We start from the raw sequence: 139270 nt of genomic DNA on the forward strand, positions 1-139270 counted from the left end.
ACCCTGCAACTTCACTTCTCGCAGTGAGGGGAAATTCTGGGATTGTCACAAGCTTGCAAACTGGCCAGGCCAGTCATTTTCTGTACAAGGAATGTGGGGGTCACCATCTTGTCTTTTTCATCTCAGGCAGCAAAATATTTTGGGTCTGGCCAAGCGTTTCCTTCCTCCCTGATGTTCATCGCTGTTGAAATAATGTTAACTGGGGACCTGCTGTTGGTGAAGTCTCTCCGTTGAGCTTCCCAGTGGCTTCTGAAGTTGGGAATTTCTTGCCGACATGTGCCTGCAGGGCAGCAGATGGGAAGGGGGCAAAACAGAGGGGAGGGAAGAGAGAAAGTGAGTGCAAGGGAAGGATGGGAAAGGGCCCAATGATGAACGATTAGGGATTAAAATAGCTCTCGCCTTGGCTGCCATTGAATATGAAGCTCCTGGAATGATACAGCAGATGTTTAAAACAGATTGAAATGTCACAGTCTGCATGGAGGGTGGAACACAGTGTTATCAAAGTCTTCCCTCCTCTCTAGTCAGACTGTTCCTTTTGCCCGACTCACGGAGCGATGAGGATGGCACTTGCGAATGTCCCAAGTTGAGGAGAGCAAAGCTCGCGGGGTCAGGATGTTGGAGAACGGTGAAGAAAACAGGAAAGGAATTGGGAATTGCTGCAATCTGCGTGCTTCTCTGTGGTCAGGAATGGAGATCAGTCACCAAGCACAATCCATTTTCATTCCCATTGGTGCATGTGTGTTTCAAGCCTGGAAATAATATGCAGTTGATGACTTTTTAATCGTTACTATGGGATTTCCTTTACATTGAGAGGAAGGCAAAGTGTGTAAATAGTTACATAACTTGCACAGCGGCCAGAGAAACAAATAGCATAGTATTTGGCAGAAACCAAACCGCAAGGGAATGCAAGCAGCGCTGATATTGATGAATTGGATGATATTGGAAAGGAAATCACTGCCTTCTTACTGTCAGGCTCCCCTTCCAGAAAACAATGGCAACACTTATTTCAGAGTAAGGAAGAGATCTTTATTCAGGCCAACAGCAGTACAGCCTCAGTAGCAAGCACATATTCCCAAGTCTATGACACATGGGGAAGGCTACATCTGGCACCCCAGACCTGAGCTTCCCCATCCCAGATGTAAAGTAAACGTAAAGGGACCCCTGACCATTAGGTCCAGTTGTGACCGACTCTGGGGTTGCGGCGCTCATCTCGCTTTATTGGCTGAGGGAGCCGGCGTACAGCTTCTGGGTCATGTGGCCAGCATGACTAAGCCACTTCTGGCGAACCAGAGCAGCGCACGGAAACGCCATTTACCTTCCCGCCGGAGCGGTACCTATTTATCTACCTGCACTTTGACGTGCTTTCAAACTGCTAGGTTGGCAGGAGCAGGGACCTAGCAACGGGAGCTCACCTCGTCATGGGGATTCAAACTGTCGACCTTCTGATCAGCAAGGCTCTGTGATTTAACCCACAGTAGATTGTCACTATTACATTTATAAACTTTTTTTTATTTAAAAAAAAACCTGTGTAGAAACATCAGCCATTGTGGAAATTGGAGGCATGTACATGAAACTGAAAACAGAATCTGAAAAGCCTGTTGGTAAGGCTTCAGATGTGATAATGCACAGGGATTATCTTGTTCATGCTGCTCTCTTTTTGTGTGGGTCATTCGTAACAGGTGAAGTGGGCCAGAGCATGCTGCTGATCCCCAGCAATGATTGCCCTGCCCTCTCTCATAAGAAAACGGGAAGAAAGTGTTTATTGGAGGATGAGAATTTACTTCAAGGGGCAGATGACTGGGAACAGCTCATGCTGTGAAGCCCTTTCAGATGCTCGAGAATGAGGCATCCATGAAAAACGTTAAGAATATGTATATATTACTCATGATGGGTGCACGACCCAGCCAAAGTGAAGCAATTTTAAGCCCTGCTGATTGCAGCAGGAGATGAGATTTCAGCACCTGCTTAACTTCATAATAAACTGAACTAAAAAGTGCTTTTTTTGCAGCATCGTTTGGACTTGTTTCAAAATGTGGCAAGTGGGTCTTGCAGGAATTCTTGCAGAGCCGAATTCTCACATTCAGGGTCCCATTCTTTCTTTCAGGATAGTCCATTCCTCTTCCCTGTGTTATAATCTGCCTCATATAACCAACATGTTTAAGTCTAATTAATGCATGAAGGGGTTAACACCATGCCAGGCATAGCTAGGCCTCTCCCCCTTACCTTGGGAGGAAGGTAGTCAGGCCTTTGTTCCCCTCTCAGTCTACCGGAGAAGCTCTGCGTGTGAAGAGGTTCTGAACTGGTTGCTGCAGCTCAGACCTTATCGTTTCTTACAAGCCATTCTTGCATTCCTATACCAATTATTTAGGAACTTTCACCACTGTAACTAAATCAAGTTTTACTGCTTGTGATTTCTGACTGATGTATGGAAAAGCACATGAACCTGACCTTTGGAAAGTTTGTAAGCAAACCATTTTAAACTTACCAAATGTGTGGTCTTTCCTATGCTAGGGGAAATGGGCCATATTTTATAGGATTAACAGCCAGAATGACCAAGTTTAAAAACTGAAAACTGGGAGATCTCATTCTGGAGCTCCCATGTCTGCTATGGCCCTAAGCTAATAACTGAAATAAAGATCACAAGAACTAGTTATACCCTGCCCCGCAAGACCAGTGGAAATTGTGGATTGTATCCAACTAAATCTTACTCATAGTAGACCCACTAAAATTAATGTACTTGAGTTATGATCCACTCATTTCAATGAGAAGGACTAGCACTGGATACAACCCTGTTTTTGCAAGATACCAAAGTGTCACAGATGTGGTCAGATGTAGCACGGCCTAGTTTAGAAAAGATTTCTCTCTTTTTTTCTTTAGCAACCTCTTGACTGATGGAGACGTTTCCTTGGCAGTGGCGCTGAGCTTGGGCTTTCTCAAAGGTAGCTTCCCAGCAAAACATCTGGATGCAATGCTCCATCCAAGAGGCCTGATATGAAACAGGGTTTCGGATTGCATCCCCAGAGAGGCTGTCCGCTGGGGAAAGGCTAGCCTGGATGGGGCGTGTCTGAGATGGGAAAGGGCAACCCAGGAGCGAGAAGCAGATTTGGCAGAGACAAGGCTAGCTCTGTCCTGGCTTCCAAAGGCTGACCACCCTTGCTGCCATACAAATTTCACTGAAATCCTAGCAGTTTCTAATCAATGCATGCATTAGTTCTTATGTATGAACAGCCAGCCCACAACATTTTCTTCCCTAAGGCACAGCAGCAAATGTATCTTCCTCCTTCCAGTTCAAGGACAGTAGAACTCAAGGCCAGTCAAACTATTCTGGAACCTGAGCCAGAAAAACCATTCAGGTACCTCTCTCCCATCTTTGCAGTAGTAATAGTAGTAATAGATGTTTCATTACTGAGCTACACCCCTTCCCCACAACCCACATGCCTGCTGAGATAATTCAGGAAGTGTTAACAAACCCTCTAAGTGCCCCTATTTTCCAGGGACAGTCCCAGATTTACAGAAGCCATCCTAGTCTCTAATTTGATCCCGGAATGTCCCACTTTTCCGTAAGACGCCCCTATTTTGATCGGAGAAATGTTGGAGGGTATGGAGTTATTTGACCCCTGAGCCAAGGATATAAGTAACTATACATTCTGCAGAAGACATCTGAAGGGAGTCCTGCATAGGGAAGTTTTTTAATGTTTAATGTTTTATGAGGTTTTTTTATATGTTGGAAGCCGCTGGAGCAACTCAGTCAGATGGACGGGGTATAAATAACAAAAGTATTATTACAGTCGTACCTTGGAAGTTGAACGGAATCCGTTCTGGAAGTTCGTTCGACTTTCAAAACGTTCGGAAACCAAGGCGCGGCTTCTGATTGGCTGCAGGAAGCTCCTGCAGCCAATCGGAAGCCGTGGAAGCCCCATCAGACGTTCGGGTTCCAAAGAACATTTGCAAACCGGAACACTCACTTCCGGGTTTGGGGTGTTCAGGAGCCAAAACGTTCAGCTCGCAAGGCGTTCTTGATCTGAGATACGACTGTATTATGGAACAGGACATCTTTTTTTCATTGGAGAAATGTTGGAGGGTATGCCACTGTGGCTCGTGACATCTGAGTCGTATGGCTAGGAGGGGCATATTTTAAAGAAAGTTGAATGACAGGATTAAGTGCCGTGTTTTGGAATACACTGAAAGCAAATATGGGTCCCTTCAGGAAAACTTCATTTACTAATGGAACCTGCTGAGAAAGGAGCACTCCGTAAGGCTTCCGCCTCCATCATTAGCCTTTGCTTGGCTTGCTGCTTTTTGTACACTTCCCTCAGGCTACTAATATGCGCCACAAGGGATAGCTCATTGTCAGACAAGGAGCAGCTACCAGCGCTGGAGTGAGGGGAAGGCTGTGGGTTTTTAGAAACAAAGACGCCCCCCCCTTTCACCAAACAGAATTTGCTAAAAATAGCAGCTCCTCGAGAACAGGCCTGCCTGAAAATAGCTGTTTTCTCAGGGAGCAGAGATTGCTTCTTCTGAAAGGAGTTGCTATTAATGTAGAATTGTCCCTCAGGCCATCTTCTGAAGAAAAAAAAAAGGGGAGGGATAAACTTGCTGTGTACACTAAATTCCACGAAAAGCCATGTTCAAATATGGACACCTCTCAGTTGTCAAAGCTGTCCAATAACCTCTCTAGAGATGACTTGTTCATGGTAGCCATTAAAAAAATCCTAGTTTCATCAGGAAGCATTTCCTTCATCTTAAGCAACAGAGGACCAGAATTCTCACGCATACCCTTTGACATCTGACAGCCCACAACAAATTGGTGATGGTTAAGCCAGTAGCTTTCAAGCTTTTCTGCCTTCAGAGAAACCCTGTTGCGCTGAGTATCAACTTGTCTACTAAGAAACCTCCATCTGCAGCTCTTTATTGGGGGATATGATGTTCTAAGACAGTGGTTCCCAAAATCTGACCTGCCATGGGCTACTAGAAAATTGCTGAGGTTCTTGGCAAACCACAAATTTTTCCTGCCTCGTGCAGCAACTGTAATGCACTGTGCTAGATGCTGTATGGTTTTTAATTGTCTTTTCACAGACATGCCACAGGCCATCTTAATGAAGAAAGCCCTATTCTAGGGAGCACACGATCTCCCATGGGGTCCAGCCCTTTGGATCTCACCATTGGCCTGTTTGAATGGAAGCTTTGGCTTAGAGTGCCCCTAGTGTTTTCTGGAAGTTTCATACTGCAAGGGGAAATTAAAAAATAGCAGGAAAATTTTCCCTCAGGGAGTTCTGACCACCATTGCTTGTTTGGAAACAATTGTGTGATGTGAATGTACATTAAGCCAACTGAGAGCTGTTGTTGTCTATTTACTTATTTATTGCTTGATTGGGGGGGACCCCTCAAAAGAATAAAAAATAACATTACATGTAAAACAGTTAAAAACAACTATTGAAAACATTTCAAAAATAAAATAAATTAGTGATAAACTACACACAGATGAAAACACACATCAGCACTCTACATATTTGGATAGGCTTCTCTAAATAAAAATGTTTTAGCAGGCACTGAAAACAGTGCAGTAAAGGTACCTGCCTTGTTTGAATAGGCAGGGATTTTCAAAGTGTGACCACACTAAATGATTGATGTGGAACAAGCATTATATGGCACCTGTAACAATGCTAGTTCTTGTTGTTTATGTTGTTGTTCCTACTACTCCTATTATTTTCTTACTAACTCCCCACCCTTTCTTACACAGATTACAGGGTAGTACACAATATGAAAACTGCGATACAGCCATTATAATTAAAAAACCAGTTAGTTATAATACCTAAACTATCAGCAAGACCCAGAATCTTTAACTGATTGGTTTATTGTTTCTAATTGCAGGAAATATCGCAATACTTGCCTTCTTCGGCCATGTAGCACAGCCTCCTTCAGATGTAAATTTATTTAGTGGCCTATCCCTTTGCAGCAACCTCTGGCTCAATTTTAAGAAATAAGTAAATAGTAAAAAGATCCATATGTCGCAAGCCTTTCCAGAGCCTCTTAGCAGCCGGAGAAATTTAACAGCTTTTTCTGAACAGGCTGTTTTTTTTTCTAAGCAAGGCTGACACCTGCTGGGGTGCTCTGAAATGGCTATTTGTCAAATAGTGTGGATCTGCTCACTATTAGGTCCCTGTATGACCCTTAATTTCTCTACGTGTGAATTATCAAGCATGGATCTGCGCTCAGAATGGCCAGATCTTGGCCCTGAGGAGGAGGTACGTGTGCCAAGAGAACAAGAGCATGCATTCAGGACGGTTGCATCAGAACGTAAGGGGAGCCTTCTGGATTAAGCCAATGGTCCATTTAGACCAGCATCCGTTTCTCACAAGGGCCAACTAGATGCCTCAATGAGAAGCCACAATGGGATCTGAGCATATGAGCGCTCTCCTCAGCTGTGGTTTCCAGCAACTGGTGTTTAAGAGCACTGCTGCCACCAACTGTGGAGGCAGACCATAATCACCATGGCTAGTAGTCATCAATAGCCCTGGAGGAAAGGAAACTCAGGAAAGGTTCGGTCAATAGAACCCTCCCCACGATGCCACGTAGACCTCCACCGAGGCCAAGGTACAAGAGGCGCTCATTAAACATTTCCCCTGACGTACTTCCTGTAGACTGAGACAAACGAAATGGGGCACAGTTATTAGTCCTTCTCCACATAGCTACCAGGGGACGTGGGTGGCGCTGTGGGTTAAACCACAGAGCCTAGGACTTGCCAATCAGCAGGTTGGCGGTTCGGGTCCCTGCGACGGAGTGAGCTCCCATTGCTCTGTCCCTGCTGCTGCCAACCTAGCAGTTTGAAAGCATGTCAAAGTGCAAGTAGATAAATAGGTACCGCTCCAGCGGGAAGGTAAACAGTGTTTACGTGCGCTGCTCTGGTTCGCCAGAAGTGGCTTAGTCATGCTGGCCACATGACCCGGAAGCTGTATGCCGGCTCCCTTGGCCAATAAAGCGAGATGAGCACCGCAACCCCAGAGTCGGCCATGACTGGACATAATGGTCAGGGGTCCCTTTACCTTTACATAGCTACCAGCAAGAGTCACACACTTCTCCCATCGCTTTATACAGCTGTGGCGACCTCATCTGTAGAAATCAGCAGGTTGCATCAGAAGCCATGACTTGAGCCCAGAAATGAGCATTTCATCATCTGGAAAAAGCTTGCCCTTCAAAAATAACTTCATGGTTGGAAAGAGGTGAAAGTCTGATGGTGCGAGGTCAGGAGAATAAAGGGGTGAGGAAGGACTTCACAGCCACAGGACTGTGCTTCCATCTGAGCAACATGTGAGTTGTGAACCGGGGCATTATCCTGCAGGAGGCAGACACCTTTGTTCACCTTTGATGGCCTTCCGCAGCAGTGAAGCGTAGTATGTCCCGAAAACCGTGGTACCCGTTGCCAGGAAATCCATCATCACTACTCTGTGCTGGTACCAGAAGACCGTGAGCAGGACCTTGCCCACTGACGGTTGGACACGTGCCTACTTTGGAGGTGGTAAGGCAGAGTGCTTCCTTTGTTTGGATGGACCCACGTTTCTTCCTGAGTAATTAGTCTGGCGAAGAAGTCATCAAGGTTTTCGTGACACCCGGTCAAAAGAGCCCGTGAGCATGTGACTTGTTCCTGCTTCTAGAAAGGCGTCAGTAGCCAGGGAACCCACTGTGTGGACACTGTTGCAACAGGGTCCTCTCTGTATCCACAGGCAGGCAAAAGAGAGAAAACCCCGAACTGAGATAAGCCCCGAGCTCATATCCCCTTTCACTAGGGCAGTTCATAAAAAACTTTTTTTAAAAAATGCCTGCTCCAAAGGTCTTATCTTACTACACTAGGGATTATATAGCTATACAGTGGTACCTCGGGATAAGTACTTAATTCGTTCTGGAGGTCCGTTCTTAACCTGAAACTGTTCTTAACCTGAAGCACCGCTTTAGCTAATGGGGCCTCCTGCTGCTGCCATGCCGCTGGAGCACGATTTCTGTTCTCATCCTGAAGCAAAGTTCTTAACCCGAGGTACTATTTCTGGGTTAGCGGAGTCTGTAACCTGAAGCGTCTGTAACCTGAAGCGTATGTAACCCGAGGTACTACTGTATCTGAAATTTCATGCATATCAGTTAATATCTTAACCCTCCTCCACGAAAATAGCTGTTTACTTGGCCGTTTTCCTATGTCGTGAAGGCTGAAATTTCAATTCAGTGGAGCAGGATCAAGATATTAACTGATACGCATGAAATTTCAGATTCGTATAGCTATTTAATCCCTAGTGTAGTAAGATAAGACCTTTGGAGTAGCATTTTCAAAAAAAGGTTTTTTATGAACTGCCCTACCTTTCACGCTCCCCACTCCCTCGTGCCAAACATACATTAGGTACATGTGAGACAGGTGAGTCATACCTGATTCAGTGATGACATGAGGCAACAAGATTTTGTGCTCATCTTTGGCTTTTCCATCCCCCTAGGTGTCGTGAGAGGATGAGACTGGAAACTGATAGCTGGAGACAATGCCTGACGGGGTGATTTACAAAATACAATCACAAACTCACAGACTAATTTTTACAGGAATCATAAAGACATTAGCAAGAGCAAAAGGATTTAACAAACAAAAGATGGAAACGGTTTATTGAATATTTACAAACAAACTGTAAATGGATAAGAACATTGGCAGGATTGTTGTAATAACTGTTTTATAAGAGTACACATTTAAAGTAGATGAATAAATGATTAAGTTAATTTGGAATATGCAGAATATATATATATATAAAAAACAAATTTTAGGAACTGCAGAAAGAGGGGGAAGGAAGTCGAATTTTGAAATGTTAAAATGATTGTAGAATTATTGAAAGGTATACAATTGGAAATCATAAATAAAAATTACAGATATATATATATATATATATATATATATATATATATATAACAAACAAAAGATGGTTGCATAGATTTCAAGTGTAAACTGCAAACTGTTTTGCAAGCTTTAAGACGATCAGTTGTTACAAAGCACTTAATATAAAAATGTTGCAAAACAAACTGTTACATGTCTTTACAGTTGCAAGGGGTTTGACTCATGGGGATACATTTTATATCAAGATGCATTTTATTTCAAGGCCTCACAGTGGAGAGAAAAGAAACATGGCTGTTCCCTTTATTAGTTCAATATGCCTTTATGTAATTGAGGGAGCATTTATTTTCTTATCACCTCCTTGAATTTGTCTAGTCCTCTTTGAAAGCCATTCAAGTTGGTGGCCACCTCCGCATTGCCTCCTGTGGCAGTGAGTTCCATAGTTTAACTGTGTGCTGTATGAAGAAGTGCTTTATCAGTCTGAAATCCAACATTCAGGATACCCACGAGTTTTAGTGCTATGAGAGGAGAAAAACATGCTGTAGCCTCTTTCTCTATGCCATGCATATTTTTACAAACCTCTATTATCCTCTTACTCGCCTTTTCTCTAAACCGAAAAGCCCCGAATATTGTAACCTTTCCTCCTAAGAGAGTTGCTCCATCCCCTTCATCATTTTGGATGACTTTAAATATTGATTTTTAAATGTTAACATCCTGCCTTTCAATCTGTTCATCAGGGTTGAACAAACAAACCCCAACATCCAAGACTAATAAAAGCAATAAAAATAAAAGCAGAAGCCAGCGTTTATACAGAACAAATCAATCAGCAATAAAATAACGGAACTGTCTAATCATTAGATTATGCTTCAAAATCATTTCTCTTTAAAAGGTATGCCTTTGTATTCTTTTCCTCTTTTTTTGGAGGTGAGGTGCCTTTTTACTGCTTTTATATTTTGGATTAGTGGTTGTTTTAGAATGCATCGTGTTACGATGTTTGCAGTTTTATGCTACACAACTTGAGATCTATATTAAAAGGAGAAATATAGAACAGCAATATTATTTTAACATATTCCTCCATCCTTTGCTGTACTTTGCAGCACTAAGGGTGGCTTTTGAAAAGTTAAAACACAACAAAAGTCAGCAGAAATTAAGCAACCAGTAACGAAAAATAGTTGTTAAAACCTTTAAAAAATAAAGTATTTGTGTGAGGGGTCAGTTTCAAAAGCAAATTTCATTAATTCATTGTGGCTTGGACAAACATTTCGTCTAAGTCATTTATTAAGAGAGTATTTTCTATGCGAGAGCTTATTGTTTCTGGGCTTGTTTTGTTGTTGTGTGTTTTCTTTGACTGGGGTATTTTTCAGCTGAAAAGCCGTTCTGGCTCCCCTTCAGGAAAGAAAAAAAGCGGAATATGAAACCCTATGCCTGTTTACTCAGGAAGCAACTCCCACTGCCTTCAGTGGATCTCTCTCCTCAAGTGCGCGCACGCCAAGGATGGTCGCCAAAGACACCTGTGAGGAGAACGTCCCGCTCTTATCCAATCGCTTGGCTTCTCTTTCCCGCCCAAACGAGCTCCGCCCAGTCCCTCCCCCCTCCCCCCACCTCGCCAGGCCCGCCCATTACACCGCCCAAGGAGAGGGCGACCTTCTTTTCCCACGAGCCCCCGCGCGCGCAACCTTCTCCCGGCAGCCCTTGCGAGCGGAGGAGCAGGGAGGCGCTGCAGCGGCTTCAAGATGGCGGACCGACCCGGTAAGCGCTTTTTGAGGGAGGGAGACGCCAAGGTGACCCGGCTCCTGTCAGGGCTTGGGCGGTGCTGGGATTAACTTGCTCCCATTTCCCGGAGAAGAAGCGCCCCGCTGTTCTGTGGAAGGAGAAAGAAGCGCCTTCTGAGAAAGAGACGCCCTTCTCAATGTAGCCCTGGGTACAAGCGCCAGGCCGCTGCTCTTCATTGCTGGGGTTCGCCCTTAAGGCCACCGTTTCTCACCCCAACCTTCCTCTTTGTTCCCCCCAACAGCTCTCCTTTGCATTTGTGTGTCAGTGTCAGGGAGAAGTTCGGCAGACAAAGCTTCGAATGCCCCTTCCCCCCCACCCCATAAGAATAACCTAATGCAAGCACGTTCAACTCCCAAGAGACTGCTATCTACTCCCAATATTTAAAAAATCTGGCAGCTTTTTAATACTGGGAGTATAAAACCCATTGTCGTTGGAGGGAGGAGGAGCATGCGTGGGGCGGGTGGAAAGAGTTGTTGATCTTTTTAGGGGGAGGGTTGCCCAGAGATGTTGAGCTTTGGGGCGGGGAGAGTTGTTGAGCGTTTTTTTAAGGAGGGTTACAAGAAATCGCTGACAGTCACACGCAGCGATAAAGCCACCTATCAGCTGCCCACCTTCTTCCCCCACCCCAGCAACCTGGAGAAAATAAATGTCAATGCGACGCCCACGGAAATAGGTCCTGTAGATCACGGCCTGCCGGTTGGACATGTCTGATCTAACGGATCATGGCCCACCTAGGCCAGCATCCTGTTCTCACAGTGGCCAACCAGATGCCTCTATTGGGGAACCTGCAAGCAGGACCTGAGCACAGGAACAACTCTCCCTCCCTGCAGTTTCCAGTAACTGGTATTGGGAAGTATTTATAGCCTCCAACCGAAGAGGCTGTGCCATAGCTGTGATGGCTAAAAGCCACCAATAGCTTTCTTCTCCATGAATTTGCCTATTCATCTTCTGAAGATGTTGGAAGTTGGTGGTCGCCTCCGAGGGGAGGTGGGGGGGGGGGAGAACCTTATGTTACCACTTGTTCCTCCTCCTCGGAATAGGGATGGGTAAGTCATAGCAGATACCCACCCTCACATTCTTTTTTTCTCTTAGTTCCAGTAAAAGATATGAGGCTGCTGGATGTAAAAGTGGGGCAGTTGCCAAACTGGTTAGCAACTCGAGATTACACCCCAGCTGGGTTTGTTACGAGTATCCGAGGAGGTGAGTGTCTGTGAAACATCTGATGTGGAGCATATGTTTGTGGCAGGAATTGTATGCATGTGATTGTCTTGCTGAATATTTAATCTGTTCAACGCCAACATTTTGTGTGCAGATAACCAGGGTTTCAGAAGTCTCCTATTAGGTTTCTGCCAATAGTGTTATACCTGAGAAACACTGGCAGGATTCAGTGTACAACAGATCACACTTTCCATTGAAATACTCTTAATTTGCCAACGAAATAAAGGCTTCATGGGGTTTGAAAATCTAGTTGTGATCCACCTTCAGATTTTTAATCCCACTTGATGCATTCACAGTGTGATCCAAATACATACTTGGGAGTATATTTCTATTGAATTTAGTAGCATAAGAGTAAAAAGACAAAGGATTGAGCCACAAGTCTCCTCAGTCTTGCAGCCAGATCCTTTGCATTTCGACTCTTGACTAACTTCCACTATGCTCATTGGCACACTCAAATAAATGCACACAGAACTACAACCCTGAACAGGCAGTTTCTGGCCTTCGTTCCTACTTACTTAAAGGACTTGTACACCACCCTTCAGTTTAAAACAAACAAAAAACAAGCATATACTAAAAACTGCAAAATCAACAGGAATAGCATAAAAACATACAGAGGCAGTGGCTGCTTATGAATAAAAAACCAGAGGGCTGTTACCCCATGTAGAGCTGGCAGTAGTTCTGCAACATCTCAAGCAGGTTTTTATTTCCGAGCCCAGTTACTTGGACAGGAAGGAATTGAACGCAAGGCCTTTTGCAAAACATTTGTTGTTCTACAGAGCTGCAGCTTTAACCTGAGTTCTGTCCCTTTCTCTCTGTTCTTAAGCATATGTCTTAATGTAGCCATTTTAAAGTGTTTAGATAAACTAAATGGTACAGCCTTGTTGTAAAATCCTGATTTTTGATAAATTTCCTACTTGGGCTATAAGCCGAAGTACACTAGCTAGAAAAGTAGGTCTCATTGAGGCCACTGAGTTCAATGGAACTAAACAACAGGCTGCAAAAGTAGTGATCTTGGGCTGAAGACTTCATTTCCTTATTCTGTTAGCTTTTTAGTGTAGCTGTCACTTATCACTACTAGGTGTTCCTCTGCTATCTGTATGGCTAAGACTATGCTCCTTTTTCACTAGGCTATGACAGATTTGTCAAAAAGTACATTGATGTGAAGAAACCAGGCATTGGTGGCGTCGCCATGATGCTAACTGCCTATGTGGTTCTCAGCTACATGTGGAGCTTCGACCATATAAGTGAGTAAAACTTTCATTGTGTATACCTAAAAAGCAGCAGTAAATACAGTACAGTCGCATCTTTCGCACGATTTCAACTTTACATGATAAATGCATGCAAAGCAGAGATCTTTTAACCTCCCTCCCTTGCTTACTGGGCAAGCCCTGCTCAGCAGGCAGGCTCTGGGGTGCTCTTGCAAGATACTGTGGGGCCGTCCCAGGTTCCCACAAGAACTTGCATGACCATCCTCAGGCTTCCAGAGCCAACATGATGTGATGGCCTTGCTTGGGGGACAAGGCCCACTCAGTGCACTGGCTCTGGAAATGTAAGCACACTAATGGGTGGTTCAAGTATAGCAGTTTTTGCATATATGCGTATATCTCCCTGCGTAAGATGCGATTGTACTGCAAGTCCTCTGAGAGGAGAATTGTTAATGCTGATTTTCTGCTCATGCTTCATGCCCCGACCTATGGTGGATTGCATCTGTTGCACTCTCCTTTTGGAACTACTAAAGTTTATTGGGATACCTAAATTGAACTTACATGGCCAAAGTATAGCTCTGAGTACTTGTCCTGGAGAAATGGGGAGGTTGTGTTCATAGGAAATTTGTAATTTTCCCAGATGCATGTAGCTGCTTACTGTTGGGAACCTGAATGTTTAATTGGATGCCATGTTGCTGTCAGGCGTTAGGTAAAACCCATTTCCCCCAGATATTTGGTTAATGATCGTATATAGTATGTCATTGTTTAGCTTTGTCATGGTAATTAGAAGCTGTTTTGAACACACATGGAAATATGGGATAAACCTTTTAAATGAAGGATGCACTTCCATATACTAATATCCAAAAGACTGCAACTGTTTGTTTTGGCTATTCAGAGCATGATCGCTGGAGGAAGTATCACTGAAGCTGGATGGACCAGAAGAATACAAGCTGCCATACTGCGACTCGTAGTGAGTTTGCTTCAACTGAATGCAGATTGGCTCTTACCTTCTAGACTCAACAGTGTATTCTGTGACCAATAATAAAATATCTACTTTCCTTGTGACTGATGGAACTAATTTGATCACTGCAAGGTAAACAAACTGATCCCACAGCGGGCACGGGGGGGGGTGTACATTAAGTTGGTGCTTGAAGGGATTGTTAACCACAGCCCATGAGTGAATAATTGCCTGAAGTTGTAAGGAGAAGGAGTAAAGAGCATTAGACATAGTCAGTGCTATTAACAAAATCTAGAGACTATATGACATCCTTGGAACTTACTCAAGTCTGCAGAATAATTTAGTTCAGGTGACTGAAGCTGTGTTCATTTTAGAGGTAGGCTCAGTTTGGCCCTAGCAACAAAACCAAAGTGAAATAGTATAGCTTCTTTCCTTTGGTTTCTCTAATGAGGGACATTTAATGCTCTTGTTTTGCAGCAGGAAGATTCCTTAGTAACTCCTTAGTAAAATTGAAACCACTGTTCCTGCTATATAACTGCTCAATCTACAAGATAATCTTATGCACTTGGTAGTTTTTAAAAACCAATTAAATATCCTGATTTATGTTGTGATGCAGGACCTCAGTTAGTTCTTCCCAAGCATGTGCTCCTTTTCTGTCTCCCAAAGTCACACTTGATAAATTAACATCAAAGTATCTCCCTTTAAAATAGGAAATAAATACTTAAAGATAGTTTGGGCAACTCTTGATAATGTGCCAGAATTGTATGACAAATTTCAGAAAGTGCAGATTCTACCATCAAAAATCAAGTATAGTTCTGTTGTAGGATTGTGGAAAGGTGCTTCTGAAAAGGTACATATAATCTTCATGTAACATGAGTTTAAACACACATGTCCCTCTTACTTCCAACTATGAATGCATAATAAACTTAAATACCTTTGCTTTTCAACTCTGACTAATCAGTTGAAGGGACATGAGCTGTGTAGCTTTGTGACTTCATCTTGGCTAGAGAGGCAAGGACATTCTACTAGACTTCAGCATAATGCCAACTCCTCCCCCCTCCCCGTGACATACCAATAACCCTTGGACCAAACACTTTACAAGGAAGGCATCAGTGTAGATTTTAAGCATGTGCAGAACACAGCAAAGCTGTGCAACTCATGACATCTCATGAGCCAATTCCCACCTTCCACCCATAGCCAAGGACTGCTGAAAAAATGAAAGACTTCCAAGCCAAGGATATTGGAACAAGGAGTGCCTATTCCAAATATTCTATTTCGGAAGAAGGCTTGTGTATTAAGCTTTTCTTCAGCCTGCTTCCCAGCTGGGCAGTCTGAATAAAGGCAGGCACCACTTATGTTCTAAGACGTAAAACAAATGAAATACAAAAAAAGAGGTGGTGGGTAAGTAGTCCTCAGTAGGCCGTCCTTTTCATTTAGTCACTGGGGGAAAAAGATGGCTCAACAAGTTCAATGTGGTTTCAGGCAAAACTCGGCCCTCACATTTAAAAAGGTGCTGCTGGCTCACTGTCCGCTAAGGAATGCCAAATGTCCTTTGGTGCATCTGTTGGCATAATGTCCTTTTTCACCACACTGGAGAGAGGACAAAAATAATGAAGCTATTAAAATGCAGGAAGTTAAAAGTTTCGAATAAAAACATTAGCGTGAATGCAAATGATAAGCACAAAGCCTGTCTTCCTAAAGTGCTACCACGGTTGGAAGTCAATAGTTTATATATGACTGAAACTTTGAATTGGTGCCTTTCCCTGTGGTGCTACTTTTGGAAGTGGCTGGTATCCCTGTTGAAAGCAGTGACAAAGTAAGATGCCAAATGTTAAACGGCACTACATTTAATCTATGGCTGTAAGTAATGTTCATTTGCAACCTCAGCGTGAATTTGGTACTGTTCAAAGCCACATCAGGTGACAAGTGGGCATGCCTTGGTCCAATCAGCCTGGCAAGGCAAATTAGGACCATTGGCCAGAGATTTGTCATTGCTGATATAGATAGTAATTCTTTACCCATCTTCATATCCTGTCACACGCACTTAGGGAGACAGATAATTGTATCTGGGTAAGTTTTTTACTTGAGAACTATGGAATTCAACTTTGTTGCCTTCCATTGCAACAACTTCCAGAGGTGTGGCCATATTAACAAAGGTGTTTTCACAAAGGTGTAAGCAGGTTCCCAAGACAGAGATGAGTTTCCTTATTCGATACCTATCCATTGCTTTGCTGCTTCATACTCTTACATATTCCTTTTTAGATTATCCCTGCAATTAAAGGACTGTCTTCTTAAACATTACAGTAGAGTGCTTGGAAGTTTTAGGTGCTTATATGTAATAATGCAAAGTAGTGCAAGTCCCTAAATCCCATTATTTTTCAAAGTAGGCTGAAACAACACTCTCTGCTTGGATGTATGAAAATAAAATGCAACTATGTTTATTTCACTTTCAAAACTCAGGTTTTGGGGTGCAGAGTTTTAAGATTCCCCAGACAATCCTTTCCCCTACAACCTGTAGGCTTCAGCTTACCTTATAACAGGTGACCTGTTCCAATGGCCGAGGACCCCTGTTCCCCATGCTGTTGTTTTGAGACTGCATAACTCCAATGACCTGTGGGGTCCTCTGTTGGTTGGGAGAAGAGTTCTGACTCGTTAACTGGATGAGGGATGATGACCTCTGTAGTGGTGGATTGTTATTTTGCTGAGAGGGGGAAAAGCAGCCCACACATTGATCAATTCAGAAAAAAGAACCATTGCCCTGAACCATGATTGAAATGCAACTACCCCCAAGTATGTTTCTTTTTGCCAAGGCTTCTACAAATGCAGTATGTAACATCCAACCTTCAGACAGCAAGAAATTCCCACAGTACCTGACTAGAGAATGGAACACCAATGGTGCATCAAAAGATACACCCTTCAAATAAAAAAAGAAGTTCCTCTCAATGATTTCACAATGGTGCTTTGCGATTTCTATTCTCTGAAGAATATAAACTGTATATTTGGTGTTCAACTATTTCAACAACCTTAACCCTCTGGCATTCAGAAGATGCTGCAGAAGTCTGTAGATTTAACTGGGGTACTGCATACCTTTTGTTGTGGCTGTGTTGGTGGAGGCAGCGGTGGTTGCTCTGTGGTTCCCATGGGAAGTTCAAATCGAGGGCTAATTTAAAAAGAAAGTGTACATAAGGAAACATACAAAGATTAAATTGACCCTCAAACCACTGACACCTCCCCCTTACAGCTTCAGAGTTCATACCTGTCCTGAGCAACAGAAAATAATTCCTCTCCATGTTACATTTTGCTGCTTGAATACAGAAACTACAGCAGCGAGAAAGTATTTTCTACATACAGCGCTAGTACAGGAAGGAGAAACAGATTCTCCCCAACCAAACCATTCAGAGGCCAGTAACCAACAACAAGAGCAGCTTGAGGAAGAGCCCACCCTCAAGGCTAAAGAAGCATGAGGTACTTTCTCCTCCAGCCAGATTGAGAGATGCTTACAGGGCTAACACCTTGAGACAACTTGTGGGAACAAGCTATACCCCATGCTGCTAGGGAAAGTCAAAACTCTGGGATACTGTCAACCTGACAATATCTTCCCATTTTCAAGTATGATAGCAAAGCACCCTGAGCAAAACCTGAACTCTGTGCAAGCCTGCCTTAATGGGAAGCCACAAGCCTCAGTAGGTTAAATATATTAGTGAAATGCAGTAATCATTCTCCAAGACCATTTCACTTCCATGTGTTTTCTGACAGTGAAGGAGGGCCTCATCCTACACTGGATCTCCTCCCAGCTGTTCCAGAAGGCAGGGCCAAGCTTTGAGACCTTCAAGTGTACAAGAGGCCCTTCCCATATGGATCGTATCTTAGCTCCAGAAAGCAGGGCATTGATGGGGCTGTGCAGAATTTTCTTTCCTCAACCTTTCCCAACTTTCTGGCTTCTAAATCTCCCATGTCTTTCTTACTACTATGGATCTTATTCAGAAATGGGTTTAAAATGTTTTCTTCAACCCAAAAAAGAAGAGTCCAGCACTTTCTCATCATTCATTTGATGAATATTCTGACTATGGAACCAGCCTAAAAGATTTCCAGGGTACATTTGAATGGCAGAGGGCATGGTGGATGAGCCTGTGACACTTGTGAATGAGCCTGGGGCAACTTTCAAAGAAATATATGCCAGTGTATGATATAGAAGTTATGATGTATAAGGTTGAAGGGGAAACAAAACAGCAGAAATAATCCTGGAGCATACTCACTGCATGAATTTGCAAGTGGGGCCCTCTGGACAGAAGCCTACCAGATAATTCACACATATAACACGACGGGTGTGTCTGTGCCTACAGAGGGGGCCTGCAATAAAAGATTTATGGTTATATCTGTTATATGCAGACACAGGAAACATTCAGGATACACAAGGCTTGCTGTATACACACAAAGACAAGCCAACCAAGGCTACCTGTGATTTCTGACCTTTCAAGCTACAAGGATTGTGAATTTTCAGAGACTTTTTCACTACCACAAATAGAAATTTCCCAGAAATGAAGACAAATTCTTAAGCAGCCAACTCTTATGCCAGACATCAGGGATGGGACTCTCCCAAGGTGCAAAGTGTGTCAGCTTCACATTATGGTTGCAAAGCAAATATATGTTGGAAGTCAACACAGATGCAGGCTAGCAAGCTACACAGCCATCAGCAGAAATATGAGGTATACATACCATGTTTACAAAAACCTCTGTCATACCAAGGACAATCTTTGATCTTAGATTCTGGGTCAATGTGCAAGAATGGGCATTCCTTGTTGCTGCATTCCCCTGCAGTAGACAAACACTCACTTTACTGGACCAACCAAGAGAGAAAGAGCATTGTGCATCAGCATCAGGATCAAACAGTTTTCCCAGAACAATGATACAGCATCAGGAAAAACTTGAATGCATATCTTTTGCTATTCACAAGAATCTTGGCTTTCTAGAATCTTGGCTTTCTTCTGGTAGTGTAAACCTTCTCTAGCCAGATAAATAAAGATTCTAAAAAGTTAAGCATAAAGAGTCATATTCAGAATGAAGACAATTTAAGGTTTTTACTTATGTTATACTAAATCACCTCCTGCCAACCTAGCAGTTCGAAAGCATGTCAAAGTGCAAGTAGATAAATAGGTACTGCTCCGGCGGGAAGGTAAACGGCGTTTCCGTGCACTGCTCTGGTTCGTCAGAAGTGGCTTAGTCATGCTGGCCACATGACCCAGAAGCTGTACGCCAGCTCCCTCGGCCAATAAAGTGAGATGAGCACCGCAACCCCAGAGTTGGTCACGACTGGACCTAATGGTCAGGGGTCCCTTTACCTTTACTAAATCTCCATGAAGTTGGTGTCACGTAAATCATTTATTCACTTCAAGTGCAACCCAAAACAAATAAGGCATATAAAAATTATGGAATTCACAGTACGTTATGGACAGCACATCATGAAACAATGATAACTAAAAGTGCAAATTTTCAAACAGAACTACTCAATGTACAACCATATGCCCGCGCTCAAGGGTTATACACATATTTGATTATTTTGTCCTATAAACACTTGGGAAGAGAAATTCTAAACTGCACCAGACAGCATAATAAAATGCAGAATTTAATGTTCACTGCAAGTAAGTTTAGCTCATAAACCAGCTCCTATTGGCGAGAATTGCAAGGTAACTTATCTCGTTCCCTTGTGTTACTGCCAATCCTAATACACGGCCCCAAAATGTGTGAAGCAGTTGATTTCACATGACCCAAACTACAACTCAAGGCTGATGTGTCTATGGAGACCTAGGACAGTACAGTATAGCAACCATAATATGGAATTACAAATGTAGTAAGAATTTACTTCTAAACCACTGGTTCTTGCCCAGGTGAGGGAACCAAACTTTAAATAAAAAACAATAGAAAAGCTATTGCTCAATAGGACAGGCCCACTAACCATTGGTTAGCAATGAACTGCCAGTTAGAAAGATTGCTCTGATTGAACAGTAGAGCAAAGCTTTTCTAGAGTTCTACACACATAGCCATACATCATAAAACATCAAGCAAACATCAAAATGTCAGGCTCCACTGTGTTAGCAACTTCCCTTCATTCAGCTTTTGCACTTATCGCACAGTTGCCTTGACAACCAGGCCTTCAGAAAGGAACTATGACATTCCATTCCCATATAGGAAAGCTTCAAGGAGATGCTAGTTTAACACTCCAGTGCTAACTTAAAACTGTCCTAGCAAAATATTCTGACTAGCTGCAAAAAAATACTCCAGGGTCAGATAAGCATGGAATGCAGTGATTCAGTGGTTTACACTATGTGGGAGATACGCATTAGAGTTACACAATGCAGGAACACCAGAATCGAATTATTCATTGGTACATTCTATATAGAGAATAAGTGCTTTTGGATAAATACATAAAACAGCTACAGCAAAATCTGTATCAAGGATCTAATATCAAAATTTATACATCACAAAGTTGCAAATTTCTGTCATCAGTGGGTGGTGTTAGGCAAGCATCTCCTTGTGGAATTATAATACAGTACTGACCTTAATTTATGCAGCTATTGTAAGGATTGCTGAGATAATATATGTGAAGTACCCTCAACATTTTAAAGTGCTTCATAAATGTCTATTTGTATTGAGTGACTTCCTCTGTACAAGGCAAGCCTTCACAGTACCAGTAAAACTCACGCAGATACTATATTTCCTCTTACCATATTTTGAGTAAAAATAACACTCTGGCATCTTAGTCATGTCATATTCATGCAAGAATTCACACTGGTCACCCTTCTTGCACAGCCCTCGTAGCCAGTGTTTGCAAACCACTGTCTTTTCACCACTGATGTGCCGGAAGGGACACATTCCTCCTATTGTGCAGAAAACAAGAGATAAAAGAAATGCTCTTTAACACACACCCCATCTGAATTATGGGTGGAAAGCATCAAGGCAGGTCTTACATTTTTCCTTTAGGTCAAAGAAACAGAGCATATTTGTTCATGCAGAACTCACAGAGCATATTTGTTCATGCAGAACTAACATGGTAGAAACAACTTCTCCCCTCATAGACCAAGAGATGTCAAAATGAAAGGAGGGACCATGAATAGAAAATCATGTCTTCTCAAAAAATCATAGGAGCTTGGAAACCACAAGATCCTAATGTATTACTTTTATTCTGATAACTCAGCTTGTAAGTCAATGGTGTCAAAAAAGTGGTTTTGTTGTACCAGGGACTGATAGTCTGCTTGGAAGCCCTTTAGTTCTACAAAGTTTTGTACATCTTATGTCCACATACCTAACAAGACTTCCTTGTTTCTCTGTCAAGTGCTACGTACACTGATGCAGTATATAAACAATAAAGACTAACTACTGATTCATAATAAAGGACTGTGGTTTATTAACTGGCTTTGCTTCATCTTTTTCTAGCACAGCAATTTGCAGGTGTGGCTTACCTTTTCCACAGGCCGCTTTTAAAAAAAAGTCACAGACAGCTGCACCCGATTCTGTGGAAAAAGAGATTCACAATGAAGCTCCCTATATCCCACACCTCTGTAGTTTTCAACAGTTGTGTTATTAAAATGAAGACCGCTATACAAATTAATCACTCAAGTCTTCAGATGGAAATTTACCCAATATCATCTAATGAATTTATGGCTGAGCGCACATTTCATATTCTTTTCTTAAAGTCCATATTCAGACAGGAACTGCTGGGGCAACATACACAGTGTTCCTGAGCCTCTCATAGCTATGTAACAAGTAGAAATCCAGAAAAGGTTTTCCTAGCATTTCTTCCCTTAGCCTGAGAATGTTGTGGATAACTTGAAAGCCCACATGCACCGTGAAGAGAAGTTTGTACTAAGCTGGCTACCTATTTTGTTCACCCAAAGCTTGCCTGTTTTGAATTCTCTAATGTGTTATAGAAATGCTAGCCGTTGTTATTATGCTTCCTACTGCGGCTTTGGGGGCAAGTAAATAAGTTATTATTTTTTAAGGCATTTTTGGTGCAGTTATATGGAAATTTTACAGCTGTTGACTATACTATTTTATGGATCCACTTTTTTCTTTTTAAAAAATATTTCCTTTGCACTTTAGCAACTGACTTCTCAAATATCGTTTTAATCCTACAAAGCTGCATCTTTAATTTTACTCGCTAGTCTACCACCACCATCAATTTATCAGTCAACAGGCCAATAAAATGCACCCTTTTATTAAGTACAGAGTAAAACACAATGACATATGTGTGATTGATGGAGGGCACTATCAACAGCAACTAGTCATTTATTTATTGATTAAAAGATTTATATACAGCTATAGCATTAAAAATAGTAAAGTGGCTTATATAATTTATATACATAATAACACACAAAAATCAGAATCAGAGACTCATCGACTAATTATGGAAATATGTATTCTTAATTGCCTACGTAAGCCTGGTGGAACATTCTCAGCTGGTGTTTAAAAGTTGAAACAGAAAGCACCTGCTGAAACTCTACTGGCAGAGTATTGCACAAGACCAGTGACACTAAAGACCATCATTTGTGTCAATGTCAAATGAGCCTCACCAACTCAAGGGTAGGGCAGGCAGCTAACAACACTCCTGCAGATGATCTGAAGGAATGAGCTGGGATATAAGTGCTCAGGCAGTCCTAAAGGCACTCTGGATCTCAGTTCTTCAGGGCTTTGTAAATGTATACAATCAGTAGTAGATTTTTTTAATAATGATGTTGCATGTTGTTGGCCAGGTGGTCCTGTCAGCAGTCTGGTCATTCTATTCTGCATCAGCTGGAGCTTCTGGACAGACCCACCAAAAATACACTGCAGTAATCCGGTCTTGAGAGTACCGCCACATAGTTATGATGGCTACATGGAACCTCTGGAATCAAGAGTCAGCGTATCTCAGAGTCCTTTTCTACAGAACAATAGGAAGAGAAAGCTGTTGCCTTCATGCGCTACTGGAGGGTTTTCCAGTGGAATCTGGGTGGCTGCTACGGGAGGCAAGAAACCAGACTACACAGGACCTTTCACCTGCTCCAACAGGGCTCTTCCTACATTGGGGTTACAAGTAGGTTCACTTTCCCCCTTTTTAAATAAATTTGATTCATATTTTAATCCATCCATCTTCTCTTCAGTGACTCACAGGGCAAACCTACACCGCCTTCCTCAAAAAATAAGCCCTGCCAAATTCAACAGGACCTACCCCTTAAAGTAGAAGTTTCTTCTGGGGAGGGGGGTTATTCCAAAATGTGTTTTTGTGGGATCGTAAACCACACAACTGATACAATTTATTGAGATAACACTTAAATCCCACTGAGACTCTGAAAGAAGCTTAAAAAACAAAACAAACCCCCTCAAAACCTAGGTGCAGCAGCAAAAATTATACGACATCCGCATGGAACGAGGATTGCTCTGTCTCCCTTTCGTGACGTGTCCTGCAAGCTAACACCTCCCTCGAAGCCCCCTATTCAGTGTATTGGGAATAATAATAATGATAATAATAATAATTGCAATGTGTGCCTCTGCCTCCCTCTCCCTCCATCTTCAATTCCACCGGGAAGAGCAGATGGGGGGTGGGGTCTGGGTCTGCCTCTTCCTGCGCGGCCCTCCCTGACCTCCCTCCCTCCGCCGCCCCCTCGCGTACTGTCCATGCCCGGGAAGGGCAGCGGCTGCGCCCCGAGCTGCTGCTCCACCGCGATCTCCAGGTCGAACTTGATGTGATCCACGCTGGCGATAAGTTCCTGCATGGCGGCGGCTGCGGCTGTGCGTTCGAGGGAGGCAAACTGGGCAAGGAAGCGAAGTATCTCCGCTCCCCTCGAGGCGCTTCGGCTCTTAGGGAAAACTGAGGTAAAACCAAAGGGCGGGGCGAGCGAGGAGCCTAACGCTTGTGTGCGCGCGCGAGTAAGAGGGACACCAGCTCCCTCCAATCCGAACGCGACGGGCCTTCGCGAGGGATGCTGGGAGCGGCGGGGCTTGCGCACGCGCACCCTTAAGCCCCGCCTCCGCTCTCCGGCTCAGCCAATAAGACTAGGCCCCGCCCCTTCAGTTGGGTGGGCGAGGTTAAAGTCCCTCGCGCAGCCATGGTGCGTGTCTCTCTCGCTTTCCTCTTTCCGGCCCCGCCTCCCCTCGCTTCAAGAGTCGGAAGCATTGTTATGGGGAGGGAAGAAGAAGGCGGAGGAAGAGCGAGCCAATCGGCTCTCGCGCCGAGGTGGACCTATCGCCTCAGCCCGAACGAGAAGCTCCGCCTACCACGTTCAGAGGTCGAGGCGTGCGGGGAAGTCGGGAGTCGCGAGCGGGAGGTCTGGCCTCGCGCGTGGAGGGAACGTTGGCGGGTGAGTGGCGGCCCGTGTGCGCGTGCGCGCAATATAGAGGAGGAGGAGGAGGTGGTGGTGGCGGCGCCTCATGGAGGCTCCTTCTGCCTCGGCCGTGTAAGAGGGTCCCAGAGTCGGCCTCAGCCAGCGCAGCACAGTGGCCACGGGTGACGGGAATTGGAGTCCAGCAAAACTCATGGAGGGCCTCAGCTTTCCCATCCGAGCCTGATCCTGACACTGCTCTTGACAAAAGTAGTAGTAGTAATAATAATTATAATAATAGTTTTATGGTTTTTATTTTATTTCTATACCGCTTTATAATTTTAAGAAAAATCTCAAAGCGGTTTACAGCATATTAAATCAATAAAAGATAAATAAAACAATCTGAAGAAAGTCAAATATAGAGTATACAGTCAAATAAACATAATATAAAACTAAAATGTTAAAGATGATATTATCTTAAAGATAATATTTATAGTCGGAACATTTGACTGGGTTGCCCCCATATATAACATAATAAAAGGTCAAATACTGTGTTTAAAACCTCCCCAATACAGGGCTGCCTTCAGAGGTCTTCTAAAGGCTGTATAGTTCTTTATCTCCTTGACATCTGATGGGAAGACACCACTGCCTAGAAGTATGGAGTGGGGGGCTTCTTCCCTCAGCCCTGAGAAGCTTAATTCGTTTCGTAAAATTTACGTACCGCTTTATTGTAAAAAAAAAACACCAACAGCAACACCCTCAAAGCGGTTTACAAAAAGAGAAAACAGTAAAATGGAGGGGGGGGGAATGCAACCCTACTTTCAAAGTTTAAATACTAGAACTAGAATTCCTGACACCTGCAAAATTTTTGAGCTTTTTCCATCGTATTGCCATGCACCCGAGTTTTCCCTGACATTTTGCCCCCTGGTGCCATTTTTTTATACCCAAAGTCAAGGACATGCTAGGAATTTTCCTGACGTATGGCAAGCTTATTTCTAAGCACCTGGGTAGGCTTCTCTAAACAGGAATGTTCTTTTCAGCAGGCGACAAAAAAAGTGTTATGAAGATGCCTGCTTGATCTCCGTAGGCAAGGAGTTCCAAAGTGCAGGTGCTGCCACAATAAAATATCAAGTTGTTAAAGATACGGAATGGGTATTATGTTGGAACCTGCACTATTGCCAATTCCACCAGTCAAAACAGTCTAGTGGGTGCATGTAAAATAAGAAGCTTTGTTTGAAATGTTTCCACACTTAACCTTTCATCAAAACAGATTTCAGAGCAGCATATAATAGTATAGGTAAAGCGTTGCATACAGTTAAGTTTTACTCAAAATAGACCCATTTAAATTAATGGGTCTCAGTTATTTATTTATTTTTAAAGTGCAAATTACTGATTGAAAAAACAGCATAAAAGCATAAAAGCAGGAACAAGCCCCAGGCTCCCCATCCCTGATGTGATACAACAATTTGATCAGTTCTGTGTTTACTTTCTATGATCTTGTTTTAATTTTGATGTATCATTTTAATGTTTAACAGAAGCCACTGCAGGTTTGTTTATTTTTTTATTTTTGAAGAAAAGTGAGGATTCAGATATATAAATGTTTTGGATTTGGATTCTAGGAGATGGCCGTCTAATCGGAGAACAAGGTGACGAAAGCGGGTACCACAATGGCTTTGCAGCTGATACACCATTGCTTCCCTGCAGGACTTTTCACTGTTAGAGGTTCTTTCTATCCTTGGCTGTGTTCTACTTCCAGATTGAGGTCCATTTCAAAGAAACATTTGGCAGGGCCTAGAAATGCACATCATCTCAGGTTTCTGGCCTTGAGACCTTTTAGTTCATCCCCAGTGGTCTACAAGTTACATAGGAGAGATCCGAAAGAGACACACTCGGCCACCACCTCTGAAGCAGCCAGCAATGAAGAAGAGAAATTTGATGACGACGAAGGCTTTGGGTTGTTGTCTCAAAAATTTTCTTCTAGACAATTTTTTCACAAAGCTTCTGAAGAATTTCACGATTTGCAACTCAAAAGCCAAGTGGAAGAAGAGGAAGAATTGGAACCAAAACCCAGACAAGGTCCCAGGAACACTCCGTATTGGTATTTCTTGAAGTGCAAGGCATTGATAAAAGAAGGCAAGGTCATTATCTCAGCTGTTTTCATTGCAAGAGTATTGAATAGACTTGTATAGCTAGTGAAAAGCCATTGCTCACTGCTAGAATAGAGCACCTGCCAGGGACTCTAGGATGCCACTCATAGTCAGTGTAGTAGACAATATTGGGCTGGATCAGGGTTAAGGAGCCTTCAGTCCACAGGCCTAATATTGGCCAAGCCCATACCCAACACCATATCATTGACATTGGCAAAACCCTGTGCACAGCCCTTTGCAAAACCCAACAACCAGCTGATCCTTGGGGCTGGCGAAGCAAGGTGTCAAACTATGCTGACAAAAATGGGTCATCCAATGCCACTGTGATGCCCACCTGTCACACATGGGCCGTAGAGGTGGGGTCAGTAGACAAGGTTTCTGCCTGCATCTCCCAATTCCTGAGCTAGATGAGCAGTGTGATCTTGTGCAGCCGTCAGCAACCTATTCAGACCTGGAACCTGCCCATATTTAATCCAAAGATACACATTAAAATGCCAATGGGGACTGACCGCTGTTCCCGTGGAAGGGTTGCCCATAAGGGAATAGGGCTTTTTGGGATGAGAAAGGTTCCCCAGGCCCTGCAGTAGCAACAGTTCCTGCTGCGCCCTCACAGTTGTCCTCTCTTAACTGTAGCTGGCAGAGGCTTTGAACCTGTTTGAGGTACAGATGCTGAAGGAGGAACGTGTTCGGCCAGAAGAGAGCAACTACACTGTCCTGATCGGTGGTTGTGGCAGAGCTGGCTATGTGAAGAAGGCATTCAAGCTCTATAATGATGTAAGTATTCAGGTTTCGTTAACATAAGGAAGAAAGCTGCTGTCAGAAAACCAAGCCAGGGGTAGTTTTTGTATGAAACCACCCAGTGTGGCTGATGCTGATGGGAGCAGGCATCCAATGCCATCTGGAGTTTCCCAGGTTCCCCATCTCTGAACTAGGGAACTCTTGTTGCCAGAGAAGAATTGAAAGACAAATGTTCCTGCAAAATGCTATTGAGAAGGTTTTGGGGCATCTTTCATTCACGTGGAGAAAGGTGCATCCATCTCACCTACTGCTTTTGAGCTGTGTCGTGTCATCCCTCCACCACACCCCCTGTGGCCTTGTGGATGTTGTTGGACTCCAACTCCCATCAGTCCCAGCCAGCATAACAAGTATGATAAGGAATGATGGGAGCTGGAGTCCAGCAACAGATGGAGAGCCACAGGTTCCCTAGCCCTGTTCTAGTGAGCTAAGTCAAAAGCAGATCTTGCCTTCCATTTGTTCATTCAACAGGCATCCCATTAGCCAGCATCCTGGTGTGTGTTTTTGTGCCAAGTTTCTAAACTGACAAGAAAACACAAATTCATGGCCTACAATGCATCAAATTAAAAAAAGAATCAGCAAATTTGCCTGGGATTTCCCTCTGATTCTTTGCAGTAGGAATCACATAGCCATGTGGAATTTTCATTTTATTTTAATTCTATAGCACGATGAACAGCATATGGCAGAGGAAACACAAGGGCATGTGGCGATATTGGCAGTGACTCTTGCAATTAGTTAATATGATGGGTGGGCTGACATACCTTGCAGGGTTTATTATTTTATTTTCTTAATTTAAATCCCCATAATCGAATCCCCGTTACATCCTTCCATCTTAATAGTGACTCTGGCATCGAGTGCTTGGAAGTCTGGCTCTCAGCGCTTCCTGCTAGAAGTCTGTGACACCTGCAATATTTTCTTTAAAAGTTTTCCATTCAATATACAAGTCCTCTCTTGTCTAATTGGGATTTGCATAATTGACTCCTGTGCATTACGATATTTTCACAGAGTACCTGTTCTATTCCTGATACCGCATAATTGTTTGAGTATTTTTATGAAGCGTATCTATTGCTGTTTTCTTGGGAGGCAGATGAAGAAGCGAGCCTTGACTCCGACTGACGCCACATACACAGCCCTGTTTAACGCCTGTGCAGAGTCACCCTGGAAGGACTCGGGCCTGCAACATGCGCTTAAGCTACGGCAGCAACTACTGAACAAAAACATTGAGCTCAACATAGTCACGTACCATTCTCTGTTGAAAGTGTGCTCCCGCTGTGCAGATCTCCGGGTGTGCTTTGACATATTGAAGGTAAAGAAGCTTCTGGTATAAAAATTGGGTTGTTTTAATCTGTGTGTTTGGTTTTTTATGCAAGTTCCTTTTGGAACTATGTAGCAGAAAGTGGCATATATTATCCTCAAGGAAATAAACTGCATGAGCTTGTAGGAAAGGCCCATCCAACACTTTCAAACAAACAACATGGGGTGGGGAGACTGCAAAATGTAAACAGTGCACAGGATTGTGAAATGTTGCAGGGTGTGGGAATGAAAGTGTTTACTTCAGACAAAGTTGTTACTTCTGTTTCCAGGTTTTCAGAATGCTTTCCAAATACTTAAAATGATTTGCGTAGAATCATAGACTTGTAGAGCTGGAAGGGACCCAAGGGCCATCTAGTTCAATTTCTTACAATGCGGGAATCACATCTGAATAATCCCTGGCAGGTGGCCATCTAAACACTGCTTAAAAACCTCCAATGAAAGGAGTGCAGTCCATTCTGCCATCAAACAGCTGAAATATGTTGAGTCAGAATCTCATTTTTTGGTGATTTGAATCAATTGGTTCGGGTCCTACCCTCTGGAGCAGCAGAAAAAGCTCCACCATCCATATGACAGCCCTTGAAATAGATAGCTATTTTATCTCCTCTCAGTCTCCTCATTACCACACTAAACATACCCAAGTCCCTCTACCGTTCCTCATGGGGCTTGCTTTCCAGGTCCTTGACAATATTGGTTACCCTCCTCTGCACATGTTCCACCGTCAATATCCTTCTTAAACTGTGGTGCCCAGAACTGGACACAGTACTCCAGGAGGGGTCTGACCCAAGCAGAATAGCATGATACTATTATTTTCTGTGTATTAGCTTTTTTTTTGCTGGTGCATCACACTGTTGACTCCTGTTAAACTTATGGTCTGCTAAAACTCCTAGATCCTTTTCACATGTACTACTGGCAAGCCAGGTGTCTCCCATCTTATATTTGTGCATCTGGTTATTTGTGCCCGAGTGCAGAATCTTACATGTATCTCTGTTGAAATCCATTTTGTTAGTTTTGGGCCAGTTCTCCAATCTGTTAGAATCAGAATTCAAGGTGACTTTATCGTCTGAGGTATTAGCTACCCCTCCTGGTTTGGTGTCATCTGCAGACCATCATTTTAACCAAGATACACTATCTGAACATTAGTTATTGTAGACAAATTTCTGATTTCCCATAAAATTCCACCCCCACTCCTCACAAATTGGTAAATGGGCAGAGATTCTGTTGCTTTTAGTGGGTTCCGTTTTTGTAAACAGGTCCATCTCCTGCTGATTTTTGGTCTGATTTGGGACAGAGAGGCATGTAAATCCAACTAAAAACTCCTGTTTGCCAACAAGTTAGAATGTGGAATAATGAAAGTATTGTTTCTAATCTTAAAGAGAATTAGACAGTGCATGGTATTTAGTTTCTTACAGTACAAGGTTGAAATTAGCTTTCCCAGCTGACCTCAGCAATAGTATTTGTGAACACAGTATTGATGGACATTTGTACCTTGGTTAATTTAATTTGAAAGTGTCACTTTTGGCCTTCTTAGACTTTCCTGAATCTTTTTATTATTATTATTATCTGAGAGAGAGAGAGAGAGAGAGAGAGAGAGAGAGAGAGAGAGAGAGATGTTTTCCATTTGAGCTACAAAAGAGCGAATGTTTCATTAAGGATTTCTATTGTGGAACAAGTGTGAAATTACTGTATTCATCCCTTTTTTTTAATTAAGGAAATCGTCCACAAAGGCCATACGGTCACCACAGAGACTTTCAACTTCCTGCTTATGGGGTGCATAAAAGACAAAGAGAATGGGTTTCGCTATGCCTTGCAGGTCTGTATGTTCCTTTCCTCTTTACAGCAGAGCAAACCAAGAAAGAGCTTCAAGCTTGCATTCACTCTGACCAGTTTTCTTACGCGATTGCTTCCTCTGGTTGTGATCCTTAAATTTCCATGTATCTTATAGAACTAAGGAGCTATATACATCTTAGATTAATTTTATTGCTAAATTTGTATCCCAGCCTTCCTCCCAGAGGAACCCACGGCAGTAGACAGCAAAATGTTAAAGCCATACAATTTAAAATCAAATAAAAACCATATTTAAAACAATTCAACACCATCTCAAATTTTTTTGAAAGCATCATGCTAATGAGGCTGTGCTATCAGTTCTGAGTTGCTTTTTAAAAAGACAAGAGAAAATGTGTTCCTCTTTAGTTAATCACCATTATGTCATTTGCAGTTTCTTAGCATGATTGTTAAAACATTTGCCTTCAGAACACAACATGTACCATGGAGGAGGTGGGCAGGAGATAGGATCCAGCCTGCAGACCTGATTCTGAACTACCCCCACAGGCTACTTTGTTTATTGCTCATAGTTTGTTTGGAGCTAAACAAACCGTGGGCCCCATTTCAGACATAACCCAATGCCAGGAATCATGGTCCATTTCTCCTGCATGCTGTGAGGGAGGAGCAACATGGATGAGATTGGTGCTTTCACAGTATACACTGTTTTACGGTAATGTGCAAACTGAGCTACTAAGTGGCTTTGGGGACAACTGCTGTCTTCCAGTCTCCAATCCCAAGAAGCAAATATCTCTGAATACTGAGGCTTACTGCCAAGTGAACACATTTAGGATCAACTTGTCTGTTTCCCATTAGTGTTAAAACTGTAATTATATGGATCACCTGGGGTACATTTCTCTTTTCTCTGCCCTGACCTTTCTGTCCAAAAACAGGTTTGGCAGCAGATGCTTAAACTGAACTTAAAACCCGACAGTTACAGCTACAACTTGATGCTCGGTGCTGCCAGAGACTGCGGCCTTGGTGACCCCCGTATAGCTTCCAATTTGTTGCTAGGAACTTTCAAGGAAAGCCCAGCTATCCTGAGACTGGAAGCTGGTAAGCAACACCGGAAGGCGAAGGGTCGGCGAGGAAAGGAAATAGATGCTGGAGCTGCAATGCAGTTTGATGTGGAGATGTTGGAAAAATGTGTGTTCCCGGAGGAGGACAGAAAACCTGAGCAGGAAGTCTATAGCCAAAAAAGCAAAAGCAAAAATGACAATTGTGCAAAGGCAGAGACTGGTGATATCTCTACTTTGCCAGATTCTGCTGCACCCAGGGATTTGGGGATCTCTGATAAAAAACAGATGGCTCCAGATGCGGCAGAAACAAACACTCTGTGTTTTTCCAAAGCTTCCTTCAACTTCCCCAACTTGTTGGACTCGCAGCCGCCCAACGAAAATGTGATCTCCTTAGGGACGGTGGCAACCCCCTCCGACAGACTGGCACTCATTGGGAACATGGAGGGTTTCTTAAAGAGAATGAAGGAAGATGGTGCCACATCCAGTATCAAAACTTTCACACTGCTAGCTGAGCTGGTGCAGCCCAACGGCCAGTCAGAGTCTTCCTTGTTGACGGCGATGGAGGAGCACAACGTGAAACCAGATATAACTTTTTTTAACACCTTGGTGAGGAAGAAGAGCAAAGGAGGAGATCTGGAAGGAGCAAAGGTAAGATCACGGACATATGAGTCTGTGTGGGTCAGGGATGGACGGTCTTCAGGCTTGCAGGAACTACTGTTTTTTTACCAGAACCTGATACATTTCCTGCCCACCCACGGGTGTAGGCCATAACCTTTTGGAGAACAGTGATGACTAAGAAGTACTTTGCATGCAAAAAGTCCCAGGATCAATCCCTAGCATTTCCAGGTAGGACTGGGACAGAACCTTGTCTGAAATCCGGTCAGTGTAGTAGCCAGTATTGAGCTTAATTGGCCAGTGGTCTGACTGAATGTAAGGCAGCTTCCAATGTTCAATTAGCTTCATCCGTGCACATTGCACCTCCTCCCAGCATGAACTTGAACAGGTAATCTGGACAGCTGTTGTCACATGCCTTTGTATATTACAGAGCCTGCTGCCCCTAGTGCTGAAGGAGGGACTTTCTCCCAATCTACAGACGTTTTGCAACTTGGCAATAGCCTGCCGCAAAAAAGAGGATGGACTGCAGCTACTCTCAGACATGAAGGTACAGAAAACTGAAGCTTTTCAAGCTGTTCTGCATGCGGCAGACCTGGTGGTTTTGATGGCTACATGTTCATGAGGAGTTCTGTTAACAGAAGGGGATCTTGTCTTTCAGGTGGCCATTGCAATCAGTTGTGTAGTGTGCAAATCCCCATCTCCCTGGCTTTGGGGGCAGTAATCTTGGTATACTGTGAAACTCCTAGATGTGTAAGGACTTCAGAATTACCTTTGTCTGACAGTTTGGGGCTGTGTTTTTCAGCGTTCTGGAATAAATCCCAATGTACAGATCTATGGTGCGCTTGTAACTGCAGCTGTGAAGAGACTGGACTACGCCTACCTCACAGAGATCCTCGCAGATATGAGTAGAAACCGTGTTCCTCCCAATGAAGTTGTCCTACGCCAGCTGGAGTTTGCAGCCCAGTATCCTCCTAACTTTGATAGGGTGAGGTAACCTTTGGTTTTCTGCAGAAGCTGATTTATACTCCAAAGAGAAAATTAAGACCACATATTATATGCACAGTTCTTTCAACACCCTTGCAGTTCTGTGTCCTCTGCACATTTACCCAGATTGCGCCATCAGCCTTCTCCCAACATATTCCTTTCCAGATATTTGCAATCAAACTCTCATCAGCCCCAGCCAGCATAATTTAGTAGTCAGGGATAATGGTTGGGCACCAGGTTGAGGAAGAAAAATGTATAGGATTGCTACGTGACCGCAAGTATACAGTATCTAAAGAAAGGCCATTATACCAGCATCTACTTAATTGGATAAAGGGACGCGGGTGGCGCTGTGGGTAAAACCTCAGCGCCTAGGACTTGCCGATTGTCAGGGCGGCGGTTCGAATCCCCGTGGCGGGGTGCGCTCCCGTTGCTCGGTCCCAGCGCCTGCCAACCTAGCAGTTCGAAAGCACGCCCAGGTGCAAGTAAATAGGGACCGCTTGCTAGCGGGAAGGTAAATGGCGCTTCCGTGTGCTGCGCTGGCTCGCCAGATGCAGCTTGTCACGCTGGCCACGTGACCCGGAAGTGTCTTCGGACAGCGCTGGCCCCCGGCCTCTTAAGCGAGATGGGCGCGCAACCCCAGAGTCGGACACGACTGGCCTGTACGGGCAGGGGTACCTTTACCTTTTTACTTAATTGGATAAAGGTCTTCTCCATACAAGTTCTGAAGTGTGTCTTGCACCAATAGTATTAATTTGACAGCTGAAAATGTACTATGTACCCAGACCATGGGACAAGGTGAGAGGTTAGATGAGCTTATTTATTGCATGTTTTAATTCAACACTGATACTGTGTGTTTTCTGCAGAAATGTTTATATACCTTTGGGTTGTATTCAGTGATATTCTTACGCATTGAAGTCTATTGACATGACTTGTTCACTAATTTTAATGGGTATGGGCAACATTAGGTACAGCCTTCTAATTTGTTTAATGCTATGGATTTCTGCCATAGGGCTATTTGATGAAATGTGAGAAATCCAATAGTTTCCAGTTTATCTGACCTGTGCTCTTTGAGAGACCACCAAACACAACTGGTAGCAGCCAGACCTGGTAACACTTCTAGATCCCATTGATTCCAGCAGAAGAGAGTTTAAGCACTTGCTTCCCTCAGCAGAAACTTTTTAATACCAGCACACTCCTCCACCCCTTCCAAATAAAAGCAGCAAAAAGATTATGTAAGCTCCTGACAAGTCTAAGAAGCAGTTTCTCACTTCTTAGAGTAGAACTAATCTTCTCTTGCTGTTAGGTAAAGGGGCCCCTGACCATTAGGTCCAGTCGTGACCGACTCTGGGGTTGCGGTGCTCATCTTGCTTTATTGGCCAAGGGAGCCGGCGTTTGTCCGCAGACAGCTTCCGGGTCATGTGACCAGCATGGCTAATCCGCTTCTGGCGAACCAGAGCAGCGCACGGAAATGCCGTTTACCTTCCCACCGGAGCGGTACCTATTTATCTACTTGCACTCTGAGGTGCTTTCGAACTGCTAGGTTGGCAGGAGCAGGGACCGAGCAACGGGCGCTCACTCCGTCGCGGGGATTCGAACCACCAACCTTCTGATCGGCAAGTCCTAGAGTGTTAATTCTCTTCTCCTTTTCCTCTTGCAGTACAAAACAAAGGACTATTACCTGGAGAAAATTAATGGCTTTCGAGCCTACTACTTCCGCTGGCTGAAGTGGATGGAGGCAGAAGAAACACCACACCCTTGGGCAAAATACAGAACTCCTAAGCAGCCAGAAAACAAACATAATACAGAAGATGCTCAAAACTACAGCAGCCAGAGGAGGGTGGTAGAAAAATAAAACCAATGTTAATACTCCGTAGTTGTGTTGGAAAGTTCCTTTTGCCTTCAATTTGTGCCAGCATTCTTGTCCACATTGGCCTTAGAATTTTTTTTACAAAAAAAGGCAGTGAATATTGCTACTCAGACGCAAGCCCTGCTATGTTCAGTGGGATTTACTGCCAAGGAGGTTTTTATAGCAGTTGTGGGGAACCTTTAGCTCTTCAGATATCGAACTTCAACCGCCATCATCCCTGGCTAATAGTGGAATATTTGGAATGCCAAAGGTTTTCCCTTCCTGATTTATAGGGTTGCGACAAAAATGAAGACCTCATGAACTGCTGTAATAAAGTGTCCCTCTTGATAAAGTTTATTCTTTGTATTTTCTCCTCTTAATGAGACTTAGGGCTTTTCCCCTTTAGTTCCAGAAGGGTGCCCATCCCCCATATTTCATGCAAGTATGGAATTTTATATTGGATGCAAAATTTAGCTTCCTTAAGTTACCTTGGTTTTTATTATTAAAACACAAGTTTCTAGGGTGTGAGATTTTAAATATAAGCCTGAAGGCAAAGGCAATTCCTATAAAAGTCTTGGTGCACAGGTAAATGGAGAGCTTGAGTTTTATTGGGTATTTGAGAATGAGGGGGGATTGTACCTCCTCTTAACAAGCAGCAGTTTAGCAAACTTACACAGGTCTTTTGTCCCACTTTATTGCTAATTGGCAGGCCTCCTGGGGAAGTATAACATATTTAAAGCAACCCTTACTCCCGCTCCCACCCAATAAAAATAAGGTGATGTACATAGTTATTTATAATTTTTGCCCTTGTCTCCATGCATAAAAAATAAGCCCTCCATTGTTTCAGCTCTTTAGTGAATTGATGTATACTCTGAATTAACTCATGTCTCCCAATCCAATATTACTAAGCATAATTATTAAACAACTTTACCCCATGTTTCCAAATTATCCCTGGAAAAAGGAGGGTCCAGTTTCATTTATGTTCTTTATTATGAAAACAAATTCATAAAGGTAACAGTAGCAGCACAGAATTAAACAAACCACCTGTTGAGGCAATAGGCAAGACTTTATTTTAAAATAGTTATACAAGACATTAACACTACAGCATTTACAATGCAGGTTGTTGGAGATCCACTCACCGCCGGGTCTTACGACAAACAAATTATGGTTCTTATTAACAGTCATTGACGGTGAACCAGCCATTTAAGAACTCTTCAAAAGGGAAGGGTAACTTTAAAAAGGGAAAAGGGGATTTCATCCAGAGCAGCCTCTGCACCCGCAGTGAGTGCACTCAATTATTCTTCCCTGTAGAATGAAATCAGCATGTTAGTCACAGCAGGCCCCTGAGCACACAGTAGAGCAAGAAAAAAGGAAATTTTGCTGGTTATGAAAACTTAAGAGGATTGCAACAAATGAGAATAGATACACTGTTTCCTACTGACTTCCATATTACTTTTGCAGGGTGGAGCATTTATTACAAGAATCAATTTTTTAAAAAGATAGGACTCTCTCAAAACTGCAAGGACAGTCTTATAACTTGCTTGTTTTTAAAAGACCCTTAAGATATCAGAGTGCTAGAAAAGCCAGGAAATGAGACTGCAAATCTTTTTGCAGCCTTTTTCTTTGATTTCCAGAAGTTCTAGAGTAATACGATGGGTGGTCAGTTTTGAAGCAACATTTTTGGTGGAACTGCAAGAGATGGTGGTTGTTGTTGATTATTATTAATTATTTGTTGAATTTATATACCGTCCTATACCTGGAGGTCTCAGGGAGGTTCACAGAAAAGATCAATGTAAAAAATTAATAATAATTCAATCAATCTGTATACCCATAGATCTCAGAGTGGTTCACAACATAACAGGATGAGTCCTACTAAGTTGAATGGCAAACTATCCCCAAGGAGAAAGTTCAGAGACAGACAAGGTCTCTAGCAAGAGGAGTAACAAACACTTGCCTTTCATTTGGTTTTGATTTTCAGAAGTCACACTGCTACTTATTTGCATGAACTAGGTTGGGGGGGGATGCACAAAAAGGCAAAAGAAATGGGACACAGAAAGAACTGTTGTAATGACCCAGGGGGCTTGTTGAAAACAACATTCTTACCACTTCCAGCTTGCTTTTGGGCACTCTGCAGATGCAGTTGGTTCCAAAGTTGGTATCTCGGGTCTGGATGCAGCGCAAACAGCAGAGGTTTTCGTAACCTTGTTTCTTCCACTTTGCAATTAAGTTTTTGTCTGCATATCCTTCTTTAATGCAATACTCATACAGCTCTGTGCAGGAGGGAGAGAGAGGATGAGATAATTAGAATGCTCAGTAGTGGCAAACAAAAATTACTATCGTTCTGCCCGGACGCTGAGGTCCAGCACCGAGGGCCTTCTGGCGGTTCCCTCATTGCGAGAAGCAAAGCTACAGGGAACCAGGCAGAGGGCCTTTTCGGTGGTGGCGCCCGCCCTGTGGAACGCCCTCCCATCAGATGTCAAAGCGATAAATAACTACCTGACATTCAGAAGACATCTTAAGGCAGCCCTGTTCAGGGAAGTTTTTAATCTGTGATATTTTAGTGTATTTTTGGTTTCTATGGAAGCCGCCCAGAGTGGCTGGGGAAACCCAGCCAGATGGGCGGCGTACAAATAAAAAATTATTATTATTATTATTATTACTATACCCCTTTGGCAGTATTTGCTCACACCTACATTCTAAAAAGGTTAGTATTTCTTTTTCCATTTGACAGACCAGCTCAAGCAGATTTCCCAGCCATACTGAACAAAGCATATACATTTCCCCCTAAAAAATCAAAGACAGCTGTGTTACCTCTACTGATGGCTTTTCTCTTATAGAAGAGATCAAAAATGTAACGTGTTTTCTGGTGATGAATTCTGAAGATAGGCCAGAGAGATTCTACTTTCCTCTTCCCTTCATGCGGTTCAGTCTCAGCTGAAGAAAAGTGGGAAGAAGGGCAGAAAACATGTTAATTTTGCCAGCTAATTCAATTGTTCATTACGTCTCCATTATTTCATGTTGCTAAATACAAGGGGGGAAATCCTACAATATTCTGATTAATAGGATGTGAGAATTCATTGGAGAATATATGCTATAGTTTTCTCATGTAGCTTTTTGCAAGCTGAACCAACAAATGTTTTCAGTCCTCACATTTAACATGCAGTATATAAAGGTGATTTGTACTCAGATCACTACCCATGCAGTAATTTTCTAAGTTCTTAGCCAGAACTGTTCCCATTCCAGATACCATTTTAACTGATGCAAGGTTAACAAAGATGAATCATCTCTGTGAACGTGAGTGGTGCCTTTTAAGTCCACAGTCCAATCTAGAACAGAATTCAAGAAATATAAAGTCTCTGTTTCTGCCTTTTGATTTTTATTTTCAGTCGTAAGTGTAAAAAAAAAAATCTGTTCCTTTCAACTGGTCTTTTTTTTCCTTTTAAAAGGGAACTCCCAAAAGTAGATACAATTCCCAGGGTTTTACAAGCATTTCTGGTAAGCACAATTTCTTTGCCAAATTATATGTACAACACTGAGAAGACTAGGTGCTAACTAATAATTAGCATAAAAACTTCCAGCCTTGGCAGGTTTCTATTTGACACCTTGAAACTGCTGGCCTATGAGGCTTTGTAAATTCCACTTCTGACCTTCAATACTCTGGTCTTTCCCATCAAAAGCCTTATCCCCTTTTTCTTCTGTTTACTTAATTATTGGCTGAAAGACACTGAAAAGGCTTCTTCTGATATCCACCACTAAGCCAATAGCTGTTAAGTATACCATAATTTAAAGTAAAAAAAACCCAAACAAACTACCTGTCCTCTTTTCAAAGCCATACAAAGAGAAGGAAATATGAAAAAAGGAAAGCAGTAAATATGTCTTGCTTAAACTGCACAGTTCTTAGTCAAAACACCATTAATAACTGCAGAGTGCCAAATAAATGCACCTTATCTCAACACTATCTTTCTGAGATCTCTATTTTAACTGGAGATGTCATGGACTGCACTTGGGATCTGTGTACAAACCACCATAGGCTTCCTATACTGAATGTGCCAAAAAGGCCAGCTCATATACTGTTCTATTACACAATTCATGCTCACAGCCGAATTAGTACTCTGCTACTCACCTTCTCTCATTTTTTGATCTAGTTCATCTAAGGTTGGTTCAATCAATTCCCAGCCATCTGGGGGTGGTTTTCTACTCCTCTTCACCTTGGGCATCTTGTCAGCACAGAGTGGGGGAAATCTGGAAAAAATAAGGGAGTAATAAAATTTGTACCACTATAAATTAGAGCACTCTGGATAACATGTTCCTTTTACATATTTTTGAACCAGATGTCTGAATAGCCTAAGTTCTCCCCCATGGCATTAACAATCAATAGACACCCCCCCCCCAATTTCCCTTGGGTTATCTGAACATATACTCTGTTTCTTTATTTGTTATTGTTTATTATTAAATTTATAAAAATATTGCCCTTCATCTGAAGATCACAGGGCACTTTATAAGAAAACAAAATACATAACATAACAACAACAATGCCCCCAGAAACATTTAAAAGGCCATAGATTGGCCTTTTAGCACCAGAGCAGGCCAACCTGGAAGGAGGCACCTATTGCTTCATGCAGCCATGGGGAACATGCGGCTCTCTGGATGATGATGCTGGACGCCAACTCCCAGGGCCGGATTTACGTATATGCTAAACAAGCTTAGGGCCCCACTCTCTAGGGGGCCCCAAAAAAATTTGAAGGGAAAAAACCTGGATGTACATTTCCAAAATATAAGCTAGAAAACAAATAAAATGGCTTTAGATACCTATTAGGTCCATAAATTACCATATAGCTTATATTCAACAAAAAAACAGCGACAATTTGTTGTTGACAAAGGACAGCTGGACATATAAAGGGCCCCATTACCTTCAGTCGCTTAGGGCCTCATCAAACCTAAATCCAGCCCTGCCAACCCTCCTCATCCCTACTGGCCACGGTGGCCGGAGCTTGTTAGAGTTGGGAATTCAGAAACACCCAGAGAGCAAGAGGTTCCCCAAGCCTGCTTTAATGGCTGCAGAGCAGGCAGAAATCCAACAGGTGAAACCTTTGCCAGGTAGGATGCCCTCCTCATAAATTCCTGCCTGCCACACGCCACTGGAGGCCCTTAGCCAAAAAAACGTGCGCCGGCCAGAAAGAGAACTCGTCAAATGAAGGGCCTGCGACCCCCCACCCTCCCCTAGAGAGCCCCCAAAGGAAAAGCTCCTACGCTTCTGGAGACTGTTGTTTCTTCCGCCTCCTCGAAGCTCTCCGTCGCCTCGCGATGACGTCCCCAAGACGAGAAAGGCCCTTCCCTCGCGCTGCGTCACGATAAGGGGCTTCCCTCTGCGGCTGTCTTCGCTGACGCCTGTCTAGAAGTCACTCCACGGACGGCCGCCGGAGCCGCAGGGCGAGGCAGACGGACCGCACGAAGCCTCTCGGCGGACGCGGAGTGCGCTTTGTAATTCCGAGCTTTCCGTCAGGCGGCGCCGAGGACAACCGCCGCTTCCCGACGCCGGCATCCCGCCGGCCAGGCCCCCAAGGCAGCGCGTGTCCCGCCCGCTCTCTCGCGCACGAAACGTGTATCAGAGAGAGAGGAGGGGGGGGACCATAGACTTGAGGAGCGCAGGGCCGGCTCCACTTCCGCTTCCGGGTCGCGGCAAAAGCTCGGGGCGAAGTGAGGAGGGGGAGGAAAGAGTCGCTTGTAGCCGGAGCCGCCGCCATCGTCCTCGCTATGCCCAAAGGAGGTGAGCCCGGCCGGGAGGGGAGGCCCAGGGCCGGCGCGGCCTGTGGCCTGGCCCTGTGGGGTGAGGAGGAGGAGGGAGCGGGGAGCCCCCTGCCGGCTGGGTGGCGACTTGGGGTCTCTTGTTCTCCCTTCCTGGGGACCCTCTGAGGGGTTTGAGCGTCTTGTTGTTAGCCGCCCTGAGCCCGGCTTCGGCTGGGGAGGGCGGGATATAAATAAAAAATATTATTATTATTATTATTATTAAGACCTGGAGGGAGGGGGCGCCTCTTGGGGGTGGGGGGGTCGTGAGGGTGATGGCGGGGGGAGTCTCTTCTCCCTCCAAGCTGCTCCTTTGCCTGCCTTTTCGTGGGCCTTGGAAATCCTTCTTGTTCTGCTTTTGGACAAGGCGCTGGTCCGGGTATTTTTTTAACTAAAAATAAAAAAAATACGTGTTTTGTTATAGAACGGTCTGCGCTGCTGTTTACTAATCGTCAACCTAACGACTCACGGTGCTTTTTTTGATGATCCACGTGAGCTGCCTCCCGAAGGGGCTTGCGGTGAAAGGCAGCTTAGAAATGCCGGGAAGAAATCGACGAGGAGAGGAAAGTTGGGGTGGGGTGAATGCATTCAGTGGGCCCTGTCCTGATGATACTCTTTCCCCGCAACTTTTCACCAAATCACGACATCTGGAAACCTTCCCTAACAGTAGCTAAAAGGTACCAGGCTGCCTTAGATTCCCCGCTGCGGTTTGAGCATCAGGCAGTTGCATCAGGCAAAGCTGGGGCATGCGTACAAAAAAACGGGGGGGGGGAGACTCTGATATGCCTTCCACGTGGGAAGGAGGCTGAGGGCTGATTCAGGCACTTGGCTTGCACAAGTACAAGGGAAAGGGGGCGTGGAACTGCCCCTGAACTTTTCCCATTAAATCACATAGTCTCCTAAATCTCAAATGTTGAGAATCCAGGTGGTTCTTTTCTATACGACCTTCTGGAAGGCACCTGCCTGACTAGTGCTGTTAGCAGTAGGGTGCCAAAATAAACGGTAATTTGAGCTTGAAGGGCAAGGACTGTGGCCTGACAGTAGAGCACCTGCTTTGAAAACAGAAGGTCTCTGGTTCATTTCTCAGGTTAGGGCTGGGAATATTGGTGCAGGCAACACTGAGCTCAGGCTGAGTCTGGCTCAGTATATGGCTGCTTTCTTTGTTCATGTCTTATAGAAAGGACCAAACTTCACTGAACCAGCTTTCACTGAGCCTTACCGCAGAATGTTCCAGGTTCAATCCCTTCCATTTCAAAAAGTTGTTGTTGTTCTTGCTCCCTGCCATCTCCCAAGGTGGTGGTTGTTTTGTTGTTGTTGTATTTATTAAATCTGTTAGTCACTTTATCTTGCCCAAGGTAACCCAAAGCAACTTGCAGCCAAAGAAACAAACAAAACCCCACATAGATACATTAAAACAGTGTGTGTTTGTTTTACATTAAAAAACATCCCACACACTTCTAAAAGGCCACAGATAGTTTAAGGCCAAAGGCTTAATTATTTAAAAAAAGTTTCTGCCTGGCATCTAAAGATATATAAAGATGGTGCCAGATGAGCTTTCCTGGGGAGAGCATTCTACAAATGGGAAGCCACCTCGGAAAAAGCCCGTTATTGTGTTGCTGCCCTCCAGATCTCTCATGGAAGGGCCTCAGATAGAAGAGCCCCCTGTCTGCAACCCTAGAGACCTGCTGCCAGTCAGTGTAGATAATAGTGAGGTCAATGGTCTGACTTGGTACAGTGGTACCTCAGGTTACATACGCTTCAGGTTACAGACTCCGCTAACCCAGAAATAGTACCTCGGGTTAAGAACTTTGCTTCAGGATGAGAACAGAAATCGCATGGTGGTGGCAGCGGGAGGCCCCATTAGCTAAAGTGGTACCTCAGGTTAAGAACAGTTTCAGGTTAATAACAGACATCCAGAACAAATTAAGTTCTTAACCCGAGGTACCACTGTATAAGGTAGCTTCCCGTGTTTGATCCAGTAGTGCTGCTCTTCCGAGTTTTTCTGATCATTTACCTGCAACCTTGTGTAATATACTCCATAAACACTTTCCAAAAGCCTCTGTATGAAATTGCAGGCCAAAAGCTAACAGCAAGACTTTTAAAAAAGGAAACCCTCTGGATAGTCCTCACCTAGAGAGAGGAGTGGAGGTCAAGATAGGAGCCCCTGAGAGGTTGAGGGCGTTGAGTCTAATCAATATATAATTATAGTCCTTTTGAGAAGAGCTCAAAGCAGGCTGCACATAATAGATTTGTCCTTACATCAGAGCTGGGGAACCTCCATTATTTAGACTACAACTCCCACCATCCCTTTCCATTGACCAAGTTGGCTGGATTGATGAGAGTTCTCCAGTGACATCTGGAGAACCACAGGTCCCCCAACCCAACCTTTTGAGTAAGCCTGTGTTGTTTTCCCCATGAGAAGAACAGATTGAACAAGGGAAGCCAGTGGACACTTGGCTAGATTAGGGGCTTGTTTTGTACTGGAGGCTACCAGCTCGTGCCTTTCATTCTTAACCACCAGCAGCAGCAGCAGCAGCTGAGGAAGGAAACAGAAGCAGTCATCTTGCTTTGATGAGTGCTGATGCTAATTTGTGTGTGTGTGTGTGTCAGTTTCGGTGAATTGATGCAGAGCTTATTGTACGTCATTTCTGAATGAAGGTTATCATGGCTATTGTGCATTTAGCTAAATTGGTTGGTTAAAAACGACAGCGTCCCTAATTCTTCAGAAGGGAAAGGTGTATATATGAAGTTGAAAATTCTGCCCGTCTGAAGCGGTGGCACAGAGCCAGGAGGAGGAGACTGCAATAGACAGAGAAAAGAAACTGATAGCTTGGCTTTCGCCAGACCTTTTTTAGTGAAGATGGAGGCATGACTGAGCTTGTTGCTGCCTCTCCCCCCCCCCCCCCAGTGGAGAGGCTGCCTTGCCGCTGCATATTCAGCACATGACTGGTTGCTTGCATGAACAGGAGAGGAAGAACGAGCAAGTCGCGAAGCTGCACCACACCCAGTTTGAACTATTTCCAAGGGATTTTGCCAGGATGTCTTTCCTGAATGCTAGCTTTTCCATAATCAGGGTTTCCTAGTGGTGGCTCTTGGATTCTCTGCCTCGCTGGATCTACAAAAGGAGCACGATGAGGTTTGCCACTGAAGCATGATGACATCCTGAAAGAAAAGGAAGCTGCAATACCCGGTGCTCTCTCAGTGCAGCAGATCTGGCCAAAAGTACAAGAGAAAAGCATAGTTCAAAAAACGTCAAGGCAGGAGATGGCTAGGCTACAAACACTGAGCACTGGGGTGCTGGATTTTGAAACAACAGAAGTGTTTCAGGAATTGCTCTGTTGGGTTGGATCAAAGGTCCAAATTATCCAGTCTTCTGTTTTCCATAGGGTACTTTCCAGACTCCCCATGGAAGTTTACCACTAGGGCTTGAAAGCCACACACACCCTTCTTGTTTGTTCCTGGTTCCCTGGTATTCTGTGTTAAATTGCTTCTGAACATGGAGGATCTATTCAGCTAAGAACCATTGGTTGAGCCAAGTTCTTTGCATTTGATTGTTTTCAAAGCCACAGAGCATCTTGCGGTAGCAACTTCCATGTGCGTTGGAGGATGCAGCTCCCAAATGTTTGTTTGTTTGTTTGTTTTAAAAGCAACTTAAGTGTCAGGGTTGTGTGACAGACAAACAGGCTTGCGTTAACCAGTTAGCAGGAAGAGGCTTTGTGCGGCCAGTTGGAATTAAATTAATGAAGCTTCGCCCAACGCGACGGATGTCTTTCTCTGGGTCAGGAATAGTCAACATGGTTCCAGATGCTGTAAAACTGCATCTCCCTCCATTCCTGGCCATGCTGGCTGGACAGCTCCACCTCCAAACAAAAAAGATAGTGGCAGAGAGGAGGTGTTTGTTTCCCCTAACCTCACATTTTTAGATTAACCTCCTTGCATTGCTCCCGCCCCCTCAGCTCTCTTTGCAATTGTTTTGGTTTGGGCTTTGTGTCTTTCCCCATTTTTTTTGTTTTAAATCCAGTTCCCACTGTTTGTCCGTTGTAGGCAGATTTGCTGTCATGAGCACAATCTTGAATTCTACCTCACATTAGAATTCCCTGTTTCACATGGGTCTACTCAGATGTAAGCCCCACTGGGTTTAATGGTATTATTCCCAAATAAGTATTCAGAGGATTCCACCCCCACCCACCTCTCCAACTAACAGAATAGTGCGGCTATTCTTTTTGTTCCTTTTTGACTTTGGTGTGCTAAATACAGTGGTATCTCTGGTTACATACGCTTCAGGTTACAGACTCCGCTATCCCAGAAATAGTGCTTCAGGTTAAGAACTTTGCTTCAGGATGAGAACAGAAATTGTGCTCCGGCGGCGCGGCGACAGCAGGAGGCCCCATAAGCTAAAGTGGTGCTTCAGGTTAAGAACAGTTTCAGGTTAAGAACGGACCTCCGGAACGAATTAAGTACTTAACCTAAGGTACCACTGTACATGCACACAGTGGAAGCTGAGTTGGAGAGTTTGCTTATAATCCATTTACTTTTATCAAATACTATACTGCTTTTTCCACCTACATAGAGCAAGCACAGGGAACTTTTGTCCATCCAGATGTTGGGATCCAGCTGTTGCCATGCTGGCTTGGGCTGGTGGGAATCGTAGTCTAACAACATCTGGAAGGGGCCCCTATTCCCCTTCCAGAGCTACAGTTCCCAGCATTCCCTGGGAAGAGGGATTGACAGTTAAACCATCCCAGAAGCTGTATTTTGTCTGAAGGGAATAGAGGTCTTCTAACATCTCTCAGCAGCCTTAACAAACTACAGTTCCCAGTTGCCAAGAATGTTGTTTTTGTTTCAAACATTGCAGATTGTGGACAGAATGGACTGTTTCAAGAAGTGGCAGAAAGATATATCGAGATTTGTCTGGCAGGGCAAAAAGCCCAGAATAAAATTTAAGATATTAACTGATGCAAAAGAAAGAGGGGGGTTTGCCCTGCCAGACTTAAAACTTTACTATGAAGCAGCAGCTTTTTGCTGGTTGAAAGACTGGCTACTTCTTGAGAACACAGACATTTTGGACCTAGAAGGGTTCAATAATAGATTTGGTTGGCATGCATATATATGGTATGACAAGGTAAAAATTCATAAAAGCTTCAAAAACCATATTGTTAGGAAAGCATTATATAATGTTTGGATTCGCTATAAAGATTTGTTGGAAAATAAAACCCCTAGGTGGCTGTCACCAATGGAGGCTAAGGAAGTTAAAAAACTTAATATGGAATCTAAGTGGCCAAAATATTGGGAAATTGTAGAACAAGAAGGTGGAAATGTGAAACTACAGAGTTATGAGAAAATGAAGTTTAAAGTAAGAGATTGGCTACATTATTATCAGATAAATGAAGTCTTCAAACAGGACAGGAAAATCGGCTTCCAGGTGGAGAAGTCAAAGTTAGAAACAGAATTGTTAGAACCCAATACGAAGAACCTGTCTAGAATGTATAACTTGCTGCTGAAATGGAATACACAGGATGAAATGGTTAAATCAGCTATGATTAAATGGGCACAGGACATTGGTCATGACATTATGTTTGCTGACTGGGAACAGTTATGGACCACCGGTATAAAATTTACGGCATGTAATGCCTTAAGAGAGAATATTATGAAAATGATCTATAGGTGGTACATGACCCCAGTCAAGCTTGCAAAAATTTATCATTTGCCCAATAATAAATGTTGGAAATGTAATGAAACTGAAGGTACTTTCTATCACCTTTGGTGGACGTGCCCAAGGATTAAGGCCTTCTGGGAAATGATATATAATGAAATTAAGAAGGTGCTTAAGTGTACCTTTCACAAAAAACCAGAGGCTTTTCTCCTGGGCATGGTAGGCCAATTGGTGTCAAAGAAAGATAGGATGTTTTTTATGTATGCTACAGCAGCAGCAAGAGTTCTACTAGCAAAGTATTGGAAGACACAAGAACTACCCACACTGGAAGAGTGGCAGACGAAGGTGATTGAGTATATGGGACTAGCAGAGATGACGAGCAGAATCCGTGACCAAGGGAAAGAGACGGCGGAAGAAGATTGGAAGAAATTTAAACTTTATCTTAAAAATTCTTGTAAAATTATTGAGTGTTAAAATGTCATGGGTAAAGCATAACAGATTTGCAGCGATAAATGATTGGATAGGAAAGAAAGAGGTTACAGAAAGGAACTAATAAGTAATTGGGACCAGGGGTTGCTGAAAAAAAGTTCAAAACAGGGATGCAGAAAAGGGAGGCATGGGGAAGTCGCTGAAATTGGGTACATGAAAATTTTTTTGAAATTATACATGTTTATATGTTTGTTTGTTTGTGTTTGTCTTTTGTATTGTTTTATATTATACGTTGAAAAACCAATAAAAATTTTATTTAAAAAAAAAACTACAGTTCCCAGGATTCTTTGGGGGAAGCTGTGACTGTTCCAAGTGGTATGACACAGCTTTAAATGTGGCGTTGCACATGCAGCCTGACTGTATGGAACAGCTGTGGGATTTGTAGTTGGCCTGCAGCCCAGGGCATGAGTCAGGCAGTGAGGGGAAGACCGAGATGCTGTGACTTCCAATCCTACAGGAAGGCTGTGGACAAGCCAAGTGGGGGGCAGTCATGGCTTAGAATTCCATGCTGAGCAATGGGTTGAGCGGTGATATGTCCAGGATGAGATGGAAAGGACCCCTTTGACTTCCTCCTGGGAAGAATGACATGGTTTGTAGGGATGGTAGAAGGTTTTAAAGAACCAGGAACGCTGGGACTTGCCAATTGAAGAGTTCTCCAGCCTTTCTTTGGTTTGAGCTTTCTCTCCCCTCAAGCCAGCCTTCCTCATACAGTCATGCCTCTTGTTACGTTTCCTTCATGATAGGTTTTTTCAGGTTGCGTCCCACGGTGACCCGGAAGTACCGGAAAGGGTTACTTCCGGGTTTCACCACTCGTGCATGCACAGACGTGCAAAATGACGTCATGGGCAGAAGCGGCAAATCGCGACCCGCGCATGCGCAGATGCAGGTTGTGTTCCTTTCAGGTTGCGAACGGGGCTCCGGAACGGATCCTGTTTGCAACCAGAGGTACCACTGTATCGCAGGATTTCTGCCAAGTTACCAATCACTATGAATATATATGTACATGCCTCAAACCCTTCCTCAGCCCCAGCCAACATGGCCAATAGCCAGGGATGATGGGAGTTGCAGTCCAACATATGGAGGGCACCAGATTGAGAAAGGCTGCCACCTGTGGTTGTATGTGGTTTTTATCCGCTAGATGCTAAATGAAGGAACCACCAGTTTCCTCATCCTTCATTCTCTGCAGGAAGTCATGTTTTTATATATGTTGGAAGCCACCCAATCAGATGGGCAGCGTACGCTGATGATGATGATTGGCTGCTGGGACATTCTAGGGCATTAGTCGTGCTGGCTGGTGCTGAAGAAGAGTTGGAGTCCACCTTTTTTCGTTGCACAAGGCTGGCAACTGGCAGAAGAGGCAGGACACTGGACTGCCTAGATGTTTTGGTCTGGTCTTGCTTGGTTGACTGCAATAAGCCAAGAGCGAAGAGACGAGGACAACAGCGGCTGTCTGAAGTCATGTTATTATTTATTATTTTATTGTTTGCTATTTGTTAAATTTGCATACTGCCCTATACCAGCAGGTCTCAAATCCCTAAACTGGCTCTTTCCTCGCAGGTAGGAAAGGAGGCCACAAGGGCCGGGCACGGCAGTACACAAGCCCTGAGGAGATTGACGCTCAGCTCCAAGCAGAGAAACAGAAGGCCAAGGTAAGTGTGTGTCTGCTTCCGTTTTCACAGGACCGGGGTAGCAATAGCAGGCACCAGTTGAACTGTGAGATGGGAAGTTGCCTGGTTCACCCTTTCCTTTGACACAGGCACACGAGTTCTTCTCTCAGCCCTCCCATCTGCAAAAACGGGGATTTAGAAAAAGGAATTCTACATTTTTCATATTGAGAGTGTCACGGTCCAGTTCACAGGCGATCAAAGTCCCGGCTGGGGATGTCAGGACCTGGGGCAAGATGGCGGGATGGGAGCAGGAACAGGAGTCCAGGAGTCAGGAAATCAAGGGTCTGAGGATCAAGGAAGCAAGGAGTCATCGAGCCAAACACAGCAAGGCAGGGAACATGTTGCTATGGCAAAGAGCCTAAGGGAAATGCAGACCTTATATCCCTTCCCGGCTCTTGCCACCAGGTGCTGTGAGTTACCAATCGGCCTCACCTGTGCAGCCGCGCCTTGCCTCTTCAGAACAAACTTAGGAAGGCCCCAGTCCTGCAGAGTCCTACTGGTCACAAGGCCTGGCTCCTGCACATACTCCTGGCAGAGAGAAGATCATTTAACCTTAACGTTGGGCAAAGGCTTGCAACCTATTTATTAGCATTGACCTTTTACCTTTACTCCAAGGAGATGCTGAGGATAGGTACTTTGTTCATCCTTATACTACCTTTGCTGGTACATTTCCCGGGAAAATCAGAGTACAGCACACTAGAATCGAGTGTCTGTCTCCAGGTCACCCTGTGAGCTTTGTGGCTGAGTGGGAATTTGAACCGATGTTTCCTCAGACCAACTTTCTCACTACTACAACACACTAGCTCTCAAATGCTTAATTATTGCTTACAGAATCCAATGAATTTGGGCCACCTCTGAGAGGACACTTCCGTCATTTCCCTGTCCTCCTTTGCACATGTCCATACCTCTGGGACAGAACATGATGTAAAAAAATAAAATAGAACTATTAGATCTATAGTCCACTCTCCTTTGTCAGGAGTTCAGGGCAGCATAAATGGATCCCCCCGTTTCATCCTCACAACAGCCCTGACAGGCAGGTTAGGTTTAGAGGAGGCGGTTGTCCAGATCATCCAGTGAGTTTCATGGATGAAGAGCAGTTCAAGGAGCAGTCCTGCTCGCACTGTAACTTCTACTCTGTGATTGCCCTGCACGGATAATGCTCTTCACTTCCACAGGAGGAGGAGGAAGCAGAGGAAGGCGGCGATGGGGCAACAGGAGAACCCAAAAAGAAGGAGAAATCGCTGGATTCAGACGATAGCGAAGAGGAGGAGGAGGACGATGAAGACTACCAGGTACTAACGAGATGTCCCGTGGAAGGATGCTCAGTTTGTGTTAATCCCTGAAATTCAGGTCATTTCTCATCCAGTTGATTGCTGCCAGATTATTCACCCTGGAGGGCTGGTTTTCTTCCAGAGGAGCTCTTACAGGGCTGAATGTGGCCCTCTAGATATTTCTGTGTAGCCCTTAGGACTCCCCCAAAGCCATGCCCCCTCCCCTTTGCCAACCCTGGGACATGCCCTCAAACTGCGGCGAGAGAAAGGGAGAGGTGTACTGCGAGAAGCCAAGTTACAGGGAACGAGGCAGAGGGCCTTCTCGGTAGTGGCACCCGCCCTGTGGAACGCCCTCCCACCAGATGTCAAAGAGAAGAACAACTACCAGACTTTTAGAAGACATCTGAAGGCAGCCCTGTTTAGGGAAGCTTTTAATGTTTAATAGATTATTGTATTTTAATTTTCTGTTGGAAGCTGCCCAGAGTGGCTGGGGAAACCCAGCCAGATGGGCAGGGTATAAATAATAAATTATTATTATTATTATTATTATTATTATTATTATTATTATTATTATCATCATCATCATCATCATCATCATCATCATTATTATCATTATCACACACCGCCATAAGCTTTTACATGTTGTTTGTTCCGCCCACCTGAAGTTGTCGCTGCTCATGTTCTTCTCTCATCTTCTTCTGTTCCAGCCAAAGCACAAAGGTGTGGAAGGCATGATAGACATAGAGAATCCCAACCGCGTTGCACAGACAGCCAAAAAAGTAACTCAGATAGATATGGAGAGCCCCAGGGAATTGTCGCGGAGAGAACGGTAAGGTGTTTTCCTCCCCTCTGGCGTGTGGGATTCTCAGAGAAGTGTTGCTCGGGGGGGAGGGTGTAGAAGTCTGGGAGCCTGTGGTTCCCTGCTCCCTATTTTGGGAACCTGCAGACTGTCAAGGGACAATAACAGGCCTCTCCCAGAGCAAAGGGAGGATAAATTGTGTTTTGACGCCCTTCCGCATGCCAGCGCAGCTGTGCTGAGCGAAGCAGCCCTGAGTAGTCACCTCTTGACCAACCGATACACTGCAGACATAGTGCATTCACCGTCTTAGTAGATCACGTAGATCTTAGTAGATCCTCGCCTTTCTGCATATGTGCCTTTAGCAGAGGCTGCCAGAGAGGAATTGAGTTGGGAATACAGTGACCTGCAAAATACAAGACACTGGAGAGATTGGGGAGCAACAGGAAGGCACTAGTTGCTATCCCAATTATTTGACTTCCTCTTCAGGGGGCAAAACCCAGGGGCGCTGGCTTCCCAGGGCAAGCACCTCCCCATGTGGAAAGAAGTCAGCAGAGTCGCTGTATGGCTGCTCTGATAGTTACTCTTCAAGATCTCAGGCAGTGAGATGGCTTTTACTAGAACTACTGCTCCAGAGAGTGGGAGTGGGGGAGGTCCACCAACCCTGTGGACACATCTGGAAACCTGAGAAACCATCATGGGCAGCAATTACCCAGCTACCCAAGTGCCCCGCAACCCCAGATGCAAACTCTACAACATACTTGGCCCTCCTCCCCCAGCAATTCGGCTTTAAAAAATCTGGGTTTTTGAAGCTTAAACATCTTCCTGGAAACTGCAGCTGGAGAGAAACGGCCAGGCCAGTCCACCTGCCCCGGCCGCACCTTTGGCTTGCAAAAAGAGAGGCAATAGAAGAGTTTTCTCGGCTGTGATTTTATGGCATGGGAAGACATTTGGCGGTGGGGGGCCGCCGCCCTCCCCCCCAATGTGCACCACTATTAGGCTTGAAAGATTCTTTACGTTGAAGCTGCTTTCAAACCTCATTGCCGGGCAAGCAGGGTGGCAGCCGGGGAAGGTGGGATTAACCTTTCTCCACCCCACCATGTCCACCTCCAACTCATTTTGGTTTGGAAAAACAGCAAGGCCAATTGCGGGGGGCTGGGGGTACCAGAGGTGTCTGTGGCAACCTGCACATAAGAGACCGAAGCTGCGATTTCTGCATGCAGAGGAGGAGCTGTACCCTCTATCTAGTGTTGAAATCCACAGAGTAGCCTCTCCTCTGAATGCTGTTCAGGTGGGGAAGCAGGGCAGGTAGAGGGACATAAAAGTGTAACCCATCTGCCTTATTGCAGGGCAGATTTGAGGGTAAACCATATGCAGAACGAGTCTGCCCCTGTGGCTTGATGGAGGTAGAAATTGTCTCTCATGCCTTGTTACGCTGCCATTCCTACGGGGATATACGCTCTGTATTTATTACCCCTGCTATGCAAAAATCTCCAATGAATGCGAACTTCAGTGTCTAGAGCAGGGGTGTCAAACTCAAATTCATCGGGGGCCGCATCAGCAGTTTGGTCACCCTCAAAGGGCCGGTTGTATCTGTAGGACTATGTGTCCACTCTTTATTACCTCCCCACCCCAACCCAGTGGATCTAGCAACCTCATCCATAAAGTGCTGGCAAGGTGATACCATTGTTCTGCAGTATTATATTTTTTGTTTGCATAGTCCTACAATGTGTTTTTAATCTTATAAAGCAAAAGTGTACACTCAGCATCTCTTAAACCAACCCGCTTTTAAGTGTAACCTGAGCATGCACCATGTTGCTGAAGAATACACATAATGCACTGGTGGTATCAGTCCAGCAATTTCCTACAAAGCCTCAGCAAATTGGAAACATAGGTGAAGGACGAACGAGAAACTGGCCAGTATTGCCCCCATGGACCTGCAGAGCACCTTCACTTATAGCCAGTTATGGCCATGTAAATCCGAGTTGCTAAAATGGGAGATTAAAAGGGCACTCCGAGGAGCTTCCAATTTAGCAAAAAGATGCCCTCCTTTCTGCAATTGCGTTCTGCCAAAGGACAAAATGAACCTGCCCATTTTGCCAGGCACAGGGAACTTCAGCCCACCCCGCGTCTCTCGGATCCATTGGGATCGGGTACTTCATCCACCCGCAAGGGAGCTGGCCAAGGCAGAAGCAAGGCGCTCCCCGCCGCCCCGGCCAAGAGGCTTCCCCAGCCCCTGCAACCGGTCAGGCGGCGGAGGCGGCTGACCCACTCGTGGCTCCCCAAGGTCACTTGCCTGCCGCCGGTCCCGAAAAAAGGAAGGCTAAGCGGGTCTGCCAGCCCTGACTGCTAAGGACCAAACCCGCCGCCCCTCTGTCCCGCTTTTGGTCTCTCCCGGGAGAAGCGGGAGGCGGAAATGCGGCTCCTCACCAAGGCTCGCGCGCGCACTCCTCCATCTTGGCTCCCGGCTTCCGTACCTAACGCGCTCGCTCAGCCGGCTGCCGGCATGCGAGTCACGTGCGCCCCCGCACCTCCGCAAGACTCCTCTGAGCGCGGCCATTGGTTGTCCGGCTTCCAGGAGCCGAACCAATAGGAATGAGGAGAAGGGGGGAAAGAGAGCGACACACTGTAGAAAAAAAAAAGCGAGAATAAAAGGTGAAGGCCGGTGGCGGATACACGGGCCACATGATGAGGTCTGGCGGGCCGGATTCGGCCCGCGGGCCTTGTGTTGGACACCCGTGGTCTAGAGGACAAGGATCCTGAGATCACGTTGAGGGTAGCCAAATTCTGTGCGATTGCCATAAAACATAGGGAACAAGCTGTGCTATCATCATGATTAAGGTTTTAAATGATAATTTTAGGTTATATGTTAGTGACTAAGTTTTAATTTATATATTTTTTAACTGTTGCTGTATCTGTATTGTCCCTGTTACACCAAATTGCAAATTCAAATGTATCCCTATCGTGTTTTATGACTTCCTTGATATTGTATGTGGGCTGGAACTGGTCTGTGACAGAAATAATAAAATTCATTTCAAAAGTGTAAGAGCCCTGCTGGATGAGCTTCAAAGGTCCACTTAGTGCAGCATCCTGTATCTCCCAGGGGCCAAGCCAGATGCCTCCGGGAAGACCATCAGCAGGGCATAAAGGCAGGTACCTCTCCCTTGCGGTGGCTCCTTCGTAAATGGTACCCGGTGGCCTCTGATAATGGCAGCAGCATAATGCAAACAGGGGGGACATTGTCACATCCTCAAGTTTAACTGTGGTTCTGTTTAGGGATATTCCGGGTGCAGGCAAAAGCCTCCTCGGGCAAGTTTCCAGGTCTCCTTTTGGCCCTCCATCGCCTCCTTTAAGCTGTGCTTGTGTCCGTGTGCGAAGGAGTGCCTTCTGAACTCTGATTAAAACCTCCTTCGCTGGATTGTTCTTTTTTTTTCCCTTTTGCTCAAAACAGAGAAGAGATTGAGAAACAGAAGGCGAAAGAGAGGTACATGAAGATGCACCTCGCCGGGAAGACAGAGCAGGCCAAGGCAGACCTCGCCCGACTAGCCATCATCCGGAAACAGAGGGAAGAGGCGGCCAAAAAGAAAGAGGAAGAAAGGAAAGGTAAGGAAGACTTGGCCTCCTCAAGGTTGTTCCTCCCCCCAACCACACCCACCTGCTAGAGAGGTCTGGGTTTCCCCAGCCACTCTGGGCGGCTTTCAACAAAGACCAAAAATACACAAAAATGTCACACATTAAAAACTTCCCTAAACAGGGCTGCCTTCAGAATGTCAGGTAGTTGTTTATCTCTTTGACATCTGATGGGAGGGCGTTCCACAGGGCGGGCGCCACTACTGAGAAGGCTCTCTGCCTGGTTCCCTGTAGCTTTGCTTCTCGCAATGAGGGAACCGCCAGAAGGCTCTCGGTGCTGGACATCAGTGTCTGGGCAGAATGATGGGGGTGGAGACGCTCCTTCAGGTATACTGGGCCAAGGCTGTTTAGGGCTTTAAAGGTCAGCAACAGCACTTTGAATTGTGCTCGGAAACGTACTGGGAGCCAGTATATAAACCTGCGTCTCCCCCTCTGTTTTTTTCACCCACCAGCTAAAGACGAAGCATCCTCAGCAGGCAAAAGACTGCAGTCCCTGTCCCTTAACAAGTAAGCGCCAGCCACAAGAGAGGAGGGAAACTTCCCAGGAACTGTGCCTGGCTGGCGCCTGCTGGGCATTCTTTGAGGCTTCACACACAGAGGGGGCGACGCCGCAGCGTGAAGAGCACAGCCGTAACCGGCGTCCTCTTCCCTCCTAAGAGACACTTGGCAGCAGCGTGTTCGTCTTCATCTGGGCACAGAATTCCATGGTGGGGAGGGGTGGGCGGGCGGGGTGGGAATCAGTGGGGTGGGTGGGCAAGCTATTATAATCCTTTGAACGTGGGAGTCGCCAGGGCAGCGATTCTCCCGCACAGCCGCTTCAGGAGGGGGTGCGATAAACTGAACGATTTTGCTGTCTTTCAAATTCGAGATTACCTATCCAGGGGAGCAGGAAAAAGCTGGAGTGATAATGGAGGGGGCAGGTGAAGATACTGCTTCAGCGAGGCCGCAAGAGCCTTGAGAGAGAGGGGAGTGGGGTTGGTAGTCTTGGCATGCAGGTGCAAATCCAAAATGCTGGCACGGGTGTGTGTTTGCGATAGGCACTCGTCTGAAAAACGGCCTGCAGGGTTAGAATGTGGAGCAGCAAATAAATAAAAACACATTTGGATCTGGACCATGTGGCTGTTTTGGTCTTTTTATTTCCACTTTCTACCCTTCTCTCTCCCCATTTTTATTTTTTTAAAAAGAAGCCATCCTTAATTTCTTCCCTTCTCCTCTGATAGTGACTTTTTAACTGCGAAAACAAAACATCCCTGCAAAACCAGAGAACTCTTTTCTTGATTGTGCAACATGTTGGAACAGGTGCAAATTGGAAGCAAAACTTGTATATTTGGCTGAATAAAGTTTAAATTATCGTAAAACGCCTTCCGTGCCTTGTCTTCTGTAGAAGCAGCTGTGGCTGGCCTGCCCTGCTGGCGCTGCGGAATGAGTTCCAAAGCCTTCAGTGAGGCAGGACATGGGCCTGCAGAAACCACTGTGGCTCATGCAAGCTGGGACTGGTGGGAACGAAGGAGCCAACTCTGTCCCCCACTCTTTGCCTAGTCTATTCAAATTGGGCCTGCGCTGCTTCAAACTGTGGTAGTGGTCTAGTTCTGAGAAACCCTCTCCATAAAAACAGAAAACTACCCCAGGAAAAAGATGGGGTTGTTCTACTTGGGAGTAAACGCAGTGAAATTATTGGACCTGTTGAGTCCAAATTCAATGGGTCCACTCTTGAGTAGGACTAGTATTGGATATCAAGTCAGCGTCACCATACTCGCCCTCCTCAAAACACGAAGACCAACAACAGCAAGTTCTTAACTATATTCGTAGCAGGAAGCCATCTAGGGAGGCAGCTGCACCTTTGGATGACAAGGGAGTCAAAGGCGTGACAAGGGAAGAGGAGACGGCAGCAAAGCTGAATGAATTATTGGCATACAACAGAAAAGATGAGGCAGATCCCAGTGGCCTGGGGAACAAGGGCAGATAGTGGCAGTGAGAGATAATATTCTAGGCCCAAGGCGGGGCGGGGGGGATAAGTGATCAGTCACCAGGTTCGGATGGTAGCCACCCAAGAGTTCTCAAAAAATTAAAATGCGAAACTGCTGAGCTAACAAAAATATGCAGTTTGTCCTTCATCTCAACCTCCATACATGAGGCCTGGAAAGCAGTAAATGTAACACAATTTTAAAAAGGGGATCCAGGGACAATCCTAGCAATTAAGGCTGGTTAGTTTAATGTCTGTCCCCAGAAAACAGGTGGAAATCATTGCTAAAGATAAAATAACCATTTGATAGGATTTACTTTTGAGTGGACGTGGTTAGGGTTGTGCTGATGGTCTCTCCTGGTGGGAGGAGAGGGGGAGATGGAAGTTTTGCTATGCTAACTGTGACCAGCATCTCTTTATTGAACACTGTTAACAGTTATCAACCTGTTTTCCACTGGCGACACAGAAAATCTGCCCAACTTGTAGCTGGTGGGATTGTCATCTTAGGTATGCGGGATTGCAGGAATGAAGCAGGTTGCATCGGGTAAGGAAGCAAAAGCTGGTAGTCGGGGGTCTTCTGCCCTGCCCACCCCAGACTCCAGTGAGACGGAAGCGCTGCTGAGATGAATAACTCTTCAGTCCTTTTTTACTTGATCCGCAGGCCCTTCATAGCAGACTCCAAGCTCTGAAATGAAAACGCAGGTTTGTCAGAAGATAAATGGCATTCTGGCTGAGGAAAACCTAAAAAGTCATTAAAGGATTGTCAAAACACCCAGAAATGGGCCAAACAAAGCCACTGAAACACCTGCTCCAGAGCTACAGTGGTACCTCGCAAGACAAATGCCTCGCAAGACGGAAAACTTGCAGGAAGAAAGAGTTTTCTGTTTTTCGAGGTGCTTCGCCAGACGAATTTCCCTATGGGCTTGCTTCGCAAGAAGAAAGCCCATAGGGAAATTTCCGGGAACCTCTTTTAAAATGCTGGCGGTCAGGAGCAAAGACTTTCGCCCCCCGCCGGCCTTCAGAAGAGGTCCTGGACCTCTTCTGAAGGCCGGCGGGGGCAAAAGTCTTTGCTCCCCCCCGCCTGCCTTCCCGGGACAGCGGAGACTTCTCCGCTGTCCCGGGCGATCTTAAAATGCTGGCGGGCGGCAGCGAAGCCTTCGCTGCTGACCCCCAGCATTTTAAAAGCCCCCGGGACAGCGGAGGCTTCGCTGCCGCCCGCCAGCATTTTAAAATCGCTGTCCCGGGGGCTTTTAAAATGCTGGCGGCCGGCAGCAAAGCCCTCCTGTCCCTGGAGCTTGCGGGGCGGGAGGTGGGGAGAAGGGCTTTTCTTCCCACCGCCAGCCTTCAGAACAGCCTTCTGAAGACTGGTGGTGGGAAGAAAAGCCCTTGTGTCCCCCCCCCCCAGCCTTCAGAAGAGGTTGGGGGACAGACTGTCCCCGGATCTGGTCTGAAGGCGGTTTCCATAGGAACGCATTGATTGATTTTCAATGCATTCCTATGGGAAACCGTGCTTCGCAAGACAAAAAACTCGCAAGAAGAAAAAACTCGCGGAACGAATTAATTTTGTCTTGCGAGGTACCACTCTATTTTCCTTGTGACTGGAAAATATTCACAAGGTATTTCTCAGGACCGCAATACCTCAAGGACCGCCTCTCTCCATATGAACCAAACCTCTGAGGCCCTTCTTTGTGTGCCCCCTCCATGAGAGATTTGGCAACAAGAAACTGGGCCTTTTCTGCAGTAGCTCCCCGTCTGTGGAACGCTCTCCCCAGGGAAGCTTGCCTGGCGCCTTCATTATAAACCTTTAGGCATCAGGTGAAAACAACCCTCTTCAACAGGGCTTTTGGCTTGCTGATATCTGATGCCCTTTTTAATGTGTTGTGGGAGGGGGCGATTACTGGTTTTGTCTTGTTCTTTGCATTTTTTAGCTTGTATGTTTATGTCGTGAAGCGCCCTGAGATCTACGGATAAAGGGCAATACAACAAGAACAACAACATCCAGAATTCAAAACCTGCAACTGCTGATTTTGGCCCAAATATTAATTTCTCTTTGTTTTAAACTTGGAACGTTGGAAGCTGCCTTATCCCAAGGTGGGCCATGTTTTTCACTGTTGCGCTGAAGGATAGCAGCTGTCCAGAGTTTTGGTCAGGGCTCTCGGGGATTGGAAGACGAATGCAGTGGGCAAAGGGTCATCAGACAGGAGAGGAAGAGTTCCAAGAGCAGGAAGTCTGTGTTAAAAGTGGTACGATACTGCTTTATAGTGCAGGTAGGGCCTCAAGAGTAGACCCACTGAAATTAATGGAGCAGCAACAGTCATGTCCGTTTCAATGAGTCTGCTTGAAAGAGGACTAACATTGGGCGCAACCCCAGCGGCAAGAGTCTTGTTAGCACAAGGATGGAAGAGTGAGGACGTCCCAACGAAAGAACAATGGCAAGAAAAGCTGATGAGTTATGCGGAGATGGCAAAGTTAACACACAAACTGCGTGAGAAGGACAACCGTGACTTTAAGGAAGAATGGGAACTATTTACAAACTACTTAAAAAGACAACGGAAGGATTTTGACTCCTTGGCAGGTTTTGAATAAACATCCACAAATTTATTAGTAGAACATATGATAGATAAGATAATGATACGTACAACTTTATAACATGCAGAGAATAATATGTAGGAACAAATCAGAGAGGGGAGGGGAGGGAAGTCTTTGGAGGGTGGGAGAGGAAGGGGGTGGGAAATGTAATTGGTTATATTTGATTTATAATTTGATTTGCTAAATTTGCTTAATAAAAATATTTTTTTTAAAAAAACAAAACATTGGGCGCAACCCAGAGATCCCAAAATCCCAGACCCTTGGCAGTACAAATGCCAGCAGTAACAGCTGAAACCATTTGGTGCCTTTTCATGACCCCCCAAACCAGCTGCTTCCCTCTGACTAATGCAAGGCCAGGCCAAAGCCTGAAACCTGGCAACCTCAGCAGCTTGCAGTGGAGACAAATACTACAGGGTGTATTCAAGCCCTGGGGACGTGCCGAAAATAATAGCTTGATCCCAGGCGTGATATATCACGTTGCAATGGGAGCACACATTGTGTATGTCTCATGGCTTCAGATTGCAGGAAGTGTATTTCTTAAAGACTTTGCCAAATTTAAAAAGAAGCAATCCCAAATGAAGTTAAAGAGTTGGGCACGGATCCATTTAATTAAACCTCTTACGGACTGTTTCCAGAGAGCAGGGGTGGGAAACCTCAGGTGCAGGAGCTGAATGCAGCCCTTTGTGGACCTTGAGACTTTCTCCCCAAGCCCCAAGGGGCATCTAGTCCAACCCCCTGCAATGCAGGAATTTCAACCCAAGCATCCATGACAGGTGGCTATCCAGCCTCTGCTTAAAAACTCCCAAGGAAGTAGAGTCCACCACGTCTTGAGGGAGCCCATTCCACTGTCAAGCAGCTCTTACTCTCAGAAAGTTATTCCTGAGCATGGGTAAGCAAACTAAGGCCCGGGGGCCAGATCCAGCCCAATCGCCTTCTAAATCCGGCCTGCAGACAGTCTGGGAATCAGCATGTTTATACATGAGTAGAATGTGCCCTTTTATTTAAAATGCATCTCTGGGTTATTTGTGGGGCATAGGAATTCAACCATTTTATATATATTTTTCAAAATATAGTCCGGCCCCCCACAAGGTCTGAGGGACAGTGGACTGGCCCCCTGCTGAAAAAGTTTGCTGACCCCTGTTCCTGACGTTTAGTTGGAAACTCCTTAATAACATTGGTTCGAGTCCTACCTCTAGAGCAGGAGGAAAAAAGCTGCATGTAGCCCTGAGAAGGTTGCCCAGAAGGCAATGTGGCCCCTCAGGCTTAAGAAACTATTTTCCATCCTTGCCATGAGGTGGTGGTGCTTTTTGCAGGGAGAGTGACCATCCAAAGTCTTCCTCTGGCACAAGTCCTTAGTGAGCATCTTCACATACGAAATGCAAATGGTGCGACCGCTGGTCTATTAGGGCAAAAACTGCATCTTCCCCACCCAGCCTTTTTTTGCTTACTTTGATGTCCCATAGGCTCATGCCTCCGTCCATTCCTGTGGTGCAGAACTTGGAGCAGCTGCCTTTCCCACCAGCAATCACAGATATTTGGCTGAAAGGGAAGACAGGACAACTGTGGGTGTTAATTGCCAAACTAGGACTGCTCAAAGCAGAGGAGAAATTGTACTGGACTACAGAGGACGATTGCCAACCTAGAGAAGAAGAAAGAGTTATGGATTTGATATCCTGCTTTATCACTACCCTAAGGAGTCTCAAAGCAGCTAACATTCTCCTTTCCCTTCCTCCCCCACAACAAACACTCTGTGAGGTGAGTGGGGCTGAGAGATGTAAAGCGAGATGAGCACCGCAACCCCAGAGTCTGCAACTGGACTTAACTGTCAGGGGTCCTATACCTTTTTTTTTTTTTTACAGAGGACAAAGGGTTGTCAGACCCAAGGCAGGGGATAGTTCCAAGGGTGGGGCCTTTTCCACCATAGCACACCCCTATTAGGGAATTCTACCCCCAAAGAGGTGAACATGAAAACTTGCTTTGAATCGAGTCACATCTTTTGTCTCTCCAGGGACTCAAGACAGGGATTTCTCCCCACCCTACTTGGGAGATGCCAAGGATTGGGGCCTGCCTTCTGCACGCAAAGCGGATTTTTTACCACTGAACCACAGCCCAGCTCAGCTAAGATAGTGACCTGGATGAGGTAGGGTCTTTTCCTGAGTTACGGGCCTGGATTACATCAGGAAATTCAGAAATTCGGCTCACAATACAGTCATACCTTGGTTCTCAAACGCCTTGTGACTTGAACATTTTGGCCCCTGAATACCGCAAACCTGGAAGTGAGTGTTCCGGTTTGCAAACGTTTTTGGGAAGCCAAATGTCCGATGCGGCTGACACGGCTTCCGATTGGGTGCAGGAAGCTCCTGCAGCCAATCGGAAGCTGCGCCTTGGTTGTCGAACGTTTTCAGAAATCGAACGGACTTCCAGAACGGATTCTGTTTGAGAACCAAGGTACAACTTTATAGTGGGAAGGTGCATTTTTTATTCCCTACAAACTTGTCAGCAGGCAGTTGAAAGTTGAAACAGAAAGCACCTGCAGATTCTATTGGCAGAGAGTTCTACAGGACTGGGCCAATGACCCTGAAGGATCTTAGTTTCTTGTTGTCAGATGAGCCTCGCCAACTTGGGGAACCAACCAACGATGCTCCTGCAGGCGTTTTAGTGATGGAGCTGGGATGTCAGGGTTCAGGTGGTCCCTGGGGTACCCTGGACCTCAGTTCTTCAGGGCTTTGTAAATTAATACAAGGACCTTGAACCTGGCTTGGTAGTAAATGGATAGCCAGGTGTCCCTTGCTGTTGGGCCAGATGTCCCCTCCAGCAGTCTGGCTGACGCATTTGCACCAGCTGGAGCTTCTGCACCAGGTCTAAGGTCAGCTCCACATAGAGCTGCATTACAGTAATCCAGCCTCAAGGTTGCCAGTGCGTGGACTAAGGTGGTCAGGCAATCCCTGTCCAGGAACGGCAGTAGCTGGCGAACCAGACAAAGCTGGTAAAAGGCACTGCTAGCCATAGAGGAATGCCCTCTGGTGTCAAAGATGTATCTTGGAGCACCTCCAATACACACACTTGCTCCTTCTGGACTCCATCTAGAGCAGGTAAATTGCCTGCTTCCCAAACATGCAATCTACCCAACCTCTGCCCTCCCAGGATTCAAGCAGTTTATGTCTAGTGGCGGACCTACATTTTGGGGGCCCTGAAGCTTAAGAGTTATGGGGCCCCCTTTGCAACCAGCAACAAGGTCTGGGTAGCCACTATTACCTTCTTGAATGGGGTTGTTCCATGACAGATCACCACACCTTTACAACACCTGAGCTACCAACTCCAAAACTTTGGGGTTGTTGAAACGTAGACAACAAAACATGAATCAATTGGAGATGTGTGACTCAAATTTGGTTTAGTTGCCCTAGAATTTTGCAGCCATGTGGCTCCAGGATGAGAGGCCCTGACGTTTGAGCTTCATTCTTTCATAGCAGATCTGCCCCATTGCCTGGTGAATTCAGAGAGGATCTCAACAAGAACTGGGGAAGGATGACCCTTCCATTGAACGTAAGGAGCTGCCTTATACCGAGCCAGTCCATGTATCCCAGTGACATTTGACTGGTCACGGCTTTCCAAAGTCTCAGCACAGGGGAGCTGGGGCAGTCTTTTCCCTGCAGCTGCTGGCGGGTCTCTTAGATCAGGCTGGATCTGGTCTTGCACGCCTGCAGCTGCGGTTCTGCAATGTTATCTTGTTTAATTTGCAGAAGGGCAGAGCCCACAGAAGAACTTACCTGATGCTGTTCTTGTGGAGGGTGTCCAGAGTGGCGTTGCTGGTGGTATCAGAGCTGGCTTTCTTATCCAGGTTCTGGAAGCGCTCACGAGCCGTGAGGCCACGCTGGGCGCCCTGCTTGGGGATGTCCAGCTTCCCCCCGAAACTCAACGTGCCCTGCTGCTCGTCATAGGTGAACAGCATCGGACAGCAGTCGTGGCCCTGGGGGGAGGCAAGAAGAGGTCAGGGCCTTGGAGGCTTTTCATCAGCAACATCTACTCCCAAGGGTCCAAAACGCTCTCAATATTCCTCCCACAACAGCCCTGTAAGGTAGGCCACTAATAAAAATATATGATAATTATGAGATTACAGTGGTACCTAGGGTTACAGATGCTTCCGGTTACAGACGCTTCAGGTTACAGACTCCACTAACCCAGAAATAGTACCTCGGGTTAAGAACTTTGCTTCAGGATGAGAACAGAAATCGTGCAGCGGCGGCGGGAGGCCCCATTAGCTAAAGTGGTACCTCAGGTTAAGAACAGTTTCAGGTTAAGAACGGATCTCCAGAATGAATTAAGTTCTTAACCAGAGGTACCACTGTATCTCTGTACTTTGCAGGTAACAGAACAGAGCGAGTCCCTGGCCCCAAGGGGCTTACAATCTGGATAACACCGCAAGGGGGAGCAACAGAAGACAGGGAAGGAAATTGAGCCCGAGGATAAACAGAGGTGAAATCTGCAGAATGAGTATGAGGGGTTCCGAATGCACCAGGCATGGCTGACAATATTTTGAAGTTAAGTGAAGGAACAAACATTATTACCATCTAAAGAGGCCAGGGCAGCAGCATTAAGAGAATTCAAGTCCAGAGTCTAAAATTACCCAACTGCACCGCTAGAGGTCATGATACTGACACTACAAAGATTAGTGGATGCGCTTGTGTGTTTTTAAAGAGGGTTGTAAGAAGTGCTTTTTTCTGGGGGTACGCACACCCCTAAACATTTTGTGAATCTAAGTTTGACCTCATTGAGGGGCAGTATTTCAATATGAGTTGGAAAATTAAAGTACCCCTAAACATTTTATTAGACAAAAAAGCACTGGTTGTTAAGAATGCAATTGCCCACTTGCAGACTGTAATGAAACGGTCCAGACAGGACTACACCACATACCATTGCTCCACGTAGGAATGGGGCCTGAATCTTCACTGGACAAATAAACACTTGGAAAGAGTTATGGTACATGACTTACCGCGGCCACAAGGCTGTTCTCAGTGATGAATGTCACAGCCAGGAGAGGCAGAGTTTCCGTGGACAGGCAGGCCACGCTGAAGGGAAGAACGAGGCAAGGTTGGTTAGCACAGATTAGCTGCTTTACAGCCCCTTAGTGGCTGGGCCTACTATAAAATTCAGCCCGTGTTCTGGGTTCCCACTCCCTATCGTTGGGAGATGAGGCTGTGGATTTGGAGGAGGGATAGAAGAGGAAATTGACCTTGGAGCCAGCATGCCTATTAAACCAGAAGTTCTGACGTAAGAGGCAATTGTTCTGTCAACATCTCTCCAACCTGAATAGGCCAAGCTGGACTCCTCTTACTCAGAGAACAGCCCAGAAATCCCAGCAGAGCAATGCTTTCCCTCAGTCCACTGGAGTCAACGACTGCTGAAGCAGACTAAGGGCCCTCTAACTGAAGAGACTTCTCTCCCTAGAGGAAGAGGGAACCCTGCTGATGGACAGTCTGTGGCTGAAGCAACGTTTGAGCTTTCCTCAACCACTGTTTGAGCTCTCTGAGGCGCTGTCCAGGGTCCTGCCTCCACCCTGAACCTCCGCCTTGCTTTGAAGCATCACGCTTCTATTGGGGGCAGATCCACACCACTGATTGAAGACCCATTCAATGCGCATGACTTCATCCAAAAACTCCTGGAAGCTTTCCCCCTCCCACAGCTACCATTCCCATTTTGCCCACTATACACTGGACCCAGGAGGTGATTTCTCACTCTACCGCCCATACAGGAAAGATGCATCTCCCCAGGAGAAAAGATCCTACTGCTTCTTAGCTATGTAAACATTTCAGTGACTCATGAAGTCACCATTTTTTTCTCTTTTGGCAGCCAAAAAGCTCAGAAAGAAGAAACTGGACAATATAGCATTAAGCTATAAGGGAGACGCAGAGATCTCAATAGAGACTTTGCATGTGTTTGGTTTTGGTTTTGGTTCAGATTTGTCCTGGCCAATGGCTAGTACAATGAAGTTATGTGGATGTGGAGCTGACCTTTAAAGCCCTAAATGGCATCAATCCAGTAGACCTGAAGGAGCGTCTCCACCCCCATCATTCTGCCCGGACACTGAGGTCCAGTGCCGAGGGCCTTCTGGCGGTTCCCTCACTGTGAGAAGCAAAGGTACAGGGAACCAGGCAGAGGGCCTTCTCGGTAGTGGCACCCGTCCTGTGGAACACCCTCCCACCAGATGCCAAAGAGAAGAACAACTACCAGACTTTTAGAAGACATCTGAAGGCAGCCCTGTTTAGGGAAGCTTTTAATGTTTAATAGACTATTGTATTTTAATATTCTGTTGGAAGCCACCAAGAATGGATGGGGAAACCCAGCCAGATGGGCGGGGTATAAATAATAAATTATTATCATTATTATTACCGTTCTCAGCACGCTTAGTAAGCTACAGAGCCCAGAACTCTTTGTGGGAAGTTGTGTGGGTTTACACAGGGGCTGAACGAGCATGGAGCAGATCTGCTCAGAGTCTCAGGATCAACTCATCCCAAGGAAGCGAAGTCCCTGCAGCCAGCTGGGCCAGGCTGGTTCATGGGAAACTCTGAACCCCCACCCAACAGCCCAACTTACGCCATCTTCTTGTTGGCATCCGCAAGGCAGATGGTGCTGTCGTGGCTCACCCATGCCACGCGGCTGCCACTCCCAGAGAAGCAGATGCTGTGGACCCAGCCGCAGCTGCTGCCCGACTCAAACATGAGCTCTCCAAATGGCATCTTGGATCCCCAGGGGGTTGGCGAGGGCCGCTCCTCAACCTCTTTGATGTAAGCAGAGAAAATCCTACAGGGCAGGAGGGAGAGGAGAGGCGGGAGGGAGGGAGGGAGGGAGGGGGAAAGCATGTTACTGGAGGGTCTATCAAAGCTAGACAAGGAGCAGATCCGGTCAAGACCTGGAAGGGAGACTGTCCAACAGGCCTCCCCCCCCCCGCCCCAAACACATCCTGAAGTCACACACTGGATGCAATCCAGGATATTTGCCTCACCTGCATTTGAAATCGCAGGATCCAGCCGCCAAGAGAACGTTGTTAGGGTGCCAGTCAAGGCTAAGGATTGTCGATCGAATGGGCTTCTTGATATGTTTACAAACCCACCTAGGAGAGACGGCAAATATGAGGGACAAGACAGTAATCATAGCAAGCGAATAAGCAAGCCTTTCTTATGAAAAACAAAAATAAGTGAAGAAGCAGCTGAGGCTTTGAGCAGTTCAGGCTCAATGCAGTAAGGGGTCCAACGCAGGCAAAGCTGGATTGGGTCAGGGCCACCAAATTCCATATATAAATCCATTTATAATGGATTGAGATTCCTGCCTTGCAGGGGAGCTTGGATTAGATTACCGTCCCTCCTAACTCTACAATTCTATGATTCTATTCTTCTTCGGATGGGTGGGGTATAAATAATAATTTATTTATTATTATTATTATTATTATTATTATTATTATTATTATTCCTCCTCCTCCTCTGCTCCTTGGTGAGACTCACCAGTCATTCTCTTGCTCAAAGTAGCAGATGGAGATGAGCCTCGACCCGCTGCCAACCGCAAACTTGTTCTCTTTGGGAGACCACTTCACGCAGCGAGCAGCGCGGTTGATCCGCAGAATGACCAGCGTCGGCTTCCACACGTTGCCCTTCAGGGTCCACACGTAAGCGTTGCGGTCTGTCCCGCAGGTCACGATGCGGTTGCTGTCGGGGGCCCAGTCAATGCCTGCAAAGGACACCATAGATCAGAGGACCAGAAGGCAGGCCTCGATTACAAGGGCTGCCGAATTTAACGGCGGATTCATCAACAAATAAACAGTGTTTTGTTTTTTTAAAGAAGGCAATGGAACAGTTAGGTAATGTTAGGCATAATGGCCTTACAGGGTTATGGCTCTTTAGAAAGGTTGTGTGTGTGCCGTTTCGCACAGCAGAAGAGGAATCGGAAGGTCCTCACCTGTCACCTGCCCGTTGTGCTCCTTCAGCTCATGGACTTTGCTCCACTTTGTCCCGTCTTTCTTGTAGATGTGAACTTCGTGGTTGTTGGGACAGATGGCAAGTTCTGCGGAACAGAAGGCAGGGAAGAGTTTGTGCACATATTGCGTATTTCGAGTTCTGCCAAGCTTTTGGAGGCTGAGGGCACATTTGGGGGTTTTGGGGGTGTGCCCAGGACACCAGTCACAAATGGTCAGGAAGGACTTTTGCCCTGAGCTGTTAGGTCCCTTCCAGCTCTTCCAAAGTTATTTAGCTCCTGACGCTGCTGCAAAACATGTGGTTCTGATTTGCAAATGGGCCATGATTTCAAGGGATGCAACTGTTCATGTGAACTAGCCCTAGGAAAAGGTAGAGAGCAACGTCTTCACTTGGGTGCTCTACAGCCTCTTCCCAAGTACCCGAGAGCCTCGTTTCTCTTCCCACCTCCCCATATCTGGAAAGGAGAGGCTCCGTAACACACCACACGTTTAAAGCACATGGCTCCCTCCCCCCCCCCAAGAATTGTGGGAACTGTCATTTGATGGTGCTGGGAATCGTGTCTCAGGAAAGGTTAAGCTTTGGTTCCCGGGAATCTCTAGGGGGAAGCCATGTGGTTTAAATATGCTTCAAGTGTTGTTATGTTTATATTCCTGGGGACAATCATGCAAATCGAAGCAGTTCTTTCAAAACCCTACAGCTGGGGAGCAGGAAGTCCTGCTGGCCGCAATCCGCCAGGGCGTTCTGCTGACCCACAAACAATGGCTGTATTCTCTCTCTCCCCCACCCTCCCACATCTATTCATGCCATGGGCAATCGCTCGCATTCTCTTTTCTTGCAGTTGCTCCCAACCAAGGACTAGATTTGCTGCAAGAACCAGCAATCCAGGTAGTCCCCAGTTAGCAGGTCAGTTCTGTGTCCAGGGCAGCTGTCTTCCAGCTCCATCTGGTATGCAGGCTGAGACCCCACCTGCCCACGGACTGTCTCGCCAGAGTGGTGCATGCTCTGGTTATCTCCTGCTTGGACTACTGCAATGTGCTCTACGTGGGGCTACCTTTGAAGGTGACCCGGAAACTACAACTAATCCAGAATGCTGCAGCTAAACTGGTGACTGGGAGCGGCAGCTGAGAACACATAACACCAGTCCCGAAAGATCTACATTGGCTCCCAGTACGTTTCCGAGCACAATTCAAAGTGTTGGTGCTGACCTTTAAAACAGCCTCGGCCCAGTATACCTGAAGGAGCGTCTCCACCCCCATCGTTCAACCCGGACACTGAGGTCCAGCTCTGAGGGCCTTCTGGGGGTTCCCTCACTGCGAGAAACGAAGTTACAGGGAACCAGGCAGAGGGCCCTTCTCGGTAGTGGCGCCCGCCCTGTGGAACACCCTCCCACCAGATGGCAAGGAAATAAACAACTATCTGACTTTTAGAAGACATCTGAAGGCAGCCCTGTTTAGGGAAGCTTTTAATGTTTGATGTTTTATCGTGTTTTTAATATTCTGTTGGGAGATGCCCAGAGTGGCTGGGGAAACCCAGTCAGATGGGCAGGATATAAATAATAAATTGTTGTTGCTGTTGTTATAATTATTAACACTCGCTCCCCCTGCAGCGGGAGGGTGTAGCCCCTGTGGTCCTCCACTGGCTGTTGGGACTCACAACAAGCATCAGCCTCAACCAAAAACGCTGTACTGTTTTTAACACTGATTGGGAGCCGCCCAGAGTGGCTGGGGAAACTCAGCCAGATGGGCGGGGTATAAATAATAAATTATTATTATTATTATTATTATTATTATTATTATTATTATTATTATTATTATTATTATTACCAGAATGGTCAGCAGTTAAAAGATGTTTCTGGAAACCACTGGGGACATTTTGTTCTGACGGGCTTTTCCAGCTGGATGAATGAGTCTCTGCTATGGGTACCAGTTTCGTGTTGTTTTCAAAATATTTTTCCTGGTTTCAGTGCTTCTGGTTTTTTGCTATTTTTACAATGCATTGCCTTGAGACGCTTGTATGGAAAGTGATTACTAAAATTAAACAGTCATAATGCAAAAGGAAAGGGCTTACGGGTTCTGTCCTTGTTCCAGGCATGACAGCTGATTGGCTCCAGCAGGAAACTCTGATAAGCCATGGCTTCTCAAGCTGTACAGAAAAAACAGTTAATTTTTCCTAAGTAACATATTTCAAAAAAGTTAAGGTTGGCTGCAAGTCTTGTGGCCCCTTACCTGGGACCAAACCCTTTTGAGCTCAAAAGGGCTTAATTCTGCATAAGTTATTTTGAGCTCAAAGCTTATAACAGGTATACCATTGCACTGTTAATGTACTTATTTCTTATCCCGCCCTTCCTCCAAGAACCTAAGGCAACATAAATGGTCTCCTCTCTACCATCCCTATTCTTTACCCCCTAACAACCCTTTGAGGTAGGTCTGCCTGTTTACTAGGAGGAATCTGGACCAAACTGCTGGTGAGTTTTCTTGATGATTAAAAAAAATAAAATAACATCTTGCTGTATATAGGTCAAGACCTGAATTTAAGAATGGAAAAATGAGAAATGGAAATTTCCTTTCATTCCTAGTGACGAGAGGACTTAAGTCCACTTTAATTGCACGGACCTAAATTTCCCACTACTGTATGTTCCTGAGTCCTTCCTGCTTAAATCCTGGCAGACTCTTCATCTTACACCCAGCCGCCTTTGGCTCAGAACGACTATTGAAAGGGAACAAGGCGGTTCTGATAACCTTTCAAAACAGGAAGCTGGCTTGAAAGAAAGAACAGATTTGAAGGGGCTCCCTCGACGTCAGCTCTTAACTTTCACTCAGCCAGTTCCCACTGCTTGACCAAGTCAGACTGGCCACCAGGGCAATCAAGGACAGCAATTCATTTCCTTTGGTGATTGTATTAAATAAGCCATATTGGCAGGGGCAGCTACGGTCTAGCATCAGCCTTCCCTAACCTGCTGCTAACCACAGTTTTCATCAGATGCAGTCCACCACGGGAAGGAGCAAGGGAGAAGAAGAGGAAGAAGAGGAGTTTGGATTTGATATCCTGCTTTATCATTACCCTAGGGAGTCTCAAAGCGGCTAACAATCTCCTTTTCCCTTCCTCCCCCACAACAAACACTCTGTGAGGTGAGTGAGGCTGAGAGACTTCAGAGAAGTGTGACTAGCCCAAGGTGCATGTGGAGGAGTGGGGAATCAAACCCAGTTCACCAGATTACGAGTCCACCGCTCTTAACCACTACACCATACTGGCTCTTAAGGGAGGTGGAAGGTTGTAGAATCATAGAATTGTAGAGCTGGAAGGGACCCCAGGGTCATCCAGCCCAACCCCCTGCAATGCAGGGATCTCAGCAAAAGCATCCCTGACAGATGGCCATCAACTCCTGCTTTAAAACCTCCAAGGAAGGAGAGTCCACCACCTCCTGAGGGAGACGGTTCCACTGCCGAACAGCTCTTGCTGTCAGAAAGTTCTTCCTGGTGTTTAGCCAGATTCTCCTTTCTTGTAACTTGAAGCCATGGGTTCAAGTCCTACCCTCTAGCCTTGTGAAAGGCTGCCTCTCGCCAACTGCACCCACAGCGCACTTGTATGCTTGTTTACTCAGGAATAAACCCTTGCCATCTTCAGTGGGACTTACGGTCCAGTAAAGTACATGTAGGATTACAGCCCGTGTTGTCCTGCTCAGAACGACTTCCGCCCACGAGAATCCTTAGCGTGTGCTTATAATTAGAGAAGGAAGGCGGAAAGAGGAAACAGCTGCATCTTGACGAAGAGCAATTTGACAAACGCCATATAAGGCTAAAAACAGACCCGGCAGGAAGAATCAAAAGTGGAATCATAAGAGACAATTCTGTGGGTGGTGTATCACCAGGTCTGGGCTCTTCGGCTGGGTTCTGTTCAGTCTTGCTTTGCTCTTAGCAAGAGGTTGTCTGACTGTGGCCAGAGGAATGGCGTAAGCTCCAACCAGGTGGTTCACGGAAAGGTTGTGGAAGGGAAAGGAGTCGTAAACCTCCTTCATCAGCCCTCATGGGAAGGGATGGGGGAGAATTTGCCTGCAGTTCATATTTATAGACAACCTTCGCTAATTCACACTTTCCAAAACAACAGATGAACTGAAACACCGCCCTTCCTTCGAAAGTCACACCTCTCTGAATTTTGCAATGCACATCCAAGTAACGTCTACAAAAACGCATACAGTTAATGCACATAATGGTGAACGTATCATACAAAAATGCATTGTATGAGGGGAAATTGCTTTGCAAAAATGCAGGTTTTGGGGGGAGGAAATGGACTAAAAATGCTGGTGAATTTTCATGGGCACTTTTTTTAAAAAGAAGAAGAACCACAGACTGATATGAAAATGTGGAGAACTGAAGAATGGGAAAGCAAGAAACTGAAATTGGCGTATTTGCCAATCCCTGCTTGTGGATGTTTCACAAAGTGCAGGGCACTGGTGAGTGTGGCAAAAGTCGATGCGGCCAGACACCCCTACCCATCTTTCCTTTGGGCAAGCAAGAGGGATTTTTCCACAGTTCAATGACACATTCCAATCAGCTGAAATCACCAGAGACTGCTGCTGCTGCTGGCAGAGCCAAGTGTGGTTGGTGTCTTTCAGGTGCGCCTTCCTGCCTGTCCTTGCCACATGAGCCCACTAGAGGGCAGCTGGCCAAAGGCCTCCTCACACCTGAACTCAGGTGTGAGCTTAGTTGTTCCGCCTCCACCTGGGCTCAAGCTTGCATGTTTGTAAATTAAGCAAATATTGTAAAGACACTTTAATACATCGCCAGTGGAGTAAGAGTTTTGCATGAGTTTTTAAAGCTGATAGAGAATTCAAAGTTTCTTCTTCTTTTCTTTATTTTTGTTTCTGTGTTTTAAAAATCCTTAGTATTTGATGCTGACTTCTGTATATTGTTTGATTATTTCTCAGTATTTCTTAAAAATAGCTTTAAAAAAAGCCTCAATTGCTCTCCTTCATCTGTAGGAAACTCTGCCCTGTAAAACTGTGCCCAGAAGTTCTCCTCTACAGAAAACAGTGACAAGAGCAGCAACCACTTCTGAGAAAAAAGGAATAATCTTTACACAACTTTATACAAGGCATGGTTTGTCTGTCTCCAGTGGGAATTATGACCAATATCTTCCAGGCAGTGAAGTAATCATAGCTGCCAGACAACAAAATGTATAGGGTACAAAATATGATGAAATCTCTACCCTACCCAATCCTGGAGGCTTGTTTGTGTGTAGGTGGAGGGCAGATTTATAGGGAAGGATTCCAACTCCCATCGGCCTCAGCTAGCACATCCAATAAACAGGAAAAGGCTGTGACTCAGTGATAAAGCAGGTCTCTAGCAGAATGATCCACCCTCAGAGGAGTCTCTCTGTCGTATCTCTGCATGAGTTGCTGGAGAATGCGATGGGCTTGGCTGAGTGTTAGTAGCTGTAGGGGGCAGGGAGCTGCAAGCTGGCTGAGTTCCCCCAGTGTCAGCCAAATCCCTGCTGGCTTGGATATGCAAAAAGCATGAGTTGCTGATCTCCTTCCAACCAGCCTCCACTGGGGGCAAGTAATTCTCTTACCTTCCTTGGAGGTTTCTAAGCTGAGATTTGGATGGTCATCTGTCATGCATGCTTTAGCTGAGATTCCTGCATTGCAGGGGGTTGGACTAACAGTCCCTCCCAACTCTACAATTCTATGATCTTCTAATTAATTAGACTGACAACATAATTGACTGCCCTCTAGGAGACTCCCACTGCGTCTCTCAATGAGTCACAGTTCTGGTGGACTCATCTCCCTCCAGTTGAGAGAGAAATACCCAGATCAATAACTGTCTCAGAAATACACACACACACACACACACACACACACACACCTCGGGTTACAGGTGCTTCAGGTTGTGCGCTTTCAGGTTGCACACCGCACCAAACCCGGAAGTACCGGAATGGGTTACTTCGGCGCTTGCACGCTTTGGCTTGTGCATGCGCAGAAACACTAAATTGCGCTTTGTGCATGTGCAGGAGCACCGAATCGCAACCCGCGAGTGCGCAGACACGGCGTTGCGGGTTGTGAACGTGCCTCCCGCACGGATCACGTTCGCGACCCGAGCATCCACTCTGTGTGTGTGTGTGTGTGTGTGTGTGTGTGTGTATAAAAACAGGCTTCTCTGAAGGCAGGAACTTTCTCCCTTTTGGTTTAATAGAGGACTGCCAACTTTAATGCTGAAAAAAACAGCATACCTCACCTATCAGAAATTTGTGCAACCTTAGTTCTTCTCTGGAAGCAGAACCCAATTGGGCCAGAGTGCCCCCTACAGGGAAAAATGTCTCCTGTAGACTTTTTTTTTCTTTGCACAGAAGCATGAAAATTAATCACTTTTTGCCTTTTTTATTCCAGCACACATGCTATTTTTAGCCACATCTGTGCTTGTGATAGAGTCGAGTCAGCGTCTAGCCTTCCCCTACAGAGCTTGTTCACTACAAAAGCACTCCAATGCGTTGGCACTGAGAACAGAACTTGCACATGGGCACCCATGCCATGCATTTCCCCATAACTAATTTTTAAAAGAAAGTGTGAAAAGGCTATGCTGGCCACACATTCCAAGTGAAGATGAGCTGGTTGTACATCAGGATAGGAGCAAATAGTTGGGCCTAGGGTAGCGAAGTGCTGCCTTGTATAATGTTGGACTCCCAACTCCCATCTCTCCTAGCCAGCATGGTCAATAGCCAAGGCTGATGGGAGTTGTAGTTCAACATCTAGAGCAGAGCTTTCCGAACTGTGTGTCGCGACACGTTAAGTGTGTTCGGCTGCCGTTTGTAGATATGTCGCACAAACGCTCCCCATGCTTCTCCCAGGGCTGGAAAGGGCTCCGTTTAGCCTCCAGTTTGCTAGTAAAACTGAATGACTATGTCGCGAAATGATGCATATCTAAAAAGTGTGTCACCGACATGAAAAGTATGGAAAGTTCTGGTCTAGAAGACACCACACCCTGACCCCTATGGCAGCCCAATCTCCTGCACCCCTCAAGACCGCCACCCCAAAGAGTCAGTTGAGTTGCCTTCCCTTAAAACGAACCTTTTGTAGAGCTTGTGACATTATATTAAATGCTCTAATGTGCAAATCCCAGATCCTTAATCTCCGTTAGGCTGTGTACACACTAGATACTTTTAAAGAACATTCGAAATGTATTTCTTCCTGCAAAGAATTCTGGGCACTGTAGTTTGCCCCGCAGGGTTACAATTCCCAGCAACTCCTTAGCAAACTACAGAGCAAACTACAGAGCCCAGAATTCTCTGAAGGAAAGAATGTCTTTTAAAGTTATAGCATGCACCCGGCAAGCAACAGCAAATATTAAAGCAAAAGAATATCATGGCATCTTAAAGGCTTGCCATAGCCTGTAGACCTGCCAAAATTAATGGACGTGCCTCATTCATTTCAACAGGTCTACTCTGAGTAGGGCTTAGCTGGGTACAACCCTAACTTTTTTACTTTTTTTCTTTTTTGCCGGGGTGGGGGGGTACTTCTGTAGACTAAAATCAACTGCAATACACGAATTACATTACATTTGATGGCTTTGATGACGTGGGCCTCTGCCGCTAATGTTTTTTCTTTAAAGTGCCACATAGCTTTCTGCTGAGCTACTCCTTCCTTTTTATTTTTTAAACCCACAGTGCTGAACACACACATATTTTTTTAAGTACCTTGCACATTGAGGAAGTGGCCCAGCCGCAGCTGAAACACATCAGTCCTTGCTTAGAAATGTAATAATGCCTCTCAGCGAGAAACTGAGCCTGACTTCTCATCCTAATTCAAAGCAACCTTAAACAGGGTTGTTTTAAAACATGGGAAGCTGCCTTATCCTAAGTCAGTCCATTGGTTCCTCCCATAATAATAATAATAATAATAATAATAATAATAATAATAATTTATTTATACCCTGCCTATGTGGCTGGGTTTCCCCAATATCTGGGTTTCCCCAGGTTGCCTAGTATTGTCTGCACTGACTGGCAGCATCTCTCCAGGATTAAATACAGGAAATATTTCTAACCCCCACCTGGAGATGATGAAGAAGGAGAAGAAACCTCCTGCGTGCAAAGCAGATGCTCTTCTCCAGAGTTTTGTAGGGAATAGACGCAAAACATCAAAAGGCATCCAACACACACACAAAAAACCCAGGTCTTGCTCGTGGGCATTCACAAGACTTTTCTTTTTCAGAGGGGAGACTATAAAGTAAAATAACGAGGAGCAGGCTAATTTCTCTCCCGTAAAGGGGAGAAATATCTCAACTTCTGAAAATATGCTAGAAACTAACTTTTTTAAAAAAAACGAAAACTGGAAATGGGGAGGTTGGTAGGGGGAGCGCAATTGCTTCCTCTTTGCTTGCGCGAAAAGCAGCTTTGATTTCAGGAAGAAGCAAAGGGAGGGAAAAACACCACCAGCACCGAGTTTAATAAAAAGTTCTCCCGCTAGGGCGCAGCTCTCTCTCCGAGGGGCGCACCTTTGGGGGGAGCAGTTTTCTTACACATTCATTCTCAGAACATTTTGCCCCCGCTTTATATTTTGACTTCTGTCGTTTCTGCAAGGCTTTTGAAAACCGAAGTCAGCCAAACATAACGAGAAAAACTGAGGCGGGGAGAGGGCGGAAGGAGTATGCCGCGCCCGGGGCGCAAAAATATCCTGGTGGCGCCGAGAGAAGGGAGTCGGGGAAGCGGGGCCGGGGCGGCCTGGAGCCCCGCCAGAAGCAGCAGCTCCCTCCGTCGAAGGAGCCGCCGCCGCCGCCACGTCGTGCGGGCATCTTGAGGGAGCCACTTACCTCGACGGCACCCGGAGGCGAACAGGGCGCAAAGCAGCCTGGCCTCTCCTGGCTCCGGGAAAAGGAGGCCGCGGCCGGCCGGCAGCCTGGTTCACGGACTCTGAGGCGTCGACGCGAACCGGCAGCCGCGCTTTTTTCTCTCCTCCTTCTCTGCTCTCTCCGACTTCCCCTTTTCTCCTCAGCTCGAGAGGGAAGGGGGGGGGGAGGAGAAAATGTGGCCGCCACTTCCTTGCGTGGGTGTGGGGGCCCTGCAGAGAGCGAAGAAAGAGGAGGGAGAGAGAGGGAAATGTGCTTTTTCCCTTCCAGAGACGAGAGGAGAAAAAGCCCGCAGGTCCGAAGCTCACGCTTTGCGAAAAATAAATCCCAAGTTTTGCCTGAGAGAGGAGGAGAGCATGGCTTGGGCTCTTTAAGCCAGTGTTTCTCAAACTTGGGTTCCTGTTGTTGGACTACAATTCCCATCGTCCCTAACTAGTAGGACCAGCGGTAGGGGATGGTGGGAGTTGTAGTCCAACGACACCTGGGGACCCAAGTTTGAGAAACACTCACGCAGCGGGTCTCAACCTGTGGGTCCCCCAGATGTTGTTGGACTACAACTCCCATCATCCCTGAGCTCTGGCCTTGCCAGCTAGGGGTGATGGGAGTTGTAGTTCAACAACATCTGGGGACCCACAGGTTGAGAAAGGCTGCTTAAGCTCTCTGAAAAGTCCACACACCTACAGCTGAAAGCACACGGTTTCCGCCAGAGAATTACCAGGAATTGTAGTTTAATGGGTGCTGGGAATTGTTGCTCAGCGCAGGAGGCAAACTACATTTCCCAGGATTTGTTGGGCCAGGGGGTGGGGTGGGGTGGAGAGAGGTTTGCATTTTTTTTATTGATCTCTTACAACAGATGTGCCGCTTGACCATAGAAAACCTCAAAGCAGATTACAAACAAACAAACAAACAAATAAATATGAAGCCGTGAAATGATCACTGCAATCAATAACTGCATAACGCAGAAAGTTAAAACCGCAATAGAATACGTAGAGCAAAATGAATTGAAACACATACAGACTTTCTAAACGTCTGGGTAGGCTTGTCTGAATGTCTTCTGCAGGCACTGAAAAAGTATGTGCTTCAAATGTACTGTGTACATTCTGTGTACTTTAAATGTGCACATTTACTTTGCCCTCCCACCCACTGGTTTGGGAAGTAGTGTACACATGGCTCAGATATCTAGCCTGCTTATTCTTAGGGGAATACTGTGCCTGGTTTCTCCGCAAAACCAGGTTCAATCCAAACTGAGAAGAAGGATAACCTTGCTGCAGTTAATATTTAATTATTTTTTACTTTGCTGCATTGTACACAGACTAAGACTGCATACACACCATAGAGTTAAAGCACACACACCCTCCCCCCAAAAGAATACTGAGAACTATAGTTTACCTCTCACGGCGCTGCAGATCCCAGCACCTGGAAACTAGAGTCCCCTTTCAATGTATGGCAATGTACACAACCTAAACATCATAAAGGAATTGGCTGGCTGCGTACACATTGCTATGGCAGCCAGGAGGATATTGGTTACAGTATTTGGTGAGAGAGGAAAGAGATGGAGAATCTATGAAACATGGTCTACTTCAGTCATGGGCCCAAGATTTCCTGTGAAACTGGGTTGCATATCTCCAAATTGAGTTGGCCTCGGATGTGAATTGAAAGTCGCTCTGGAATCTGCTCCCTACAGCAACTACTTCATATTTTTTATAAGGCCAGTCCTGCCCCGATTCCCCATACAAGTTTTATCTCAGGTGATGTTCTGCACAGCAACAACCCAACAGCGCCAACGTCTAGGCTGACCACTTACACATCCCCCCGAAAAGAGACACAATTTTGTACAAAATGGGCATGTACTAATTTATAGATGTGTGGATGCAAATTTAGAAATAATTGGTATACTCTGAATGGGGAAAATAATTGCAGCCCATTGCAGACCAGATAAGCCCTTCAAACAGAGAGGTGGGGAATATTAGATCTGGGGGCCAGATATTAGATCTATATAGCCTTTGGGAGACACCCCAGGACACCCTGTTCATTGACCCTGCCTCACACCCTCCTTGAGTATATATGCCCAGCTGGAATGTATCTTTTAATTATGACAATAAACTAGCCATCTGTGCACCCACCTTTGCCTCAGGCCCCACCCACCACTGGCACGTTGCCCAGAAGGAGTGCGGGTTTCAGGCTGAGAAAGATTCCCACTTCTGGAAGACACCATCAAAAAGAGAGCTGTATGCACACATTCTATTCTTTAGATAGAATCATAGGATTGTAGATTTGGAGAAGACCACAGGGCTCATCTAGTCCAAATGTACTACAGTGGTACCTCGGGTTCCATACGCTTCAGGTTACAGACTCTGCTAACCCAGAAATAGTACCTCGGGTTAAGAACTTTGCTTCAGGATGAGAACAGAAATCGTGGCGCAGCGGCAGCAGGAGGCCCCATTAGCTAAAGTGGTGCTTCAGGTTAAGAACACTTTCAAGTTAAGAACAGACCTCCAGAACGAATTAAGTTCTTAACCCGAGGTACCACTGTACTGGCAAGTCAGATCCCACCCCCCCATCTTATATTTGTGCAGCTGGTTCTTCCTGCCTAAGTGCAGTACATTTGTCCCTATGGAAATTCATTTTGTTAGTTTGGGCCCCATTCTCTGTTTAAGGTCACCTTGAAGCACGGTTCTGTCCTTTGCAGCCTGGGTGACCCCCTCCCAGCTTGGCTTCATCTGCAAATTTGGTGAGGATCCCCTCCAATTCCTTCACCCAAGCCACTGAAAAAGACAACTGAACCACAGAATGTATTGTGATCAAAACGACAAATGGGGCAACCCCCCTGGCCCTCCAAGACAATGCTCCCCTCCTCCATCACCACAAACATTTTATCCGCACAAATTCCATTTCTCTCTGCAGTTTTACCCAAGACTGCAGCCCCTATAACCACCACCGTTTACCAGGCAGGAAGTCCAATTCATGCAACACAGTGAGGTCTTCCTTCCAACTGAAAGAAATCACACAGGAAGGCCAAGCTACTTAAAGCATTAATTTGAAAGAAAGCTCTCAGCTACCGACAGAAGTTACATTACTGTTTCATGCGAACTCACCTCCCCGTAAACTAGCAAAATAAATGCCAAAGGTCTTCTCTGCAGGGCACTTTCTCTCTCCACCCTGCCAGCTGCTGCTGTTCACTTCCGCCTCTGAGTTGGCCAATAGGCAGGACCTGCCCACCTCCTCCCCCCACCCCAAACCACCACTCCCTAGTCCACAGTTAAAACCATTGAACAAGCGGAAACTGCTGCAGTTGCTAAACTTTGATGCAGTTCTAGGGCTATGTGACAAGCACACAATATAATCCTGATTCGGAGCCTCACAAAAAACTGCAGGGATCTTAGGCAATTAGTGGCGTTGTAGTAATCCCCTTTGCCAGAGTTGGAAAAAAGCTGAAGGGCACCCTAAACGATCAAGGGGTTTGAGCAATTTTGCTATGATTACAGGATTTAGGACATTTTCATCATGAGAAAAGTAAGAAGGCAGAGTAGAAGTTTATAAAAGTGCATAGAATTGTAGGTTTGGAGAAGACCACAAGGGTCCTCTAAGTCCAGGCTTCCTCAGCCCTCCAGATGTTTTGAGACTACAATTCCCATCATCCCTGACCACTGGTCCTGCTAGCTAGGGATCATGGGAGTTGTAGGCCAAAAGCATCTGGAGGGCCAAGGTTGAGGAAGCCTGCTCTAGTCCAACCCCCTGCAATGCAGGAATCTCAGCTTTAGCATCCATGAGAGATGGTTATCCAACCTCTGCTTAAAAACCTCCAAGGAAGGAGAGCCCATCACCTCCTCAGGGAGTCCATTCCAGTGTTGAACAGCTCTTACCATCAAAAGTTATTCCTGATTGTGGCGTTTGCCTCCTAGGATGGGTCAAGGAAAGGGTTAAAATGGGTGTGATGTGATTGGCCAGTGAGAATGCAAGGGGGGAGTAAAAGATAGAGTGGGAGGTTTTGAAAAGTCAGTTGAGGTTTGGGAGTTGGGAGTTGAGGCTTGGGAGTTGGGAGTTGAGGCTTGGGTGTTGGGGAAGGAAGAGGGTGGACTAGGCAGTGGGTTGGTCGAGTTGTATTGTGAGAAAGTGAGAGGAATTGTTAGGTTGAGGCAGATAGATAGTTGGATTAATCAGTTTGGAGTTGTTAGGAACTAAGCGTGAGAAACTGACAAGAGAAAAATAAACCGAAACCATACGCTTATTCCTGCATTTAAAAATAAACTTGATTATTTATGTTAACAACTGTCTGGACTCCGTGTCCCCCCGTGAGAAGCGGGGTGGTGGCAGCGAAGAAAGCAACTGCAGTGGTGGCACAGGGTCAATAGACTGAGAAACGTCCGGGGGCCCTGTGTGATCTCCACACTGTTTAGTTGAACTTGAAGCCATTGGTTCGAGTCCCACCTTCCAGAACAGGAGAAAACAAGCTTGGTCCATCTCCCATGCGACCAGTCCTCGTGATATCTGAAGATGGCTATCGTATCTCCTCTCTGCTTCCCTTTTCCAGGCAAACTCCCTCATCTGTTCCCCCTAAGACTTGGTTTCAAGACTCGATTAGCTGGGTTGCCCTCCTCTACACACATTCCAGCTTGTCAATATCCTTCTTAAATTGTGGCAACCAGAACTGGACACCGTATTCAAGGTGTGGTCTGCTCTAGGCAGAAGCGTAGTACCATTACTTCTGGACACCTGACTTCTGTTGATGCAGCATGGAATAGCTTTGAGATGATTTCTACCAGTTTAGGGTTTTTTTGTGCCCCTTTTTATATATTTTTTAATTTTAATTTTTGCAAACCTTGGGGTTCCCCCAAGCATGTTGATACCTCCCCCTCTTCTTTCTCAGTAGCTGTTTTAGCTATGCAGCCATTATAACTCAGCACCCGAGTTCACTATTATATGACTGGCAGTTCACCATGTGGAGATTGCAGCTTTACTTTAAGCTGAATTGGGGAAACTTCATGGCTTCTCCAACCTGTTTCCATTCCTCCAGTCTTTTCATGAGCCCTGCTGTGTGAAGAGAGTCAAAAGAGCTGCTTCTTCTCTCATTTTTGTCAGAGCTAAGCACCAGATCCTGCCGTCCTTGGGTGCCTGACAAAGCCCACCAGTGAGAGTGGCCCTGCCTCCCTTTTTCGCTGCAGGGCCTAGCTTCCATTTCAGAATTTCCCCCAGTGCCCCAGAACAGTGCTACACTAGGTTTTGTGGGAAATTAAAAGGGCAACCACAATCTACTTGGAGCACTACTGCTCCAAGGCCCGTAAGTAGAGGCGGCCCACCAGAAGGCAGTTTGCACACAGCCCCTTCCACTGTAGAGGTGATTAGCTGTGCCGTTAAGAATATAGGAAGCTGCCTTCTACAATGTCAGATCAATCTAGCTCAGTAAGGTCAACGCTGACTAGTAGCAGCTCTCCAGAATTTCAAGAGTTTTCTCCCAACCCTTACCTGGAGATGCCAAGGACTGAACTAGGGCCTTTTGCAATGCAGAGAAGATGTTCTATCACTGAGCAAAGTGAAGGTATCACTGAGCAAATGCAAACCAAAAGTACTCAGAGTGATGTAACTAACATATGGAGATAAGTAGGTAGAGGTTTCATGGCACAGCACTATCTAGGCCATATTATTACACCATAAACTAATTGCTCTTTCCCAACATTGGGTCCAGTTCCTTACATCCCTGGCCATCAGCCATGTTAGCTTGGGGTGATGGGAGCTGAATTGGGACAGCAGACTGGGGGAGGATTTTTTAGACCCCCTTTCTCTGTGCTATCTTCCTGCACTCCAACCACCCGTTGCTATTTTTAAAGATGGGAAAAACAAGAGACCGTTATGCATTTCATGTCACATAGTTCATGCCAATCTGAATCTCTTCCACCGGATTATATGTACACAGGAATTTCACAGAGAACATTTGGAGTTTGTTTAAAATTTTATTTTCTAGCAGACATGTTTACACAAAATTCCCCTTTTAAGTTAGTGATTCATACTTCCTGCAATAAACTATTTTAAGGAGCAGCTTTGGCAAAGAATGGAATGAAACAACCAATAATAATAATAAAAAAAACAAAGCCAAATATATACCACAATCACAGCTGATTTTCAAACCAACACATTTCACCAAAATTGGGGGATGAAAAGGAAAAGGAAAAAAAATCCACCAAGTCGTCATTTTCTCAGTGCTTCAAAAAGTGACCTATCTTCACCATCCCTTTTCAAGTCTGTGCAGGTGCCAGAACGAGTTGTCTTGCTAGAGAACAGAGAGCCAGATTTACATGATCCGCAGCCCCTGGATCGAGGACTCTAATGTCTAGAAAGAGAGAGAGAGAGAAACCATTAGCCATGGCTGCTGGGGGGAAGCTGCAGTTCCATGGGAGTGCAGAACAGAATCCTGGGCAGAAAATTCAGCTGCGGCCCTCTGCTGTTATTAAAAAGCAAGGAGGTCAGAATTTCCTAGTCCCTATGAGTAAGAAAATGTGCCCAAAGGCATGCAGGCAATACCTGCTGAAATTTCAGAACCCATAAAAGGGGGGTAAGAGGGAGAGAATATGAGTAAGACTTTTCTGTGGTTACCAATAGCAAGGGGGCTTCAATGCCTCTTTGCCTCTCTCCAATTTTGGGGCAAAATGCAAAAAACCCAGAATGTGAGAATTCAGCATTTCCTGATGCACAAGTTTTTGGGAAGTTTTTTTGTGCAGCCCCGACGGCTGCAGTCCTAGCCCCACTTCCTTGGGTGTAAGCCCCACTACATTCAAAAGGACTTACTTCTGAGTAGACATGGTTAGGATAGTACTGCTATTATGATTATTATTTTTTATTATGTTGTCCATTTAAGACATGTTTTTAATGTTGTACACTGCCCTGGGATCTTTTCATAAAGGGCAGTACATAAACTGAATAAATAAAATAAATTTTAAAATAAAAATTCATATGAATTGATGCAAACAGTCACGTCTAATCATCTAAATGAGTCTGCTTGGAGCAGCCGGAGACAACTCAAAAGTGGCAAATGTCTGCCATTCAACATAGGAGTCAGTATGCAGTTTAACATGGTCATGGCTTGAGGACTACGGCTGTGCAAAGCCATGGCAGGAAATATTAGCCTCCAGTCCCCCAACTTCAAGTCTTCCTGTCTAGATCCTGGAATCTCAGGAGACGCTGATGAGACAGAGACACCTACTGGGCAGTTAAAGGAAATGACAGGAAGGTTGCACATGCTAAGCAAAATTCATTTAAGCCCCCCCCCCATTCAGCACTCTATTGCAAGAACAGGAAACGAGAGAAGAAACACCATGCGCTGTTTTGTACACTTTCCCCCTGTGCATGCAGTGCAGCTTTCAGTGACCTTGTGATCCTCCAGCAGCCTGCTGTGTAGGGAAACCAGAGGACCTACATGGGAAGCTGTCTTAATACTGTTTGTCCATCTACTCTGACCAGCAAAGACTCTGCAGAGTATCGGGCAAAGCTGTTCCACATCACTTGCTGTAAGAGATGCCAGGGACTGAGTTCTGCAGGCAACCCATACATCACTGTGGCATGCACAGTCCTTCCGGTTAGAACAGGACACTGGCCTTATCCAGCAGGTTCTTCTATTAAGAACAATTAAGGAAGTTCATAGTAGGAGTTACACATCCTTTTCTTGCCTCCCCACCTGCAGCCAGTTGTGTCCCTGAAAAACCTTTCTTTGGGGTTGGGGGCCTTCTTGAACCATGTGAAACAGGGTGCAGGAGAATCATCCAAAATTGGGTGGATGGGAAACTTTTCTTCTATTCATTTCCTTAAATTGATTTCTTAGGATCCAAGGCTTCGCCCCCAGCCCTAGCCACAGCTGGATTATTGCAAAAAGCCAAGCAGAGAGGGGACGGAGGACAAGCAAAGCACTACCGAAATTCCTAAGAGGGACAGAAATGACCCCGTTTAACAAAATAAGTCTTGAGTAGCACCATCTGCCAAATAAGCCATTTGGGGACAATGCCCCCAAAGTTTGACAACAGTATCCCCAAGTCCCTATTACTAAAACGATCAACCCTAGTTCTGGCCTACAAGATATTAACAGCAGGGTGCTAATTTGGTGTGGGCAGTGTTGTCAAAACAGACCTTGAAGTCCCAGATGGTCATTGCTCCATCAATACCAGTGGTGCAGAACTTGCGGCAATCTCGTTTGTCCACCTCATAAATAGACACTTGGCTGCAAGGAGAAAAGGGACAGCTTTAATCCCTGAAGGAGGAAACAGGCTTATTCCAATACACTTAGCACTGGACATTTTGTGCTGTATGAAGAAACAGAATGCGAGTCATTTTTTCCCTTCCTGGTCACAGTGATTGAGTATAACCTTACTGAGCCAGAATGGAGTAGGCAGAATGCATGCAACTTGATAAAAGGATTTCCTCCAGCAGTAACTGCAAAATTACCTGCAGCCACATTCATGTTAGAGCTATTGATTCAAATATTTATACCCATTTTCTATATGAAAAAACGGCAGCTAACCAAGCTAGATTTATAAATGACCAAAACACTAAAACACATTAATAAATAAAAGCAACAATACAAAGGAGAAACAGAAGCCAATTATATTTTAAAAGCCGCATCTAGGGGGGGAAAAAACTTGCTGGAATAAAAATGGTCTTTGCTACCCATGGCTTGTGGAGCTCTGATTTTATTGTGGGTTTCACACTTTGCTATTTGCAATGGCACACTTGTGGAGAAATAAAGTACCACAAGGTAGCATCTTCTGTTGATCACTAAATGTAAAAAGGTAATATACCTCTGAGAATCAGGTGAGGTAGAGAAGCTATTGGGGAAGGGATGACTTTCAAAGACTATGGAGGATAAAGCTATCTAGGCTATGTTCTACTACAGTGCAGGAGGTAGCATGCCTCTGAATACCAGGAGCTGGTTAGCACAAGTGGGGAGAGTGCTGCTGCATGTAGGTTCCGCTTGCAGGCTTCCCCTAAGGCATCTGGTTGGCCACTGTGAAAACAGGAATGCTGGACTACCATGGGCGTTTCAGCTGATCTAGCAGCATTCATCACCTTCTGACATGTGCATCTTGACATGGATCTTAACATTCTCATGGGGGCTCCTTCCCACACCAGGAATGGCCACGTTATCTGGAGTGGGGAAGAGCAACAGCAAGGAAGAGCACAGTCCAAGGCTCCTCATGTTACCTGGCAGCGCAGGAAGGAGGGGAGCTGTGATGCTGGAATAATACAAGTAACAGACTGTCTAAGTTTCAAGGCCAGGTAGGCTGCAGCTTGAGCCCTGTGCCACCTACGTGATGCTGTTCTGATGCAGCGTCTCCAGAGTAGTGTTGCGATCCTCCGTAGTGGCTCTCTTGTCCATGTTGCGGAAACGTTCCATGGCCGAAATATTGCGTTGTATGCTCTGCTTGGGAATGTCCAGCTTGGAGACAAAGGTGAGGGTACCACGGTCGTCACAGTTGAAGAGCATCGGGCAGCAATCATGGCCCTGTAACAAATCAGCAGAATGTGTCTAGCTGGTGCTCCAAACCTACCACCAATTACTTGCTTGGGCTTGGCCACCTTCTTTTAAAAAGCTTAAGTCTTCACACTAAGGGCAACTTCAAAGGTTACAACTTTCCTATACAGAAATAACTTCCATGAAGAACACCCCCACCTCAAACAACAACAACAAACCTTCCTGCAGTTCACCAGTGCGGTGTAGAGGTCAGACTAGGACTAGGGGAGACCCAGTTTCAAATCCTCATTTAGCCATGAAGCTCACTTAGTGACTCTGTGTGAGTCATTGTCTCTTAGCACAATGTACTCCACAGGGCTGCTGGGAGGATGAAATGGGTGGGAAACAGCAACATACACCACCTCGAGCTCTTTAAAGGAAAGGCAGACTATAAATAAATCTACCATGTGTTTTGGAAAGTTGTTTGCCCATTATGTATTTGGACAACGCTTAAGATGCCATAACCAAATTTTGCATGATAGTTCTGGTGACCAAGGAGAATTTTTTTGTCTTTGTTTGAATACAAACTGAATACCATTTTCAATTAACATGGTGGGCTGAATGTTTCAAAACTACACTGATTTTAGTCAGTGATTCTATTAGAATGAGAAATGCCACGCACAAGGCTGCTAGTGGAATGATAAATAAACCAACACACATGTATGCATTTCACTGAGGGTGCTGTGAAGCTGTAATTGTTCAAGTTTGCTTAACAAATGGGCTCAACATGTGAATGTGACAAAAATGGCAATGCTTGTTCATTGCACACAAACATATCTACAACACACATAGTGCCTGAGATAATCTGAAGCTGCTTTAGAATAGGCAATACTGTATCTGTACAATAATCGGTATGCAATCAAGACATCAAGGCTTTTGAACAGGGCGACTAATCAGAAGCATCAACAACAACATAACGTTAAGTCTTTGCAACTAAACATTAAGTCTTTGTCCCTAAAAAAATGATGCAAGTCAAAGACAGAAGGCACTTACAGCAGCAACCACACTGTTCTCCGAGACGAACGACACACTCAGCAATGGGAGGAATTCTGTTTTCAATTGCGAGATCCTAAACCCAAGAAGATCACTTGTTAATGAAGCATCACACAGAAATCTCATAAACAAGTACCCTTCTTACCAGCTGGTTAGGACAGAAGCTGGCATTATTACCCAGTTTCATGACTGCCTTGGCTCACCTGGCTAGGTAATTTTGATACCGTTTGTTAAAGTATGAACCAGACAATTAGTTCTGATATTAGGCTGTACATTCATCCCAGTCCCTACTTGTCGTGCATTACAACCAGGATACCACTGCCTATGGCCGGGATGGGGAATCTGTAGCCCACAGTTGTTGCTGGACTCCAACTCCCATCAGCCCCAGTCAGCATGGCCAAACGTCAGGGATGATGGAGCTACAGCATAGCAAATGTGGAGGGCCAAAAGTTCCCCACCCCTGGCCTATAAGTTAAATATGCTGAGCCAATATACATCAGCACATTACTGCATGGAAGTAGGAAGATTATGATCACCATGTCAAGGAAACTCACCCTAAGATTCTGCTACATTACTTACATCATGTTTTTGGAGGCATCTGCAACCGACACAGTGCTATCATGGCTGACCCAGGCCAGGCGGTTGCCACTGGCGGAAAAACTGACGCTGTGGACCCAACCACCACTTCCTGCGCCACCAAATTCAGCCATCAGCTGCCCAAAGGGCATTTTGGATCCCCAGGGTGTGCTGGCCGGTTTCTCATCCACTTCTTTAATGTAAGCTGAAAATACTCTGCAAACAAAGAGGCAGAAGAGAGAATTAGGAGGGGGGTGGGACTCAAGCCTACCTTTGTGCAGAAATGAAATTTCTAATTTCATAGGCAACTCAAGTATCAAAGTCAGCAAACTAGCTTCACGTAAAGCTCTCCCAATGTAGTTAACAGCAGTTTCTGTGAACATTTAACATATTACAGTGTTCGGTTTAATTTATGTTTCTTATTAATAGCTATATAAATGAGGTATGTCTACCAAGATAATTAGAGGCCAAGTAGAGAGGCAGAGTGCAAGCAGCGGGCCACAGGAAGGCTGACATGTGACACTAAAACAGGCAGACTTCCTAACCCAGGGGCTCTAGTGCCAAAGAGAAAACTGCAGAAGAGGTGCCAGCTTGTGCATGGGGTGTGGTGCTATGGTTGCAGTTCCACTTCCACAGATCCCATTGTTCCATTTTGGTATGGAAGTGATCAACATGTAAACTGATACAACCCCAATCTGGATTATGGACATCAACTACACAAACTCAACATGGCTGACACTCACCAACCCTTTCACATCTGGAAGTGAATTCAGAAAATTTTAAAAAGGCATGTGCGACAGTTCCCACTTTGAGCATGAACTCCTATTGTTTACATCTGCAGCACAGAATTGCTCTGGACATCGCAAGAGCAGTACTTGTCAAAGCCGGCTGCCATGTCGGCGAACTCTTTGCCATATACTGGAATACTTATTATCCAAACCCTTCCCCCAAATTTGGTCACCTTTTCGCTGCTGCCTCTTGCTGCAGTCTTCCCATCTGCTGCTGGCAGAGCCATTGGACATGCAGGGTGTTAAAGAGCTGCTGCTAATCAGTTTGAACAGTCACCCAAATCCACTTCCAAAAGTGCTTTGCATTCTCTCACCTGCATTTGAAGTCACAGGATCCAGCTGCAAGCAAAACATTGTTGGGGTGCCAATCTAGGCTAAGGACAGTGGAGCGAATGGGCTTCTTAATGTGCTTGCTCACCCACCTGGAGGGGAGGAGAAAAATCAGTAAGAAACTTGTAATCGTTGCTTCAGCACTAAAACAGCTATGCAAAAATTTACCGTATTTTCCCATGTATAACATGCCCCCATGTATAACACAGCCCCTATTTTTTGGGACTCCAAATAAAGAAATCCCCCATATGCACTATCCGTGTATAAGATGACCCCCAATTTTAAACTTGAAAAAAATAGGGGGAAATATAGTCTTATACACAGAAATATACGGTATTTTTTTCACAAATAATGGGCCTTTTAAAGGAGAGCAACTGAACTGTTGAAGTAATTAAGCTTATTCAAGACAGATGTTTTACAGATAACTTGTAAGCTACCAGCTGCAAAAGTAACATTAGTAAGGTACAGTGGTACCTCGCAAGACGAAATTAATTCGTTCCGCGAGTTTTTTCTTCTTGCGAGTTTTTTGTCTCGCGAAGCACGGTTTCCCATAGGAATGCATTGAAAATCAATCAATGCGTTCCTATGGAAACCGCCTTCAGACCAGGTCCGGGGACAGTCTGTCCCCCGACCTCTTCTGAAGGCTGGGGACAAGGGCTTTTCTTCCCACCATCAGCCTTCAGAAGGCTGTTCTGAAGGCTGGCGGTGGGAAGAAAAGCCCTTCTCCCCACCTCCCGCCCCGCAAGCTCCGGGGACAGGAGGGCTTTGCTGCCGACCGCCAGCATTTTAAAAGCCCCCGGGACAGCGGAGACTTCTCCGCTGTCCCGGGGCGATTTTAAAATGCTGGCGGGCGGCAGCGAAGCCTTCACTGCCAACCGCCAGCATTTTAAAAGCCCCCGGGACAGCGGAGGTCTTCTGAAGGCAGGCGGTGGGCGAAAGTCTTTGCTCCCCCCCGCCTGCCTTCAAAAGCCGTCCGGGATAGCGGAGAAACACGCTGCGCTTCTCCGCTATCCCGGGAAGGCAGGCAGGGGGGAGCAAAGACTTTTGCCCCCCGCCGGCCTTCAGAAGAGGTCCAGGACCTCTTCTGAAGGCCGGCGGTGGGCGAAAGTCTTTGCTCCCAACGGCCAGCATTTTAAAAGCGGTCCGGGATAGCGGGAAAGCGCAGCGCGCTTCCCTGCTATCCCGGACCGCTTTTAAAATGCTGGCGGTGGGGAGCAAAGCCTTTCGGCCCCCGCCGGCCTTCCTGGACCTCTTCTGAAGGCCGGAGGGGGGCAAAAGGCTTTGCTCCCCACCGCCAGCATTTAAAAGAGGTCCCCGGAGATTTCCCTATGGGCTTTCTTCTTGCGAAGCAAGCCCATAGGGAAATTCGTCTGGCGAAGCACCCCGAAAAACGGAAAACTCTTTCTTCTTGTGAGTTTTCCGTCTTGCGAGGCGGGGCACCACTGTATTTGAAACTCTTGTCATACTGAAAGTAGCAGAACCCATTTAGATTCTCAAGTAAAAGCAACAGAATTGTTTCCATTCTCAAACATGTAATGAAAGGCTTTGAGCACACAGAGCTACCCTGCAATTTTCTGGCTTGTTGCCATAATGAGATAGAGATTCAAAATGGTTTCACACCCTTTAAAATAATGTAGAGGAGAAAAAGATTTAGACACTGAAGCCTCAGAATTTAAGATCTCACTGACAACCAACCAACTATATTTTAAGCTTGTCACTGCTGAAGCAAGCTGAGGAATGAGAAGAGAAGCAATCTGCATTAGGCAACTCACCAGTCATTTTCAGACTCAAAGTAGCACACAGATATGAGTCGAGCTCCACTTCCAACAGCAAATTTGTTCTCCAAAGGAGACCACTTCACAAAGGTGGCCGCTCGGTTGATCCTCAGAATCACCAGTGTTGGCTTCCACACTCCGTCCTTCTGACTCCAGACGTAAGCGTTACGGTCAGCGCCACAAGTGACAATGCGGTCGCTCTTGGGGGCCCAGTCAATGCCTGCAAGTTTGAATACAGTTTTGTCTCTTTGATGCCACATCTTATTAATCACACACTGCAATCCTACCACCTCCTAGTCATTACATTTTTATTCTGCATTTCCTCCATGATAGAACTCCAGGTGGCATCCAGACACTTCCGAGTCCTGCTTAGTTTTAGCAAAGTTGCTGAACCAGGTCCCTTTAGGGTGTCCTCAAACCAGGAGCTAGTAATCCACTACTTTAACTTTAAGTCACCATTTTAAGATCAGTACAGCCTCTGTCTTCAAATCCATCCATGGTTAAGTTGGTGTTGTTGTTTTATATATTTACGTTTATATGATCGCATGCCTGGGTTTATGTGATCCAAGGCTAAATTGGAGGCTGAGTCACATAAAAACAAAATGAACAAAGCACCATGTTTCTTGCTTTGCCAATATCAAATATTTAACCAGAAGAACACCTTTCATATACTGTAGATTTCAAGTCCATCCTACCTTGGAAGAGTCATGGAAAGAAACAATTATGGGAGAATAAAAACCCCACTCAAACTGAACAGAATTAAAGCAAATGTACAGTTAACATACAGCTAAAGTCCTTATTCTTCCACTAGCTGAAATCCAACTTCAAATAGGCCAGCTTCACAATGTTGCAAAAGTCACAGTGGCTATGACTTTAGTGAGTCTATAAGGAAAAGGTGTTTTGTAGCCATCGAGTTGCCACTCAGTAACTTCTCTAAGCACATACTGTATTGCTGTTGAATTGCTGGAACTGTTAAGAGAGCACCCATGATCCATTTTTATCATGATGGGGCATTTAAGCGAGAAGTGGGAAAGCTTCAAATTTATGGCAATGACAACTTGCTCCAGAAGAAAGGATATGAATAGAACCCTCAAATTCCTGGACAGTATAAACAATCCTGAAATGAACTGGCAACTAACATGCCTGAAATAACCATCTTATAAACTCCTCTGTTCCTCCTAATCATGTAAGCAAATCCCAATGAAAGGTTTTACTGGGAAATATCTTCAGACTGGAGACTTTCTCAGAGTTGAAGGCAGTTTGAAAAAAGGATTCCTGGTTGCAATGTGTACAGTAGACTCATCTCTACAAAACCGCTTTATGTATTCAACACACTGGCCCACTTCGCATGTAACATGAAGTCAAACGAAAGCTTATTGTGCTCCCAGAGAGGAGATTGCGAGCAATTTGCTTGTGCGCTGATCTAAGTCATATTAGTGGCCCACACAAGCTGGATACCAAGGACAAACCTTGGTTACAGCTTGTGGCTTGTCTGGAAAAAGCTAAACCATGAGCCTGAATAGAGACAACATGAAAAGATACACCCTCTCCTCTTTGGCAGCCTGCATGTTTACTCGTTCATGCTAAGCCATGGTTTGGATTAGCATTACACGCTAACAAGGACACTGCAAAGAGTGTTTAAGAAGGGGCAAAAGGAGTCTGTATGGGAAGAGTGATGCCTCTCTCAAACAACTGTCTATAAAGAAATAGCTGGGCCTTTATCAAAGCAGAATTTAGACAACTCCTGCCTCTGGGTTCCAAGAACCATTTCTTTGATTCAAAAACGCAAGTTATTGTAGAATCCAGTTCTCCCCCTGCAAATTCAGAGCTCTAGGAGGAGCTTGGTCTCAGCAAAGTACTGTGGTTGCAGTACAGTGGTACCTCGCAAGACAAAAAACTCGCTAGACGAAAGGGTTTTTTGTTTTTTGAGCTGCTTCGCAAGACGATTTTCCCTATGGGTTTGCTTCGCAAGATGGAAACGTCTTGCAAGTTTGTTTCCTTTTTCTTAACACCGTTAATACAGTTGCGACTTGACTTCGAGGAGCAACTCATAGAACGCGGTGTGGTAGCCTTTTTTGAGGTTTTTAAAGACTTTGGTGATTTTTGAAGCTTTTCCAAAACTTTCCCGACACCGTGCTTCGCAAGACGAAAAAAATCGCAAGACGACAAAACTCGCGGAACGAATTAATTTCGTCTTGCGAGGCACCACTGTACCTGAACAGTTGCAACTTTATTCATGGGCTTTCAAAAATGTTTTACAATGTTTGGTTTTCAACTACATATGACCAATGCAAACAGGGTGTCAGATGACAATGTAAATATGCATACTCTTGATATGATGGTAACTAATTCTCAAATTAGTTTCCAATGCTACAGTTTTAAAGAACCAACAGTAAATATTGCTGGTGTAAGAGAGTAAGTCACATGAAAATGTTTCTGAGAAGGAATGAAGATGAATTATTTGCAACCCTTTGGGGAAAGGGCCAAACCTCAGGGGAAAAGAAAATGTTTTTCTTGCTGAAGTTCCCAAGCTTAATCCACACGTACAGCAGAAAAACCCTTGCTTGAGACCATTGAGCCATTGCTAATCACCACAGACGGTTTGAATCAGTAAAAGGCCGCTTTCTGTGTTCCTGTTTCCCTGTCTGCACAGTTCACCCAATATACCATTTCTTACTGGATCCTACCTGCCTTTAGGACTCAAACTGCATCCATATCTAGGGGCATGCCTGCTATTGTTGCTGGAGCCTTCTAACAACAGATTACCGTATATCAAATGAGAGAATTCTATTTATATCTTCCTTAAGATACTAATAGTGAATTCATTCTCCAAGTGGGGATCTTTACTACGTAGCAAACTGGCAGCATCTATACACAAGACAGAGGAATCAACAGGTTCATGGGAACACCAAGGTTTGCAGACATACAAACACACACACAAATACACACACAAAGAAAGAGCCCAATGTGGACTGAGTATGCTCGGTGGGCAAAGAAGTTATGTTTGCAAATGTGGTGTGCATCCCCCCCCCCAAGTCACTGTGCTTTAGAACCTGAGCTTTCCAGTAAGCAAAAATATTTCCTCATTTTTTATTAGAAAGAGAATCCCAAAATAAAAGTCAGGTATAGCTAGTGCAATGGTGCTCTGGGTGATGGAACAAATCCATCTGCCTCAGCAAGATGCTATTTCAGATCTAAAAATAGCCATTTAAATGGGAGTCCTGTACAGCTCTCCCACATCTTCCTGCAGTATAAACTAAGCCAATACTCTCCCTCTGCACACAACATAAAAGCTCCAAAATGGTTCCTTGTGATAAATTATTACAGTGCAGAGCTCCTTCACCAACGCTATATTTCTATCAGCCTCTTTATACCTACTGTGCCCAATCCTTCCCTTCAAGAAGCTCAGGGTTGCTTATGTGGGCACATACCATTTTTGTGTCACAATAATCCTTGGAGGGAGGTTAGGCTATGTTACAATATGCAGAATCGTGGCACAACAAAGATGTACAAAAACTGCACGAAATGCATTAACAATGCATGCCAATGAAAGCCAGGTTGTTTTAAAACACAAATTTAAACTCAGATATCACAGAATATTAAGATTAAGGTTTCATGTACAGTAAACAGACATCTTTTAATTGCTTGTTTTGTATTACCTTTTCACTTATGAGTTTTCCTTGAATGCTAAGGAGAGTTAAGGAGGCAACATGGTGTTGGATTCTCTTGCTGCTAAAATGGCTTCCTAGAGAACAAGAGTTACTACAACCCAATGCTACAGTAGTGCTCATCATTTACTGTCTGATACCACTGCTTCCAGGCAGGCTTGCTGTTACAGGAATCTGCTGGCCAGCAAGAGCGTTTGATGCACCTGAAAGAGCATCAGAGGTAGCATGGAAGCCCAGCCTCCAATTCAAATATCCCTCAGGGAGAAGCGGGTGTCTAGATAAACAGGCAGGGATAGAGCCTAATGTGAAAAATGACAGTAGCTACGGAAGTGAACATCTGCATTCTAGGTATGCAAGGTATTCTTCCATAGCATCTTAAGTATTTACAAAATATACATGCTGTTTTTCAACTTCCATTCACAAAGTGGTGCACACAAGAAATTTAAAATAGTTCATACAAACAACTAAAACAAAATATTACTTTGGAATGGGGCACAAATCCATGAAAATAACTCCCAGTCCCCAGGCAAAACCCTTTTTGACAGCAATTGATAGGTGTTTCTAAGAGAATCACCTGGATGGACACAGCTAAAATCACAGCATGGCAACTGTATTGTTTTATTCAAAATGAGAAGAAGCAATTAAACAGGTTGACTTCCTCACTAGATGCGCTTGACTCTTGCAATATTCAAAGGCCCAATAGTCAAAGCTGCAGCTGAAAATTCTCTTACCTGTGATGTGTCCATTGTGCTCTTTGAGCTCATGAGCTTTCACCCACTGGTTCCCACTCTTCTTATAGATGTGAACTTCATGATTATTAGGGCTAATGGCAATCTCTGCCAAGAGGATGAATTGATTAGTATAAGAAATATTTCTGTTTTTAAGTAAGAAAGATTCAAAATAATAATCATAGCATATTCAGGAAACTTGTGAGCAGTCTTTCCAACAAAAACTGCACTGAAAATAGGGAAAATCTAAAACAATGGCACAGAAGCAGAACTCATAAAATAGTAGAAGCAGAAATATAATCCAGCCACAGGCAAACACAGGCCACCAAATGCCTGTGAGAAAAGGAAGAGTACTTTAAGGGCTCAACTACATGGAGGGGGAAATGACTCAGGGGCTGGACGTTGCAGGTGGTGAAAAGATTAAACAACCTTATTCACTTTTATGGGGAAATGCTCCCCCCCCCTCCAAAAAAGCCTGCCATTGTGATGAAATTACAGGGCACTCGTTTTGTTTAGCCCCAATATTAGCGGGCCAAATGAAGAGAATCCAGAATCTTAGTACAGAACCTCAGATATTGGCAACATTAGTTTTTTTCAGTTAAGAGTAGTCCAGCTATGTGTATTCTGCAGCCAAGCTGGCTTTTCTGCACCAATTTATTGTCAGATATGAAGTCACATGAATTAAGACAATACTCACGAGTTCGGTCCCTGTTCCAGGCGTGACAGGTTATTGGCTCTAGTAAGAACTGGTGTAGAGACATTCTGAACAAGGAATGATCTTAAAGCGTCAAGAGGGATGAAGCTGAAAGGAATAAGCAGAAATGTTTTAAATTTGATGTTGCCCACTTTTGTATTCATCCAATACTAAATGCTGCTAAGACAGGAATGTGACCCTTCAGATGTTGCTGGACTCCAACTGCCATCTGAAGAAGTGTGCATGCACAAAAAAGCTCAAACCAATAACAAACTTAGTTGGTCTCTAAGGTGCTACTGGAAGGAATTTTGTTTGTTTGTTTTGACTACGGCAGACCAACGCGGATACCTACCTGTACATCATTTATGATGGGAGACATAGGTCAACAACATCTGGCTAGTTCTGACTATTACACCCTCACTTGTGCACGTGGTCACTGAGTTTCTAAGTGAACTTAATTCCACCCAAGCTTAAGAAGACAGTATAAGAAACTCACAAGACCACACACATTTACAGGACCTGCCAACTTTTAAATGGGAAACTTCTATTGGCATTATTCATTTAGCAACCTCAGTATGCAGAAGCTTAAGTTAGGAGACAAAAGACCTGCCTCAAGATGACAATTTACAATGTCATGAGTAGGGCAGAAAACTACCGTAAGTGTAGCTTCATAGCCAGCATATTCCACTGAGTGACTGCATCTTAAAAGGTAAGAAAACTGAATCATCTTAATGTGTATGTCAAATCGATGACTCCTATAGCTTGGAATGTGCACAGAAACCACAGCATAATGGGTGCAACAGTTAAGTCATCTAAAATTATCAAAATCTGCAGCTCCCCACCCCCAGCAACCTACACTTCTACACAACTACACCACTATTCTCCCAAGGGTTACCCACACTTTGAGGAACCACTTTTCCATCATATGCATTGAAGGAAAACACTAATGCTATCATCCACATCCACACCCACTGGCTGCTAGACAAAAGTGCCGAGCAAAGTAAAAATCCAGGCGAAGACAAAAACAAATGAAAGCAAAGAGAAACTCAATAATAAATCAACTTTAAAAAGGAAAAAGAAAGACTCTAACAGTTCATCACCTGCAATGGAATCACAGAAGCATCAAAATACCAAGCCAAAATATACTGCTTTTAAAGCTACTGTAATTATTTCCAGTTAAAGATATAGTTTTTCCAAATCACATTAGTGTTGGTTGGAAATTGCTGGGTGATTTGGACATTCAGCTGATCCCTCCTTTTTCTTACCTTTGGGGGGAAAGTCACCAGGGCAAACTAACTGCAGTGAAGCAACAAAGGGGAACATAAAGTTCAGTTCACCTGCATTCCCCTTTTTGATGCTAATACCAGATAAATACACCCTGTTTAGTTTGTTAGTCATGGTGCAGCTATAGCAGCAAAACCGGACGCCTTCATCTGCCCCACCTGCAATTAAACATGTACCTCCCATATCGGTCTCTACAGCCACAGCAGGTGCTGTAACTCTCCAATGGTTTGACTTCACCCCTGAAAGTGCACTCCTCCATTGTCTCTGCAGACAGATGCCACCAACAAAACCTAACTGAGGCCAATCTCTAGGCAACTCACAATCAATCAAGCTAGGGGCATAAAAAATATTGAAAGCAAAAAAATATTGAAAACCACCACAATGAAAATTTAAACAGTTGGCTGGATATACAAAGCATAAAACACCAGCTTCCTGGGGTGGAGGAAGAAACTTATTTGCAACCCAGAATGGCAGTAACATAAAGCCTTGACCCAAGTGGATGGAAACTCCAGCAAATGTCTGGGTGAAGAGGAAGGTGTTAATCTGGCGTCAAAAAGATTTCAGTGTCACCACCTGGGGCAGAATGCAAAAGGCAAAAGAATGCAAAAGATGGTGATAACCAAAAAAGTACTCTTCCTTGTTGCCACACAGATGTGTTGCTTTCCACATCTCACAAATCTCACCTCCACCAACATTATGAGATTTTTAAAATCCAAGCTCATCTCACCACAATACCAGCTATCCAAATCAGGATTTTTATATTACTTCCCAATGAAGATGGGCTTCAGCTGGGAAGAAATGCCACTGGGGGAGGTGGGAGCTTAGGGGTTTTTATTTGGAGTGGAAATTGACGTGGAAGCTTTTCTGAACATGGCAAACATGCAATAACATTGACAACAGTTGAAGTGTAAGGTACAAATCAGCTCACTAAAAATTCCATCACAGTAAGAATCTATTATAGATCGCTTTATTTCATAAATTTATACACTGCTTGATTTTCAAAGTAATTTACAAAAAGAATAGAATAAAAAAATTACTGATAAAAACAGCTATGTAAAACATTCAAAAAAATTAAAGTCAGTGATAAACTAAAAAGAGACTAAAAAACACATTAACATTCTACGTATCTTTTAGCAAGTGCAGAAAAGAGTACAGTGAAGGTGACATGCCTGTTCTCAATAGGCAGGGAGTTACAAAGTGTGGGCGCTTCTACACTTAAAGTATCAAATTCTTACAAATGCGGAACAGGTATTATGTGACACCTGTAACAGTGTCAGTTCCATCGACACTTTGATTTAAAGCTTGGCAAATATTAAGCTGACTCCATTAGCGCTTTTTACTTCTACAAAAATTTGGAAGCCAAAACCCATTCCTCTTAAGACTACCTAGATTTCTTCTCAAACAGGAAATAAAGGGAGAAGTCCTATGTCTTCTTACTAAGACTATTCAGCTCTTCCAATCACAACAATGAACACAATCCCTGCATTAGAAGGACATTGTGATGATGGTGGAACAAAGGCTGCCCTCCACCTTTGGCACCCTCATCGACAGGGCTGCCATAAAGGGGAGATGCAACGTGCCTGTGCTCAGAGATGCCCTGCAGTTCTCCAGGTGACGCCTCCCTCCATGTACCTGTTCCAGAAATGGCCATTTACTAGGAAAAAGAACAATGACAAATCAATACATAGCGAACCTCTCTCTCAGTTACCCATAAGGGCAGACTGGCAGAATGAGAGTCCAGCCTTATTACCTAGTAGGCAGAGGCCAAACAACACCAGGGATGAGAGCAGGAAACGCTACCTGAATCATCCTGGCACTAGAGGGGCAAAGTGTTATTTCCATTCGTCATACTAGACTTGGATGTGACTTTTTCTGTGAGACAATTTCGTAAGCTGCTTCGAGTGTGGGTACGAAGCAAACCCTGTCATATTCAGTGCTGCTTATTCCCAGACATATTTGCACAGGATCGCAAGCTTTATCCTATCGCAGCACTGTTTTGATGTGAACGGGGCTCTGGCCTGCTTTGTGCATTTCGAGATAAATATCCCGATAAATGTGGCTTCTGTCTGCTGTCAGCCGCTTCAGGGTAAATGAAATGAATTAAGGGTTTGCTGTGAAGGAGGGGGGAAAACGAGTGGGGGGGGCAGAGAACGAATGTACACCTTGCAGTGAGGTCAAAGGAAAAAGCAGCAGGAAATGCATAAGAATTCAATGCAATAAAATAAACATGATAAATACATACAGGTTCATTTACTAATTAATTATTATTGCAGCATTGTTTTAATGGACGCATAATAGCCTGGCAACCCCCCTACCCCCAATTACTGTTCCCATAATGGGGTGGGGAGAGGGCCTAGGGGGTTATCTCCCCCCCCACCCCAATTTCCCCCCAGCCCAGAGGAGGCGCTTCACTCACCCCCCCCCCCTTAATTAGGATGGAGGGAAGAGGGAAACCAAAGGAAATTAACCCCTTCTTCCCCTTTCACTCACCGTCCGGGCCTGAGGAAAGCGGCGGGGTGCGGGGGCCGGGGGCGGCTCGCGGACTCTGGCCAGTCAACGCGACTCCGCTCCGAGCGGCGCTCTCTGAGGGAATGCGAGGAAGGCGCGGCCGCCAAGCAAGGGCCCGGCTCCGTCACAGGCCCGGCCCCCGCGCGCCTGCGCAACGCGCTCCCGGAGCGCCTCTCTCGCAAGGCGCATGCGTCACCAACGGTCGACGGAGCGGCCACGCTCGCTCACGCCGCCTGCGCCGAGTGTTGGGTTCGGACAAGGTTGGAAGCCCGGGCTGCATTCGCTTACTGCGCCTGCGCTTAGGCGCTGCCGTGGGAAAGAGGCAACCAAGCAAGTCAAGCAAGCAAGCCGGCTCCCTTGAAGAGGCGGGTCTTTCACTGCGACTGCGCAGATAAGAGTAGGTGGTTCGGAAAGCGCTTCCTCGTAGTGCGCTTGCGCAGGCAGGTGCCATATTACACCCGCTCCGCACGTGGAAGAGCTCGATTGTCTAGCGTGGCAGCATCGACGCTGTGGAACTCCCTGCCTCTTGATATCAGAGCCTTCACTGTATTTTTTTCGGTGCCTGCTGAAAACATTCTTGTTTAGATAAGCCTATCTAGTAGTTCAGAAAGTTTGTAGGTGTTTTAATTTGTTTTTTACTGTTTTATTGTTTTACTATGTTTTATTTATACTGTAAACCTCCCAGAGTGACTGGGAAAACCCAGATGGGCGGGGTAGAAATATTATTATTATTATTATTATTATTATTATTATTATTATTTACACTTTGTACATTTTGAAAAATGGTTGTAAACTTTTTAGTAATAATTCTATACTTCTTCTGAGTCCCCCCCCCCCCGCAAACAAATTGTGACATAAATAAAAGAAAAAAGCAGAGGAGAGAGTTTTTGCTAAAGTGCAGAAAAGGGATGGGGGGGTTGACAAAGAGGCTGGTTGGCTCAGTCCCAGTTGGGTGCAAAATGGGTGGTGTGGCTGCCTGAAGGAGAGGAATGTATCTCATCTCAGTTCTCATACGTGTCATGTATAATCTAGTTGAGATTCCTGCATTGCAGAGGTTGGACTAGATGACCCTTGGGTCAACGCACGATAATCTCATGCCCACTTTTCTGGGGGCCTCATTGAACACGGCAGGACATAGGATGAACCTTTGCATTCAGTTCAGTGGGACTTGGAGTAAACCTGCAAAGGGGCTGTGTTGCAAGGCTGAGATCTTGTTGATCGATCCAGTCTCTTGATCAGTTCAAGGATATCTCAATGGTGTCCTTGACCAGATGGCCACCTGACCCCCTGCTTAAGCACAGGAGGAGCCAAGGCAGACTGTTCTACTGTTGAACGGCTCTGACAGTTCAGAGGTTTCTCCTACTTCCCTGCCATCCATTGGCTCTAGTCGTGTTTCTCATAGAACTCTGGACATTTCACAGGGAAACCAAAATGCTTGTTTACAAAGCTATTGTACTACCAACCTTACGGTATGCTTGTGAAACATGGACCACTTATAAATGCTATCTCCAGCTCCTTGAAAGATTCCATCAATGTTGTCTCCCAAAAAAATTACACATCACTTGGGAAGACAGGCGAACCAGTGTACTGGAAGAAACAAGATCACCAATGTTGAAGCAATGATTCTTCAACATCAACTTCATTGGACTGGTCACGTTGTGCGGATGCCTGATTATCGTCTTTCAAAGCAACTACTCTATTCCAAACTTAAAAATGGAAAGTGTAATGCTGGTGGTCAACAAAAGAGGTTTAAACAAGGCAATTGTTTTTTAATGTAGTATAAACACCAACAATTGGGAAACACTTGCCTGCAAGCACTCCAGTTGGAGAACAGCCTTTACCAAAGGTGTCACGGGCTTTGAAGACACTCAAACTCAAGACGCAAGGGAGAAACTGTTGGGAATTCCATTCCACCCTTTGCTGCAGACATGGGATTGTTGTGTGTCACATGTCTGTTTACATTCCAGCACAGATTGCTGGCGTGAGCGGAACATCCGCTCTGTATTGCTTTTGCTTTTAGTCTCACTCCGAGAAGACGGCAAGGAGAGATGACATGTTTCTTTGTCCTGATTTATGTATAATAAATGCATAGTTTAGTATGTGTCTACAGCCTCAAGCCTCTTCTGTTGTGCAGTTTACAGTGCTGAGTAAAGTGCGCTCAAGTCTGCAAGCTTGAGTTGCTGATGCACATTGGAGCAGAGGTCGATGAATCTCCACAGCGGCAAGGCTGAGGGGAGATGCTCCAGCTGGGGCTGAGCCAGCTGGCCTTTTGAACCCCCCTCCCCATTCCGACAGAAACGTGCTAAGAGGAAGGCACGCTTGGCAAATCCACACCGTGATCAACTCCTGCCTGGAAATCAATGTCCCCACTGTGGACGGATGTGTGGATCCAGAATTAGCCTCCACAGTCACATTGTTAAAACCGTGTTTATGGAAGACAACCTTACTCAGCTACGAGTGATCACTAAAGAAGAGTTTTCAGATCTTATACACCCTTGCTTGGGAGCAAGTCCAACTGAATTTCAGAGCTTACTCCTGCATACAGAATTGTGCTGTCTTACATACATTTCATTGGGTGCAAGAAGTACTGAATTTAATAAAAGCCTTTGTTTTTAGTGCCCATCCCTGCTCCTAAGCAAGTGCACATAAGGATGGCCATCTTTAATTCTCCAGATAAATCTGCAAAATTGGGCATCGATAGTACACTAGGTGAGAGCATGAATGACTGCCCTGTTTCTGCATTGATTTGTGGCAGAAGGGTTGTTTTTTAAAGGTTTTTACAGATTAAAAGCTTTGCAACTAGGGCAGCTAAAAAATGCATGAACGGAACACAGTGCCATGTGAATACAGTATTATTTTCCAAGAGGTCTTTGTTTGTGGGGAAAGTGAAACACTTCGGAGTGGTATCTCCTCTACTCACCCCAAGCAGGAATATATAATGCAGTAAATCTTAGCTGGCCAGAAATATTTTATGGTAACCTCTCAACTTTCCCACTTAGCTTTGTTTCTCTAAGAACAGGGGAGAGGTTGCTGGAATGAAGCGTGGAAAAGATAAATGGTGTCGTGGATTGGTTGGGTGCAGAGAAATGGTGGGGGGGACTAGCTGGGGAACCCCCAGAGGAAGAAAATTCAGAGCCCTGGGAATGGCGGTGGGACAATGCGTGGGAGAAGGACAGGGAGGAGGTGTAAGAAGTTGAAGGGCCTAGTGAGCAGGGAGAGTCTGTGGTGCTATATATAGTATCAAGGGGAAGAACCCTGAAAACAACTTACCCTCGGCATATCACCCTAATTTGGATAGCATTTCCCCTCCCAGAAAATGTTCTCATTCTCAGAAAACCCGCATAGCTGTATTTATCTCACACTGACTTCTTTCTGAATAGACATGTGAAGCAGGTACAGTGGTACCTCAGTTTTCGTACGCCCTGGAACCCGAATGTTTTGGTTTTTGAACACCGAAAGCCCCGAAGTAAATGCTTCCATTTTCGAATACGCCCCAGAAGTCGAACGGCTTCCATGCATGTACATGTTAATTTTTTTCTGTTTTCTTCATACCACCCTTTGCGCCTTGGTTTTCGAACGTTCCAGCAGTCAAACGGTCTTCTGGAACAGACTACACTCGAAAAACCAAGGTACCACTGCATGGGGAACCTCTGGCCTTCCAGATCTTTCTGAGCTATAACTCCCTTCATCCCTGCCTTGCTGGACTGATGGGAGTTGTAGTTCCACAGCGTCTGGAGGGCCAGAGGTTCCCCTTATCTGTAGTATTTTTAAGTATTTTATTTAAGTATTTGATGCACCCTTTATTTTGTATTGTAAGCTGCCCTGAGCGTTTATTTAAAGGGCGGGATACAAATCAAGCAAAGCAAACAGTTCCTCTCTTCAAAATCGTTGCTAAACCAACATATCCATGCACAGCCGTGGAAAGAAAGAATAAGAGCTCACCAAGGTTGTTTTCTATGGGATTAAGCTTTATTAAGACTATGCATTCAGGACTATTTTGCAGGAGACAGCTGAGGCCTCGCCTTCGTAACATTTTCCGTCCTTGACATGAAAATGCAAGCAGGGTGCCTGGAGAACAGACTCGTTCCAACTCAGAAAACATATCAATATAACCTTCTTGGTAAAGAAAATATGCTCTGGGAGAAGAGATGGGGTTTCAAGCTTCTGTATATGGCGGATGCTTTGCTAACCCCCATTTCTCCCCATTCTCTTCACTTCCAACTTCCCCTCTGTCTTTTTCTCTGCGGGTGTCTTTTCCATTGCCTTAAGCTGCTCCAGTCCTCACTAGGGAAGCCATCTTGGAAGAGGCAGCTGCATGGAGACGCTTTGTCGATCCGCCTGCAAAGTTAAGCACAGTTGGGACAACGTCAGTTGCAAAAGGATACGGAAGGAGAGCAGAAGGGCAAACAGGGAAGGGGCAAACAAACAAGAGCCAGTGGAATAAGGGATTTAACTAGATGACCCCTGTGGTCCCTTCCAACTCTACAATTCTTTGGTGATCTATGAATACAGAAAAAGATCCTGATTCATGGACAGTCACATACCCTCCAAGTGTCCCTATTTTCCAGGGACATCCCTGATTTAGAGAAACTAGCCCAGTTTCTGATTTGATCCCAGGATGTCCTTCTTTTCCTTAGGATGCCCCTATGTTCATTGGAGAAACATTGGTGGGTATGGAGTTATGTGACCCCCGGGCCATCTGAAGGCAATCCTGAATAGGGAAGTTTTAAAAAAATGTTTAATGTTTTATTGTGTTTTTATATATGTTAGAAGCTGCCCGGAGTGGCTGGGGCAACTCAATAAGATGTGAGGGGTATAAATAGTAGAATCATCATTATGGAATGGGACATCCATATTTTCACCGGAGAAATGTTGGAGGGTAATGCAGTCAAAGCAGAGCAGTGCCCTTTCAAAATGTGTTGGGGAGGGGTTTATTGGGTTGTTTTCTGTTTTTATAATGTGTTTTGTGTTTTTATATTGTGATTTGATGTTGCAGCTGCCCTGAGACCTGCGGGTATAGGGCGGGATACAAATTTAATAAATAATAATAATCCGATTGGCCACGGGGAGAACAGGATGCTGGACTAGATAAGCCTCTTCTTGTGTTCCTAATGATCCTCCTGCTCAGTTGATCTGTGCAGATCATCTGAGAAGGAGTTGAACTGAGCATGAAAGCCCATGTAAGACTGGGGGTGAGAGAAGATGGGGGGTCACACCTATTTCTGCCACACCCACCACTTCCACAGAGGGTTAGCCAAGAGGGACCTTGAGCCCCGTCCCCCCCAAAAAGTAGCCAGCCCTAGTGTTGTGTACTAAGCTTGGATCCTAGAACAATAGGCAAGTAGGATCCTAGAATGCAACAACTGATTGGCTTGCAGGAAAAGACCAATCAGGCTCCAGGAGGGAAGCAGAATCAGCCAATCAGATGGGACTCGTTGTGTAAATAATGTATATAAAAGCCTGAGTTTTGGGGGGCAATTCAATCACTGTTTTACAAGCCACAATAAAGAGCATGAAATCACTACAGGACTCCAAGTATATTTCACCAAGGTTAAAGGGAGCCACTCCAAGATCACTTAAAAACCAGGGCAGAAATAGCACACCTACCAGCTGCAGGTTCAAAGAGACGGGAGCTATTCCTCAGCTGTTGACTTGGAGGAGCTGGAGGACTTGGCCACCTGGATGATTTCTACAGAGGTGAATGCTTTGCCAGCTGAGACTCTGTGCCTCGTGCGTAGTTTGTTCAGGGCCGACTCGGCCATCCCAGCCCTCTCTTCGGCATCGTCCAACTCATGCACAGTCTTCCGGTACCTCGCCAGACTCTGGTTAGCCTGTTCTTCCTATAGGGAGTTGAAGTAGGGAGAAAGAGTTTGGTTGTTTTGTACTGGGCGGCCAGTTGCTGGGAGCGGATGCATGCCTGCATTTAACTGTTTCCCCAAACGTCTCATAGCAGGAACACATCCGCGCCATATATTTTTGCACATTTCTACCACTTTCACATTCATAGCTGTTGGGAGTGTTGCGAGTATCGACTCTGCGTTAAGTGGAAATGCTGACTCGCGAGGTCTGAGGTGTGAGTCAGCCTCACAAGCAACGGGGAGATGGCTAATAGGTTTAAAGCAGTGTTTCTCAAACTTGAGTCACCAGCTATTTTTGGGACTACAACTCCCATCATCCCTAGCTAGCAGGACCAATGGTCAGGTATGATGGGAATTGTAGTGTGAATTAGGATGAGATAGACTGCAACTGAAATAAAAGCTTTACATGGAACAAGGGGTGACTCCGGAGTGCTTCACGGGTTGCTATCCATCGGTAACAATATTCCACTGGTTGTACCACTTTTAACAGTCATCCTAGGTGCCAACTCCTTGAGGCCCTGGGTGCCCAAGCACCCACAAAATTCCCCATGAAGGGGCCAGGCGCCCACAAATTTCAGTGCCAGGGCCATGCACGCTGCATGGCACCCACGGTCTCTGGCACCCAAAGTTGCAGGGCCAAGCTGGAACTCCTGACAGTTGTGGCTCCCCGCCCAAAGAATCCTGGGAACTGTAGTTTGTAGCCACACAGAGCTGCACTTCTCAGCACTCTACAGTTCCCAGGATTCTGTGGGGGGAGACTTGTGTTTTAAATGTGCTTTAAAATGTGTGTTGTAGATGTGACCGAAGCCGAAATGCATTGTTCCTAGAGTACACTGGGATCCCTGATGTTAAGCAGAGTGAGGTGGCAGATGGCGGCAAGTGGCAGCGACGTCACATCTGCACATCATGCACCCTTTAAGCAAGCCTGATGGCCCTCTCAAATAAAAGGGCTTCTTTTATTCCTTACGCGTTGATTTTTATCGCATTCCAATTTGAATTCCATGGAATTTAGACTGCAGTGCAATAGAGCAGAACACAAGAAACGAAAGGAGCGATTAAAAATACCGTATTTTTCGCTCTATGGGACACACTTTTTCCCCTCCAAAAATGAAGGGGAAATGTGTGTGCGTCCTGTGGAGTGAATGCAGGCTTTCGCTGAAGCCTGGAGAGCGAGAGGGGTCGGTGCGCACTGACCCCTCTCGCTCTCCAGGCTTCAGGCAGCTATCCACAAGCCTTGGGAGCGCTCCAAAGGCTTGCGGATAGCAGCCTGCAGCCTGAAGTCCGGGGAGTGCAGCGCCAACTCCCGCTGCGCTCCCCGGGCTTCAGGCAGCTATCCGCAAGCCTTCTGAGCGCGGCGGGAGTTCCCGCTGGGCTCCGAAGACTTGCGGATAGCAGCCTGTTCTGGGGGCTGGGGTCGGGGGAAGCTCGGGTTTCCCCCGCCTCAGCCCCGTGGCTAAAAAGGAAGTTTGGAAGCCCCTGCGATTCCCCAACCCCTAGTCAATGTGCCTGTCAAGGGAGGAGGCAGGGGAAGAGAGAAATGATGCTCAAGACCACCCCTGGTACATACAGCTTCCTCGATCTGCCTCTTGTAGGTCTTCATCTTGCTCTGCAGCTTCTCCACCAGCTCCTGCAAGCGCTGGTTGGTCTTGTGGTCCTCCTCCGTTTGGAAGACCAGCTCCTTCAGGCGACGCTCGTTCTTGTGCACGATTTTCATCGTCTCCACGTGGCGCTTCTGCTCCGAATCCAGCTCTGTTTCCAGCTCCTTGATCTGGAAAAGGGGGTGGGGGAGATTGAGGCCGTGGAAATGTAGAAAGCTACCTTAAACTGAGCCAGATCCTTGGTCCCTCTCGCTCGGGACTGTCTACACTGACTGGCAGCAGCTGTCCAGGGTTTTGGGCAAGGGGCTGAACCTGGAACTGCCAGCGGGCAAAAAGGATTTCCTACCACAGAGCTACAGCCCTTCCCAAAGGACCTAAGACAATGTCTTATACTGAATTCACTGGGTGACCATGAGTTCTAGCATTATATGAGAGAGAGAGAGAGAGAGAGAGAGAGAGAGAGAGAAAGAGAGAGAGAGAGAAACCTCTCTCTGAAGAAGAAGAGTTTGGATTTGATATCCCACTTTATCACTACCCTAAGGATTCTCAAAGCGGCTAACATTCTCCTTTCCCTTCCTCCCCCACAACAAACACTCTGTGAGGTGAGTGGGGCTGAGAGACTTCAGAGAAGTGTGACTGGCCCAAGGTCACCCAGCAGCTGCATGTGGAGGAGCGGGGAATCAAACCCAGTTCACCAGATTACGAGTCCACCGCTCTTAACCACTGCACCACACTGGCTCTGTCCAATTCCTGCACATCATTCTATTCACCTCTGTGATTTCCCTGAGGGGCAGATGGGACTTGTCAGCCCGGGAAGGCAGCCCATCTAGGAGAAGGAAAACTCTGATCCTAAACCTCTGCTGCCTTGCAGGATATATTCAGGAGGAGAAGCAGCTAAGGAGTAACCTCACACAAATGGTGCATTGTATGGCTCCTTCTGGCAACTCTTGCAGCCAAGCTGTTTCCAAACGCCTTGCTCTGCTTTCCTTTGGACCACATCAGCCAGGTCTTGTCATGTGAGAAGCCCAGGACCTCCACACACCTTGCCCTGGCTTGTGCCTCAGGGAGGTCGCTTTGGTGCTGCTAACACAGCGGTTGGACTCCACCCTCCATTGTCTCTTGAGACGGATGCCAATTAAAAAATAAGTAATGATTTCTCCTCTTAACTGCCTTTTCTGTGGCCCTCATGGTGAAGAAGGTTCTCTGCTCCCTGCAGGTCTGGGGTTAATCTGAAGATTCAGCACCTCTCTGTGCATCTTTGGTCTGGCAACATGCATATTTTGGGGACAAGGTCAGAGGCAACGGGGAAGCGTCCTCCTACCTTGGTCTCCAGCTTCATGATGGTTCGCTTCCCTCCTTTCAGGGCCATTTGCTCAGCTTCCTCCATCTTGACTTGCAGGTCTTTGATGGTGACCTCGTGGTTCTTCTTAATCCTCTCCAGGTGCATGGAGTGATCTTGCTCCTGGCGCAGCTCCTCTGCCATGCGGGTCGCCTGGAAGGGGTGGGGAGGGTAAGAAGTATTAGAATCACCAAGAGCAGCAAGCGTCAGAACTCAGCTCCCTCTCATGTATTCAGAGCAGCCCAACAGAAGGAAGGGGAATGTTGTGTGATACTCAGGGCTATGGAACGCAAGTAGCTGGCCTAAACCTGTTTATTGAGCGTGCATCCTGATATCTTTGTAGGAAAGTGAGGCAATGCTATCTACTGTATTTGATTGTCTCTGTGTACTTTCCCCATCACTTTCCTAACTGCAAATAGCCTGGTTTTTGTTTTGTTTTTTAAATTGTTGTACCAGAGCACTTTAATCCAATTTAATTGTGCAAACCTTAATTTTCGGTGCACAGTCCCTTCTGCAAAATAGTGATAGCCTGGAGTTGACCGAGGTGTGATTAAAAAAATAAACAAACATGAACGAAGAGTATGAGATTCCTCATCCTTTAACCTCACATTATTGATACACAAAGGATCATCCCTTTCTATTTGCCACCATAAAAATAATAGGATATAATTATCACTGAGCCTTCTTCTGCAGGGATGCAACTCACATCAGCCACTGCCTTCTTTGCTTTTTCGTCCGCAGTTCGGAACTCGCTGATGAGCTCCTCGTGATCATTAGTGATGCGCTGGAGGTCAGATTCCAGTTTCCTCTTGATCACCAGCAGGCTTTGGTTCTGCAGAGGGAAAAGAAGAGTTTGGGGTAAGCCTCAGTTGTTGCAGAAATGCAGAGACAGACTGCCTGTTCTAATGCCTGAATGCTGCTTTTTTTATTGCATGCTTTGAGACAGTTGCCTGTGATGATGGCTGGTGCCACTGGGCCTGATAGGACAGAAAGCAAGGAGACCAACAAGAGGTAGCACCAAAACCAGTGACAGGCAGAGCCAGCTTAGTCTAGTTTGGTCCCTGCCTCCCTGCTGAGTTCTGCAAGGGGCAATAATGCGACTAAGGAGGAGAAAGTCGACAGGGAGTGCCACCATCTGGACTGGCGGCGAGTAAGAAGGCAGATGGACAGTATCAAAGAGTAAGCCGGCAGTAAATCACACCATTCAAGGTTGGAGTTAACTCTTTATTTGCCAAAACATTATCTTCACAGACTTGGCGGAGAGTGTGGCCTAACAAGCAAAACAGCTCCTTCCCGTTGGGTCTTAGACATAAAATCAGTTGCCGAGACTGAAAGTCCCCACCTCCCCACAGCTGTCTGTCCTCTCATCTTCAGGGTTTTCCCCCAAACAATTTGAGACTGTTCCTGTGTGAGGCTAATTTCTCCTCCACCCTCTTCATGCCTCTGCTGGTTCTGGGAGACCAGCAGGGAGGGGAGCTTTTCACAGCAGGAGGGGGAGACACCCATGACTCTTCACCACCTGGGCTCACCTCTGCCCCTTGGCCTCCCTCCTCTCCTTCTTCAGCTTCTGCCTCTGATTCTGGACTTCTATCTGCCACAGACTCTCCCATCTCACTAAGCCCTGTTACTTCTTCAGCTTCTGACACATCCGCTTCCCAGTCTGACTACTCGGCGGCATCCCACCACCACCACTGTCCAGGCTCTGAGCCTCCTTCCCTTCAGGGTTCCCCAGCCAGTTCCTCCCATCATTCCTCTGCGTCCAGCCAGTCGGTGACTTCTAGGGGCTGGCTAAGGGCAGACAGACTAGTGAAGCAGCGCTGCCTCATTTGCCCTAATGGACCGCTCTCCATTGGCTGGTCTAAGCAGGGTGTGCGTCTGCTTAGTTTCACCACCGGGTTCAACATGCTGCACATCAAACTGCCCAGCTAGTCAGCCAACTACACCCAGGACAGGCAGGTCCTCTGTCCCCACCTGGACGTTGAGTTCATTGTGCCTCTCGGAGACCTCCACCAACTCCTGCTCGAGCAGTTTGCGGGAGCGCTCGCTGCCCTCCAGGCCGGTGCGAACTTCCTCCAGCTCCGTTTGGAGAAGGCTGAGGCGGCGCTCTTGGAGGTTGTACTGTTCCCGGAGCTCTTCATGCTGGCGGGCATCCTCGTCCATCTGGATCTGGAGGTCCTGAAGGCGGAAAAGTAACCAGTAGGGTCAGGCTGGGGACCACCCCAGATCCACAAGATGGGTTGCACATGGCACATGCAGCACTGTATCTATTATTAGGCACGTTCATTGAGGTCCAGCTCTGAGGGCCTTCTGGTGGTTCCCTCACTGTGAGAAGTGAAATTACAGGCAACCAGGCACAGGGCCTCCTCAGCAGTGGCACCCACCCCGTGGAACATCCTCCCATCAGATGTCAAGGAGATAAATAACTATACACCTTTTAGAAGACATCTGAAAGCAGCCCTGTGTCTGAAAGTCTTTAATGTTTGATGTCTTATTGTGTTTTTATGCCCAGAGTGGCTGGGGCAACCCGGTCAGATGGGTGGGTTACAAATAATGAAATCAGCAACATCGTTTGGTGTGGCTGACTCAGTTCCACTCATTTCAGTGGGTCTACTCTCAGAACTTGGATAGCTACAACCTGTACCTAGGAAGTTGCCTTAGGCTGAGTCAAGCTGTTGGCCTATCGAACTCCATCTCATCTACACTGGTTGTAGACTGCCCACACTCCAATCTGAACTCTGCCAAACTGTACATAATCTGCCCTGAAAAGAGCCATTGCTCAGTGTAGGGTGTTGGAAAGAAAGGCGTTTCAGTTCACATTTTGACTGGGCAAGAGCCTTGGCTCAGCGGCAGAACAAGCAAGAGCACCACAGAAGGTCTTGAGATCAACCTTGCCAGCTCTGTCTGAGGAGAACAAGCAACCCAGGGGTTTCTCCAACTTGTGTTAACCTGCAAAGCTTTTCCTCAGAAGACCATCCCCTCCAGGCGCCATTTTCTCTTCCGCCTGGCTTCTCCCTCCCTCCCTCCCTCACGATCTTTTTCTCACCTTGATCTGTTGCTGGAGTTTCTTCAGCGTCTTGACCAGCTCACTGTTGTTCCTGTTGGCGTGGTCCAGCTGGATCTCCATCTCGTTCAGGTCAGTCTCCATCTTCTTTTTCAGACGGAGCGCCTCAGCACGGCCTTTCGCCTCCAGCTCCAGGCTGGATTGAAGGGCCTCAATGGCCCGCTGGTGGTTTTTCCTGCAGAGGAGAACAAAGGCATCCATTTGTCTCAATTCCTCCCCCCCTTAGTTTTTTATTTATACTTTTCAAATTTATACCTTTCATTAGTTTTACAATCAATTTAACGTTTCAAAATTTGACTTCCTCCCCCCTCTTTCTGCGGTTCCTTAAATTTATTTTTTAATATCTTCTGCATACCCAAATTCATTTAACTTGCTCGTTTAATTATCTGCTGTAAATATATACTTTTATAAAACGGCAGGTTATTACAATAATCCTGCTAATGTTTTATCTGTTTACAATTTATCTGTAAATATTCAATAAACCATTTCCATTCTTTTATTTTAAAAAAATGTTTGTTATCTTGATTTATTATTCTTCCAGTAAGTTTTGCCATTTCTGCATGTTCCATAAGTTTTTGTACCCATTCTTCCTTTGCTGGGACTTCTTCTTCTAGTGTCTCAATCGCTCTGAGTCCTGAAGCTCACTTGGGGATCTTATACTAGTCTCTCTCTCTCTCTCTCTCTCTCTCTCTCTCTCTCTCTCTCTCTCTCTCTCTCCCTCTCTTTCTCTCTCTCTCTCTCTCTCTCCCTCTCTGCCTAAGCCTACCTCACTGGATTGTCATGAAGATGACGTTTGTGCTGTGCCAAAAAATTACCCTGCATTTCGTCATTGTACATTACTGAATAAAGAAATGCCGTCTGAAAATTATCAAAGAGGATTGAAATGGTCAGTGAAAATCTCATGGATGGGATACGGGTTTTTGTTGCAGTTAACTTGCCAAGACTCCTTCCTTTCATTTTAAACCCCCTCACCTAGTGTTCTGCCCTCTGCAGCCTCCCCAGGTGCCTGCACTCTCATAAAAGGCCAGAGGAAGATGTCGTGAACTTTTACCTCCCCATTTGGGCTTTTTCGAATCGGGGAATGCAGGCAGTGGGGGAGGCTGCAGAAATGTTTACCAGAAAGAAAACCACACACACACACACACACACACACACACACACCATCAGCTACTTTTCTAAACCAAGGAAAGCTCAAAATCCCACAACCACTGATATCCCAAATAAGTTAACAAGTGTTCCAAACAGAACAGCTGAAAAATGAGAAGCTATGCTCACTGGCTGGCAGTGTGGAGCAGTGGCTAGAGTGCTGGACTAGGGACAGAGAGACCAAGGTTCAATTCCCCACTCAGCACACTAGGTGACTTTGGGCTCGCCACTGTCTCTCAGCCTAACCTACCTCGCAGGGTGGTTGTGCGGATTAAAACAAAGATTAAAAAGGGGAGAACCTCATCTCTCTCAAGTAATTCTTGCCACGTTTTTGTTGTTCCCAGTTTTAACCTTCCGCTTCCTGCCTCTCGCACACCTTCTATGCTCCATACCTTGTGGCTTCAAACTCCTCCTCCTTCTCATGAATCCTCCTGTCAATGTCCGCCTTGACTTGCGCCAGTTCAAGCTGGATGCGGATGAGCTTGCTCTCTTCCACCTGTCGGCAGAAACAAGGAGACGTGTGGATGACAGGCTCTTTAAAGGTGGAAACAGTTATTGACTACTTTAGTAGGGACCGATCAGCTATGGGTGTCTGAGCGATGTGGGGCAAAGGACTTGGAACCCCCTTCAAGCTTGGCAAAGGGACATAACTCCCAACACTTACCTTAGACGCTCAGGTGCCAATCAAGCTTATTATTATTTTCTTTTTCATTTACCATTATTCTTTACTCTCTACCTCATAGCACAGGCTTCCTCAACCTTGGCCCTCCAAATGTTTTGGGCCTACAACTCCCATGTTCCCTAGCTAGCAGGACCAGCGGTCAGGGATGAAGGGAATTGTAGTCTCAAAACATCTGGAGGGCTGAGGTTGAGGAAGCCTGTCATAGCATATCCGAATCTTAAAGGTAAAGGTAAAGGGACCCCTGACCATTAGGTCCAGTTGTGGACGACTCTGGGGTTGCGGCGCTCATCTCGCTTTATTGGCCAAGGGAGCCGGCGTACAGCTTCCAGGTCATGCGGCCAGCATGACTAAACTGCTTCTAGCGAACCAGAGCAGCACATGGAAACGCTGTTTACCTTCCCGCCAGAGTGGTACCTATTTATCTACTTGCACTTTGACGTGCTTTCGAACTGCTAGGTTGGCAGGAGCTGGGATCGAGCAACGGGAGCTCACCCCATCATGGGGATTCGAATCGCCGACCTTCTGATTGGCAAGTCCTAGGCGCTGTGGTTTAACCCACAGCGCCACCTGCGTCCCGAATCTTAGGATCAATCAAAGGCTACTAGCCCGGCTTATGGCTATTCTCTGCCACCATGGTCAGAGGCAATGATGTTTCTGAATACCAGCTGCTGGGAATTGCAGGCGTGAAGAGTATTGTCATGCTCAGATCCTGCTTCCAGGCTTCTCATAGGCACTTGGTGGGCTGCCCGAGTGCAACAGCAACTCTGCCTCTTGCAGTATCCTGCAACTGGCGTTCAGAAGCACCACTTCCTCTGGCTGAGCAGGAGGCCAATGGAATATGGATGACGATGCCCTTTGCAGGGCCGGAAATGCTGAAAAAATGAGGCTGCTCATGTTTTTCGTGTTGGCGTTCATCTGTCTCGAGACACAATGGAGTGTGTCTCCAGAGGTGAAGTCAAACCCACATGACACACACCCTTGACCTCGCTGATGTGGTCCAAAGGAAATCAGAGCAAGGCGTTTGGCGCCAGCTTGGCTGCAGGAGTTGCTGGCAGGAGGCGTACAAGGTGCCATCCGTCTTGGGGACCCCACTCTGGATTTGTGCAGGTTTCACTCCTTAGTCTTTTCTTCTCCTGAAGATATCCCGTAAGGCCATGGAGGTTTAGGATCAGAGTTTTCCTTCTCCTAGACGGGCTGCCTCCCCAGGTAGATGAGCCCCATCTGCCCCTCACTTCCCTCTACAGCACATGCAGAAACTGCCTTCTTGACCACTGGACCCTCTATTGGTCTTGTCTGCTCCAGAGCCTGTCTTCACATGCAGGGGAAGTCCTACTAATGCTTAATAAATAAACAAGGAATCATTACCTCCAGGGTCGATTCTGCTTCTTCCAGGGCCACCTGCAGCTCGTCCTTCTCAAGCTCCAGTTTCTTCTTCATCTTCTGCAGCTCATGGACACTCCTTCCTCCCTCGCCCAGCTGGTCAATCAGATCTTTAATCTCCTCTGAGGGGGGAAAAAGCACACACACAAATCTTTTCAATGCTTCCTTTGCATTCCAGGCCTGCAAACTGGAGGGATGTACAAATCACTCCATTTCCGTTCCACCACATTTCTCATTCGTCCGCACCAATTTGTGATTTAAAAACAACTCATGGAAACTCATCGACATTTGAGTGCGAATTTCTCCTCATAAGCAATTTTTGCATGTAGTTTTGCCTAACAGGCACACATTTGTAAGTGGTTTCCTCCAATGAAATGCATTTTGTATGTTTATTTTCACTTATATAGGCATTCCTATGCAGACTTCACTCTAGGACAGGGGTCAACAACCTGCAGCCCATGGGCCACAAGCTGCCCACAGGGGTCATTTAAACGGCTCCCGAGCCACCCCAGAACCAAGCTGCCTGCTCGGCAAGTCCCTGCACGCTGCGCTAAACCGGCACAGTGCGGAGCAGAGACTCGCTTCTGCGGCGCTTCTGTGGGCGCAGACACGATCTGGCGACGGAGCAATCTCCCGGGAGTGAACCGGCCCAGGCGAGGTACACCTTGTCAACCCCTGCTCTAGGATATGCATTTTTGGAGATGAAGAAGAGGAGTTTGGATTTGATATCCCACTTTATCACTACCTTAAGGAGTCTCAAAGCGGCTCACAACCTACTTTCCCTTCCTCCCCCACAACAAACACTCTGTGAGGTGAGTGGGGCTGAGAGACTTCAAAGAAGTGTGACTAGCCCAAGGTCACCCAGCAGCTGCATGTGGAGGAGCAGAGACAAGAACCCAGTTCACCAGATTACGAGTCTACCGCTCTTAACCACTACACCACACTGGCTCTCATGTGTTACTTTGCTTAAGAACTGCAAGGCAAAATTCATGGAAGCACAAATTTTGAAGGAGGGCTGTATTTCTATCCGTGTCTTGTATTTCAGAAAGTGAGAATTAGATCAGTTTGCCTTCTGATTGGAACTGAACCAAATCTTGTCTCCACCCTATTTCCTAACACAGAGAATCCACAGCCCCAGAAACACTTGCCCTGGAGAGTCTTGTTATCCTTCTTCACAGATTCTAAGTGCTCCAAGGATTCCTCGTAGGCCGTCTTGAGCTTGAAGTTCTCCGTCATGTACATGCGGCACTCCTTCTGGGAGTTGTCTACTTCCAGCTGCAGCTCCTCGCACTTCTGGTGCCACTCCGCTAGCATCTTGTCAAAGGCTCTCTGCTTCTTGTCCAGGGCTGCGCAGGCTGCATTGGCCTGGGGAGAGAAAGTCAAGCGGGGCATTTAATAATACAGCGGTAGCTCTGGTTGCAAACGGGATCCGTTCTGGAGGCCCGTTCGCAACATGAGCAGAACACAACCGGCGTCTGCGCATGTGCAGAGCACAATTCACCGCTTCTGCGCATGCATGTGACATCATTTTGCACGTCTGCGCATGCGCGAGCGGCAAAACCCAGAAGTAACCCTTTCTGGTACTTCCAGGTCGCCACGGGACACAACCTGAAAACGTTCAACCTGAAGCAAACGTAACATGAGGTATGACAATAATAAGATTAATAAGAACAATAATTTATTTATATCCCACCCTCCCCAGCCGAAGCCAGGCTCAGAGCGGCTAACAACAATAAAAGTAACACAGAATTATAAAATCAATTCATTTTAAAATCAATTCAAAAACAAATTAATGGCAACCATTGGGCTAGAGTTCTGTGACGATTACCAAAGGAGGGGGTTAGACTGTGCCTTGGCCAATTTACTATATATACCCTGCCCATCTGGCTGGGTTTCCCCAGCTACCTTGGGCGGCTTCCCAAAAAATATAAAAAAATACATTAAAACATCAGTCATTAAAAACTTCCCTAAACAGTTTTGGGAACTGCGGATCGGGTACTGAAATATACTCAGAGTCGCAAAGTGATTTCATGCTCTTTATTCAGCTCATAGTGGTGAGGAGGAATGAATGAAAGTCCCCTCAAAGTATCTGCTTTATATACATTATTTACACAATGGGCTGCACATGATTGGCTAATTCCGGAATTCTACTGTAAGCCAATCAGGTTGTGGATTCACTTCTATCTGGAGCATGATTGGGTAGTTCCTGCCAACCAATCATACTGCTGCATTGTTCTAGGACCAATCAGACTGCTGCATTCTGAATCCTATTGTTCTAGGACCAATCAGACTGCTGCCTTTTGGATCCTATTGTTCTAGGACCAATCAGACTGCTGCAGTTTGGATCCTATTCAACTCAGTACATAACAGGTACCTTCTCGAGATCCAGAGTGAGGTCTTCCACTTCCATCTGCAGCCTCTGCTTGTTCTTCTCCATGCTGGCCACCCGGGCTTGAGCCGTTTCAGCCGTCTCCTCTGCCTCCTGGAGCCGGGCAGTCAACTTTCTCCTGGAAGCACCGCGACACGAGAATGCAAGTCAGCGTTGCATCGGTTGCGGGTTTAATACCGTAGGTGGAGGCAGCATGCTTCCAGAGCAACATTGCCGCATCCCTTCCTGGCTCTCAGACAGGCCCATAACTGGAGATGTGCTTCCATGCACTTCACCTGGCACCTCTATGGGGGATGAGGATGGAGATATCTGGATCTGACTGTAAAGAAGGCGCCAGGTGAACTAATCTGGGCAGGCCATTCCACAGCAGAGAAGGCTGCAACGCAATTGCATTGGGCGCACTTGCTCCAAGCCGATTTCCAGACCGAATTCAACGTGCCTGTCTTCAAGCCCTCCATGTGGGGATGGGAGACCCTCTGGCACTTCGGATGTTGCTGGACTACAACTCCCATCAGCCCTAACCAAGCTGGCAGGGGCCAACGACTGTTGGGAGTTCCAGCAACATGCGGGTGGCACATCGGCTATTCCCCAAGATAGATACTGGGCACCATAAAGAGCAGGGGAGATTTCGTGTTTATTATGGAACCTTTGTCCCAGTGCAGGCGACAACAGAATGATAAGTTGCCGAACAAATAAAACTATGAACAACCGGAAAACAAAGCACTTCCATTTATAAAAAACACACACACAAACATTTCAACGCAATTCCACATATAAATAGAGTTTTAAAAATAGTTCCAGTGCAGATTCAGACTGGGGGAAATCTCTGCTTAAAAGACTTGATGAAAGAGGAAAGGAATGGAAAGACGACAGCGACAGCGTCCAGTGGTCGAGCTTCATGCTCCGGCACCAGGGGGCAGAGAGCAGGCAGGGGTGGGGGCTGGTGTGCATCCCGGGCGTGTGGAATGCCGCCTGTGAGGGCATGGCGCCCAGCGCAGGCAGGGGAGCAGCCGTGATGGCACCCTAGAGGGATTGCGTTGCCGGGGGCGGTGTGCTCCCCCCGCACTCCTCTTCCTCCGCCACGGACAGCGTCTGTCTCATATTCCAGGGAAGGTGCCAACACACCAAAGGCCCAATTCCTACATTCCTTCTGTGTCTGGCCCTTGGGACACCTCCAGGCCAGCTCTCCTTTGCACCCTGCTTGAGTATTTTCCTGTGGTTGGAAAGTGTTGTTTATAATCCCCTTTCCTAGCCTGGACAGAGGATAGAAAGAGGTGATGGTGTGTGTGTGCCTACTGTAAAGGTAAAGGGACCCCTGACCATTAGGTCCAGTCGTGGCCGACTCTGGGGTTGCGGCGCTCATCTCGCTTTATTGGCCGAGGGAGCCGGCGTACAGCTTCCGGGTCATGTGGCCAGCATGACTAAGCCGCTTCTGGCGAACCAGAGCAGGACACAGAAACACCATTTACCTTCCCGCCGGAGCGGTACCTATTTATCTACTTGCACTTTGACGTGCTTTCGAACTGCTAGGTTGGCAGGAGCAGGGACCGAAGTATGGGAGCTCACCCCGTCGCAGGGATTTGAACCGCCGACCTTCTGATTGGCAAGTCCTAGGCTCTGTGGTTTAACCCACAGCGCCACCCGCTGTGCTTACTGTACAAAAGTATAATTTACATGTATTGTTCCACCCACTTGTCTCTGGCCCTGACCAACACTAGCATATGACCCTCCCTCTCCCCAAAATCATGCTCACTTAGTCTCTTCCAGCTCCTCCGTCCTCTGAATGGCATCCGTTTCATATTTGGTCCTCCACGTGGTGACTTCGGTGTTGAGCTTGGAGACCAAGCGTTGCAGCTCTGCTTTGCCGCCTTGCTCTTCCTCCAGCTGCTCTTTGATCAGGTCCAGGTCGTGTTTGGTGTTGGCCAGACTTACCACGGCGGCGCTCCGAGCCTACAGACACCAAAGCCATAGCTGCTTAGCACGGTTTCCCATTTAGGTCATCTACTTAATATTTCTACCCTGCCCTTCAGCCCTACGTGGCTCAACCCTGGTAAGCCCAGGTGATCACAGTGTATGGAGAGGTCCATAGGTACACTCTTCACACCAGGAGTGGCTCAACTGTGACCCTCCAGATGTTGGGCTACAATTTACATCAGTGTTTCCCAAACTTGGGCCACTAGCTGTTTTGGGACTACAATTCCCATCATCCCTGACCACTGGTCCTGCTAGACACCCTCAGAAGGTGGTGGACTCTCATTCATTGTTAGACACCCTCAGAAGGTGGTGGACTCTCATTCATTGCTAGACACCCTCAGAAGGTAGTGGACTCTCATTCATTGCTAGACTCCCTCAGAAGGTGGTGGACTCTCATTCATTGTTAGACTCCCTCAGAAGGTGGTGGACTCTCATTCATTGTTAGACTCCCTCAGAAGGTGGTGGACTCTCATTCATTGCTAGACTCCCTCAGAAGGTGGTGGACTCTCATTCATTGCTAGACTCCCTCAGAAGGTGGTGGACTCTCATTCATTGCTAGACTCCCTCAGAAGGTGGTGGACTCTCATTAACTGCTAGACACCCTCAGAAGCTGGTGGACTCTCATTCATTGCTAGACACCCTCAGAAGGTAGTGGACTCTCATTCATTGCTAGACTCCCTCAGAAGGTGGTGAACTCTCATTCACTGCTAGACACCCTCAGAAGCTGGTGGACTCTCATTCATTGCTAGACACCCTCAGAAGGTAGTGGACTCTCATTCATTGCTAGACTCCCTCAGAAGGTGGTGGACTCTCATTCACTGCTAGACACCCTCAGAAGCTGGTGGACTCTCATTCATCCCAAGGGGGCGCTGGTCAGCCACTAGCTGTTTTGGGACTACAATTCCCACCATCCCTGACCACTTGTCCTGCTAGACACCCTCAGAAGGTGGTGGACTCTCATTCATTGCTAGACTCCCCAAGAAGGTGGTGGACTCTTATTCATTGCTAGACTCCCTCAGTCCTGCTAGACACCCTCAGAAGGTGGTGGACTCTCATTCATTGCTAGACACCCTCAGAAGGTAGTGGACTCTCATTCATTGCTAGACACCCTCAGAAGGTGGTGGACTCTCATTCATTGTTGGACACCCTCAGAAGGTGGTGGACTCTCATTCATTGCTAGACACCCTCAGAAGGTGGTGGACTCTCATTCATTGCTAGACTCCCTCAGAAGGTGGTGGACTCTCATTCATTGCTAGACTCCCTCAGAAGGTGGTGGACTCTCATTCATTGCTAGACTCCCTCAGAAGGTGGTGGACTCTCATTCATTGTTAGACACCCTCAGAAGGTGGTGGACTCTCATTCATTGCTAGACACCCTCAGAAGGTGGTGGACTCTCATTCATTGTTAGACTCCCTCAGAAGGTGGTGGACTCTCATTCATTGCTAGACTCCCTCAGAAGGTGGTGGACTCTCATTCACTGCTAGACACCCTCAGAAGGTGGTGGACTCTCATTCATTGCTAGACACCCTCAGAAGGTAGTGGACTCTCATTCATTGCTAGACACCCTCAGAAGGTAGTGGACTCTCATTCACTGCTAGACACCCTCAGAAGGTGGTGGACTCTCATTCATCCCAAGGGGGCGCTGGTCAGCAGTTCTGGATGAGGCATGCATGTTTTTCTATACAATTATTCACCCATCTTTACCTTGGACTCTTCGTCCAGCTGCCGCTTGAAGTCATCCACCTGGGAGGTGAGGGACGTCTTGACGCGGAGAATCTGGTTCAGCCTCGTCTGGCTCTCCTCGTGCTCCCGACTCAGCTCGCTGTTCTCAGCTGTAGCAGAGAGTAGGGGGAAAGCCCAGGCTCAAGGGTCTGCGATAAGGGCGGGGAATCTGCCTCACGAGCCAAATTTGACAGGCGGTTGACGTCACATGGTGGTGTGGTGTCACACGACTGGCTGGTGGGTGGTCCTGGTCACCTGTCAAACCCCTTTGTTCTGGGGTTCCTAAGTGCATTGCTGGCCCCAAGCACCACGCTTAGAGAGACGTCAATCACAGGGTTGGCGAGGGGAGAAAGACGCTGCATTTCACTTGCTTGCTTTGGCTATGCCAGATGGGAACATGTGTGTACACAACAAAGCCACTTCTGACCTATTGAGGAGGTGGTGTTGCTCCGGGTTTCACGCCCCCAACACACGTGCGGGGGCTGGCTCTCAGCCTCCGCACGATTAGGGGAATCCTCGGCCACGTCATCCCCTGGCCAGCCAATTGGCTGGCCCAGGGGTGTGGCCTGCACTATTTAAGGCAGGCGCAACTAGGGATCTCCCTCTTTTGCCGCTCAGCTTCTGACCTTGCTATGAACCTCGGTTGGTCGCTGTTAAGGGGCCTGGTAGGAATTTTTCCACTTGGCAAATTGGCACCAGACACTTGGTTTTTTGCCTACTTCATAGCTAATCGTCACAACTTCCTTAGTATTGGGGGTTAGGCTTTGGTAGGGGTATTGTTATGCAAATGGAAGGGGGGAGGAAGCGCCATCACCTCCCCCGCATATTGAAGGGGAGTCCGATAAAGGATTCCGGGGGGCGTGGCCCTGTCCGTAGCCTATGGAGGTGAGGGCCTAAGGCACGCCCCCGAGTGGTGACCCCAGGGGAGTTCCTAGTTGATGTGCATCAGCAGGACTCCCCCTGCTGGTGTTAACCCTTCCCGGTTCTTCAAGCAAACAGGCTGAAGCTGGATACTCTGTTAGGACCAATGCCTAAGCCAATACCGCTCATCACCTGTAACCAGTAAAGTTATGGCCAATTTTAGCCCATTAACCTAAAATAACGGTGTTGTGTGTCTTTATTCCTACTGGGGGGAGGCGGAAACTCACCACTCAAAACAGCAGACCTTAACACCTGCTTTTCAGCGATTGAGCAGGGGTTAAATCCTGCTGCGTCGGCTGTGCCTGCCAGTTCCCTTCTGGGAACAGGTGTGCACAGCCAAAGAAAGCCCGTAAAAAATAATGAAAGCCAGCAAAAGAGCTTTCAAGCAGCCCTGCACTCCTCTGGAGGTTCCAACAGCGGCTGTGGGCTACTTGAAAGCCCTTTTGCAAAGGGCTTTGTGCTGGTGTTTCCGCCTCTGGTTTTCAGAGGCTCAGAGCAGCCCTGGGCTGTTTGAAAGCCCTTCAATTCTAGCAAGATTCCAGTGCCTCCTGATTCAAGAAGGGAGTTGCACTGGAATCCTCGGTCAAAACAAAAGGGGGAAAGCTTTCCTTTATAGCAGAGGTTTCCACACAACCTGGGGACAGCTCAGTCAGTAGAGCAAGAGACTCTCAATCTCAGTGTCTTGAGTTCAAGCCCCAGGTTGGGCAAAATATTTCTGCATTGCAGGGAGTTGGACTAGATAACCCTTGTGTTCCCTTCCAAGTCTATGATTCTATGAATATCTATTAAACCCCTTCCTGAATCAGGAAAGGGATTGTTTGGAATGCTGACAAACTGAGCATGATTTTATTCCAGTTCATCCGCTGATGAGCGAGGGTTAAATCCTGGCATCACTTGAAAGGCATGGTTTGGGGGAAACGGACCAATGGGCCAGCCTTTCCCCATACCTGACATGTAAGAAGCCTGAGAATGAAGGAAAAGGAAGGGAGATAAAGGAGAAAGGTCTGCTGCAGTGCTAAGCAGCATATGAAAACCAAGGACTAACTAAACAGTTCAAGCTTCCACAAACTCGGCCCTCCAGATGTTTTTGGCCTACAACTCCCATGATCCCTAGCTAGCAGGACCAGTGGCCAGGGATGATGGGAATTGCAGTCTCAAAACATTTGGAGGGCCGAGTTTGAGGAAGCCTGGACTAGTAAGTTAAAATGTAATAAATGTGATATAAACATGTGACACCAGAGGGTGCTGTAGAGCAATGTAATGCAAAATTGCATTGAGAGCTATATAACAATTTTAAAGTGTTTTTACAATCAGTATAGATCCAGCCCAAGAATGAGTTGGACGCAATGTGGCAGGCAACCAAATCAGTCCAGAAAGGTCCTGACCTTGGAGCCTGCTCCTGATCGCATTAATTTCCGCTTGGTTCTTCTCCATCTCGGCCAGCCTTGCGTTGGCTTCAGACAGGTTGTCTTCCAGCTTGCGGACATGAGCGTCAGCATTCATCTGCAGAAGAGGTGGAGTGGATGGTATATAAAGCAAAGAGGTGCTCACATCCTTCTTACCTTTTCAAGAGCACCCAAGTCTTTGCAAACGGGAGAAACTAGCCCTACCTTGGACTTCTGGATGGTCTCCATGCTGGCGCTGAGGTCTTCAATCTCGGCCTTCATGACCTGCTTGTCTTTCTCCAGCTTGGACTTCACCCTCTGCAGGTTCTCAAGGTGCTCAGTCATCTCCGCCATGGCGTCCGTGTGCTTCTTGCGGAGGGTGGAAGCCGTGGCCTCACTCTGCAAGGCAGCCTCCTCCAGCTCCCGGCGGAGCTTCAGCAACTCGGCCTCCCGCTTGCGGTTCTGCTCGATCTGGAGGCAGGAAGGCATAGAAGGAGCGGGTGACCACCCTGACCTTTCACCTGCGTAATGGGTTGAATGGCTCCTCCGTCTTGTCTCATGCATACCTGAGAGGTGGTCGCCCCGCCAGCCTCTTCCAGCCTGTCACTGAGCTCTTCCAGTTCCCGGGAGATGTCGCTGCGCTGCTTCTCAACCTGAAGGAAGTTTGGGAAAGAACACATCTTAATACTGGTTTGTTCATTTAATTTTGCACTTCCAACATGCCTTGATGATCCCTGGACAGCTCGGTGTAGTTAGGAATAATTAATAATAATAATAATAATAATAGTAATACAGTCGTACCTCTACTTACGTATCCCTCTAGATATGGAATCTTCATGTTACAGCCACAGCAAACCCGGAAATGTATACTTCCGGGTTTCTCCCCGTGCGCATGCACAGAAGCACTCAATTGCGCTGCGTGCGTGTGCAGAAGCACACCTCTATTTATGTGATTGTCCGGGTGCGAACAGACCCCCGGATTGAATTAAGTTCGTATCCAGAGGGTCCACTGTAATAGTAAACTAACTAATGCATCAGTTAAAAGGACAAACTAAGTCACAATTTAAGGATATTGTCAAGCTGGAACGTGTGCAGAGGAGGGCAAGCCAGATGATCAAGGGTCTGGAAACTAGGCCTTATGAGGAACAGTAGCAGAAACTGGTAGCTTGGTATGTTTAGCCTGGACAAGATGAGACTGAGAAGAGATATGAGAGCCACCTTCAAATATCTCAAGGGCTGTCCCATGGAAGATGGACCAAGTTTGTTTTTCCCTGCTCTGGAGAGTAGGACCTAAACCAATGGCTTCAAGGGACAAGAAAAGAGATTTCGACTAAACATCAGGAATAACTTTCTGAAGTAAGAGCTGTTTGGCAGTGGAATGGGCTTCCTCAGGAGGTGGTGGACTCTCCTTCCTTGGAGATTTTTAAGCAGAGACTTGGATGGCCATCTGCCATGGATGCTTTAGTTGAGATTCCTGCATTGGACCAGATGATCCTCAGAGTTGCTCTCAACTCTATAATTCTGAAAATATTAAACTCTACATTGCCCCACCTAGGCATCTTTAATGGACTGATATATCCTGTTTTGTTCTTTAGCTGATTTCAAACAAAACTCTTCCAAAGTTGACCATTTGAAACTTCTTCTTTTTTGTTTTTACAAGTACAGTGGTACCTCGAGTTAAGTACTTAATTCGTTCTGGAGGCCCGTTCTTAACCTGAAACTGTTCTTAACCTGAAGCACCACTTTAGCTAATGGGGCCTCTTCCTGCTGCTGCACCGCCGGAGCACAATTTCTGTTCTCATCCTGAAGCAAAGTTCTTAACCCGAGGTACTATTTCTGGGTTAGCGGAGTCTGTAACCTGAAGCGTATGTAACCCGAGGTACCACTGTACCTGATTGTAATTACACTAAATGAGACCCAGTGCAATCTGCTGGATTGAATGTCGGGCTCAGGAGATCTGGGCTCAGATCCCAGTTGGCCCATGAACTCCCTGGGGGCCTTCGGATTACTATCTAGCTTCTGGCTCCAGTTGTCCAGTCTGTAAAATGGAGATTGCAATGGCCGACCTTACAGGTTTGTTGTGAGGGCAAGCGTCGAAGCACTTAACAACAGTGTGCACAACTGATTCATGTCATTGGCTGTTGAAAAGGGGTTTTTAAAAAAATTACCTTTGCCCTTATAGAACGTTCTGCTTCAAGTTCTTCCTCCAGCTCTTCAATCCGGGCCTATGAGAAAGACATGCGAGGATCATGAGGCTTGGAGAAGTATTTAGGCAAAGAGTAAAAGCAGAAGCGCTACCAAAGAAGGCTGTTCTTTCTGCCTCCCTCAGCCTCTTTCTCTTCTACCTGATGCTCCTTCAGTTTCCTCTGGAGTGTGGAGTTCAGGGACTGCTCATCTTCCACTTTGCCGGTGATAGAGTTGATTTCCATGTCTCGCCTGCAAGGGAAGATGTGGTGTAGTGGTTAAGAGCAGTGGACTCGTAATCTGGTGAACCGGGTTCGCTTCCCCGCTCCTCCACATGCAGCTGCTGGGTGACCTTGGGCTAGTCACACTTCTCTGAAGTCTCTCAGCCTCACTCACCTCATAGAGTGTTTGTTGTGGGGGAGGAAGGGAAAAGGAGATTGTTAGCCGCTTTGAGACTCCCTAGGGTAGTGATAAAGCGGGATATCAAATCCAAACCCTTCAAACAGAAGGAATCCTATCACCTTGGCCATGTATACCTGGGACAGGGGACCTGTGGCTCTCCAGATATTGTTTGCTTCCAACTCCCATCAGCCTTGGACACGATCCAAGTAACAATAACTGGAAGGCAACAACTTCCCTATTCCAGATACATGGCAAGGAAGAGGGCCTTCTCTGTTGTGGCTCCCTGTCTGTGGGACACTCTCCCCAGGAAGGTCCGCCTGGCACCTTCACAGCTATCTTTTCACTGCCAGGAAAAAGCTTACCTTAGCTCAGTCACTAGAGCAGGAGACTCTTAATGTCAGGGTTGTGGGTTTGAGCCCCACGTTGGGCAGAAGATTCCAGCATTGCAGGGGGTTGGACTAGATGACCGTTGTGGTCCCTTCCAAATCTACCATTCTATTATTCCTCCAAAACTAAGATGATGCTCTCTTTTTTTGCTCTTAGGGTACTTGCCAAACCTTCCTGCCGCTGATACAGTGAGGTGTTCTTTTGTACATCTTGATGTGCATTCAGGTTTGCGTTTCTCAAATTAATATTATAATGTATTTAAACTTACGTTTTCAAATATGTTGTATATCACTAGGAGACATCTGTGTAACAAGCCATTAGCAAGCTGTGGCCCTCTGGGTGTGGATGGACTCAAATTGCCACAAACCCCAGGGATTATGGGAGTTGGAGTCTAACAAAAATTAGTATAGCAACAGTTTATAGTGCCTTCAACTTTTTCTTAGTACATCTTGGTGATATATTGAATGTGTCTTCCCTCCAGATGCTGTCAGACTCAGATTCCCATCAGCCCCTGCATGACTAATAGTTAAGGGAGATGGGAATTGGAGTTCAACAACACCTGGATGTTGCCTTGTTGGCTGCCCCAGATATATGGGTAGCCCTAAACGGCCTCGGTCCTGTATACCTGAAGGAGCGTCTCCACCCCCATCTTCTGGCCCAGACACTGAGGTCCAGCTCCAAGGGCCTTCTGGTGGTTCCCTCACTGCGAGAAGTGAGGTTACAGGGAACCAGACAGAGGGCCTTCTCGGTAGTGGCACCTGCCTTATGGAATGACCTCCTATCAGATGTCAAGGAAATAAACAACTATCTGGCTTTTAGAAGCCATCTCCTGTTTAGGGAAGTTTTTAATGTTTGATGTTTTATCGTGTTTTTAATATTCTGTTGGAAGGCACGCAGAGTGGCTGGGGAAACTCAGCCAGATGGGCAGGTATAAATAATAAAATTATTATTCTTATTATTCTTAGTTTCTCTGCTGGCCAGCCCACAGTTCACGCCTACTTTAATTCCCAACTGCCTTCCTTGCAGTGTCGCATGCCTGATCCACTCCCTCACTCACTTCTTGACCACCTCCTCCAAATCAAGCTTTGCTCTTTCCATCTCGTTGAGGTTCTCAATGGTCATCTTCAAGTCGCCCTCAGCCTTGCGACGGGCCTTCTCCACCTCAGCACGAATCTTCTTCTCCTGCTCCCAGTTGTCCTCCAGCTGGTTGAAGAAATCAACCCAAAAGTGAATTACAAAGGGAAGCAAAGCAAAGAGGATGGTGGGAAGGAACCACCGAGGTGGAACACATGACACTCCTTTGGTGCAACGGAAAGGAGACGCACCACAGGGAGGCAGTGTGGGGGCGGTGGAGTGCCAGACTAGGACCTTGGGAGATGAGGGTCCAGGGGGACCGTGTGGGCCAGTGACATGGATCAGCTGGATGCAGAGGGATGGTGGGAGGAACCAACTGGGGAAACCCCAGGGGCTCAGAGCCTGGGGATTGGTGGTGGGACGATGAGGAGTGGTCAGAGGGAGAAGAGAGAGAAGCCTGGGAAGAGGAGGTGTCAGAAGCTGAAGAGGCCACAGGGTTTGGTGAGCAGGGAGAGTCTGTGGCAGAGAGCAGTCCTGAAACAGAGGCAGAAGCAGAGGCTGAAGAGGAGAGCAGGTGGGGCCAAGAGGCAGAGATTAACCAGGTCGCTAAAGAAGCCAGGGAGTCTCCCCCTCCTGCTGTGACCAGCTCTCTGTGCCCTCACCGGTCTCCCAGAACACGAAGAGGAATGAAGAGGGCGCAACAATCTCTTTTGCTTGCCCTGAATCTACTATATGTTCTGCCTTCCTTTCTTGTAAACAGAATCAAAGCAAAGAGACGGTAAAGCGGAAACATAGAAAGACGTTCGGAAAAAAGATCTAAATCTTAACATCTGGAAAGTGGTCCCCCCTCCGGATTGCAGGAGAGGAGGGGGGAAGGCTTGAGTTGTATTTACCTGCAAAAAAAAGGGTAAAGTAAGCTAAAATCTGCTGCTTAAAACCTGGGAACGGACTGCCCCCAGATAAGGAATGCTGTTCAGTGGAAAGCCTATCGGTAAGCAGAGGATTTTTGACAGCTAACTCTGCAGAAGAGATACAGTGTTTCTGGACTTTTTCTGGATTTAAAGTAACTGCTTAGATGCACTGAAACTGTTCTTTTTAAGTGAATTGGTGGACTTATAAAGATCATCTTTGTTCTTAAAAGTTGCAAGTCTTGGCTGTTACTATGTCCCCCTAGAGGAGGCTGGACATTGTTACAATAACGATTGGATTGGAGGAAAATTCCATTCCAAAACAACTTTCAACTGTGGGAGCGACCTTGAATTCTCATGTGAGTGTTATGGCAGATGGGAAAGGAAAGATAGAGCTGGTGCAGGAAAAAACTACTAGGTCTGGCAGACCTTATCAGACAGACACAGCGCAGCAGCGAAGGGCTTCAACATCTGGAGCATCTGGAACATCAGGGGCCGTACTCCCACAGGTTAAACCAAAAGTTATGTTGTCCGAAGACGTTTTGGCACATGCACTTGGAAAAATTAATGAATCTTTGGAAAATTTAGCTAAGCAGGTAGCTGAGACAAATAAACAAGTAGTTGAAGCATCAGGTAAAATTGACCTGAATACCACAAGTATTAATAATTTGGGACAGAAGGTGAACACCAACACAGAGTCTATTGAAAAATTATTACAGGAATCTGCTTCGACCTGAAAGATAGCCGAAGAAGCAAAAGATATCGCAACTGCCATTCAAGAGAAGATACCACCAGTATATAAGAAATTGGAGGACCACGATTTGACATTGTCTATGATTGAATTGAAAGAGAGACAAAGAAATTTAAGAATCAGGGCTGTACCAGAACGGGAGAAAGATAACCTGGTTGATTTTCTTACACAGGAATTTACAGACTTTTGGCAACAGGACTTGGGGAAGGAAGAATTCAAGATAGTGAATGCATTTAGACTTGGAAGAGGACAAAGTAGGAACAAGGTGAGGGACTGTTTGATTACCTTTCGAACAAAAGAAGAGAGAGACAAAATTTTGAATTTGCACTATCAAAAGACTTTGGAAATTCACGACTCAAGTGTTGTGATATTTAAGGACATCCCAAAACATCTTCTGGACTTAAGGCTTAACTACGGAGATCTTGTTGCCCTGTTGAAAAGAAATAGAATTCTTTTCAGGTGGGAATTTCTTCAAGGCCTGTCTTTTAAATACAAAGGAAAAAAAGATAAAAATAAAATCAGTCAATGATAAAGACAGGTTCTTGAATAATCACGAAGAAGATCTACAGAAAGAAGTGGAATCTGGAGAAGAGCCAAAAGGCATACTAGACATAGCAAACTTATCTTTTGGATTGCATGGCCCAGAGAAAGAGACACCATCTACAGAACAAGAACAGACACTCGGTGCGGTTGGAGGTAAAGTGAAGTAACCCCATCATGGCTCTGCAACTGTTAAGTTGGAATTGTAATGGTTTGAACTCCCCTCGAAAGAGAAAAAGTGTTTTTCATCTACTAAAAAAGGAGCAATTGGACTTGATTTGTTTACAAGAAACACATATAACAAGGCTACACAGGAAACTACTGATTAATAAAAGATTGGGACAGGAGTTTATCTCATCTGACAAAGTTAAAAAAAGAGGAGTTGTGATATATGCAAAGGAGAGACTATTACCGAAATTAATCTTTAAAGATGAACAAGGCAGATTTTTGGCAATTGAAATTCAAGTACAAGGAGAGAAATTTTTGATTGTAGGAATTTATGCACCGAATGAGGGGAAATCTGAATTCTTTAAAAAGTTGCATGAGACTTTACTGGACTATTTGGATTACAATTTGATTTTGATGGGGGACATGAATGGAGTAGTATCTACAAACATGGATAAGGCACAAAGACAGGTAGTTACCAAGGATGGTAGACTGCCGAAAACATTTTTTGAGATGACAGACAATTTGGACTTAGTTGACATTTGGAGAACAAAGAACCCCTTGGGAAGAGAGGGAACCTTCTTTTCTGAAGCCAAGATGACATGGACTAGAATTGACCAAATATGGATAACTAGAGGAATGGCACCAAAGATAAAGAAAGTAGAAATCTGCCCAAAAACCTGCTCCAACCACAACGCTGTAAGGATGGAGATGAAACAAATATCAACCGGATCCTTCAGATGGAGGATGAATGACACCTTATTTAGAGATGAAGAAGTATATAAAAAGGCCCAAAAAACTTTGAGAGACTATTTTGAAATAAACATGAACACTAATGTAGAAAAAAGAGTAATCTGGGACGCAAGCAAAGCGGTCATGAGAGGGTTTTTGATACAACAGAATGCAATAAAGAAGAGAAGTCAGAATGAGAAGAAAAATAAAATTTTGGAGAAAATAAAAGAAAGCGAGAAGAAATTGAGAGCAAAACCAAAGTCTCAGGAGATTCTGAGAGAAATAAAATTATACCAAGTACAATATATGAAAATGATGAATCAGGAAATAGAATGGAAAATTAAACAAATGAGACAAAAAACATTTGAATCAGCTAATAAATGTGGGAAATTGTTGGCCTGGCAAATGAAAAAAAGACAAAAATTAAACACTATCACAAACTTAGAAGTGGAAGGAAAGAATATACATAACCCAATTGAGATTAGAAACTGTTTCCAGAGGTACTTAAACAATTGTACATGCAAGGGCCACAGAAAGAAATGGACATAGACCATTTTTTGAAGACAAATGGACTACAAAAAATCTCTCAAGAAAGTAAATTAATGTTGAACTATAAAATATCTGAACAGGAAGTGGAAGGTGCCATTCAAAGTATGCAACTGGGTAAATCTCCAGGACCGGATGGGCTGACTTCTAGATATTATAGATCCTTGAAAGAGTGGTTATTGCAACCTTTGAAGGAAGTCTGCAATGAAATTTTGGAAGGGAAAAGGGCACCAGAGTCATGGAAAGAGGCGTACATTACACTTATACCTAAAACAGAGACTGAAAAGACTCAGCTTAAGAACTACCGCCCTATATCGTTACTTAATGTGGATTATAAAATCTTTGCAGACATTTTGGCCAAGAGATTGAAAAAAGTTTTGATGGAAGAGATTCATAAAGACCAAGTGGGCTTTCTCCCGGGAAGACACCTGTCTGATAATTTGAGGAATATAATTGATATTTTGGAAAAACTAGAAGTGAATATAAACACTAAAGCAGTTCTGATATTTGTGGATGCGGAGAAAGCTTTTGACAATATCTCTTGGAGTTTTATGAAGAAGAACCTACAGGGGATGGGGGTAGGCCAAGGTTTTGAAAATGGTATAGGTGCAATATACTCTGAACAAAAGGGTAAACTAATTGTAAATAATGTGGTGACAGAAGAATTTAAGATAGAAAAAGGGACATGACAGGGGTGCCCAATCTCCCCACTGCTTTTTATATCGGTCCTGGAGGTTTTGCTGAATATGATTAGAAGGGACCGGCTGGTTAAAGGTATACAGGTCGGAGCCAAACAGTACAAACTGAGAGCATTTGCAGATGACTTAGTATTGACGTTACAGGAGCCAGAATCTAGTACTAAAAGGGTTTTAGAATTAATTCAAGAATTTGGTCAAGTGGCAGGATTTAAACTGAACAAGCTAAAAACCAAGGTTTTAGAGAAAAATTTAACACCGACTGAAAGAGAGAGGTTTCAGAATGAGACAGGTTTGACTGTGGTTAAGAAAGTGAAATACTTGGGGATTAATATGACAGCCAAAAATGGGAACTTATTTAAAGATAATTATGAAAAATGCTGGACGGAAGTGAAAAAAGATTTAGAAATTTGGTCAAATTTGAAGCTTTCACTGTTGGGTCGTATTGCTGTGATAAAAATGAATGTATTGCCTAGAATGTTGTTTTTGTTTCAGACATTGCAAATTGTGGATAAGATGGATTATTTCAAGAAGTGGCAGAGAGATATTTCTAGATTTGTCTGGCAGGGCAAGAAGCCCAGAATAAAATTTAAGATATTAACTGATGCAAAGGAAAGAGGTGGATTTGCTCTGCCAGACTTTAAACTTTACTATGAATCAGCAGCCTTTTGCTGGTTGAAAGAATGGCTACTTCTTGAAAATACAGACATTTTGGATTTAGAAGGTTTTAACAACGTATTTGGATGGCATGCATATTTATGGTATGACAAGGTTAAAGTGTTGAATGGTTTCTTTAAATGTAAAGGTTCATCATTGTTGCACCCGATGTGTATGTCTTTAAGGGGCCAGAGCAAGGGCCAGAGTAAGATAACGAGACCCAGCTTTACAGCTGTGAAATGTAGCAGGTGCTGCTGAGTTGTATTTGATTAAGGTGTGTCAGCATTTGGGTGTAGTATATAAGGAGCAGCACCTAGCTCTCCCATTACCCTGGGGGATGGGTTGGTGGTTGGGTCTGGTTTGGTTGTTAATGTATTTAGTGTAAAAGGAGTTTTTGTTTTTCTTATTAAAACCTTGTTTAAGTTATTTTTGAGTCCTTTCTTTTTAATGCATGGTCTCCCCAGCAAGCTCTCTGCGCTACTAAACTGCAAACAGCCAACATCTTTGGTTATGGGCCCAGCTGCTGAGTGGATGACTGCATATTTTTGGACTCTGAGAAAGGTTTGAAAACTCCTTCTCCTGTTAGTGTAGTTCTGTGGGTCTGGAAGAGTTCCAGAATGGTTGACCGGGTTCCTGAAGCTGAGAAGGCTCTGGTCTTCCCACAGCTAACAGATGAGAACTATAGTTTATGGTCTTTTCGGGTGGAGGCGCTTTTGACCTCTAGAGAAGTATGGACCTATGTAACTGATGACCCTCCTGACCCTGTGACTAATGCTTGGTCGAAAGGAGATGCAAAAGCCAGGGCGATAATTAATTTGGCAGTCAGTGACCAGCAAGTAGTCTATATAAGAAATAAGAAAACTGCCAAAGAAATGTGGGACAGTCTTGCAGCAGTGCATGTTAGAAAAGAGTCAGCATCTGCATTGACGTTTTTCAAGCAGTTGTACCAGACGAAGTTGCAGCCTGGTGGTGATTTGGCAGCACACTTGAGACGTCTGGAGGCAATACGCGGCGAATTAATTCGAAGGGACATGGACATACCTGATATTCAGTATGTTTTTATCATTCTATGTTCCCTTAATGAGGACTTTGATGGCATAGCTAGCCAGATATCTGCCGTTCCACCAGCACAATTAACTGTGGAAGGGGTGACGGCAAGATTAATGGGCGAGTTGGACAGAAGGGAGGCTTGTGCCATAAGCACTCCTATTTCCAGAAGTAATGAGGAACGCCATATGCAAACCTGTGGTGATACAACTGCATTTAAAGCTGCAAAGCGTTGTTGGTTCTGCAATAAGCAAGGACATTTTGCAAAGGACTGCAGATCCAAAAGAAAGCAAAGTACTCCCAAGCCTGTTTCTGTTCGTCAGTCACGGTTGTCAGCCCAGCAGCCGACATCGCACTGTAAAGACAGAAACGAGCCGCGAGCTTTTCATGCTCGGACAACAGATCGTAAAAGAATTAAAGATGCCAAGTGGAAGTCTTTTATTATTGACTCAGGAGCATCTCAGCACGTTTGCAACGATCGAAGCTTGTTTATTTCTTTCGAAGAGGAAATTGGTAATGTACATTTAGCCAATTCACAAGTCTTGCAGTCGCTTGGCAGGGGTACTGTCAAACTTGACTCTTTAAACATTACGATAGCGAACTGCATTTACTGCCCGTCAGTGGACAATTTATTATCAGTAAGGTGTTTTGCTCGTCAAGGCATAACTGTGCGTTTCTTAAAGTCAATGTGTGAGTTTTTCGATGGGAACAAACGTCTATTATATGCCCGGGAATCTGATGGTTTATATAGACTGTATTTTCGCACCTACTCGCAATCGCCTATAAATTGCAGAGCAGCACAGTCAAGCCAGGGGTTGAGGAATGTAAGGCCTCATTCCGGGTGTGTCCATGAGGCACACAGAATTCTGGGACACCTGAATTTTGCTGATATAATTAAGACAAAGAATATTGTTAATGGCCTCAACTTAAAACCATGTAAATTCTTTATGCAATGTCTATCCTGTTGCAAGAATAAGATTAAGGTTGCACGCAAGGGTAGATGCTCAGATAGGAAAGTAACTGAGCCATTTGAGCGTGTACATTGTGATTTAGTTGGGCCACTCCCACCATCATTAGGAGGTTCTAAGTACTGGCTTACCCTGATAGACCAGTATAGTAGATATTGTTGGACTTATGCAATAGCTGAGAAGTCCCAAGCATTTGAGAAGTACAAAGTTTTTTGCCACTGGGTAAAAACGCACTTTAACAAACCAATTAAGAACCTGTTTTCTGACCGGGGCGGGGAATTTGTTTCTGAGGATTTTGAGAAATTCCTGGAAGCGCAGGGGACTACTCATGAGTTATCTTGCCCCCGAAGTCCCTGGCAAAATGGGCTTGTTGAAGTTGTGCAGCGAGACCTGCAGGCAGGGGTTAAAACTTATCTGCACGATGCTAATCTGCCCAAAGACTTTTGGGCTGAAGAGCTTAATGCCTTTTGTCATGTTAGAAATCGCAGTTATCATTCTGGTTTAGATGTCACCCCCTATGAGAAGCTGTTTAAAAAACGCCCTAATCTGAAATACCTACGCATTTGGGGTTCAGATGTAATTATGCATAATCCCGCTAAACAGAAATTGGGTGAGCGTAGTGTTCAGGGAAAATTAATGGGCTACCAGCAGGGGGCGTACAGAATTTACATACCAGCAACTGGCAAATTTCATATTACCAGAAGCATGATACAAACTGTAAATTGGAATGGAGTTGCTGTCTTCCAAGATACTGATGGTATAGATAATACTGAGGAAGAAGAGGAAGAAGTAGCAGCAGCAGGAAATGGTGCTTCTGAATTAATGGAAAAAGACAAAAAGTCCGTTGAATCTGATTTGTTTGATGATTTAAAGTCACAAGCACCCGAGGGGAGGTTAGATTCTCTTGAGTTTTCTGATCGTGAGCTTAGCTTACAGGCATCTCTTCAATCTGACAATGATTTACAACCTGAAACTAGTGGTTCACTTAGTCCCATTAAGTCTGAGGAGTCTGACTCTCCTTCTGGACTAAGACGTTCAGATAGAAAGAGACAGAAGCCACAACGTTTTGCAGATGAACATTTTAATACTGTGTATGCCAATAAGGCAGTTTTTGAGCCAAAAAGCTACAATGATGTTCAGAAATTACCTAAGCAACAAGCTGCAAATTGGTATAAAGCTATGAACTCTGAGATAGCTTCTTTAAAAGAGCATAACACTTGGTCTCTTGTACCACAAACCCCAGATATGAGACTTATTGATTCAAAATGGGTTTATAGAGTTAAAATGAATGACAAAAATGAAGTTGTAAGGTACAAAGCAAGATTAGTTGCTAGGGGTTTTCAACAAATTCCTGGCGAAGATTATGATTTGTGTTATTCACCAAGTGTAACATATGAAACAGTTAAGCTTTTGTTAAAAGATGCATCACAATGTGGAAAAGCCCACTAAGCAATGTTTATCTGCTCTTAAGAGAGTGGTAATGTACCTTAAACACACCAAACATTATAGGTTGCAGTTTACAACATGTATTGACAAAGGTTTTGAAATTTTCTGCGATGCATCTCATGCAGTGGAACAAAATAATTGCAGGGGTGTGTCTGGTATGGTGTTTTGTTATAACGGTTATCCATTTGAATGGAAGTCCCAGACACAAACCATTATTTGTCTCTCCACAACAGAGAGTGAATTATGTGCATGCGTTCAGGCCACTCGTGATGTAGAATGGTATCTGCAAGTATTTGCAGACCTACAGATGCAAGTAACACTACCAGTAAAAGTTTACCTTGATTCCCAGAGCGGACTTGCTATCCTGTGTTCAGAGACCAATACGCAGCGCACTAGAGTCTTACGGTTACGTTTACAGTTTGTAAAGAAACTAATTGCTGACGAAATGATTGTATTTGAATATGTTCCAGGTGACAATCAAATTGCGGACATTTTTACTAAAGCACTTCCAAAGGTTACACATGAAAGACATGTACAAAGTATGCTTTATGTTTTTGTTCCACAATGATGAACCGCAGGGGAAATGTTGAATGGTTTCTTTAAATGTAAAGGTTCATCATTGTTGCACCCGATGTGTATGTCTTTAAGGGGCCACAGCAAGGGCCAGAGTAAGATAACGAGACCCAGCTTTACAGCTGTGAAATGTAGCAGGTGCTGCTGAGTTGTATTTGATTAAGGTGTGTCAGCATTTGGGTGTAGTATATAAGGAGCAGCACCTAGCTCTCCCATTACCCTGGGGGATGGGTTGGTGGTTGGGTCTGGTTTGGTTGTTAATGTATTTAGTGTAAAAGGAGTTTTTGTTTTTCTTATTAAAACCTTGTTTAAGTTATTTTTGAGTCCTTTCTTTTTAATGCATGGTCTCCCCAGCAAGCTCTCTGCGCTACTAAACTGCAAACAGCCAACATAAAGTACACAAAGCATTCAAAAACCATATTGTCAGGAAAGCATTGTTTAATGTATGGATAAGATACAAGGACTTACTGGAAAATAAAACTCCAAGGTGGTTGTCACCGATGGAGGCAAAGGCCCAGAAAAAGCTCAATATGGAGGACAAATGGCCGAAATATTGGGAAATTTTGGAACAAGAAGGAGACAAATTGAAATTGCAGAGTTTTGAGAAACTAAAAAACAAAGTGCGAGATTGGCTTCATTATTATCAGATAATGGAGGCATATAATTTGGATAAGAAAATTGGCTTCCAGGTGGAAAAATCAAAATTAGAAACAGAACTGTTAGAACCCAAAACTAAGAATTTGTCAAGAATGTATAACTTGCTGTTGAAATGGAATACTCAGGATGAAACGGTGAAATCTGCTATGATTAAATGGGCGCAAGATGTTGGACATAATATCATGTTTGCTGACTGGGAACAGTTATGGACCACAGGTATGAACTTTACGGCATGTAATGCCTTAAGAGAGAATATTATGAAAATGATATACAGGTGGTACATGACCCCAGTCAAGCTTGCAAAAATTTACCATTTGCCCGATAATAAATGTTGGAAATGTAAAGAAACTGAAGGTACGTTCTTTCACCTTTGGTGGACGTGCCCAAGGATTAAGGCTTTCTGGGAAATGATATATAATGAACTGAAAAAGGTATTTAAATATACCTTCTTGAAGAAACCAGAGGCCTTTCTTCTGGGCATCGTCAGCCAATTGGTGCCAAAGAAGGACAGAACTTTTTTTATGTACGCTACAACAGCAGCAAGAATACTCATTGCAAAATATTGGAAGACACAAGATCTACCCACTTTGGAAGAATGGCAGATGAAGGTGATGGACTACATGGAATTGGCAGAAATGACTGGCAGAATCCGAGACCAGGGAGAAGAGTCGGTGGAAGAAGATTGGAATAAATTTAAAGACTATCTACAGAAATATTGTAAAATTAATGAATGATAGAATGATGTTGGATAGCAATTAAGGGGTTTCCAGCTGTAATGCTCTAAGAGATATGAAAAAAGGGTTATAAATGGGTTAAAATTTAATGGTAAGGATTTGCTGAACCAATAAATTGAAGCGGATACAAAAAAGGGAGGTATGAAGAGGTCCGGGAAATAAGTTAAAGGAAAAGAAGTAACAGAAAATGTGTGTGTTTTTAACTGTTTTTATTTTGTATTTTTCTATTTTCTTTTTCATTTTTACCGTATTATTCTAAAAAAGCTTAATAAATATTTCATTAAAAAAAAATCTACTATATGTTATTGGGGCTCCTGGAGGTCACAAGCCCCTCCCTCTGCGCATGCGCACACACACACCTGCGCTTTTGCTATTGCCACATGGTTTCCAGTCACATATCCATTGCGCATAGGGCGGGACAGTGTAGAATCTCGAGGCGTTATTCGCATGACAAGTGCCGTAGCCCAATGGCAGATCAAGACAGCACCCCAGTCGGCCAATCGGTACTGACCTCATGTATCTGGGTGCTAAGTTTGCTGTTGTTTTTGGTGAGATGATTCACTTTGTCCTCCTCAGCCTGAAGGTCGTCCAGAGTTTTCTAAGGAGAGACGGAGAACAAGGGAAACTTGTCATGGCCAAAGGGAACTAAAGAGAAGCCAGGAGGCATTCCTCTTTGAGATCAGGCCATCTGATCTGATCTGGCCATCCAAGAATTTTTTCTGGCTCTAGAAATTTTGACAGAAGTCACACACACACACACACACACACACACACACACACACACACACACACCAATAGACACAGCACAGGAGTTGGAAACATCCTGATGGGGATTCACATTCTCTCCCCTTCCTGGTAAAGGTAAAGGTACCCCTGCCCGTACGGGCCAGTCTTGCCAGACTCTAGGGTTGTGCGCTCATCTCACTCTATAGGCCGGGAGCCAGCGCTGTCCACAGACACTTCCGGGTCACGTGGCCAGCGTGACAAGCTGCATCTGGCAAGCCAGCGCAGCACACGGAAGCGCCATTTACCTTCCCGCTGGTAAGCGGTCCCTATTTATCTACTTGCACTTGATGTGCTTTCGAACTGCTAGGTTGGCAGGCGCTGGGACCGAACGACGGGAGCGCACCCCGCTGCGGGGATTCGAACCGCCGACCATGCGATCGGCAAGTCCTAGGCGCTGAGGTTTTACCCACAGCGCCACCCGTGTCCCCCCCTTCCTGGTAGGGTGGGGCAAATTGGTCCCTTTCATTTCTCTCAGTTGCTCATTTTTCCAATCTTGAATTCAGTTCCCACATTTCTGCAGCAATTTGCAGTTTCATTATATAATAATAATAATAATAATCAGGAAAATTCATCTGCATTTTAAGTGACAATTGTTCCTAATAAACACCTGCAACAAACTACACTTCCCATAATTCTTTGGAGGAAACCATGCCTGTCAAAGTGGTACAGCAGTGAATTAAATGTATAATGCAGATGTGGCACAAGGTCTCCTGAGAGAGATTTCCTTGGAAAGGCAGGCTATATTTATCTTTTTTTTCTGCTTTGTCTTTATGGTACAGCTTGTGACTGGGCTTTCTTACCTGGTGCAACTCCTCCAGAGCCCGCTTCTCCTTCTGGAGTTTGGTGACAGCGTCTTCCCGTGCCGAAAGGTCCGTGGTCAGGGTTCTGACTCTGTGGTCCAAAGCCTGGAGGGGAGAAGGGAGACCTATTAATGTAGGCCCAACCACAACTCAGCTTGTTTAGCCGTTACAAAATCCAAGACCAGGTGCCAACCAAAAGAGGGAACCTGCCATTTTATCAGGATCCCACAAGATCAAAACTCAAATCTCTGGCACTGAACCTTATCCATTCTCCTTCTTTGGATGTTTTAGGCAGAAATTATTAACTGTCGAAAAGCCACATGTTCCCCCCAACCCAATAGCAACCCAAGAGTCTGCATCGAGAAAGGATGTCCAAAATAGATTTCCCGCTTGGCGCCAGGTTCAAGGAAGACTTACCTGTTTCTCTTTCTCTGTCTTGGCGAGGGTGGTTTCTAGGCCCTCAAGGTCCATCTTGAGATCATTGAGCTCTCCCTCCAGTTTGCGCTTGTTGGCGCCCAGAGACGCAGCTGCACCTTCCTCCTCCTCCAAGCGTTCTTTCATATCTGAGACCTGACTCTCCAGGTCCATCTTGGATTTCATCATTTGGGTCAGGCGTTCCTCAGCATCCATCAGATTCTCTTGTTCCTGAAAGGGGACAGGCAAATGGTGACCCAAGGACCAGTTCTTCCCGGATGCTACTGCCACATCCCTTCAATGAAGCTGAATGTTGGAAGATTCAGTGTTCAACTCCCACAGGAGGCGGTCATCAATTTGGGTGGCTTTAAAAGAGGATTTAGATAAATTCATGAAGGAGAGGGCTATCAATGGTTACCAGCCATGATGGCTATGCAGTGCCATCACAGCTGGACCAGAGGCGTAGCAAGGTCAGGTGGTACCCAGGGCGAAAACATTTTTGTCATGATACGATAATCTTTATTGTCATTGTCCCATACAGAACAACGAAACTGAAAATCTACGTCAGACATTCAGAAACCAACAAGCCTGCTATCCCATCTATCCCAGCCCGGTTAGCCCCCTAAAAACTCTGATACCCCATAATTAAATACAATATACGTACTCCCATAGAGACTACCTTAAAGGTAAAGGGACCCCTGACCATTAGGTCCAGTCGTGACCAACTCTAGGGTTGCGCGCTCATCTCGCTCTATAGGCCGAGGGAGCCGGCGTTTGTCCGCAGACAGCTTCCGGGTCATGTGGCCAGCATGACTAAGCCGCTTCTGTCGAACCAGAGCAGCACACAGAAATGCAATTTACCTTCCCATTGGAGCGGTACCTATTTATCTACTTGCACTTTGATGTGCTTTCGAACTGCTTACTTGAGTTCAAAGTCACATTCCAGCCAAGCATAAACACTAAATGAGGATGTGGTGCAAGACAGATTGGAGGTGTGGCCCGGGGAGAGTTCCAAGGGCCAGCTAGAGAGGCCT

At 45.6% G+C, this 139270-nt stretch overlaps 8 protein-coding genes across 19 annotated transcripts in view; 3 read left to right on the top strand and 5 right to left on the bottom strand.

The window, feature by feature from the left end:
* Positions 1-10481: 10481 nt before the first annotated feature.
* On the top strand, positions 10482-14115 carry ATP5MF (ATP synthase membrane subunit f). Its single transcript, XM_053365991.1, has 4 exons — positions 10482-10603; positions 11720-11827; positions 12973-13089; positions 13946-14115. Exons 1-4 carry the CDS (start codon positions 10588-10590, stop codon positions 13972-13974), a joined length of 270 nt encoding a protein of 89 aa, XP_053221966.1. The 5' UTR covers positions 10482-10587; the 3' UTR covers positions 13975-14115.
* A 1131-nt stretch (positions 14116-15246) lies between these two features.
* On the bottom strand, positions 15247-23756 carry CPSF4 (cleavage and polyadenylation specific factor 4). The gene is made up of 8 exons (XM_053365989.1): positions 23652-23756; positions 21466-21516; positions 20731-20883; positions 18725-18820; positions 18265-18358; positions 17096-17168; positions 16539-16709; positions 15247-15598 (listed from the first exon to the last, which is right to left on the bottom strand). The coding sequence occupies exons 1-8, from the start codon at positions 23752-23754 to the stop codon at positions 15530-15532; spliced, it is 810 nt and encodes a 269-aa protein (XP_053221964.1). The 5' UTR covers positions 23755-23756; the 3' UTR covers positions 15247-15529.
* PTCD1 (pentatricopeptide repeat domain 1) lies at positions 23747-34861 on the top strand. 6 transcript variants are annotated; one of them, XM_053365985.1, is made up of 9 exons: positions 23747-23854; positions 25920-26438; positions 27081-27221; positions 28330-28548; positions 30265-30366; positions 31268-32041; positions 32439-32555; positions 32811-32993; positions 34650-34861. In XM_053365985.1, the coding sequence occupies exons 2-9, from the start codon at positions 25968-25970 to the stop codon at positions 34842-34844; spliced, it is 2202 nt and encodes a 733-aa protein (XP_053221960.1). In that variant the 5' UTR covers positions 23747-23854; positions 25920-25967; the 3' UTR covers positions 34845-34861. The 6 variants fall into 6 exon arrangements, with proteins under 6 accessions (XP_053221960.1, XP_053221963.1, XP_053221962.1 ...); XM_053365984.1 differs by lacking the exon at positions 23747-23854 and adding an exon at positions 24231-24339; XM_053365986.1 differs by lacking the exon at positions 23747-23854 and adding an exon at positions 24414-24435.
* Positions 34862-35885: 1024 nt separating this feature from the next.
* Positions 35886-40413, bottom strand: BUD31 (BUD31 homolog). The gene is made up of 5 exons (XM_053365999.1): positions 40089-40413; positions 38962-39080; positions 37650-37772; positions 36942-37108; positions 35886-36143 (listed from the first exon to the last, which is right to left on the bottom strand). The coding sequence occupies exons 2-5, from the start codon at positions 39053-39055 to the stop codon at positions 36093-36095; spliced, it is 435 nt and encodes a 144-aa protein (XP_053221974.1). The 5' UTR covers positions 39056-39080; positions 40089-40413; the 3' UTR covers positions 35886-36092.
* A 59-nt stretch (positions 40414-40472) lies between these two features.
* Positions 40473-55486, top strand: PDAP1 (PDGFA associated protein 1). 2 transcript variants are annotated; one of them, XM_053365998.1, is made up of 6 exons: positions 40473-40605; positions 48322-48413; positions 49607-49723; positions 50410-50531; positions 53950-54101; positions 55349-55486. In XM_053365998.1, the coding sequence occupies exons 1-6, from the start codon at positions 40593-40595 to the stop codon at positions 55357-55359; spliced, it is 507 nt and encodes a 168-aa protein (XP_053221973.1). In that variant the 5' UTR covers positions 40473-40592; the 3' UTR covers positions 55360-55486. The 2 variants fall into 2 exon arrangements, with proteins under 2 accessions (XP_053221973.1, XP_053221972.1); XM_053365997.1 differs by lacking the exon at positions 55349-55486 and adding an exon at positions 54581-54758 and having other exon boundaries at positions 40476-40605.
* Positions 55487-56491: 1005 nt separating this feature from the next.
* On the bottom strand, positions 56492-79501 carry ARPC1B (actin related protein 2/3 complex subunit 1B). Of its 5 annotated transcripts, none has more exons than XM_053365994.1 (10): positions 79342-79501; positions 68712-68786; positions 66628-66732; positions 66177-66399; positions 65681-65788; positions 65272-65478; positions 63671-63746; positions 62448-62647; positions 60129-60219; positions 56492-56776 (listed from the first exon to the last, which is right to left on the bottom strand). In XM_053365994.1, the coding sequence occupies exons 2-10, from the start codon at positions 68773-68775 to the stop codon at positions 56738-56740; spliced, it is 1113 nt and encodes a 370-aa protein (XP_053221969.1). In that variant the 5' UTR covers positions 68776-68786; positions 79342-79501; the 3' UTR covers positions 56492-56737. The 5 variants fall into 5 exon arrangements, with proteins under 5 accessions (XP_053221969.1, XP_053221970.1, XP_053221968.1 ...); XM_053365995.1 differs by lacking the exon at positions 79342-79501 and adding an exon at positions 79303-79326; XM_053365993.1 differs by lacking the exon at positions 79342-79501 and adding an exon at positions 78574-78696.
* Positions 79502-81406: 1905 nt separating this feature from the next.
* Positions 81407-98459, bottom strand: ARPC1A (actin related protein 2/3 complex subunit 1A). 2 transcript variants are annotated; one of them, XM_053364636.1, is made up of 10 exons: positions 98298-98458; positions 94527-94631; positions 93833-93937; positions 89431-89653; positions 87643-87750; positions 86544-86756; positions 85965-86040; positions 84769-84962; positions 83591-83681; positions 81407-81803 (listed from the first exon to the last, which is right to left on the bottom strand). In XM_053364636.1, the coding sequence occupies exons 2-10, from the start codon at positions 94588-94590 to the stop codon at positions 81765-81767; spliced, it is 1113 nt and encodes a 370-aa protein (XP_053220611.1). In that variant the 5' UTR covers positions 94591-94631; positions 98298-98458; the 3' UTR covers positions 81407-81764. The 2 variants fall into 2 exon arrangements, with proteins under 2 accessions (XP_053220611.1, XP_053220612.1); XM_053364637.1 differs by lacking the exon at positions 83591-83681 and having other exon boundaries at positions 98298-98459.
* A 3803-nt stretch (positions 98460-102262) lies between these two features.
* LOC128401536 (myosin-16) overlaps positions 102263-139270 on the bottom strand; it is a 69189-nt gene continuing 32181 nt past the window's right edge. Inside the window, exons 23-44 of the mRNA XM_053364701.1 lie at positions 138240-138467; positions 137823-137927; positions 136748-136834; positions 125801-125946; positions 124116-124206; positions 123939-123995; positions 122337-122423; positions 121996-122241; positions 121771-121888; positions 119447-119574; positions 117522-117718; positions 115754-115886; positions 114528-114744; positions 113365-113501; positions 111710-111813; positions 110154-110346; positions 109082-109285; positions 107817-107942; positions 107093-107263; positions 105741-105941; positions 103923-104155; positions 102263-102653 (exon numbers count right to left, since the gene is read on the bottom strand). Of these exons, the coding sequence (XP_053220676.1) occupies positions 103949-104155; positions 105741-105941; positions 107093-107263; positions 107817-107942; positions 109082-109285; positions 110154-110346; positions 111710-111813; positions 113365-113501; positions 114528-114744; positions 115754-115886; positions 117522-117718; positions 119447-119574; positions 121771-121888; positions 121996-122241; positions 122337-122423; positions 123939-123995; positions 124116-124206; positions 125801-125946; positions 136748-136834; positions 137823-137927; positions 138240-138467 (3183 nt within the window). The 3' untranslated portion in view covers positions 102263-102653; positions 103923-103948. The remainder of the gene's footprint in view (positions 102654-103922; positions 104156-105740; positions 105942-107092; positions 107264-107816; positions 107943-109081; positions 109286-110153; positions 110347-111709; positions 111814-113364; positions 113502-114527; positions 114745-115753; positions 115887-117521; positions 117719-119446; positions 119575-121770; positions 121889-121995; positions 122242-122336; positions 122424-123938; positions 123996-124115; positions 124207-125800; positions 125947-136747; positions 136835-137822; positions 137928-138239; positions 138468-139270) is intronic.

Source organism: Podarcis raffonei, chromosome 14, assembly GCF_027172205.1.
Source record: "Podarcis raffonei isolate rPodRaf1 chromosome 14, rPodRaf1.pri, whole genome shotgun sequence".
Lineage (NCBI taxonomy): Eukaryota > Metazoa > Chordata > Lepidosauria > Squamata > Lacertidae > Podarcis > Podarcis raffonei.

Excerpts from the sequence above, each read along its gene's own strand:
- ATP5MF (XM_053365991.1), top strand. Across the intron at positions 11,828-12,972 it reads TGTTACGAGTATCCGAGGAG|GCTATGACAGATTTGTCAAA; the intron begins GTGAGTGTCTGT and ends CTTTTTCACTAG. Across the intron at positions 13,090-13,945 it reads GTGGAGCTTCGACCATATAA|AGCATGATCGCTGGAGGAAG; the intron begins GTGAGTAAAACT and ends TTGGCTATTCAG.
- CPSF4 (XM_053365989.1), bottom strand. The coding sequence starts at position 23,754 with ATGCAGGAACTTATCGCCAGCGTGGATCACATCAAGTTCGACCTGGAG. Across the intron at positions 17,169-18,264 it reads CCCACTTGCAAATTCATGCA|CCCTCGATTTGAACTTCCCA; the intron begins GTGAGTATGCTC and ends TTTTTAAATTAG. Across the intron at positions 16,710-17,095 it reads CAACACAGCCACAACAAAAG|CAAAATAACAATCCACCACT; the intron begins GTATGCAGTACC and ends TCCCCCTCTCAG.
- PTCD1 (XM_053365985.1), top strand. The coding sequence starts at position 25,968 with ATGGCTTTGCAGCTGATACACCATTGCTTCCCTGCAGGACTTTTCACT. Across the intron at positions 26,439-27,080 it reads CATTGATAAAAGAAGGCAAG|CTGGCAGAGGCTTTGAACCT; the intron begins GTCATTATCTCA and ends TCTTAACTGTAG. Across the intron at positions 32,042-32,438 it reads GAGATCTGGAAGGAGCAAAG|AGCCTGCTGCCCCTAGTGCT; the intron begins GTAAGATCACGG and ends TGTATATTACAG.
- BUD31 (XM_053365999.1), bottom strand. The coding sequence starts at position 39,055 with ATGCCCAAGGTGAAGAGGAGTAGAAAACCACCCCCAGATGGCTGGGAA. Across the intron at positions 37,773-38,961 it reads AGATCAAAAAATGAGAGAAG|CTGAGACTGAACCGCATGAA; the intron begins GTGAGTAGCAGA and ends ACTTTTCTTCAG. Across the intron at positions 37,109-37,649 it reads GAGAAAAGCCATCAGTAGAG|AGCTGTATGAGTATTGCATT; the intron begins GTAACACAGCTG and ends CCTCCTGCACAG.
- PDAP1 (XM_053365997.1), top strand. Across the intron at positions 49,724-50,409 it reads AGGACGATGAAGACTACCAG|CCAAAGCACAAAGGTGTGGA; the intron begins GTACTAACGAGA and ends CTTCTGTTCCAG. Across the intron at positions 54,102-54,580 it reads GAAAGAGGAAGAAAGGAAAG|CTAAAGACGAAGCATCCTCA; the intron begins GTAAGGAAGACT and ends TTCACCCACCAG.
- ARPC1B (XM_053365994.1), bottom strand. The coding sequence starts at position 68,775 with ATGGCTTATCAGAGTTTCCTGCTGGAGCCAATCAGCTGTCATGCCTGG. Across the intron at positions 66,400-66,627 it reads GCACAACGGGCAGGTGACAG|GCATTGACTGGGCCCCCGAC; the intron begins GTGAGGACCTTC and ends TGTCCTTTGCAG. Across the intron at positions 60,220-62,447 it reads CTCCACAAGAACAGCATCAG|CCAAATATCTGTGATTGCTG; the intron begins GTAAGTTCTTCT and ends CTTCCCTTTCAG.
- ARPC1A (XM_053364636.1), bottom strand. The coding sequence starts at position 94,590 with ATGTCTCTACACCAGTTCTTACTAGAGCCAATAACCTGTCACGCCTGG. Across the intron at positions 86,757-87,642 it reads TCCTGTGACTTCAAATGCAG|AGTATTTTCAGCTTACATTA; the intron begins GTGAGAGAATGC and ends CTTTGTTTGCAG. Across the intron at positions 84,963-85,964 it reads AGAACAGTGTGGTTGCTGCT|GGCCATGATTGCTGCCCGAT; the intron begins GTAAGTGCCTTC and ends GATTTGTTACAG.